At 41.0% G+C, this 103743-nt stretch overlaps 8 protein-coding genes across 11 annotated transcripts; 7 read left to right on the top strand and 1 right to left on the bottom strand.

Annotated features, from left to right (window-relative positions):
• Nucleotides 1-2138: 2138 nt before the first annotated feature.
• On the top strand, nt 2139-15365 carry LOC114546255 (pre-B-cell leukemia transcription factor 1-like). Of its 3 annotated transcripts, XM_028564960.1 has the most exons (10): nt 2139-2239; nt 2789-2844; nt 2959-3161; nt 4964-5037; nt 11393-11637; nt 12057-12247; nt 12747-12882; nt 13013-13169; nt 13868-13941; nt 14727-15365. In XM_028564960.1, the coding sequence occupies exons 3-9, from the start codon at nt 2974-2976 to the stop codon at nt 13909-13911; spliced, it is 1035 nt and encodes a 344-aa protein (XP_028420761.1). In that variant the 5' UTR covers nt 2139-2239; nt 2789-2844; nt 2959-2973; the 3' UTR covers nt 13912-13941; nt 14727-15365. The 3 variants fall into 3 exon arrangements, with proteins under 3 accessions (XP_028420761.1, XP_028420762.1, XP_028420760.1); XM_028564961.1 differs by lacking the exon at nt 2789-2844; XM_028564959.1 differs by having other exon boundaries at nt 2139-2844.
• sid4 (secreted immunoglobulin domain 4) lies at nt 14314-22465 on the top strand. The gene is made up of 10 exons (XM_028588797.1): nt 14314-14334; nt 14727-14812; nt 18953-18963; nt 19700-19864; nt 19945-20079; nt 20656-20828; nt 20916-21102; nt 21210-21389; nt 21479-21745; nt 21864-22465. Exons 1-10 carry the CDS (start codon nt 14314-14316, stop codon nt 21866-21868), a joined length of 1230 nt encoding a protein of 409 aa, XP_028444598.1. The 3' UTR covers nt 21869-22465.
• A 13469-nt stretch (nt 22466-35934) lies between these two features.
• adgre5b.1 (adhesion G protein-coupled receptor E5b, duplicate 1) lies at nt 35935-52319 on the top strand. Its single transcript, XM_028595745.1, has 17 exons — nt 35935-36259; nt 38209-38283; nt 38622-38762; nt 38851-38973; nt 44506-44649; nt 44937-44980; nt 45231-45341; nt 45439-45592; nt 45740-45859; nt 45939-46138; nt 46262-46429; nt 46970-47164; nt 47922-48139; nt 48288-48446; nt 49393-49561; nt 49732-49833; nt 50386-52319. The coding sequence occupies exons 1-17, from the start codon at nt 36226-36228 to the stop codon at nt 50425-50427; spliced, it is 2199 nt and encodes a 732-aa protein (XP_028451546.1). The 5' UTR covers nt 35935-36225; the 3' UTR covers nt 50428-52319.
• A 463-nt stretch (nt 52320-52782) lies between these two features.
• Nucleotides 52783-58758, top strand: LOC114574013 (long-chain fatty acid transport protein 1). Its single transcript, XM_028606293.1, has 14 exons — nt 52783-52974; nt 53065-53242; nt 53398-53536; nt 53699-53954; nt 54432-54599; nt 55264-55333; nt 55590-55681; nt 56250-56359; nt 56475-56684; nt 56771-56894; nt 57197-57334; nt 57993-58157; nt 58260-58406; nt 58487-58758. The coding sequence occupies exons 2-14, from the start codon at nt 53073-53075 to the stop codon at nt 58642-58644; spliced, it is 1947 nt and encodes a 648-aa protein (XP_028462094.1). The 5' UTR covers nt 52783-52974; nt 53065-53072; the 3' UTR covers nt 58645-58758.
• On the bottom strand, nt 56524-63860 carry LOC114574023 (tripartite motif-containing protein 35). 2 transcript variants are annotated; one of them, XR_003695016.1, is made up of 9 exons: nt 63569-63860; nt 61369-61464; nt 61006-61242; nt 60891-60913; nt 60681-60793; nt 60375-60589; nt 57896-59918; nt 56763-56891; nt 56524-56663 (listed from the first exon to the last, which is right to left on the bottom strand). XR_003695016.1 is itself a non-coding variant. In XM_028606300.1 (7 exons), the coding sequence occupies exons 1-7, from the start codon at nt 63791-63793 to the stop codon at nt 59226-59228; spliced, it is 1602 nt and encodes a 533-aa protein (XP_028462101.1). In that variant the 5' UTR covers nt 63794-63860; the 3' UTR covers nt 57606-59225. The 2 variants fall into 2 exon arrangements, 1 of the variants encoding a protein (XP_028462101.1); XM_028606300.1 differs by lacking the exons at nt 56524-56663; nt 56763-56891 and having other exon boundaries at nt 57606-59918.
• Nucleotides 63861-74851: 10991 nt separating this feature from the next.
• Nucleotides 74852-88554, top strand: LOC114567883 (procollagen galactosyltransferase 1). Its single transcript, XM_028597090.1, has 12 exons — nt 74852-75153; nt 77448-77558; nt 77644-77761; nt 78365-78499; nt 82453-82657; nt 82842-82961; nt 83926-84002; nt 84089-84195; nt 84598-84730; nt 85867-85994; nt 86892-87098; nt 87218-88554. The coding sequence occupies exons 1-12, from the start codon at nt 74936-74938 to the stop codon at nt 87486-87488; spliced, it is 1830 nt and encodes a 609-aa protein (XP_028452891.1). The 5' UTR covers nt 74852-74935; the 3' UTR covers nt 87489-88554.
• Nucleotides 88555-91610: 3056 nt separating this feature from the next.
• Nucleotides 91611-92640, top strand: LOC114562405 (nucleoredoxin-like protein 1). The gene is made up of 3 exons (XM_028588787.1): nt 91611-91846; nt 91955-92044; nt 92265-92640. The coding sequence occupies exons 1-3, from the start codon at nt 91611-91613 to the stop codon at nt 92638-92640; spliced, it is 702 nt and encodes a 233-aa protein (XP_028444588.1).
• A 1082-nt stretch (nt 92641-93722) lies between these two features.
• On the top strand, nt 93723-100019 carry LOC114562394 (nucleoredoxin-like protein 1). Its single transcript, XM_028588776.1, has 6 exons — nt 93723-93760; nt 95755-96020; nt 96404-96493; nt 96625-96969; nt 99544-99677; nt 99994-100019. Exons 2-6 carry the CDS (start codon nt 95785-95787, stop codon nt 100017-100019), a joined length of 831 nt encoding a protein of 276 aa, XP_028444577.1. The 5' UTR covers nt 93723-93760; nt 95755-95784.
• The last annotated feature ends 3724 nt before the right edge of the window (nt 100020-103743 follow it).

Below are 103743 nucleotides of genomic sequence, written 5' to 3'. Positions count from 1 at the left end.
TTGTCTCCAACAAACGCACTATTTACTGCTGACTGATTAGTTGTTGCTGTTTTATGAAATGCTTAGCATTTTAAATCAAATGCTTAAGCCTCCTTAAATGTTCCACTGGGCATTGAGCTAAGTGCCACAGTCTGGAAAGGGAGACAGAAAGCATTAAGGACATTGTTTGCACACACACACACACACACACACACACACACACACACACACACACACACACACACACACACACACACACACACACACACACACACATTAGGAATAAGGCCCTTTGATAACTACAAACAATACACACTCATAACAGACAGACAATCCTCTTAACCAACTCTAATGTTGTTGTACATAGGCCTACATGTGTGAAATCTGAGAAAAAGACAATCGAGTAGAGCATCCAGAGGTGCTCGGGTCCCTGTTGGCATGGCAACATGCAGAGCAGACCACAGGGGGTGGTTGTAGGGGGGAGGGCTGGAGCGGGTGGACTGTTCCATCTCGGTAAAAAATAGAAATCAGTGTTTATTGGGAGCATTTAGCTTTATTAGCTGATTGGCCAATTAATGAAAATGAGCCAACTGTAATCTACTGGGACTAAAACAAAAGGGAGAAGAGGCAAATTGCTAGTGATTGCGTCTGTGCGTGTCTGAATGCCTGCACGTCTGTGTCTGCTTGTTGGGGGTGCACGCAGCTGCCCGTGTGTGAGTGGTAGTAAATATGAGAGTGATAGACTGAGTTTAAGAGAGAGCAGGTCCAGACGCTCTGGTACTTCCCACTATGCTGGGGGATTCATTCATCTTTTTCATCTAGTCAGCCTCCTATCTGGAGTGACAGCAGTTGACACACACATGCATTAGGCTCATGTGCAAACAATCACATACTGCAGTCTCAATCACACTGAATTGAGCAGGGAAAAAAACACTATATATCCTGGCCATCACCACACACAGGGCTTACCCAGAGCTTGATATGTGTAGCCTACTGAGGTAGTTGGGGGGGGGGTGCAATGAAATATATAGCGTCTTACAGAAATATAATTTAATTATAGACAATACTATACAGTACGATGACCTCACTGCACCAATATGCCTTCTCTGCTGGGAACAGGGTACCTTTAGGTAGGCTATAGGACGTCCTAACACACGCACGCGCACACGCGCGCGCACACACACGCACACACACACACACACACACACACACACACACACACACACACACACTTAGTATTGATGGCATCAACATCAACAACAACATTGTTTCCATGGTGAAATGATGGCCTCCTCGCGGTTTCAAATCAAACTGCAGAATTCCCCAGAGCCCGCCGACATACTGATGGAGAGCTGCGTCAAGGGAACCAGAAAAAGCCAGAAAGAGGCCGGAATTTAATCACAGTTGCTTTCAAAATAAAAGTACTAAAACGCTTTAATCTGACTCTTTAGCCATTTTAAAACCACTTTTTCATTTCTGTGTAGGTTAACTGATTCTGCAAGGTGGCAAACATCATTCTAGATAATGCTTGATACATTTGGAGTTTTATAAATGTTCTGCAGCTTTTTGGATTTCAGTAACCATGTTATTCAGGCACTCCACACACCTCCTGTCTTTTAGAGGCTCTGCTCTGTCAGACACATTTCACATTGTACAACATATAGGCCTAACATTTTCACAATACAGATGAGAAGGCTATTGAATTAGATAAGAAATGCAATACATGTCCAGATAAATAAGATTACCCGGCACAAGATGCAGTCTAAATGGATTGATGGATGGCATTATTACGACATAGTAATTTTGCCATTGCCAGGTGCTAACCAGTAGAAAAAAAGGCCATAGATCCAGATGGAGACTGGCACCAAATTTAAAACATAGGCCACCAGCCCCTTTAGAAGGACATTCAGAAAGTTTGTCATCTGTTCCAAAAACACAGCCTGACAGCACCATTGATTGGACATGTCTGTTTTTTTGGCATTTTGCTTATAGGCCTGTGCTGTAAAAAAAAAATATATATATCTTTAGATGGATATAAAACATGGCTTGACTATTGATTCAATAGTCATCATACGCCTTTAATCGGGTTATCTACGCTAAGGTGTATTAGTCTGAAATGTTTGAACGGAAGTAGTCTTTTCTCATCCTGTGTATTTTGATATAGGACGGCATTGCTCAGTCCGTGCCTTGGTGTTTTTCTGGGAGGAGTGGGACAACAGCCGTACACGGAAAGAAAACAGCAATAAGCAGAAACTAAAGGGTACAAACCTGGCTGTGTGGGCCGTGGACGGAACCAGATAGATCAAGTCCCTCGGGAATATCTTTCCTGGACCGTCTTTTCGGTGACCGTGTTGGCTCTCACTTTTAATTACCGAGCAGTAGCCTATAACGTTACGGGGACTCATGGATAAAAGGAGAGCAGGCGGAGACGACGACATCAAAGGGGCTCCCGGGTCATTAGATATAGCTATAGCACCGTTCAGACCAATATTTAACACGCAAGAGCAGAACAGCCTCTTAAAAACGGAACGAGCTTAGTAACGAGCCAGTTTTGGTAATTGTCTGCAGCCTTTCTGGCGTCTTTTTTAGGGGAAGAAAAGACGTAGTACGCGCGTCAGGCTACTCCATTAAAAAAAAAAAAAAACAGTATCTTACTAAAGGGTGATATTTTGTGAGGCGTACCCTCCCATGCCAAAGAAGAACCACAGTTTCCAGAGCACTAGTTTTGTAGCGTTTTCTCGTTTTCTTCAGATAAGTAGCCTAAATGCTAAGGTTGCTGCACTTCTGTCTCTTTTCCTTTGTTACTCAGACCAAGACAAGCAGGCAGCTCCGGCGGAGCCAACACTTCTCTCAGTTTTGAGCCCTGTATGTTTTTTATGGGAAACTTTTCAACCTCTTGTTTTTCAAAGTGCTGAAAGTTGGAGAAGGAAATCCCTTTTGTAGTGATCCTCCTCCTCCCATCTCTCCCTCCACAATAAGAGCCACATTGTAGAGATGGAGGACCAGGCCCGCATGATGTTGGGTCATATTGGACTAACTGGACTGTCTCATGAGGATGTGGGTGATCCTGACAACATAAGGAAACATCACAACCTCGGTCAGCCGCAGCAGCAGGACATTGGTGACATCCTCCAGCAGATCATGGTCATCACAGATGAGAGTCTGGATGAGGCCCAGGCCAGGTAATAACATGACGAGATAAGGCCTGATAGAAGGCAGAACATGTTTTAAGAGTTGGATTTGGGTCTGCACAGGGGGAAATCATCAACCCAGTATCCCCTCAAGCGTGCATGGTCTTACACACACATAACACACTGTAATACACTGTAATAACACCCCCACCCCCCCCACATGCACAGTACTGCTGGAATGTTGGTGCCCCCTCTCCAGCTGTGCATCACCACCTTTCACCCCACAGGCCTTATCAACAGCACTCAATATAAAGCTGATGGCACTCCATACTAGGGTCGTGAAATCACACAGTAACTCATAGGGCTGGGTAATTCTTCAGTATTATTCAATGTTTATCACGTTAGCATCCCACAAATTAGAATTAACAAAATGAGTTGTACATATAAAGATTTTGGATTAAAGTTTAACAGTGGAATCCAGTTCACTGGTTTTAGCATCACTTGGATTATTATATATGTGATTTTCTTACATTTGCAATATCGCTATACACACCGATAGGGGAAAGTTTTCTTATTAATATTCTAATAATTTCAATCATATCGCCCAGCTCTCGTAACTCACCATACAATACTACCGTATTACACACCGGCAATACTGTGATACACAGTAAAACCAAATAAAATCACATTATCTGTGCTACAAAAAAAATCTAGGTTAGGATTTGTGTTACCCCTGATATTATTATTATTATTAGTATACCCTTTAAAAGGAGAACAGACGGATAAGCATAGTTTATATTAGTCCAGCCACATTTTTTTGTCCTTTGTTAATACTTATTATTACTGTAATGCATTGTCTGTCTTTTTTCCTCTCCTGATCTTGTGCTAAGTGTTTCACATTTGTGTTACATACAGAGTTTTATAACAAGCTGAGATAAAACATCCCATACCGAGTTGCACCGAGGTTTTACAAGCAACAAATTCAAATAGTCATAAACTGACCAATAAAACTGCCAAAAAACAGCACATTTCCGATCACATTTATGCAGGAAAAGACTAAAATATCCATGCCCCAGGAATGTAACAAAAAGTGTCACAATACTGGTGTCAGATTATTAGGGCTGTCCTCAACTAAAGAAATTCTTAGTCGACTTTTGATTTTGTCGACTAATTGATTAGTTGATTTAATTGACAGAGCTGTGCGCTTTGAGAGTTGGTTAAGACTAGAAAAGCACAATATAAATGTAGTTAATTAACCATCTGTAAAACTGAGTTTCTCCACAATTAATCCTGCAAAAGCACCACTTCAAATCTTGTGTTTACCATAAATGTGCTCAGAAGTTTCTTGGAAATAAGTAATTAAGCATGAATAAGCATAAAAAATGACTAATCAACTAAAGAAATCTTAGTCGACTAAGACCAAAATGACCGATTAGTCGACTAATCGACTAAGAGGTGGCAGCCCTACAGATTATCAATATTGCATCGTAGAAAACAGTGTGACATTATATTGCAATGTTGACTATTTGTACCATCCTACCCTATTGCGTGTGGACACCAGACTTTTTCAAAGTTTCTGCATGATTGTGCATTCAATCTGTTCTCTTGTTTTCTTCACTAAGGTGACTAAGTCCAGGTGAGTTAGACAGCTAAAGTATGTGATCAGGCTGGTTTTCAGTAAAAGGCTCGAACAGGTCTGGTTGCGTACTCACTCATCTGAATCCAGTCTGTTCAGCACTAAAATGCCATGTGTCTACATGACCGTTGTTGATGGATGTCAGTGCATAACGTCTGCTAAAGAATGGTTTGTAATTCACAATCTCTGTCTCCCTATCTTTCATTTTCCATAAAAGGAAGCACGCTTTGAACTGCCACAGAATGAAGCCCGCCCTCTTCAGTGTCCTGTGTGAGATCAAAGAAAGGACAGGTAAGTTGTCCATTTGCTTCCTGGTCTTTCAGCCAGCGAAGAAACAGCTTTGCATGCTGATAAGGATTTTTTTTACTCTTTCAGTGCATCCATGTTTGTAGTTCAGGATAACCCTACACTTCACATACATTATTTTGAACTTCAGGCTTGTAGCATTTTCATCATAATTCATCTAATTCAGAATATGAAGATAAGGACTTTTAGATTTGTTTTTTTTTTTTTGGGGGGGGGGGGGGGGGGGGTTCCCCCCTTTATTATATAGTGACAGTGGATATACAGGAAAGGGGGAGAGAGATGGGGGATGACGCGCAGCAAAGGGCAGCAGGTCGGATTCGAACCCGCGCCGCTGCAAAGGACTCAGCCTACATGGGGCGAACGCTCTTAGGTGAGCTAGAACCCGCCCCGAAGATAAGGGGCTTTTAAGGAGAAAGGATTATGATAACGCACCTGTAGTAGTGTTTCTTTTTACATGTGCATTTTGAAGTATCGAATTAGATTAGCTAGATGGAAATAGCAAAATCTGATAAATCACCTTTGCCAAATAAGTTCTGACGTAGCGAACTTTTAACACTGACTGATCAGCTGTCACTGCTGTCGGCATCTTCCCGGATACTCCCATACCGTGTCTTTGTCTCTGGACAGCATGAAACACATGGAAGAACAATTAGAACTTGCTAAATTGAACCAAATTCCTAAAGACCTCTCTCCTTTTTTGTCTCGTAGATGGTGTTAAATGCGGTTAGATGGCCAAGGCGACTTGTTTTGTTAAGTTTTCGGTTAGCAACTTCTACTACTTCTACTCTGTTTACTGGCAGATTACAGCCATGTGTAGCCTATAGCGCCTACATCTGATTAAACTACGCTGTAGTCTGGTTTATCCCAGTAGTCTGGGTTGTTAACATTAGGAATGTGTGCCAGCCACATAAACTAAATAGTAGCAGGGTGGTTGTTATAAATATTTTATACCTAAATATTCGATCTTGACATTCAATCCCACCCCACTGATGTAGCATTTTAATTTACAGTAAAGGGCCCACATTTGTGTTACCTGGAAGGAAATCATCTTTCCTTGGCTTTTGAGTGGTGAACTCTTTCACACACAAAACAGAGAGAAGTGTGAGCTACAAAGCAGTCCTTGTTATTACCTCATTTCATTCACACAGCTTGGAAACGGGAACCCTGAGGTTGGCAGCAGGACCCCTCCTGCTATAGAGTTTCCAAGGCAACTACTTGTCTCACCTACTCACTGTCATTCAGCTTTTTCAAACTCTTAACAGCCTGAATTTACAGAATCAATCATCGAGTTGCATTTGCCAGCCTTTTTTAGCTCAGTTGTACATTTCTCACACCACAGCTTTGACTCAGAAAGAGCCAATCTTTGCCTTTGGGTGTGAATGGGTGCACACGGGCAATGTGCTCTGATCTTGGTTTCATGCATTTCAGTCAGTGCTTAGCTTTGTTATGAAGGTGGGAATGTTGACTGCTAACCCTCTCAGCCAGAAATCTCCCTCTTCTTAATTGTAAAGATGAACAAAAGGTAAGGCTGGTATTGTTCTATAGCTTTTACTGTCAACAAATCAAAATCAGCAATGTTTCAGTGTCAGTACTTTCTGATTTCTCTCTGTGGCATTCAGCCCAAAGCCCATTTGTTCCTACTGAAGACATAGGCCTACATCTTTAAAAACAGGTCACAAACACAGTTTCATTTTTTATTTTTTGTTATCTCAGTAATTTCCCAGCAGCTGGGCACTGTAGTTTTTGCCAAAAGTTACTCAAACATGTAAATAGTGCATTTGTGGGGCACTATTTTCAGCTTGGATTAATACACATTTGGTGCTCTAGTGAGTATTCACGGCAGCATGTAGGATTGACTCAAAATAAATGTATAGTAAATAAAGTCATGGTAATGAAGGAACTAAGCAAGCCAAAAATGATGTCATCACATAGTTTGCGTAACGTGCATTGTCGTATTAAACCCGCCCCATGTGAGATAGGGGTGCGCGATATATCAACTCAATATCTTTATCGCAATATTATATCGAAAGTGTCGCCATAAGTATGCAATATTTTGTTTATTTCGTGGAGCGCTGCGTCCCGTACGTTGGCTGTGTGGCTTAGCTGTGTTTGATTTAGAGCCCGCTTGAAATGCAAGACAACTAAACGGAACGAATCAGAGAAGCGAAAGGAAAGTTGTGTGACCTGTTCTCTTTATTTATTTATTTTATGCTGTACAACCAGTAAAACATGTCCTGTTCTGTAGACATGGTCCTTATTTATTTATTCATGTCGTACCAGTCCAATAGGATTGTCAGTTGAAATAAACCTTGTGTTGTATTTGTTATGAATCTATTTTGATGCGTTTTCCCATCATTTTTGTAATTTGACATTATGTTTAGAAATATCAAAATGAATATCGATATCGCAACATTCATAATCGATATCGCAATATCACATTTTGTCAATATCGTGCAACCCTAACATGAGATAAACAGTTGTGATTGGCCCGGCCAGGGCCTGGTCGGCTGGAAATCTGTCTGAACGAGAGGCAGCCCAGGCGTATCTGCCAGAGCAAATAAAACCCCCAGATTTGTCGAGTTCCCAGGCTAACTTTAAGCTATAATCTGGTATAAATGGCTAAATGTGTTTGGAATCCTTGGTCAGTAGCCTGATTTATTTTTCCATTGGTATGTTGTTGCTCCTTCACACTGATTTGGGGCTTCCAGACTGTCTCCATATCTAAATTATTGTGGAATTTTAGAACATATTGTTCCTCTCTCTCTCTCTCTCTCTCTCTCTCTCTCTCTCTCTTTCTCTGCCTCGACCAAACTCGTGCTGCCTCCTTCTTTCTGCTGTCAGTGTCTCGTTCTCTTCATCTCCGTCCCAAGTAAGAACCATTAAAAATAACTCCTCACATGACAGCAACAGTTCAAAGCACTGCTGTTTTATTGTGCTATGGGCTCCCTGCCATAGATTTCAAACTGTTTTGTATCTATGCTCCCTGCATCCTTCTCTGGATATGTCTGCCCACTTCTCTGCTTAACCAAATTTTCTGGGAATTTTTAAGAGCGTTACAACGCACAAAATAGTACAGCGGCAAAACAAGAAGTAAGAAAACATAACAAATGACAAGAGCAAGGGAGGGACAGATTGATGGATGAGTTGGAGGGAGAGGCAGTAATGGGTGTGTTTCATGGATTGGCAGACAGTTGATAATCTCCAGACCCCGGAGTCCTGTCAGCCTTTACCACAAACGGATTCTCAGTGGGGGACAGTTTGCCACCCAACTGGGCTCACAAAGCTGGATTTACTCGCTCTGGTCCACGAGGCGTCATGGACCACAGCTCATCTCTTTATCCTGTGAATTGTGTGTGAGCGTGTGTTAGTCACTGGGCAATCTGGAAGGCTGGCCCAAACTCTGGACTAATTACCAAGTAATTAACAGTAATGAGGCCCGTCCCTCTTTGAACATACTTGTCTTTGTTTTTTTATCTCATCTACTCTGCTGCTGTCTTTCCCGCTTTTTACTGTTTTCTTATACACTCAGTTGCCTTTTTATTAGGTACATCCAATTAAAACAGAGGCAGTCTAATACAACCGTCCTGCAGTCAATCCTACCTTCATGGAATCATGTAATACTGTTCCGTTTTTGTTGAAACCGTTTTAGAGGTGTTGATTCAACTAAATGGTCCTTTTGTTGACTGTAGTTTGCTGCTGTGAATCTTGTTTCATTATACTGAGGGGTGTGGCCTCTACCCTGATAAAAATGGGGCTGACTAAATAAACCCCTCTCAGTACACCTAATAAACCTAATGTAAATGTTACTGTTGGTAAATGGACTTCCCTTTTTGACCTTGTTGTTTCTTTCAACCCCCTCTTTTCCAACATTTCTTTAAAGATTATATTTGGGGCTTTTCTGCCTTTAAATTTGACAGGACAGCTAGGTGAGAGAGAGGGGGAAAACATGCAGGAAATTGTCACAGGTCGGATTCGAACCCTCAACCTCTGCGTTGAGGCATAAACCTCTCAGTATATGTGCACCGGCTCTACCCACTGAGCCAACCCGGCCACCTATTTTTTCCAACTTTAATTGTCCTTACATTTTCTCTTTGATTTTCAACTTTACACAAATATGTTATCTCAGAATGTGTTTTGGCATGACACAAGATGACTTTCCAGAGAAGTAAAAAAATGAAATTGAAATTAGGGAAAGATGAGACCGCAAAAGAGAGGGGTTGGGTTGTTGGATGTATAAAGGAAGAAAGATAGCAAAAGGGGAATGCAGTTGTGGAGAAGTGCTTCTCTGTAAACTGGTAATTATCCCTCTTTGTCCTTACTTCTGAGAAACCGGTGGCTCTTCTTTATAGTGTGTGATCCGTCGTCATGGAACACTCACGCAGGTGCTACATGAGAGTTTTTGGATTATACCGTAATCCGGTTAATCTGGCACATCAGTGTGTTAGGTGCAGTATAGTCATATTTGGATGTAATATGACATCCATATTTCACATAATAACCATATTACTGTTCTCTAATATGGTTTGGGAAATGACTAGTAAGTCTTGGCAAAATAAGAGGCCATCACAGATTGTTAGTGTTTATAGATGTGTGTGTCTGTCTGGATTTTGTTAGCCAGATGCACAGGCTGTCATTGCCCTCGTTGCGAGATTATGAATGTGATCTCTGGAACTACCTTGTAATTGCCACCTAATTTGCATAGCTGTGCAAATTAACGACCTCTCAAATGAGCCCTAATTTTTCACTAGGTCTTTAGTCGCTCCTTAAGAGCTGGCGTTAATTAACAGCTGTGTGTGTGTGTGTGTGTGTGTGTGTGTGTGTGCGTGTGTACGAGTGTGTACAAGGAAGCTTATGGTATGTGTGGTTGATTTTCCTTGGCATGGGGATGCCAAGAAAAGCTGGCATCACTACCATAGCAATAGCTACCGTTCTTCCTTTTGTAAACATCCCTCCTGGCAGTGTTTTTTGATGTGTCTCTCTGCCGAAGCCTCTTCTTTTTCTCTCGCACTCCAATTGCCCCAGTGTACAGACACCACTTAAGACCTGAGTTCCTCACTGTCTCCAACAAACGTCTTCTGTCATCCAGTATTTATATTGCCAGCTCTTCCTGGGCTATTAAACAGTGGTTTCTCTGAAGTTTTATCATTACCACCTTAAAGGTCCCATGGCATGAAAATTTATGAGGTTTTTTAACATTAATATGAGTTCCCCCAGCCTGCCTATGGTCCCCCGGTGGATAGAAATGGCGATACGTGTAAACCGAGCCCTGGGTATCCCGCTCTGCCTTTTGAGAAAATGAAAGCTCAGATGGGCCGATTTGGAATCTTCCCTATATGATGTCATAAGGAGCAAGGTTACCTCCCCTTTCTCTGCTTTGGCCGCCCAGAAATTTTGGCCCGCCCATGAGATAGAGAGAGAAATCATGGCTTGCAAACAAGCAAAGTGGCAGTTGGTCAAGGCCAAAATAATTTTCAACCTTGTGTTAGGACATGCTATTATTGGACATTTCAGACAAAAAATTGAGTAAGGAGCAAAATAAAATAATCAAAATATAGTGGAAATATATTTGTTGTGGATCTTGTATTGTGAGCTAGTGCTCTCTGCTGGCTGTGAAGGGAACCACACACACACACACACACACACACACACACACACACATATATATGCAAATGTTTTACATAAAAGAAAAGAGAAAAAAACAAACTAGCACCTTGTTTTCTGTGATTCTTTCATTTCTTTATCACAGATTGGAATCACAGCATTACTATGTTTGTCATGTATGTTTGTCAAATCGTAATGCAGCATTTATTAAAATAATATTTAAAAAAAAATGAAGATGAAAACTGCAAAGAAGCTGTAAAATATCTATTAGGAAATTTGAGTTTGACTTAATGAAACAGGCTGCTGATCGGAAAGAAGTACAATATTTGGAAGCAGCTTAAAAGTGTGACTCAATCTCGATGTCATGTAGTCGTTCTAACTTATGCGTGTGCATCCTGTTTTTCTAGTTCTACATAGCTGAGCCAGAAATTCTGAATGAACATTTCAGTGTTACATAAGCAGGATATACAAAGGTATTATTGTGCATTCCATTTTCCTCAGCTCTTTTCACTCTTTGTCTCTGTTCTTTCCCAATGCCACGGATTAAAAGATGCTCCATATTTTGAACATATAAAGCATTAAACTCTGAATTTAAACAATAGTAGTTTTCAGTATATGATGGCAGTATATTCAAAATGGTAATGCTGTCAGCAATGCGAATTAAGTACAGCGGTAGATGAGTATGTTAAATGAAAATCACACCTGATGCGTTTGTGACTGTTTCCATCCATCTGCACAGCCCTGAGCATCCGAGGAGTCCAAGAAGAAGACAGCCCGGACCCTCAATTCCTGCGACTGGACAACATGCTGTTAGCGGAGGGGGTTGCGGGTCCAGAGAGGAGCGGGGCCTCTGCAGCGGCGGCAGTGGTTGCCGCGGCTGCTGGAGGGTCACCTAGTGAGGGGAACGTGGAACACAGCGAGTACAAAGAGAAGCTCGCTCAGATACGACGGATGTACCACGCTGAGCTGGAGAAATACCAACAGGTGTGATATTGGTTTACAGTAGGAAGTGCTGGACAATTTTCCGCAAGGCTACTGTGACACTTCATGATTATAAAAAAAATGTTTATTGTAATAATTACAAAATAATTACATTGCAATTAAGTATTACTCTGTCACGAAATCATCATGTCATAGATTTGTTATTTTATGACGGCTTTCCATATGACTGAGCCACTCAGGATTAAGTACCGGAAGGTTTTTCTAAATACAATTTTTTGTTTTTGGGATGCCAGAGAAGCAAAGTTATGGATCCCGCCAGCGTTTTGGCCAGAGGTGCAGTGAGTGGGATGTAAAACCAGAAGGTTATGATAAGCTTAGGTGGATTGGAGTTTGTTTGAATTCTTTCTTTGTCCCTCTCCCTCACCTTCATACCTGACCTACTCGCCCCTCCCCCCGTACAGGCATGCAATGAATTCACCGACCACGTGATGAACCTGCTGAGGGAACAGTCCCGTACACGGCCCATCTCGCCCAAAGAGATTGAGCGAATGGTGGGAATCATCCACCGCAAGTTCAGCACTATCCAGATGCAACTAAAGCAGAGCACATGTGAAGCTGTCATGATCCTACGCTCCAGGTTCCTGGATGCCAGGTGGGTTTTGCACTGGTTTAATTTGATGCCTCCTCTTACCTTTCAGTGTTTTCCAGTTAGGGCTGGGCGATATGGAGAAAATCAGATATCACGATATTCTTGACCAAATACCTCGATATCGATATTGCGGCGATATTCCAGGGTTGACAATTGGTGCTTTAACAAAATATCTTTATACTTAGATTTTAGATAAATAATCATCAGTCATGTGGCCATAATGTCTAAGTGGGGAAAAGGCAAATAATAGAACAGCTAGAACAGTCTGGTAAGTTCAGAAGTACATCACTTTACTGTAATGCAGCCTTTAAAACCAGGAAAAGACAACACTTATGTCATATTACGATATCCAAAATCTAAGACGATATCTAGTCTCATATCACGATATCGATATAATATCGATATATTGCCCAGCCCTACTTCCAGTGTGTGTGACAGTGTACTTACAACATTGTGAGTATTTGCTCACGGTTAATTGTCGAAATCGCTCTTTTTCTGTCAGGCGGAAACGAAGAAACTTCAGCAAGCAGGCGGCCGAAATTTTGAATACTTATTTTTACTCCCATCTGGCAAACCCATACCCCAGTGAGGAGGCCAAGGAGGACCTGGCCAGGAAGTGTTCTATCACCGTTTCTCAGGTCAGAATGTCAAAGACGCACTAGGAAAAAAGGAATTCAGAACATGTAGAAATTGATAAAGCACACATGTATACTGTAGTACTTGGACATAGTTTAGTATAATGAATGTTTTTACCTGTAACTCTCCCAGGTGGCCAACTGGTTTGGAAACAAGAGGATTCGGTATAAGAGGAACGTTGCAAAGTTGCAGGAGGAAGCTAACCGGTACGCTGTGAAGACAGCTGTGGACGCTGCCAGTGTATCTTCACAGGCAAGCCAAGCCAACTCCCCAGCCACACCAAACTCAGGTACATACACACACATACCTCCCGTGGCCAACATAAATCCTGTTTCTTTTTACAATTCCTTTCATGTGTCTAAAAGAAGGAGAAGATGACTTTAAAGATAACTGACTTTAACGTATCCGTTCAATCTAAGACATAAGAATGTTGAATGAATGAAGAATGAGGATGAAATAACTTTTGGAAAGGTTAAAGAAAGTCCGAGCATCCACTGACGGCGAGCGCTAGTAGATTGCTCACCACAAGAACCAAACATCGTGTTCCCCAACACGACGCCAAGAGACCATGTGTCAATTGCCTCAGTGAAGGGGAGTTCTAATAAAGGGTTCTGGAGCCCTGAATGTGGAAGAAAACATTACACTTAATGAAGAACAGTGTCATAATTTAAAGAATAAAAGGACAACTTGGCACATAACAGAAATATTCTACAAATGGAAATATCAAAACAAGGTAGCCGTTTGAATTCATGATATGAATGTGAGCTTTAGCCATCATGAAACGGTTCCCATAAAGAGTCCGACACCTGCAGACGTAAAGTAAAGTAAATTGGATGTTACAATAACAATTCTTCCTACTCTTTGGTGCCCCTTCAGCTGATGCCACCCTAGTTGACCACCTAGCTCATAGATGCCTAAAAGCAGCCCTGTCTGCAGGGCAGCATGTTGGTTGAAGTATTAAAATGTGTGTTCCCTGTATGCCAACAGGAGGATACCCAGCTCCGTGTTACACTCCTGACGGGAGGTTATGAGGAACTGCCTTCCCTCCTCTCTGTGTCCATGTAAGTAGCTATGGTTACACACCGTTGTTATAGTTACACTCTGTCCATCTGAGTAGTCATGGTAACAACCTTTACATGTGTTAGCGTGTGGACACGTTTTGTAGACCCTATTAATGTTGTTCCCCTTACATATGCTGCACTACATCCCCAACTGAAACTGGACACTAGATTGTTTTTGACTATGCACCTTCCTTGTTTAGGTGTTGGTATGTAGCTATTTCTTTGGGGGGGGGGTTGACCAAAATTAGAATCACAATTCTTTTTAATATATGTCAAGGGCTAATACTGTGGTGGGGTTAGGGTAAGGTGATGAGAAAGTTATCTCGATGATTCCCCCCTGCTTCGTCCAACGGGGTTAGTTTTAATAGCATAATGTGTCGAATATCTAGAACTGTAAGAAAGGAGCAAGAAACAAAGTGTCCATTCATAGACTTAATTTGCAAAATACAAAGGAATTCAGACCAAACCTTCCAACAGGATGGATGTTGGTCCATGTTTTTCTGTTGGTAGTGAATGTGTTAGTGGGTAAAAGTTTGCCACTATCCTTGCCATAAAAACGTATACATTTTTTTTCAGTTATGAGACATAAAGGATTTTTCTCATTTATATGACGTTCCAGAATTCGGGATACCGTAGAATTCTGTGAATAATCAGATTATCAATGCAAATACAAATCCATTGAAAGTGGATATAACAAAATAGGCAGGGTCAATGGATCTGAGGGTATATTTGTTCCTTTACAGCTAACACCCTGTACATCCCACTCTGAATGTCTATTTCTGTAGGGTGATGACGGCTGGCAGGACAGCAGCGATTCCTCCTCCCCCGCCCCCCCTCCCACCCCGCCAGAGCAACAGGAAGCAAGCACTACGTAACCTCCAGATGATGCTCCACCTTCCAATCCTGCTCCTCCGACTAATACAACCCAGACTGTAGACCTCCAGCCAAACAGAGCATTACCAAAACTCTGCAACTTTCTTTTGTTTTGCTTTGTGATGCTGATCCTTTCTAACATCTCTCCCACACGTTCTTTTTAACCCCTCCATTTTACGAATGTGTTGACAACTATTTCTTTCTTTTTTTCTTTCTTTTTACTATTATACTCACACCATTTTTCTTTATTTTTGTTTTTTAAAAGATAAATAAATGACGGAAAGAACCTTTTTTAATGTACTGCTTCACCTACAGTGAATCATGTATCACTGTATAAAGGTTTAGGGCCTGTATGTGGCCTTGAATCTGATTCATCATTTTATTTCAAAGAATTAAAAAAAGAAGAAAAAAATTACAAAAATAAAGCATGTAGTCATTTTTAGATGTTAAAATACAATTTTATTATGTATTTTTTCTTTTAACTTTAAATAATGACCAAAAATGAATAAAAAAACATTGTCACTTATTAAATTTTTCTTTGCTTCAGACAAGAACTGGTTTGAGCTTGTTTCTATTTATATGAATGTAAATACAAAATTGCTTTAACAGGTAATTATGTTTCTTAAATGCTTTTGAAACAGCGGAACTAAAGAGGGTTTCACCCAGGAGATCAGATTCAGTGTATTGTGCTCATGTGCACACATGAAGTTATGATATGTTCCGTTCTAGATCATACTGTACCAATGCAATGTGTGTTTTTTGTTTTATCTGTGCCCTCTAGTGTTGACCAGTGCAACTGCATTGAAACAGTTTTTCCCTTCCTCAAGTTATTATTCAATGGTAAATGTCAACAAATCTTGAGACCAGATAAACTGAGACAAGATTATATCTAAATGTATTGATCATGTATCTGCAGGAGGAGCTGCTGAGGTGGAGTATCTGACAATGTAGTGAGTGCCACACAATGTAATAGCTATAAAATAATAATACATTTGATATAGCACCTTTTACAGACAGAGTCACAGAGTGCTTCACACAACATTTGTTAAAATACAGTAGGATCCAAAACAGAAAATAAGAAAGCAAAAACAAATATAATACCAATAAAGGTAAAAGATTAAAAGTAGAACCCCAAAATTACAAACGTGACAAAAGCGAGTTGAAACAAGTGTGTCTTCAGCTGCTTTCTAAAAGTGTCAACCGAGACTACAGAACGTAAGTCAATAGGAAGGGCGTTCCACAGAGTCGGAGCTACCACTTCAAAGAAGCGGTCATCTTTAGTTTTCAAAAGAGTGTGTGGGACCACCAGTAATCCCTGGTTAGAAGACCTGAGGGGTGGCTGGGTTGGATCAGTGGGTAGAGCAGGCGCACATATACTTAGAGGTTTATTCAAATATAACACCAAAATTTCGGCGTTTGGACTGTACAGCTTAAGAAAGGGACCCCAAAAGCTGAACAACCTCGGAGGCTGTAGTATCCGGAGCAACAATAAGGACTTCGGTCTTATCTTCATTAAGCTGCAAAAAAATTGTTCGCCATGCATCCAGTCCTTAAAGGAAGACAAACATTTGAGCAGTGCTGACACTTTGTTAGTCTCTTCCGGATTTAAAGAAACATACAGCTGGATGTCATCAGCATAGAAATGAAAACGGATATCTCCAAATTGCCTAATTATATGGCCTAGGGCAGTGGTTCCCAACCTGGAGTCCGGGCACCTCTTAGGGGGGCGGCAAAGATCACTAAGTCTTTATCTAGTTTGAGGTTGAGGTAAAAAAAAAAAAAAATTGCACGTTAAACAAATTATGATAATACACTACAACATATAACAAAAGTCGGTATAAAAACTATATATTTTTGTTCTCGCTTAAAATTGGAGGCAGGCTACTTAGTAGGCCAAACCTCCGGGACCTCTTAACCTGTGGCCCTTGCTGTCATCAGGGGGGGGGGGGCTCAGCTTTTCATAGACATAAGTAGGGGGGGCGCCAAGGAAAAAAGGTTGGGAACCACTTGCCTAAGGGAAGCATATACAACGTTAATAAAATTGGACCTAACACAAAGCCCTGAGGCACCCCACAAGAAAGGGCAGCAGTTTCAGAGAAATAGGGACCAAGTGACAGAAAAACTTCTATCTGAAAGATAAGAGGAGAACCAGTCCAGGGCGCTCCCAGAGATACCAACCCAGTGGTTAAGTCTTTCAAGCAAGATGGCGTGATCCACAGTATCGAAAGCTGCACTAAGGTCCAGCAGCACCAAAACAGAACATTTACCCACATTAGAAGACATCATTAGATCATTGGACACTCTAAGAAAAGCCGTTTCTGTAGAGTGTTTCTTACGGAAGCCAGATTGAAATTTGTCTAGAATGTTGTGTGTGGCTAAGACAACAGAGAGCTGTTTGGCAACAACTTTTTCAAAGATTTTGGAAATAACAGGCATCTTGGAGATAGGCCTATAGTTTGCGGGAGTTGATGGATCCAGATTGGTTTTCTTCAATAGTGGCTGAACAACTGCATGTTTAAAATACGATGGGACACAGCCAGTTTGCAGAGAGCTGTTGATTATAGATCAACAGCTGACCCAAGGACATTTTTAAATAAGGAAGTTGGTATAACAACTACCGGCCTCAAGGAAGACTTCATACTGCTCCCCATGTCAGTGAGTTCTTGCAGTGAAATAGGAGCAAAACGATTCAAAATTGATGGCCAAGTAGAATGAACAGAACATGCAGTAGCAGAAGGGATGATGCTATTCCTGACATCTCTGATCTTATTTTTAAAGAAAAATAGAAGTCACTGCAGTCCTTATTTGAAAACACTGGCACTTCAGGAGGAGCAGGATTGACAATGTTGGTGTCCAAAAGGATTTTGGGGTTACGCTTGCTGGAAGAAGTAAGGTTAGAAAAGTAAGATGTCCTCGCCTCCTTAACCATATTATTATATTCAGATAATAGTTCTTTGTAATAGATTCGGTGAACATGAAGCTTGGTGGCATTCCACTGTTGTTCAGCCCTCCGACATATACACCAAAAACAGCGAGTGGAGTCATTTAACCATGGGGATGAGTTGACAGAGGGAACAAGTCGCCCCTCCATTGGTCAAAAATGTAAAAAATAAAAACACAACTTCAAATAAAAGTGGTTATGAATTGACAGGATGCAATGTACATATACAATGATTTAATAATTTAATGTTATTAAATTAGTTAAAACCACACTCCATTACATTAACAGATTTAATTACTTGTGCAATCCATTAAGACTTTTTAGACTGCAAAAAATTACAGTCAGTTTTTACCTATCCTTTGGGGCTAATAATCAATGTTTTGTATTAAAGTATTGATACAAACTATGATGATAAATTATAGGGATTTCTCTCTCTTCAGTGATTTCTGATAGTTCTTTGGCGTTTTGATCAAATTCTTTCAAAGCATTATTTCTGAATATTCTCCAGTTTAACTGGTTACTCACCATCATCCCAAATTCAGTGACAAGAAAACAGGACAAAAACATGAACAGTTGTACTTTAAGAGTCCTTTGAATTCTGTTTCATCCGCTACTTATCACTGTCGGCTCACTGGTCAATACAATACAGACACATGGAGGAGTGTCAGACTGGAAGGAAATCATTTTCTTGAAAAGCAGAATAATATTCTATAATATTAATATATAAGACCAAAGTAATTAATGTCTCCATGTACTGTAGTTTAACACACTTAAATTATTGCAAAGTCACAAAGTCCAGCCACACTGTCCCCCTGCGGATCAATACAGTATTTCTAAAAACTTCTGCAATATTAGTGACAGAGTTATTTTTTAGCATTATTCATTTAACAGCATGTCAATTGAAATGTCACCGGATATCATTCAGGCACACCAGCAAATTTTGGAATAAAAAATTAGAATGCAAAATAACAGTTATGCCAGTGTGACGTTTCATACGTGACTAGCGCTTGTGGACAATGTTTGAATAGGCTAAGGGGTAAATGGTAAGTTAGGGGTTAAAGGTTGAAAGTGATTGTATGAAAAAGAGACAGCCCCTGTGAAAGAGAGTTTGTTCACAGGGGAGACAGTGGGACTGTTCTCTGTTCATCATGGATTTCTCACCTGGGGTTCTGATCCTGTGTTCTCTGTTGTGTTCAGGTATGAACAGAGTAACAGCTTTTCTGTTAATTTGCTTGGCATCTGTTAGAGATATATATTATTTTTAAACTTTCTAAAAAGGGTCACATAAACTTGCTCACACAGCAAAATGAAAAATGTATAGACTTCAACAGCATTGTCCTATTAGAAGCGGTGTCCCGATTACTATGGATCATCGGCGGACCTCATTGTCTGTTTCTACTTGAGAAATAGAAGTTGGAAGCTGTTAAAAGCACGTTCTGTTGATTATCCAGACTAATGTAGACATTTCTGAAAAGACACATTGCTATTTTTTTAAATTTAAAATTTTTTTTAAATTCTTTTTCTTCACCTTGCTATTTTTTTTTTATGTCATTTTTCAATGCTGTGAGCGCCACAAACAAGGTAGTAATCTCAACATCGGGGCAAATCCAAACAAAACAATCTGCATGGCTACCATTTTTTTTGTAATTTGGGTAAACCAGCCCTAAATATTAGTAAAATCTTAATATTCCTCTCTGACACAATGTCTTTGAGATCATTTTATTTCATTTCTGTGCATTATTCTTTTTAGCTTTGTCATCAAAAGCACTTCAATCGGTGTATTTGCTCAGCGTGTTTGCTTTGGGGCTGCGTGTGTTTACACTGTATTTTACCCAGACCCGTCTAAAGGTTCACAGAGTTGCATTGTACTCTACATGCATGTGTTCTTGCATGTGGCATGTTTGTGGGTGTGTGTGTGTGTGTGTGTGTGTGTGGTACCACCAGTGATCTCTTTCTGTGCAGTGGCTGGTCAGGCTCCTGTCGTCTCAGTGGAGCCCCGGACTGCTACTGTGCGCCAAGGGGAGTCTGCCAGCTTTAGATGCCAGGTGGCAAGAGGTGCACAGCCAATCCAACTGGAGTGGAAGAGAGCCAATAACCAAGCATTACCAGGTCAGGATAACATGTAATCAATGTTCATATACAGTATCACCATCTGTGAAGTTTCACTGAATTCTTCTTTTTAAATCTAGACAATGCTAAGACTGGTCCTGATGGCTCTGTGCTGACGGTTGCCAACGCCCGACCTGAAAATCAGGGCCAGTACCGCTGCGTGGCAGCCAACTCTGCAGGCCGCAGCACTGCCGCGGCTGTGCTGAACGTCAAACGTGAGCTTGTGTTCACAATTTAGTTCAGACCACAACTTTACTGTTCAGGCTCACCCTCACCAATCTTATAGCTAACTTTCCAGTAGCAACAGGCAGCTGTTTTCAGAGTAATTTATTAAGCTGTATCCTAAACTAACGTTACCCGCCCAGCATCAAACGGCACACAGACAGTTAGTGACTATAGCTGGTGAACATAGTGAAAGATTTAGCTTTAATAATTGATTGAACGGAGCCAAAAGAGAGGGAAAGCATGCTCTTTGTAAATCTTTACAAGCATTACCCGAAAGAACCAAGCAGGCCTGCATTGTTGCACGATCCAATTTGTTTTTCGCACACACGCCATTTTCAGAGTGTAGCTTCCTAGCTCAACGTTTGTTGTCGTTTCCCCGAAAATAACGGAGTTTGAGAACTGCAAACGCACAGAGGGCGGGAGGTGAGGAGCAAAGCCTGACATCTTTTGGCGGGCTTTATCCTGGAAATGTACCTGAACTGTTGATCCGTTTAATTCGATTCTGTTGATACATCTGTTGACTATTGCAGGGTTTAATGTGTCACTCTGTGTGTCCTCTCTGTCAGATGCTCCTAAAGTACACCTGACACCAGCCGGGCCCCTGCGGGTCAGGATGGGTTCCCCTGTGTCAGTGGAGTGTCGTGCCACAGGCAGGCCACGCCCCACGTTGACCTGGAAACGCCAAGGCTCCACCCTGCAGTTGGTTACCAAGGAGACGAATGATGTCAACACAATACAGGTGAAATATGAAGTACAAGGCCTCCTTTCATTTATTTCCACAATTTAAGATAACATACAGAACATAATTGCCTTCTCCTTTCCTCAGTGGCCTGTAGTGCATCCAGAGGACTCAGGAGTTTATATTTGCCAGGCTGAAAACAATGAGGGGGTGACAGAAATCAAAGTTGAGGTTATTGTTGAGGGGCAGCCGGGAGCACCGGTGGCTTCAGTGGGAGCTGCAGAAATGACAGTGGTGGACGGACGTACAGTCACAATGGAGTGCCAGGCCAGTGGTAAGATGTTTAGTATGCTAGTGTGTGTGTGTGTGTGTCAATATCTCTCAGTGCTGATCTCACTTCTCGTTTTTCACTTTATCCTCTCTTTCTCTTCCACCTTCCAGGTTCCCCTATTCCTGTCATCAGCTGGTCCAAGCTGCGAGCACCATTGCCATGGAAACACACAGTGGTCGGTGGAGTTTTGACACTGACCAGTGTGGGGCGCCAAGATTCAGGACAATACATCTGTAACGCTACCAACGTTCATGGCTACAGTGAAGCATACACGCAAATGGAGGTGGAGAGTGAGTCGACAACGTAGATGATAAACACATACTGTACATCCAGATTGTCACTGCTCATAACAACGGTAATTGTCTTCTCCTTCATGCAGGTCCCCCGTACGCCACCTGCCTGCCCGACCAGATTAGGCTCCAGCCCGGAGATGCCCTGCGCCTCCAGTGCCTTGCCCACGGCACTCATCCCATTCACTTTGAATGGAGCCGGGGGGGCAGGGTGAGCCTGCCTCCAGGAGCAGAGACCACAAGGGATGGAAAGCTGCTGATAGCCCGCGTTAAACTGAGCGACAGCGGAACATACAAATGTGTGGCCTCCAACCAAATCGGCAACAGTGAGGCACTGGCCAAAGTCATCATAAAAGGTGAGCTGGTGTTTGGGTCGAGGCAATTCAAAGTCCATCAAAAATAACTGATCTGACTTTCTACTCTATCTTTTACTCTTTAATGGTGTTTCTTTCCCTTTGCTTATTTTTTTTACAGCTTAATCCATTGTGGCCACACTGTGTCTGATTGACAAACCATCTATGCAGCGCTTACAACTTCTTCAAGCCAGATGGCTAATACCATAGATATAGAACAGTTCTATATATATATATATATATATATATATATATATATATATATATATATATATATATATAGTTCTATATCTATGGCTAATACTGAGAAAACAGAGCAAATTATTTTTAATAGATTCTTAAATACTGACGTTGAAAGTGAAAGAAATCAATGCTGTTTGAACTTTTGATTTTATTGCACATACTGTATGGGGTTAACTTTGTACTTTTATAGAAAACCGACACTGTTGCCATTGTTGCTCCTGTCTCATATTGCCCGTTGAAAAGCTTTTCCCTGGAGCTCAGTGTGGACTGACGTCCTACAGAATGTGTGTGTGGGAGTTTGTTCTGCTGGAATGCCTCTGCACCCCGTCTGCCTCCCTTCCTGTTATCTGCTCAGTCCACACTGTTGCACTTCCAAAAGTGAAAGGAGGACACAAAACAAAGAAAAAAATGATCTAATATAAAACCCCTCATTATGCCAATAAATATCAGAACAATAAAGACAAAATAAAAACAATTTCACTGAAATATTGTGTTGTCATGAAAATGTTTTACAAAATTGTTGTCTGAAGTGTATCCAAATTGGAGACTTCACAAAAATGGTTATGAACGAAAATGGGTTAAACGAGTGAGAAATAGTTCTCCCCAAAGACCTGTAAACAGACTTTGATGTGGAGTTCTCCTCTAGGCTACCAGGATGTCCAACTATGTCAGTTCTGAGAAATACAAAATATACTTGAATCTTTTAATTAATGAGTGATTAGTGAATGCACAGGGGTAGCTATTTTTTTCATTTTGATATTACAGTTAAATGTGTACCATTGCAACACTGTTAAATTATTTTTAGACATTAGAGGGAAGGGAGTTTTTTTCCAAAGTTCAGCAAGCGTTCAGCCCACTTCCCCATTTCAGTAACTTTCATACAGTTTCTTAATGTTTAACATTTGTTGTCATTTTGCCATGTTTATAATGCCTTCATTTTAAAAATGATTATACGACTGGAGTCTAATCTGAGAAATTCTTCACAAAGTCGTTTCTTTAACCACATGGTGGCAATATGTAGCTTTAAAGGCAGACGCCCTTTGCCTTCAGGCCAAGAGCAATTTGAGCCTTCACACCCTCGACAACTGTAGGAACAGATGCAGTGCACAGTCAAGCTATTGTTTTCCAAATGACTACATTTCATCCCTGAGTGTAAAACATACAAATACTCTTGGCTGACCATTGCAGCTTTCTGTGTAAATATGGACTGTGAACTCCTCTTGAACAGGCAAAGTTCAGTTTGATCGGACAAACCTGTTGCAAAATGAAACCGTGTTGTCAGAGAGGATTTAAAGCAGCTTCGACTAAATGAGGTGTTAGCTCGACATTTAGGGTTTGTGGCTGCAGCGGAAGGTTGGAAAGAGAGCTTCCATTTCCAAAGCTGCTGCCAGGACAGAGAGCCTGTATCTGCTGTTTGTGATTGTTCCCCCCCTCGTAAAAACGCCCAACCTCCACGGAGGGACAGGCTTTACCCTTTCCACTATTCCTCCCCTCCATCTTTACAAGCATCTTCAAAGCTGGGGAGGAAACATCTGCCCTCTGTCACCTCACTCCACCCCCTCACTTCACAGACAGACTGAGGGAGGGAGGATGAAGGAGACAAAATAAATGCACTACAGAGGATATTAGAGGAGGGACATCTAAATAAATGTTTAATTTAGAATGATGAAGAGCAATTGAGCTGGAACAAAGGGAAAATTTATCAAAGACAGAGAGGAAACTCTAATTCATTAAATGTGATGCGCCTCTCTCTCTCTGTGCATGCCATTGTATACATGGACATCTAGTCTCTAATGGAGTCTGATATAAACAGTGAGGTTAGGAGTCCAGATGACACCCCTGAAAAAGGATGTGTGCACTCACTCGCAGTGTCGACTGTTTGTCACAAATTCAGAAGCATCGCATTAGTTTATATTACAGTAGGAGTACACAACTGTGTTATGTTTACTCTGGACCACACGTTGCTTGTGTTAGCCTTAAGAGGCGAGGAAAGAAAAAAGAAACAGGCAATCAGTCTTGTAGCTGTGTCAGCACACGATTGGAGCAAAATACTCCCAAATATGTATTTTCCTCTACTCCGCCATATATTCAAATAATAGTTAAAAGCTCTTGCTGTTTTTCGTTAAAGACCAGCAGGATGTCCCTGCAGTAGTAATATGGGAAAACCAGATAATTCAGGAAGGAACCAATGAGGTGAGAATTTCCTCACGAAGTGATAGGTGGAAGGGGGAGCGCCTGTCAAGTCTGTTGCTATGGTTTCCACCTGGTGAACTCGGATAAGCTGTGGGGGGGCAGCGGTTTAAACAACAGATTATTCAGTATGTAGGAAGGCAAGCTGATGGGGTGATAGGGAGCGGAGTTCCTGTACTGTGTTGGCTGCAGAGCCAAGTTGAGGGCATAACTTCACACGCCGCCTTAAATCTCACATTGTGTCATTGAAATGTGCCTGTTTCGAACTATAGCAACAGGAAGCTACATTAGCAAATAGCATTTGCCCATGACGCTGATCTTATCAAACAGTTTCAGATCAATCAGCTGAAATGTTGTAATGCACAGAAAGAGGAAGAGTCAGTGAAAATATTGTTCAACCGCTGACAGGAAGGGATCTGCCCACAGGCCACTGCGGGAGAAAATACTGTATATGCAGCATTATCTTCCATTACATGTATATGATCTGGATGAATAATATATGAAGGTGCTTAAAAGCCCAGCCTTGACATATGACACAGCAATCAGGCAATCAAGCTAATATTCCCCTAAAATAGTGGTTCTCAACCTGGGGGTTGAAACCCCTTAGGTGGCCCAAGATAAATATGAGGGGTCACAAGATTATTTGGGATAATGGGATGGGATAAGAAAAAGAAATCTGTTACACAAAAGTGTACTTACTTACTATCAGGTTGCTCAAATAAGTCCCTTAAGACTCTCCAGCTGATCCAGAACGCTGCAGCACGTGTTCTGACGAGAACTAAGAAAAGAGATCATATTTCTCCTGTATTAGCTTCTCTGCACTGGCTTCCAGTGAAATCTAGGATTGAATTTAAAATCCTCCTCCTGACCTACAAAGCTCTAAATGGTCAAGCACCATCATATCTAGAAGAGTTCTTAGTACCTTTATTGTCCCACTAGAGCACTGCTCTCCCAGAACTCAGTGTCAACTATGACACACTGAGCTGCTCTCATTCATCTCTGTTTACACTTGTTTCCTTTTGTATGCATCCTGTCCCAGAAATGCTAGCTCTGGGGAGTTTACTCCCCGGAGTCCTTATGTTTTTTCTTCAATGCCCTGCAATGCCCGGCCGCATCCTGCTGCGTCCTGCTGCGTCCGCCGCATCCACCCATGCTCTGCAGCGCCACGTTACATCCGCAACGCTCTGCTGTGATGTTTATACGCACAGAGTAGTCAGGATCCGGTACTGGAGACTGCACTACTCAGTATGACACAATGTGCCCTGCTATGACATGAACTTCCACGACTACCTTCAAAGTCACTGTTCCATTATCTCTAATGTGACTATTAATTGCCACTGCTCATCACACCCCCAGACACCGCCTACCAAGAGTCTGGGTCTGCCGAGGTTTCTTCCTAAAAGGGAGTTTTTGCTTGCCAATGTTGCAACAGCCACTGCTAATGCTTGCTCTTGAGGAAATAGAGTGTGGTGTAGACCTACTCTATCTGTAAAGTGTCTCGAGATAACTCTGTTATGATTTGATACTATAAATAAAATTGAATTGAATTGAATTGAATTATAGTATAATAGTGTATTAGATATTATAGTTTGCATCAGAGCTTGAGTGCAACTGTGAGCATCTGCACTTTGGAACGTGTGCTATTTCTGCTCTCGGCTCGAAAGTTGCATATTTTCACACCTTTCATCACAGAGATGCAACTTGATTCGACGCAGCACTGGAACGAGCTACTGGCCTCGGCCTGAGTGTGTTTTAATAGTTTTAACAGTGAAGCAAAAGGCAAAGAGGGGCTGTTAAAGCATTTAACAGGGGTTTGTGGAATCCCAGGACCGTGATGTGGTTCCATGATATTCACAACAAAGTGAAGAATAAGTCAGTTACTTTATAATTCAGTCATCTACAAATAATACAGTATACTGAATGGCATTTCACTATCCTGGGACAAACTCTGTGAAGACCTTTCAGAATCCTTTCATAATAAAGTTATGTAAGGTTTAGACTGAAGAGTAGTCACTGACACCACAGATTGACTTCAGCAGACCCCATACATTACAGATTTGGAAAAATAAAGATGTTTGTCTCAGTTTGATGTGTTTTGTAAATACATTTTGATTCTCTTAAAAGCATGTTTTCTTTCTGATTCTATTTGTTTAGCAGATTTAATAGTAGGTTGGATGTAGGTGGGGATAACACATAATCACAGCCCTGCTAGTGGCATTCAGTGGTGGTTGACACGGCTGCTGCTTGTGGCTGAGCATAAACCCCCCCTGTGCTGGTACATCCTGTGATCACAACCTCTTCCTCTTCACTTGAAACTCAAAGCACATTGTAGGTAAGTAGTTATTTCCTGTATCTGTGTCACAAGGGTTTCACAACTGCTATGCGTCTTTGGGAGACTAGCGGCAGGTCCTGCATGTATTGATTCCATTAGGAGAAGTGACCAAAGTCAATATTGGACCCGTTTTACAAAAACCACATATCTCCCGAACATTCTGACACTGAAATGGCATTATTCAGACAGGCAAATCTGGAGAAAATCCAATTTGTCCAAGCCCTGTTTGTGTTTCAGGAACAGACTCTCGCGAGATCTGGCAATACAGATTGGCAACCGGGGCAACCTGGCATCTGCCGGACAGCCTTCAGCCTTGCTCATCAGCAGTAAAGTTAACCGTTCAGACCGGATAACCTCTGTATGAGTAGCATGGTAATAAGCCATGGAATAAGTGGGATAACGTAGAGCGAGCCGGTCATTCTTGTGAATTACAACCCAGACAGACTGATGCGGGTCTTGAATCAGCCTGAAGGGGTCGCCCCTGTGAGTGAGCTAAACATGGAGCTAACTGATGCTGTGTTTGCACTGTTGCCATTAGCACTATAATTAGCGATCCCTGTTTCCTACACCCTCTCTCTCCATTTGTGATCCGCTAACAAGCGGTATGAGCTCCGTATCATACAAATATTGATTTAAAAACAACTCTATTGATTGAAAATGGTCTGCCAGAGTCTATGATCGTAGAAGGCTGTGATTGACCAATCAGAATCAAGTATTCAACAAGGCTGTGTTATAATTCGCAATAATGACAGGCTCGCTCTATAATATCCCTTACATAATGCACACACGCTTTCACTACCCTGCTTGTCTTCCTGCATTGCAAAAGCTGTTACTTTTCCGTCTTTTGAGGCCATGATGGATTGATGGCAAGATCTTTCAGATATCAACCGCAATTGAAAGTGTGTGTGTGTGTGGGTATGTGTGTGTTTATGTGTACCTTGTCTTCTGACAGTATACCACTAGTGGTGGCGTCACAGGGAAACCACTTGACGTTCGGGTTAAAAATAGGCGGTATAAAAGTAGAAGAACGAGGGAGGCTCGCAGTCTGATCAAAAGCCACAGACACACCGAGTTTGGTACAACACGTACAGTACATCACATGTTGTTATACTTCCATTTGTTAAACCCAACAACATATAGGGTTTGCTTTACAAAATGCATGTATTCTGTAATTGTGTTGATAAACCAACAGTATACGAAAACTAAATTAAGAACTTAATGACATCAGTTATTTTCTTTACAATTATAGTCCTTTGCTCTTATTGGGATATACAGTACATGATTTAACAAATTGTTTTATAGTGACCAACCATTGATACTAATAATGCCATAAGAAAACATATTTGCTCATAACAGGCCATTTACAGTAATTAAACTAGAAAAAGAAAAACGACTGATGCTGAGTCAATTCTGTACTTTTTCACATTGAGCAATAACCTGCACACACCGTCTGCTACCTGTAATCTACAATATTTTGGTTACACTGATTCTCCCTACTCTAATTTCATGAAGTTGTACTTCGTTTGTTAGGAGTTGATATTTACCAAATAGAGTTTAAACATATGAGACTAACGAGAAGTGATGACACTCAAAAATAAAGTGAATAGAAGAGTAAGAAGAAAAGAGGTGTGAGGTGAGAGGGAAAGGAAAAGGATGTGGTAACTAAGAGAAATATAATCTCTTTAGTCTTCTGCGTTTTAAGTGTCCTCATGGACTGCTGGAAAATAACATAATATGATGCTAGATTTGGTGAAAAACCAATGAAAAGCTCTTTTCCAAAGCCTGTGTTTGTCCTTCTTTGTGCCTCACTGAGTCTCAGGATATAAACAGCAACTGCAACTGTGTGATTATGATCGATTTAGTCTCCTCTGTTTCCTTATGGAAAGATCCTTCGTAAGTGCATGTGTGTGTGTGTGTGTGTGTGTGTGTGTGTGTGTGTGTGTGTGTGTGTGTGTGTGTCAGCAGATCTTGGCACTGACATTTAGTCATATGTCAGCATTATAAAGTTTTATTCCACATTTGCAACATTATACAGAAACTTTCCACCACACTACTGAGATGCAACATGACGCAACTTTTAAATAATGTATGACAATGACTTTAAAGTAACACTTAATTTGTGGGCAGCTGGGGTATTGGAAGAAATCTGTCTGTAGTTGACAACAGCTGATTAATATTTCATTTATTGACGCCCCCTTGGGGATCCTTTCAAACTTTCCCACGGCACAACACTTATTTTGAAAAACAATGATTTAAAATACTGTTCTCTTTGATGGTAAAGTGTACACGTTTTTTTGTATCTTTCAGACTTCCCTTCTAGTCTGTCAGATTTCGCTGAGGTAACAAACAGGCTGTTACAGAGCACAACAATTTAGATTGAACTTAATCTGCAATTATGTAAGAAATTGTGACAAGTATGACAATTTAGCTCAGAAATGTATATGCTTATGAGTTTAAAGGATATAGAGCGAAGGATATAGACTAATTCTTGATCGTCGATTATTTTGACAAGACAATCCCAACTCAAGGTCTAACTAGCTTTTTGTGAGGTTTTCAACCGTATCACACGTCTTCATCAGTGGATGGACATTCAGTCGTTCAGTTATCATGGAGATGAATCTGTTGACAACTCAGTTGATATCACTCCACCCCCAGATGAAGACCATGCAACAGAGTACAGAAAGCTAGAGAAATCTGTCTGCAGCCTGAATAACGCGCAAAGTTAACATGACAACTACAGTATGAAGGCATAATAGATCATTGTAATTGACTGTCATTACCCAAGTTTCAATCCTGTGCTAATTGATTTTCATACCATATAGAAATACGTGGAAAGCAATGGCAGCCTGAGAAATATGAAAACACAGCAACAATCTAAAACACACTTTGAAAAATTGCTCTCTATGTTGGCTATGTTTTTGATCCAGACTAAAATTTATAAATATTGGGTAACACTTTAGAATAAGGTAAGCAAAAAAGTAGGTAGTTAATGATTAATGAATGAGGAACGAATGAGGAATGAAAGAGGAACGAACGGTTAGTTAATGAGTAGTTACTGATTGGTCTATGCTTATGAGTTTCTTTGTTAAATTAGGATTAAGTGATTTTTGGTTAATTTCTATTTCTTTTTGTTTAAGTTCTTATAAAAAAACTTTAATTTCTGTTTGAACTTTATGGTTTATTTGTTAATCTTTGGATATTTTTCTTTGGCTCTAGGCAGCTAGGATTAAGTGATTAGTCAGTGATTAGAGCTATTAGTCACTTTCGGTTGCCTAGATTTGCCTTAGATTGAAGTTGTTTTTCATTTAGTTTTTGGTTTATTGATTTATTTCCCCCCCAATAATTGAGTGTTCTTTCTCCCACAGTTGCTGAGTGCTGAAGGTGGTGGTGTCGGTGTCCCCGGTGGTGGTGTCTCCCTCCCTTGTGCTGTGTTTTCCCCCTTATTGTTTTGAGTTTTTCACCACCGTGTGTGTGTGCGAGTGTGATTGGGGTGATCCTTCCCTGAGATCCCACACCCCTTGACCCTGTCCCTCCACTGGCCTCAGCACTGATATCCCCTATTTCTCTACCCTTGTGTGTATGGTATTTTAGTGGTATTTTATACTTTTTAGTAATTGTATAAATAAAATAATTGTCTTTAACAGAACCACGTCTCTGTCTTCATGCATAAGTCAAACCTGAGTGCTTTCTGTATTTTGGTGGTTTAACTATCGAGCTAGCCAAATCCTATTCTCGGGGTGAAATTCCCCAGGGGGCGTTACCGGTGTTTTCATTGGGTCTGGGCGTTGAGCGGGCCAAAAAGGCGCTCCACACCAAAAGGTCCCACTCGCCACATATGTTTGAAACAAATAAGCAAACAAGTTAGCATCCGATCAGCCATTTTGTGTACTTGCATATATATACTGTACTTTGCCAGTGTGGAAAGGTGGTCATGAAAGCGTTTCAGTTGAGCTATTTCAATCAAGTGAAAAAAGTCTGTCACACATTCATGCACACATGCACTGACTGTGAACTAACCCAGGGCTTAACCACACTGCTCCCATAGCTGTCTAATGATCACTGCTACTTTCTCTCTCTGACAGATTACATTTTTCCCATGTTGAGTCTCCTTTTGGATGACTAATGGTCGCAATGGGCGGACGTCCATTTTATGCATGTGGGATAACTGTAATGTTAACTGGCTGCCAACATGAGTGCGTGCGTACACACACACACACACACACACACACACACAAACACACAAACACACAAACACAAACACACACACACACACACACACACACACACACACACACACACACACACACGTTAGCAAGATGCATCTGCTTTTGTTAAGCCTTTTGTTTACTAGTGATGCTGAGAGGAACTTGCATTCTCTCATCCTCTTCCTGGCTACATGTGCGGGTGATTTGTCTGTCTCCATGTGTCTGCTCATTTGTCTCCGTATGTATGGTCCTCTGTCTGCATGAATATGATGAAAAATGATGACAGAGAGTAAAGATGATGCTTAAAGTGCTCATATTATGCTTATTTTCAGCTTCATAATTGTATTTAGAGGTTGTATCAGAATAGACAGAACAGAATATCAGAATTTACATGGTTTAATTTTCAAAAAACACTATATTTTTGTTGTACTGCACACTGCTGCAGCTCCTCTTTTCACCCTGTGTGTTGAGCTCTCTGTTTTAGCTACAGAGTGAGGCATCTCACTTCTATTCCATCTTTGTTGGGAGTCGCACATGTGCAGTAGCTAGGTAAGTACTGCTACCCAGCAGAAGCAGAGTATGAGGGCGTGCCTTCTAGCAGCTAGGCCAGCATTATAACGTGTGTTACAAAATAATGCATGTTCAAGTAAATACGGTGGCCGACAGGGGCAAATGCACTGCAACTTAATGAAACACACGCAAATACACACAACACAACCAAATACACAAACGCGCTGCAAATACAGAAACGATGCAAAAAGAAAAGCACACAAAAAGCAAACAATCCCCGAAAACAAATAGAACAAAAAAAACGCTGCATCCAGATTACACTTTGGAAGTTCTCCAGGCCTCTAGGGGGAGCGCTAAGTGGAACAGCTTGATTTTCGACCCGAGAGAGAAAGAGAGAGAGAGAGAGAGAGAGAGAGAGAGAGAGAGAGAGAGAGAGAGACGGGGCACGTTCAATCTCAGAACGGTGTGCACCATTGTGAAACGGTGTGCAACTGCTTTGAGATCATAGAGTGTAAATATTAAGTCTATGTGAGATATGTTTTCTCTCGTTTGGTGGGTGTGTCTCTAGTTTATTGGCGACAGGTGATACCCAATCAGCAGAGACGTGTCTGTAAACTCGTGGTAATAAAAAGGCAGAGCGCGCTCTCTCCCCGTGGGGTCGATAATCAAGCGCTTCCACTTAACGCTCCCCTTAGACGCCTGGAGAACTTCCGTTGTGTAATATGCAGCGTTTTTTTTGTTGCATTTGTTTTCGGGGATTGTGTGCTTTTCTTTTTGCATCGTTTCTGTATTTGCAGCGCGTTTCTGTATTTGGTTGTGTTGTGTGTATTTGCAGCACGTTTGCTAAATGCTGCGCATGTGTTGTCAAATTAATTAAGATGTTTTCTTAATTTGCTTGTGTTTTGCGTGTGTTTCATTAAGTTGCAGTTTGTCCCCGTCGGCCACCGTAATTAAAGGCTGGACTACAGTAGAGCTGTTTGGAGCAGTTTGTGAACAGTGTTTTCTGTTGGAGATGGTAAGTGCCTTTGGGGTGGACTTTGGGCTTTTTCACTTGTAAACCTATAACTTGCACAAAAAGATATATAACAAAACAAAGGAAAGGCAAAAAACCAAAAAGCATAATATGAGCACTTTAAGAAAAGACAGGGACAGAGACAGACCAAGATAGAGAGTGACAATGAGAGACTGATGGGAGGAAAAGAGGTCATATCAGCTAGCTTTTCTGTCCCTGTGAATGAGTTAAAAGAGTCTGAGAATACACAACCTGCTTGTGGAAACAGCTGACACTGTGTGCAACAGCTAGAGTGTGTTTTGCAACACCTGTGTAGGCTGTTTTTTTTGTTTACTGGAAACAGAAGAGAGTTGTTAGCCACTTTCTTCATATCCACCATCACTGGGTACAATATGTACTGATAACCTATTGCACCACACGCTTATGAGTATGATATAAATTTAAAATATGTGGTGGACTTTGTTGTTGTATGCTTTATGGTAACCTTGCCTTCTTATGTGCAATAAACCCCCAAAAAACAGGAAGTCCAAGAACCTTTGTGTACTGTATATAGTGCCACCTCATTGTGTTTATTTATCTTGATTTTTCTATTTTACTATTTAAATTTTTCTATTTTGTTTATTTTAACTTATAATATTTAAATTTTATATTTCTGTTTGTCTGTAATTTAAACTGTCATATTGAGAGCTGCTATACCGTGTTTCGTTGTTGAAAATCTGGATCTTTTCTTTATAAGATTTTTTTTGGTGGCATTTAGGCCTTTATTAGTGACAGCTTAGACATGAAAGGGGAAATGACATGCAGGAAAGTGCAGAACCACCAGGCCACCCAGGGACCCAATAAAGATCTAATCTGTTCTATTCCACTATAATCTCACACATCTATAAAACATATATGAACGTGTTAAGTATGTTACGTTTTGACACTACCCACCACTCACTTTCAGTTACCTAATATGATCACAGTCTTTCGTTTTCCCCCCTCCCGCCTTGGTTTCTGGCATCTCCTTCACAGCTGCTGTGATTCTGTTTTAGTGTCTTCTTGCATCAGAAGTGGAGTAAAATTCAACTGACCGTTTGCTAAACCCCTCTGCTAAAGAGAAATCGTATAATCATAGGTTAGTAACCCTACACTCTAAAAACTCCTGGGTCAAAAATAACCCATTATGGGTTATTTTTTACCCAACTCCTTGGTTAAAAAGGGACCAACTAATTTCTGGGTTATTTCAACCCAGAAAATTGGGTTACTCTTTTTGACCCAACTTCTGGGTTAAATACTTGACCCAAATGTTGGGTTAAAATAACCCAACAGTGTAGTTAATATAACCCATTTATGAAGCATTTAAAGACTCTATTTGTCCATTGTTTAGTTCTAAAGAAACACGACATTGTATAAAAGGCTCCATTACCTTGTATCTCCGTAGCAGACGGTTTTGTAAAAATAGGCTAACGATTGTGTCACATCGTACCTATACTATATTACCGTATAGTACAGGAGAAGCTTACATGAGCTGTTTAGGTTTAATTACTAATGGTAACTAGCATTTTAGTTAGCACGTTGCTCACGTCACATTTACGTTGTCTCTCTCAGTTGGAGGCTGCGCAGTAAAGCTGGCCATCACCGGAAAAGTTTTTCTAATAGTCTTCACTGGTCTCCGTCCAGAGCAACGGGATCTTTTGGTCCATTCTTATATACTGTCTATAACTATTAGCCCTATAACCCAGAAAATGTTTCCTCTCTGAAAAAATAACCCATCATTTTAACCCAACACAAATAACCCAGAAACTGGGTTGAAAAAATAACCCAGGAGTTTTTAGAGTGTATATCATGGTAGGCTTGTCATAGCCTGGTCCTACCAGACTCTCGTACATTTCAAATTGAGCGGAAGTACTTAGGAGGGCGGAGCCAGGCTAGGCTTGTCAAGCAAGCAAGAATTCATCCACGTGTAGACGCAGTGTGTATGTGGCTGTCGTACAAGCAATGCCTCACAATTAAAGAGTTTGGACGGTTGTGTCTATTTTTTGTGTTTTCAGAACCAAAAACACAAGAGCAAAAGTGTACAAAATGTACTAAACAGATTGTTAACTGCTCTAACTAGCCAACTAGCTCACTACCACTTACTAACTCCATTAGTTAGTAGTAGAGTGTGGATTGGGCAACATTTTTCTGTCTGAGCCCGGCCCGCATCCGACAGAGCAGTAACCGAACCCGACGCGAGCCCAACAGGCATTCAAATATTTATGTCCGAGCCCGACCCGAGCTCGACACAGTTAAAATCTAATTTTGTTTCTCATACTAATGACACATGTACGTTTGTTTGTGTGGAAAGCCCGCTTTTATTAAGAAACTGTAGGAAAGCATTCGGAAATGTCAACAGATGAGCGCATCAGTGCACGCAGAGCAACAAGCTCACGTTAACACAGGCGCGTACCTACATAATAAGCTGTTTTAAATTTAAAATGTTCAATGCCGTATCGCGCTGATGTGACCGAGCCCGACCCGAATCCGAACATCATTTCTAAATATAAATCTCGGTTCAGGTATCCATCCTCTAGTTTGTAGGGTTACCTAAAAAAAAAGGGGAAGTTTACTCTACTTCGCTGGTTACACACTAGAAATGAGAAAAATAGTTTGTTTTTGTCCCATTGTGAAATTACCAGCAATCACGATTTTTGGTGGTAAATGCCTTTGCATAGCTTGGGAAGGTATTGTACTCCTCCTCTGCCATACTTGCGTTGCCAAACTGCATGCTCACACTTATGTATGTCATCAATGTTTACAAACTGTAAAAAGATCTATTGGTGCTTGTCAGATGTAGCAACAGTAACCGAGTGGGATGGGGCGTAGGGGTTCAAGTTGAAACTGCTGCTATGCGTTTTTGTTTCCATGTAGTTAGACTCACCCAGCACTCGCCAAACCAAAGTAACCAAACACTTTAACCAAAGTGCCCTCACATATTTTGTACTATTATTCATTGAATAGTTTGTACTAGTTGGTTCATTATGAGGCCCGTAGTGATAAAAATGGCTATACTTTAATGTGTGTGGATTGTTTTAGCTATGTCATTAGATGATAGAGTTATACTGTATAGTACCCCTCTGTGAACTACATCATTGTGGAGGATTTCACTCTAATAGAGATCATCCTGCATCCGTCTTCATTTTTTTTTTTTTTTTTTTGCTATCTGGGGGATTGAGAACACACAGAAGGTTTGTCACTGGAATTGGGTGAAGGGCTGAAGATTTGGAGGGGGGGAAAGGAGGAAAAGTAGGAGGAGATTTAGAGTTGGGGAGAATGGGAACAGATACGACTACTTACTGGCAAAACTCATATACAGCAGCAGCTGTTAAGATTGAGTGTTAGTCATCGGCCTCCCTTCGGTCTCTGTTCCCCCCTCCTCTCCTCTTTCTCTGTCTCTCATGAGAGTGTTGTGAATAGCTCCTGAAATAGAGCCCGCTGGAGCGTAAAGGGAAATGTGAAAGACGGCGTAGATGGAAGGAGGGGGGGTTGTGAAAGCAATGTGATACGGTGCCAGTGTGAGAAATGTGTTCACATGGAAAGATATGGAGTGAAAGAAAAGAGCAAGAAAGAGTGACGTGAAAGAGACAAGGCACACAGTTAAGTGAAAGGAAGGAAAAGAGAGAGGGAGGGAGAGAGAGAGAGAGGGAGGGAGGGGTGGGGAATCAGGGGGAGAGAGCGAGGCGTGCTCAGTCTGAGATTGAAACTCAGAGAGGAAGAAAGCTGGTGAAGGTTCACTGTTATTTTCCCAGCCATACAGTTATCCTCTACAGTAAGGATTTATATTTTGGTTTTTTTTATTCTCATACTGGATTTTATGGACTGTGGACTACAAGGAAGTCAGAAAAAAACAAATCTTTCTTGAACTTTGTGACAGAATCTAAACGCTTATTACAAGACATCAACCAGATTTACAAGATTTACAACTAATTCAAAGTCATCAGCTGTGTGGGGATATCGGTTTGCCTTTGACATGGGGTCTGGTGGGAAGGGGCTACTTCTTCTTGGTAAGTCTATCAATGAGAGCACAGTGTGTGTGTGTGTGTGTGTGTGTGTGTGTGTGTGTGTGTGTGTGTGTGTGTGTGTGTGTGTGTGTGTGTGTGTGTGTGTGTGTGTGTGTGTGTGTGTGTGTGTGTGTGTGTGTGTGTGTGTGTGTGTGTGTGTGTGTAAAGGTTGAGAAAAAGAAAAGAAACTAAAGCACGGGGAGTTTTGAAATGTAGAAATGTTATAACAGTTGATATACTTCTACTTTTTGTTTCAATCAGACCCTGTTGTCAAGTTAGAAACATATGTAAATAAATGTTTTTCTTTATTAGTATACAAGCATCTATTTTTAAATTTCTCACTTTTAAACAAGCTTAACTATGAATATGGCAACTATTATCAGAGGTCATAACTTGATAGTAGATCAATTGATCTTTCAGTGATGTTAACCCTGTCAGACAGTGAGCAGCCCTCCAGCTGTGTTTGCTGCTCTGATGTATGGATGTTTGGGTGGAGGTCAGAGTGGCTGACTCTGCAGGACTGGGTCCAAGGTTTTTTTTTTAGACTATAGAAGAGCTAGAACAGCTGCTCATGATCTTTGCCTTTATATGCTGCTAGGTTGTTGAACACAAACTGGAGCTCGTCCATAGTTTGTTTTATTGGTGATCAATAAAATCGTTAGCATAATTTTGTATGTTTAACTGAGCACCAAGGTGTTGAAGCAAAAAAGTACTGTCTTGGCAACGGTCAGCTTAGCAAAGCTAACCTTAATTTTGAAAAAGGTTATTCATTTTAAACACGTGACTTAACAGTCAGCCCCTTTGCTGAAATAAGACACACACACACACACACACACACACACACACACACACACACACACACACACCAGTGTATGCAAAAAGGCTCATCCTTTGGCTATATTTATAACTTCCACCTTCTATCAGGCACATATGTAAATGAAACAGGAAGAGAGACCGACAGAAAAAATAATGCAACATACGGCTTGTGAAGAAATGTGAGACGGAAGAGACACACAGAGAGGACAGTTTATGTTACAGACTTACTTTTCATTCACCACTGGGCTTACTGGTGAATGAATGTCAGCTGCGAGCTGAGCACAAAGTCACTCTTTGTATATTTTCAGGCTTTGTTTCTGTCCACAGTTATTAAGTCATAAAGTTAGACTCAGTCACACCATTTCATACACTCACTGTCAAACTTTGTCTGGTTTCCTAAAGTGGTTTTCCAGTGGGAGCTCTAGCAACAACACAGGGCTCATTGTGATCCAGGGAGGGAAACACAAGAGTGATTTGGGATATTTTTTTTACTTAGGCCAGACCATGTGAGGGGGGCGCTGTTTTCTGCTTTACCAGTGAATCATGAGTCAGAAAATGTGACTGACATGTGTCTGTTGTGGTGGGTAGTTTATCTGAGAGGCAGAGGGTGGAATCATGGGATGTGTTTAGCAGGAGGAAGAAAACAATCACACTTAAACGGTTCATGCACATATGTTATTCAAAAGGTGGCATACAGCAAACACACACAAGCTCACCTAAACACTGTATAGTTCAAACTTGCATAGCCAGACCTATGGAAGTAAATCTGTTTCATCGGATTTTGAAATTAAAAAGCAATTGAATTTCTAGTACTGAATATTTATGCATTGAAATTATGTATCTGAATTTTTTACCTTTAAATTTTGCTCAGATTTACATACATTTACATGCTTTTGACATTTTCATACAGACCTATCTCCACAGTGCTGGAGTATGGTTTGGCTAAATTGCTTATCGTTATGCGAAAGGAGGAAAAAATCTCTAGCTGGTTTGTTGTTCTTTATCACAATGTGATACTTGGGCAGTGCTAAGCTCAGGTGTGGTTACTTTGCTTTATTGTGTCTTCTTTGTTACTGTAATATTTTACCTTAACTGTCAATTAAAACTAAATGGCCTCTCTCTCTCTTTCCACACAGGCTTATTGGGTATGCTGGGGAAATGTGCTGCGTGTGACAACGGCCTTAGCTCAAATGACGTTGGTGACTGTGTTGGTAATATTCTGCTGTGTTTTCTGCTGTTTGCTTTTAATGCGGCATCTACTCAAGACAAGAGCTCTCAGAAAGAAGTGTTGCTCCCATTATGCAATACCTCTTACTGAAGTTGACCAGGAAAAGCCTTTTTTGTGGTGACATTCCACTTCGTTTTTTCATTTAAGGCATTTAAGCACGGCTCACATCCAGTTGAGTTGATTGCAATGAAAACAACAGAAGAAGATGTTTAAATTCTTAGATCACCACGCACTATGTGTTTTATTATGTATTGACTAAGACTAAGATTTATTATGATAATTTTAGTCTCTTTTTCTTTATGTATTTGCATCCAAATCCAGATATAAATGAGTGCGAAGACCCAAGACATTGTGGGAATGACACAATGTGCTTCAACACGAATGGCAGCTTCTACTGTCAGTGCAATCCAGGCTTCAGAGAAATTGATGGGAAGGTTAACTTTACAGATGGACAGTGCAAAGGTAAGTATGTGTGTATGAGTGTGTGTGATCAGTGTCTCTCTCTTGTCCAGCCAGTCTTCTTACCCATCTTCACTTGTTCTACTGGCAGATATCAACGAGTGCACCGACAAAGTTGGTATCTGCGGTCATGCTGTAAATTGTTCTAACCTGATTGGGAGCTACTGGTGCACATGCCACGTTGGGTACACCAACAACAGTGGAAACTGCACAGGTGAGAAGTGTCTACTTATTTGTCTCTACCCTTTTGCAATTGATTGGTACTGTACTTAGATCACAAAACAATATGCTCAACAGAATTATAAAAGTGAAAGTTGACATGCCCTAATAGGTGCGACAATAAAAAACAGTAAAGTGTTGGAGATATCAATCAAGTATGGTCTGTACCCACTACACAGTCCTGGAAACTCTGGTGTGTGTCAGTGCTAAGATCGTCTCCACCAAATTGGGAATTGGTGGTGGCTGCCTCCGCAATTTTTTTTTACTTTTTACAACACAGGCACAGCCACTGATCTTATTGATTGGCCAGATGTGTGGAAATGTGAACGTAAGCAACCAGGTCTTTCACCCTTATGTGACAAGTACACAAAATACAACAATTGACAGCATTGTAAACAACGCAGACTAATAAGAAATTTTTCGCATGAATTATTGTGGATAAATTAAAGTTAACCAAAGCATTTCAGCTTCTTCCTATTTGATTATAAGCTGATAGAGATTCATCCAATCCCAACCCGCTAGTCCTATGACCTTTTTAAGTGTATCCAGAATGGAGACCCAATAGTGTGTTAAGTTTGTACAGCTCCAAAACATATGCATCAGGTTACCTGTGTCTGTCTAGCATCTAGGACAGGTTTCTGAGATAGCACTGTTCATTCTATGAAGTCTTTCCAGTGTGTAATAAATACAATGGATAAGATTAAGCTGTAAGAGCTTGTGCGGCTGTTGTAGGAGATGTTTTGGGCTTCTGCACATATTGCCTCACAGTCACTATCCCTGAAGGTGTGATTATTAAGCATTTGTGGTGGGATTGTATAATTGAAAACAATTTGGAGGTTTGGTTTATAAAAGGATTACTTGTGCCAGTCTTCAGAGCGTAATATGAGCGTATAAAGGGAATACCAGCCAACGATACCTCAGCTACATGGAACTGCTCAATCTGCTTCCAAGCAGGGGGGTTATCCAATTCCGTCTCCCAAATCCAAATGGCTCTTAGCTTGGCCGCCCAGTAGAATAGTTCAAAGTTTGGGAGCTTTAGACCACCGTGCTCGGGAGTGTTGTACTGTATAGAGTTTTCATTTTAATTCTGGGCACTTTTCCCCTCCATAAAAAATTTGATATCTTGCTTTCTAATTTTTTTATAAAGAACTTACTAGGAATCGGTATAGGAAGAGTTTGGAACAGATAGAGAAACCTAGGTAGCAGATTCATCTTTATGCAGTTAACACGCCCCATCAAAGATATAGGTAGATGCCTCCATCTGTCCAGATCCCTCTCCGCCTTTAAAAGTACAGGGTTGTAATTTAGTGAGAAGGTTCTATCTAGTTGAGCGGGGATTGTCAGACCTAAGTATGTTATACACTGGGCATCCCATTTGAAGGGAATATTTACTTGTGGAAATTGCTCCGCTGGAGGATTAAGAGGCAAAGCTTTTTTGCAGATTGACTTTATATCCTGATATACTGCTGTATGTGGAGAGCAGGTCAATAAGAACTGACAGGGAGGAGTTCAAATGTGTAATATGTTAAAGAGATTATTTGTACCCACCTTTAAAGTCTTGGCTTGAATCATTTTTAACTCAAATGGTCATGGTCTCATGATTAATGCCATACATGGATCACTTTTAAATTGATTCATGGGAGGAGTGGCGCATGGACAGTTGAGAAAAAAGGGAAGAGGCGTTTAGTCTCAACTACACAAGTAGATTGAGTCACTGCCTCGAGCATTTCATAAATAAATAAAAATAAACTGGCCTTACATACGCCATGCCTGCGTCACACAAACACCGGCTACCGCCGCAAACAAAACAGCGGTCTGTGGTTAATTACCGGTCTTAAAGCAGTCTGTCAGTGTGGGCGAAAGGATTAAAGTAATTTAGAGGAAAGAAAACAAGCACCTGCACTACCATATGGGTTGACTTACACTGTAACTATGGCGCAAAAGTGAACGTACCCTAATTCCACTTAAAAAGTCACAGCAGAGAGCTGAGGTCAGGTGAGCATGTCCGGTGATATTTGGTCAGGTAGTGCTCTGCCGACACCGGAGAGGTGAAGGTACATCTGCCCTCTGGGAGGTCCAGGACCAGGTTGGTTGGATGAAGCAGCCTGAAGGATATGGTTTTCTCGTGCAGCTTTTTCTTCAGAGGCGTGAAGGCTTTTCTTTTTCGGTAGAGAGTTGTGGACATATCCCTGAAGATCATGATAGTAGAGTTGCCATACTGCAGTGATCTTTTCTTCCGCGCCGCGTCTAGGATTTTCCTCACGTCGGTGAAGCGGAGTAAGTGGACCAACAGAGCCCGGGGAAGGCTTCCCTCAACAGGTTGCCGCTGAAGTGACCGGTGAGCCCACTCAATCTTGATCAACTCCCCGGTCTATAGGCCCAGTATTTTTCGGGAGCCACTCTTGTAGGAAGGCTATGGTTTCCCTTCAACTCCCTCTGGAAAACCAACCAACCTCAGATTTTGTCTTCTTGCTCAATTCTCCAGATCATCGAGTTTGTCTTTCAGACCGCTGATTTCTACTTCCGTCTTCTTTTTGTGATCTATTCTTCATGCAAGAAGTCGAGGCTTTCGGTGTGACCCGACTGCCTATCTTCAATCTCTTTGACCCGCTGCCCCTACTGAGATGGCCACTTTAACTTTTGATCCAATAATGTCTATGGTCGAAACCTTTGTCCATTTCGTTGTGAAACCACGTTGTGTGCTAGTGCTAGTGCTAGTGCCTGTGTTAGCATTGTTTGTGTGTTGCGGTGGTCTTTCTGCTCCTATCTTCCTTCATGGTTGCTTAATTCTTTTTTTGAGGCATTTTCAGTTTAGCAACGCATAACTTAATCAGCTTGTAGTCTTATTCTTGGCTTATTTAGCACAGGATAAAGGTAAAATCAGATTTTCTTTACGGGAGCTGGTTTCACTACGTCTATCCTCTACGCCGCCATCTTGCCCCTCCCCTAGGGTGACAAGATTTCCCAGGAACTAAAAACGGGACACTGCGCGTGGCCGTAGTGCTCGTACACGCACACACTTTTTAACATGAACATGTGCCAGCCCAGGTCAGACATAGACACAGACAGATTAGACACAATTTTGCCAACAGCACACGTAGGCCTACTGCTCACAACATAATGGGGTATCTCAGTTAATATTCTTGAACTTTTTTGGTATGTAGCCTACATATCTAAGAAATAATATTAAAAGACATTGAGTAAGTTTCGTGTGGGACCAACTTTATTTTTCAGAATTAAAGCATTCTTTTGGAAAATGCACCCACTGAACTTGTGAGAAACTTTGTGAAAAGGTATTTTTCATTGCATGGCACTAAAAGAATTATTTGGAACTGCTGCCACAGGCTTAAACTAAATGGTAACACTTTACGGTAAGGGTACATGAATTATAAATTCATGCATGAATTATCTCATGATTTGTGTATTACTTCATTCCTTTATATCTTATGAATCATCAGGAATTGACATGAGTTCAATAACCTGTTTTGCCTTACATCACTTTGATTATTTGGAATAGTATAGGGGTGTAACAAATCACAAAACTCATGAGTCACAAATCGGATACATTTTCGGATCACAAAAAAAGGGGTGAATTTAAATTATTTATTAAAAATGCAATAACAATAACTTTTAACAATAACTTCTTTCACCATTAAATTGCTGTTAAACGACAAAAACAGATGAGAAAAGGGTATTTTACAATAACTATCAATGCACCATGAGTTTTACCAGTTTTAAGTAAACACAACCTTTATTCACGTCTGTGTTGTTTTTTTCCAACAACAGCAGTGAGCAGTGAGCCAGTGACCAAGTCCTAGTTTGTGTCTTTTAGCTCATAGCTTTAGAGGCAGACTGTTGTACGTCCCGCTGTTGGAATCCTCTACAATACACTCACACTTTTACACCATTTAACTGTATAAGTTTAACCGGGACAATTTCATAGTGGTTGGTGTAAACCGGGACATTTTAGCGTCCCAACAGGCTTTTGTCGGGACTTGGGACAAGCAACTCAAAATCGTGACTGTCCCAGTCAAACTGGGACGTCTGGTCACCCTACCCTCCCCTTGCCACTACTTAACAAGCAGCACGTAAAGTAAAGTAAAGTAAAGCGCCATTCTGAACCTGTATTATAAAAGATATAACATAGTGTAACAGCAACACAAGTAGTGAAGAGCCATAAAGTAATAAAACAAACTGACTTAGTAATCTCTGTTATACAGCAATATAGATTTGCTAACAGTAGTCACAACAAACTACTAAGGTTGGAATAGCAAAACCCCTGAGAGTTTTGGTGCGTTTTACTGAAATATTCAACTTTTCATTGTAAGAGGAGGAGAATGTTATTTCTTTTTTCTTCAAATGAACAGCCAAGAGTTAGTAGTGATAATGCTGGAGCTTCTCACTAAATAACGGGCAATATGGGCATGTTTCTAATATTCAAATAAAACTCTAAATTATTAAACAAGAATCAGTGAATCCTAGCTTCCCACCGACTAAAGAATATTTCAGGAATTAAAAACCGCTTGTACTTGTTAATCTCAGGATACATTTCAATGGAAAAACACAATGCACACAGAAGGAAGCAAATGTCAGCCCTTGAAATACACCTGGTCCCCATTTCTAACATTTCTAAATTCAACAAAAATATAACTACAAGCCATGTACATTACCAGACATATACCTCCCTCCTCCATTCTGTAACACCCCATCCTCCCTTTTTCTTTTCTATTATTTCTATTATTTATTTATTTTATTTTCTCTTTTTTTTTGCCCCTGCAGTTACCCCTTTACTCATAAACATAGGCACACACTATCCACACTCATGCATAACATGTTTTGCCAAGTCCTTTCAACACCCTAACCGTGACCACGCAATGTTACAGATCATTCTACCCAATCACTAATAAGTGAGTAATAATACGTCCCTGTGTTTGTCAACTGTCCTGTCCAGTCCCGTCTTGTCAGTTCTAATATTGTCCCGTCTCACTTCCCTCTGTTGTCTGTCACCTTGTCGCGTTTTATGTGTTATGTGTTACACTCCGTACGTGGTGCTTTAATCCGCTCTGCCCTTTTATGGATCCAGGGTCTCACTAAAACAGGGTGAATGGTTACGGTAGGAAAACAGTAGATGTACTGAATGTAAATCTAAAAATATATTGCTTTATTAAAAATAAAGTTGTCCTCCGAAGGGGGGGGGGCAAAAAAAAAAAAAAAAAAAAAAACCTGCTTGTCCTGGGATGACCTCGAAAAGGTCATACATGCCTTTGTTTCATCGTAATTGAACTGTTCTCCTTACTCCCTGTACTTACATCTCCTGCCTCCTGCTAAATTGCACCTCTTAACAACATCTCACCACACTAGTTGCCGGGAAAGTTCAGAACTGTCTCTAAGATCCTTTTGCCAACAATGAAAGACTCACGAGACCGATGCCGAGGGTTCCATTGCAGAGATGCTTGTTCCATTTGCAATCATTGCCCTTGAGTTATGTCAGTAATTACTTAAGTCTCCTTTCCCTCTCCTTACACAGACATAAATGAATGCAGCGAAGCTAAAAATAAAAACGAAGATCTCTGTGGAGGGAAAGGGACTTGTAAAAACAGTGATGGGAGTTACTGGTGCAAGTGTTCAGAAGGATACACCAATTATGGCAACGAAAGGACCCCATGCTCAGGTGAGTGTATGGGGTGCATATACAAACCCTCTCCATTCATACCTTGCTTGAACAAACTATACCACACAGAAATCATTGTAGTACCTTTGCGTACTTTCTGTTTTGACTCATCAGATTCCAGATAACTTGTGGTATAGTATGTCTCACAGGGGGAGGGGATTCTGTTCCGTGCTGCTGCTTTGCTGTGTAGATTTGATCACACTCCTCTGCTTATAAAACACACTGTAGTGAAGTCTCAATCTTAGCCTGCGAGATGATAATCTGAGGTTTTGCTCTGTTCCATCTAGCGCTCGACTGTGACAGCTTCAGTGGAAATGGCGGGCCTGCACCGGTAAACTACACATTTAGATGCAAAATGATTAGCATGCTGAAACAATGAATTACGTTTGGAAGGGTTTATTTTCCCACTTGTCCCTGCAGCTCAGAGTGCAGTTATAATCCAGCACTGTTGGTCTTGCTAAAAACATTTTAACCAATTTCCTCTACTTACTTAGTCCACCCTGCAGCCCTGTAGGGTTTAGTATACATGAACTTTAGTATAGGGCAAACTAAATAGTTTTATTATTCTCTCCGTGTCTCAGTTGCTCGGAGGTCTGGCAGACATTTTGTCCATGATGAGAAACAGCTGTTTGGCTCTGTCTAACCCAAGTGCCGCTGGTGAAGGGAACCCAGATGGAGATGCGCTACTGGAGGTCAGAACAGCAGATACAAAACTCAGACACATTCTTACACACACAAAGACACAAAGTATTCATCCATTCCCCCTCTGTTGTCCTGCAACGTGGACAGAAAATTTTCACAGCGACCGATGCCATCCTGTCCCCCGGTCAGCTGCACAGCAGTGAAGATGTGAGCGGATTGCTCAGTACGGTGGAGAACGCCATTATGCTCATTGGCCCACAGCTCAAAGACAACCGCACAGAAATAGAGACCTCTGAGACAGGTAACAGTGTCCATAAGCTCAGCCGTGATTTGCATACTGTATTTAAAAAATGACACGCTCACATTTTCTATGGATGAGGATGTATGATTAATAAATGATGGTGGGAAAGCTAATGTGAACTATGCCATTCGAAATCTGCTTAAATAGATGCAGTTATTGCAGTGCAAAGGGGAAAGACTCCACCCACTGGACCAATCCATCTGACCACCGAGAATGCTACACTTGACACTGACTGGACTACAGCAGCTGGGACGGGATCTTACCCTGGTAAACTTCTCTTCTCTTCTGACAAATAAGTCACCATTTTGTCAATGAATACTATCATATTTCTTAATGTCTTTTACAGGTTTTGCTCTGGCTGCGTTGTTGAGCTACAAGAACCTTGAGAAATCTGTTAATCGGTCCTTTGACGAGCTCACAGGACATGAAAAAGATGGTGTGAATGCCTCCTTTCAGATCTCCTCTAGAGTTGTGTCTGTTGTGGTCTCCAACCCATCCACTCAGAACCTGAGCCGCTCCGTCAACATCACCCTCAGACATTTACAGGTAGTCCCACCTGTCCTAGTGTAGAGTCATTATAGTTCTATAACTATTTGAGGTACTGGAATACGAAGATATAAATGAAACACAATGCCTACTTTTGACACAGTGGTTTTGTTATGTGCATAGGATGTAGAAGAGTTGGCTAACTTGAATTACATCTGCGCATACTGGACTGAGAGAGGGTCCTGGTCCACAGATGGTTGTTATCAACAGCACTCCAATGCCACACACACTGTGTGTACATGTGAACATCTGAGCAGCTTTGCTGTACTTATGGCACTCTACCCCATGGAGGTAGGAAGCTGACACACACACACACACACACACACACACACACACACACACACACACACACACACACACACACACACAAAAACATACACACATTATTGTTACTTTTTCATTAAAGAATAAAACGATTTAATACAATATAGCTTTTAAGTCTTTACATCCCAAAAATGTCCAATATTACTGTAAAATATATAGATGAACCAATAATTTGGTAAATAACTGAAACAATTATTTAAACTCATTATCATGAAATGTTCATCATTATTTTCACAATAAGTGAAGATGATTTATTCATTTATATTTAATTATAGACATTTTATTTCATAATGGAATTTTGATGACATATTCTCAAGCAACAGCCATAGTAGCGTTATCGCTGTTGTTTAAACACACACACACACACACACACACACACACACACACACACACACACACACACACACACACACACACACACACACACACACACACACACACACACACACACATTTTGTAAATGACCTTATAACTTCAATTAAACAGCTAACATGTCTTCTCTGCCAGCACACATTTGGGCTCCAGCTAGTGACCAAGATCGGGCTGATCATCTCCCTGCTGTGCCTCATATTGTGCATCCTGACGTTCAAATTCTGCCGCTCCATACAAGGAACCCGCACCACCATCCACCTGCACCTCTGTATCTGCCTCTTCGTAGCTGACCTCGTCTTTCTGGCTGGCATTTCACAAACCAAACCCGTGGTAGGTTTGTGCAAACAAAATAGTGACCTTAGTTACACAGAGTGCAATCATCTGAGTATGTCTTTAAAGTAATAAGAAAGTAATTGAATTACTGTAAAATGTTTACAATGGTTTGAACTACTCCACTCATCACCCTGTTTAAATGCCACAAAGCAGAGCTCAGTTAATAAGTGAAGAGGCACTCTTCTGTAAACCTCAAGCCTGTCTTCCTGCCACTTGAATACCTCTGTGGTTATTTTGAGGCAAAAAGGGGGGAAAACTGTGCTTCGAGACATTTTCACAGTACTCTTGAGAAGGCTGACAGTGGAGAGGAAAATCACAAAATGACCAAATAAGACATTTTTTTTGTACTTACTGTACTAGTAGAGAGCACCACAATTGTAATATCAGTTTATACTATATTTATATAGATTAAACCATCCAACAGTGTATACAAGAGTTCAATTATAAAATTGTTGGTCAAACATTAATGTATTATTTGTTATTATTGATATATGTTTTGAAAGGGCCTAAATGAGTACTTTTACTTTTGGTAAACTTAATATGACTTTACTGATAAGTTACTGATAGAACTTACTGTAAGAATCTAACTTCTCCCCCCACTGGTCTTGATTTAATTCATCTGTCTGTAATCTAATCATCAAAAATAGCTTTGACATTTCTTATTCAAAGTATTGTCTGCATCAGATTACTGCCGTGCGACAATTCATTCCTCTGCTCCCATCTTCCTCCATGTTGTCATGTTACATTATTACAGGCCGGCTGCAGGTTCGTTGCAGCGATGCTTCATTTCTTCTTCTTGGGAGTGTTTACCTGGATGCTGTTAGAAGGGGTGCAGCTGTACCGCATGGTGGTCCTGGTGTTCAACGCCACCATTCGGCCCCTCTACTTGTTCATCATTGGTTATGGGACACCCCTTGTTATCGTCATCATATCCGCCATCATTAGACCAAACGAATATGGCACTGACCAGCAGTAAGTGTTGTAGTATGTGTGTGTGTGTGTGTTTGCATACTCGATGTGTGATAGCAATGACATCAGTGCATTACACAGACCTGCTGTTATCTATCTCGGCGACGTCAGGAAAACCCTGTCATGCACGTGTTTCCTTCCTCCCAACTAGCTGCTGGCTATCCCTGAAAGATGGCCTCATCTGGAGTTTCTTCGGCCCCGTGTGCTTCATCATCATCCTCAACGTCTTCTTTTTCATCGTCACCGTCTGGAAGCTCGCCCAGAAGTTCACCAGCCTCAACCCAGACCTCTCCAATCTGCACAAAATTAAGTCAGTCAGTGTGTTTGTTTGCCTGTGAGGCCTTTTGTGTGTTTGCTTTTGCTGTGGTAATGTGTATGAAGTAATGTGACCCTCACCTATTCAACTGCTTAAATCAATATGTATGTAGGCCAAATGGAGCAGCTTTGGGAACTGAAAAATGCATGGATGGAAAGAATGTGAGAACTTTGTGAGGGAAAAATGTAGCTAATGTTTTTTTTAACCAAATCTGATCTCTCTAATGGCATGCTACTGAGGGGCCCCACTCCACATCCATGCATTTTTTTTTACTCCACTCAGTGTGTCTGTAGACAACACTGTATTAATGTGCAGCTGCAGAACACATCATGGTTCATCCATCAGTGATGTTCAATGACCAATGTTAGTCCAGGGAATTGGGAATGGGAACTTCTGGGAGCAGTTTTTGAGTTAAAAAAAAAACAACTCAGAAAGCATTTGTTTATAATCATAATGTTTCTGAGGTTTCTGGCAGTGGAAAATGTTGAATCCTATCCAAATTTCCGTTCAACTATCTCAGATTCTGAGGGACTGAAATTTAAACCTGGTGTTGTTTTGATTAAACTTGTATATGTATATGTCATTAATCTCCTCTGTATCTTGTGAATGATATTGCTAGTTATTAATAGGAATAAGAGGGATACATCACCAAATACTACAAAGAGATCATGCAGGGAACATTGAAACATTGAAAGAAACATTTCTGTAACCTTTTATATTCATCAGTTGCTTTTGGCTTCTCTTTTTTCACCGCCTTTCAATAGACAGTAAACTGCTTCTTTTTTATGAGCACCATCCACGTTTTCTCTTCCTTTACACCCTTCAGGGGGGTTTCCAGACACTACAATGGTTGCTGAGTCATCCATGTGTTTGGGCTCATGTTAATCTTTCCTTTCGTTCTCTATCTGTTCCCTCCCTCCTTCCCCTTCTTACTCTGCAGAGCTTTCACAGTGACAGCTATTGCGCAGATGTGGGTACTGGGTCTGATGTGGGTGTTTGGGGCCTTCCTGTTTGAAGAGGGCACTACAGCAGTAGCATACATCTTCACCATCCTCAACAGCCTGCAGGGAGCGCTGGTCTTCATCATGCACTGCCTACTGTCCAAACAGGTAGGGTACAGTAGCTCTGTGTGTGTGTGTGTGTGTGTGTGTGTGTGTGAGAGGTAAGATATTAACACAATAGATCAAACTATATAAGAACACAAGAGAAATTGTAACTACAAAGATGTAGGGGTTTTGAGAAGTGGATTGTTTTCCTGATGTTCTGCTGCCCTCTGCAGGTGAGAGAGGAGTATGCCCATTTTATCTCCTGTATCTGCACACCACAGAAGAAGAGATACTCGGACTTCAGCAGTACCAATCCATCCAGCAGTCAGTCACAAGTAAGCATCAAGGGGCCTCACTCACTGTCACTCTCTAAAAGTCACAAACACATCAACTACATTGTTGAGGTATTAATACTACCTAATAGCCACAACATTTTAGGTGGAAATGTTCTACTTTTTACGTTTAATGTTTATTTCTCTGCATTTATTTGGCACTTGAATTCAAATTTCACATACAAAACATATGATCATCATTAGATTAAGCATTAAAATGATCTCTAGCTCGACCAACTATGACACGTTAAGACTATTTACATGATAATGCATAACATATATGTTATATGATATATAGAAGAATATAGCAACACGTTTTGCATTATGCATATACTTTTGATACTTTAAGTACCCATTTATAAGTATTAGCAAGAAAATGTTGGTTATACTTGTGAAATGTTTACTTTTGAATGCCATCATTTTACTGGAGTATTACATTGTGTTTTTGCTACTTTTACTTTATTAAAATCTTACCTCTGCCATTGCTGCAAACTCATTACATACAGTATGTTGTCTAACATTGTTTCTGATCTTGTGCTGCTTGTGTTTATTTAGGGTTCTCGCAGTGGGCAGCATACCGGAGAATCCAAAATATGAGGAACTTTATTTTTTATTGTACCCCAGAGACAGACTACCACACCTTTAACCTATCTCGGCTAAGTTGGCCCTGACCCTGCCGGTTTGGATGACTTCAAACAAAAATCTTAATCTTTATTTACAATTATGTTAATTTAAACTTTACTTTAGTTTGTTTGTACCACTGCACCAATTGTTAAATGTTAACTAATTAAACAATTAATTAAATCAGATAAGTCTAAGGGGGTCGTCTGATTAGCCCCAGTAGTTACATCTCAGAACTTTCAGACCGTAATGAAGTTGACGGGACCAAATATGTTTTACAACTCAAAAACCTAAATCCACTAATATATGAGTAGCATCATCTTCCAATCGATTGCTAAAGTAATCCTTCACATGTGTCATTATTGTCAGAGTAAGCAAGAAGTAGCCGACTTCTGTGTTTTTTTCAGGAACTCTTTAAGTGAAAGTGACGATATTTCAGTATCTTATCGATTTATCCAAAACATATCAAAATCATAATATGAGCTGTATTGTCTTTGGAGGGATTAAAAGTGATACATACAGTACATACTGTACACTGACATAGACTATTTATTTTCAAGTGCAGACTATTAAGTCTACATTATGTAGGCTACAAGAAAATATGAGTGATGCTCTTTGTGTTTAAAGCATGAGCAATAAGTTTGCGCTGTATTTTATATAAATGTTGTACTGTGTGAAAAAGGGTGGGTATGATTTTTGTTCATGGGATGTTCACATAAATTATTCCATGTTTCCATGTTGTGTATTTACCGGTATGTCGTAATGGCAAAGAAACAACTAAAGGATGATGCAAATGAGCCATGAAGTGCCTCTGATGTTTCCTGCATGTTCCTGCTTATCCCAAGTGGGCTCCTGCAAGGATTTCATGTTTTTATTTTTTATTTTAAACAAAATAAGTGATTTCTTTTTTAATCACTTGTGGCTATTTTTTTATATTTTTTATTTGCAATTGAGCTTAGTCCTTTTGTCACTGGTGTATGTAAAAATATATTTTTTTTCTTTTTAATTAGGAAACACAAAAAAAAAAACAAATCCAACCCATAATATTTGCTTGGGAAATTCACAAAAACAGACCCACCCTTCTGATAAGCTTCCTGCAAAAACTGTGTTTATGGAATACAATTCCATTATGTTGTCATGTTTTCTTATAATAGCTGGTAGCATATGTCTACACAAATTGTTAGTGACTGTAAGGTATCACATCCCTGAAATGAGAACTTTAACCATTTTGATGAGGTCTAATGGGACTTGTACAGACCTGAGTATGTTATTGCACTTTTCTGTTGTAAAAATGATAAGCAGCATATCTTCTCTCACATGGTGCATGTGATAATCAAGAAGACTTGAGAACCAGCCTCACTTACAGAACCTGAATAGGTTACTTGTTGTAATAAAGCTATATTTTATATTTTATAGAAATTGATCAGAGACATTAATCTGCAGAAAAAAAGAGATTGAGACAGTACTTTTGGAATCCAATTCTATCTTTTTTATGCAATTGGTTTTGTCCTGTACTGTTTGTTTATATTTAAGATGCTTCTCACTCTCTCCTCTATGAGACTGATTGTAAGACCACTCATGTGTTGGTTTTAACAACTAAACTGTTTTATGTCTTACGTGTCGCTGTTTTTTTCGATACCTTTTATTCATGCATTGCAAAATGTATTTTATGTGAAAAAGCTACGTGCATTTATGCATCATATTGTGAATGTAAGGATCTTATTGTTTAAATATACTATAGTTGTTTATCATTTGAAGGTAGGCCTATATGAACATATTTTTCTATTGTGTTTTGTTGTTGTTTGGTACTGTTTTCTTCAAAGATTATGCACCACAAATTTTTATTAAAGCTTCTACTTCAGCTGAAACATCTGTAAAGTGTGTGTTTTTTTGACAGACTAACACATTGACACATTTGTTACATACTAAACGTGGCCTACATAGTTATCTTATAAAATAAGATGAACTGCCAACAATTTGCAAACTGCTCTAAGATGCTGCTCGTTTAATAATAGCCTAATAATAATAACATAGCGCCATTTTGCCGTGCTTTAACTTTTGATACACAACGTCTTGTTTTGAATGCAGTTCTTTTACTTGTTTTCATCCATTGTAATCTAATCTCGCTATTTATTCCCCACAGCCATTTACAATATGTGGCATTCTGAATGTTACTCAGGAAACGTACAGCTCATAGTTTCCCATTAAATCAGACATTTATGATTTAATAAATCAAACTACGTGACAAGTTGTTTTCCCTGGGGGGAATGAATCACACCGCAGGGAGCAGCAGACGCAGCAGTTTATGTTGTAAGCTGCGCTGCGTTCAGCTTCAGTACGTGCTGCCGCTCATCACGTATTGTCCTTCTGACTTCTGACAGCTCTCGAGTAGGCTACAAGCGGCTGTGGCTCGACTGAAAAAAAAGTTAACTTTACCGATAGCCTACATCTTTGGACTTGAGGAAGAGCTTTGCTGCTGTTTTCTTTATTTCTTGCTGAATCGAGATTGACATTCTCTGACAGGTAAAGCCTCCTCTCACGGAAACATACTTCTTTTGGATTGTAATTGTTCTGTTTTTGTTTTGCATGAAGTCACTGTTTGTATCTCCACAGAGAGCACCATGCACGCGGTGGGTGGTGTCACAACGTTCCTCAGTGTGTTTGGGGCTGTCACCCTGCTCTCCCTCCCCTGGCTCTGCAGCCTGTTGGCTGGGCTGGGGCTCTGCATGGTCTGGAGGGGATCCTGGAAGTTCATACATGTAGCTCTACGCACCATCAAAAGAGACCTAATGTAAGGAGTTTGTGTGAATGTGCTTGTATATATGTGCGAGTTTCTCCCATTGTCATATTTGACACTTCTATATCTTCCATGCTGCCTACTCTCCATTCCTATTTCTAACTTTCTTTCATCCCTCCCTCCTTTTTCTACTCCTCTCTATCTAAAAGGTGTCTGGTCGTCATCCTGCGTATAAGGTTTTCCATGTACCGCAATTTGCGAAATAGAAGCACCATCCCTGCCCTGTTTGGCCAGATGGTGAAACTGCACCCAGACAAAGCTGCTTTGATCTATGAGGCCACAGGAGAGGTGAGGACTCAACGACGATTACAAATAAATGCAGCTTCAACAGCATCAGCACCTATACAATGAAATGGATATCAAACAGAATCACAGACCCCCAGATCAAATCAGTCATATTATTGTCAAATCGTAGCTACTGCATTTCCATAATTATTCATTTTATTTCAGATTTGGAGTTTCAAGGAGCTGCAAAAGAGGAGCCATGCTGTGGCTCACTGGGCACTGACACAGGGATGGGCTGAGGGAGATGTGGTGGCCTTGTACATGGAAAGCCAGCCTTTAATGGTGGCTCTGTGGTTGGGTCTGGCTATGGTCGGCGTAGAGGCTGCACTCATCAACCACAACCTTCGACAACACTCGCTACTGCACTGTGTCAGCGTGTCTGGTGCTCGGGCAATGGTTTTCGGGACAGAGATGAGAGAAGGTAGGAACGCGTCGTAGGAAGCTGGATATAATGACTGATAGATCTACTCTGTACTAGGGCTGGGCAATATACCGATATTATATCGATATCGTGATATGAGACTAGATATCATCTTCAATTTTGGATATGGTAATATCGTGATATGACATAAGTGGTGTCTTTTACTGGTTTTAAAGGCTGCATTATAGTTAAGTGATGTAATTTTCTCAACTTACCAGACTGTTCTATTATTTGACTTTTCCCCACTTAGACATTATGTCCATATTACTGATGATTATTTATCTAAAATATAAGTGTGAAGATATTTTGTTAAAGCACCAATTGTCAACCCTAGAATATCACCGCAATATCGATATAAAGGTATTTGGTCAAGAATATCGTGATATCTGATTTTCTCCGTATCGCCCAGCCCTACTCTGTACGCACACAGCAGTTTGCGTTCACATTTGTAACACATGACTTCTGATTGTCTCCTAGCGGTGTCAGAGGTGAGTGGCTCTCTGCAGCCCCACATGGTTTTGTTCAGCAGTGGTGAGTGGGACGATGAAGAGAAGCTCTGCAGCCTCCAGATTCAGAGCCTGGATGCCCTGCTGGACAGTTCGCCCAAACACCCACCACGCTACACACTCAGGAAGAACTTCAATGGTGAGGTGCCACTGAGTGCTTGTCCATGGGGGTTTGGGGTATTACTGTGTTGCCATATCATGTTATGACATTACATATCACAAAAGTTTTGATTGCAACACCTTTTCTTTAGCAAGTCTTTGCCTGCCAGAGAGAACTGCCAGATTTCACTCTCTCTTGTATTGGATAGAGCATGCACATACGCACACACACACACACACACACACACACACACACACACACAACAAAAAGTCACTTCAGAGATACTGAACCTCATACAACATTTAAGTGCATTTTGAAATATAGTTAAGTTTTTCGTTGGTATATTACATTTAAATTTCTCTCTAAACTTCACTTTTGAGTTATAAGGTGATATGTCTGTGCAGATTGCACTTTTCTCTCATTGATTTGCTTATCTGTATTGTTTTTACCTTTGTTGTCACATGACATTCCTAAGTTAATAGTTTTCATGTCTTTGCTTGTTCGAAATACTGAGGATTTGGAAGGAGACTGACAGAAACATGTTAAGGAATGATGGGGGAGCCCAGTGCATACCACACATGTGAAACTCACAACACACAACTCACTTTTCACGTCTTCTGTCTCTGTATTTCTCTCTCTCTCTCTCTCTTTCTCTCTCTCTCTCTCTCTCTCTGTCTCTCTCTCTCTCTCTCTCTCTCTGCAGACAGACTTTTCTACATCTACACTTCGGGTACAACAGGAATGCCGAAGGCAGCTGTGGTGGTGCACAGTCGGTGAGTTTATCTGTGATCTCATCTGATGGTGCACTGTTAAGTTTATGTAGGAATCAAAAAATTCTATTTTGTCATTGTCTACTTAGTAACTTTTACGCTCTGAGATCAGGGAAATTTAGCAACCTATGAAGGATAATTAAAAGCCTTTAAAATGTTGACATCAGAATCAACAAACTGCAGTGCATCAGTTAAAATCAGGACCATAAGTATCTGGTGATGATGGATGTCAATCAGTTTATTCCATATTTCTTGTCAGGTATTATCGCATCGCCGCCTTTGGTTTCCACTCCTTTGGCTTGTGTCATGATGACATCCTCTACAACTGTCTTCCCCTGTATCATTCTGCAGGTAGGCCTCACTCGATTCGCTCTCTCCCAGCCATAATCGTTTTGTTCCTGTCTTCGACAAGAAGACATGTTGTTGTTGCATAATCAGTGACATATTTAGCTCACTCCCTACATTATATCATTGTGGCTTTTCAAAACCCCTCATGTATTATCCTCTCCAAATATAACACCATACCAATTATACCATGGTGCTACTATAATGATCATAATCATACCTAATAACTTTACAGTTCAGAAGTTGTAATAATATTGCTGCCATTACTGAAAACATCACCACATCATCACCCACACATTAGTATCTGTGTGCCAGGATTCTAACTACTTCTTTCTGACTGAACCATACCAGTACCAGTAGCTGGTTTTGAAGTTTATGTACTGTGTCCTTATATCCCTGGTGTATAATATCACTGATTTGAAACAACCATTATTGTGATGTATTTTGCTTCCATAGATCAATGATACACGTATGGCTAGTATACTGTTAAGCTTTAGGAGAGAAAAACAGTTGACTATTGTCATTATGTCTTTCCTCGTGTGCGTATATGCTCTGAAAATATGAATGTTTACAGGTACCATCATGGGTGTCGGCCAGTGTCTGCTCTTTGGTTTGACTGTTGTAGTCAGAAGGAAGTTCTCAGCCAGTCGCTTCTGGGATGACTGTGTCAAACACAAGTGCACTGTGAGTACACACTGCCACCAAATCCTGTTAACAATGAGGAGTGTTCAGCTGCAGGCCACTTGCGCAAGTGATTCTCTTGAATCAAAACTGACTAATCTCTCTTTTTTTTGTCCAGGTAATTCAATACATAGGTGAGATTTGTCGTTACCTGTTGGCCCAGCCGGTCCGTTCATCCGAGGCACATCACCGGGTGCGTGTTGCCATTGGAAACGGCCTCCGCTCTTCTGTGTGGGAAGACTTTGTCCAGAGATTCAGAATCCGACGAGTTGGGGAATTTTACGGCGCCACAGAGTGCAACTGCAGCCTGCTGAACATAGACGGGAAGGTGTGTGTTGTTTTAAATAACTTCAAGGTAGGGTGACACATTTTCATCACTGCATCCTGTGTCATGCACATGTCTTACATGTCCAGGTGGGGGCGTGTGGCTTCAACAGTCGAATCTTGCCCAACTTTTACCCCATCAGACTGATCAGGGTACAGAAGAACGGAGATCTGTTCAGGGATTCACAGGGACTCTGTGTACCCTGTCTGCCTGGTGAGAACAGACACATGCACACACACAGACACACATGCACACACACACACACACACACACACACACACACACACACACACACACAAAGGGTCAAAAGGGGGTCAAACACGGTATTAGTATGGTGTTCCTAATAATCCTTTAGGTGAGTGTAGTTTGATCTATTGTGTTAATATCTTACCCTCACACACACACACACACACACACACACACACACACACACACACACACACACAGAATAAAAATGTTACAAATGTATCAAAATGTTCTTTTTTCCCTCCCCCCATTATTCTCTGTCTCTGCAGGTGAGCCAGGTATGCTAGTGGGACGCATCAACCACACTGATCCATTGAGGAGATTTGATGGCTACGCTGATAAGGATTCCACCAATCAGAAAATAGCTCACAATGTCTTTAAGATGGGAGACTCTGCTTATGTCTCAGGTGTGTTTCATTGTGTTTCTTTAGAATACAGTCAGAATAATGATGATTGACTGTCTGGGTTCATACATGTTTTCTCCCACAGTCTGAAGACATGCAGTACAAGACAGCTGGATTGGAAACTTTGAATTAAAATGTGAATGTTAGTGATTCACTGTCTGTGATGACAGGCTGGGAATTTGCCCATCGTGCTTCTCACCTTTCCCCCAATACATGCTGGAATATGTTTCAGCTCCCTTTGAGTAAAAAAACCCAACAACAACTAGAGAGGCTACACTTTATTTAACCCTTGAAATGAACAGAGGACAGCAGTAGAAACAAACACCCACAGACACACTGAGAGCATTGCATAGCTTTACTGAAGTAAAACATAATGTATGCTTTGTCCACAGGATACACTATGTTTTACTTCAGTAAAGCAAACTACAATGAGTCATCATTAGAAAATGTATATTTAATTTCTCTGTCTATGATTGCCTCATTTACAAACAACACTGTGAATCACCATCATATCAGATCAAAGTCAAAACTGTACTGGTGAGTCATCATCACTACAGACTTTACCTTCGTCTTTGTCCTCTACTCTATGATCCCCTCCAGGGATGACGATGATGACGATTGTTATCATTTCTGTTTCTGTCTGTCTATCGCTGTCTCTCAGGTGACATGCTGGTGATGGATGAATACGGCTACATGTATTTCAGGGACCGTAGCGGCGACACGTTTCGTTGGCGAGGGGAGAACGTTTCCACCACAGAGGTGGAGGGAGTCCTCAGCCGCCTGCTGGGACACACTGTTGTTGCCGTCTATGGAGCTTCTGTTCCAGGTAGACATGAGACGAGACAGGCAGGACGGGCAAACAAAGACTAAAGATTAAGGGCTTAATGTGTCTTCTGTTTATTAACCTCACCTGTCTGTTCGCGTGCAGGTGTGGAGGGGAAGGCCGGTATGGCAGCAGTAGCTCACACAGGAGGCCAGTTTGACCTCGATGCGTTCTTGTTCGCTGTACAGAAAGCCCTGCCTTCCTACGCACGCCCCGTCTTCCTGCGACTCATGCCATCTGTTGACACGACAGGTGAGACAGTGACACACACACACACACACACACACTCAAAGTGGAAAGTTCACACATGAACTTTCCACTTTTGTCCTCAGGTACTTTCAAAATCCAGAAGACACGGCTGCAGAGGGAAGGATACAAGCCACAAGACGCAAGTGAGAAGATTTATTTTCTGAACAGTCGTGCTGGGCGTTACGAGGCTGTTACTGATGAACTATATAATGCCATCATGGAGGGGAGAGTGTGTCTATGAGGCAGGATTAGACAGGACTGTATATTTCAAGGGGGAAGAGAGAGATGTGTTTCCAAAGACAAATACATCTCAAAATACTGATGTGGAAATATGATTGTGATGCCGTTTTTTGTTTTTTTTTGCAATGAAATAAACTTTATATTATTTAACACATTTAATGCATCTTTTTCTTGCATTGCATTTGAACACTTGACACTGAAGAGTTTTACATTCATCTTCTAAAAAAAAAAAGAAACAAAACAGAACAAATGGAGCTAAAACTCAGCTTTCAATTTCAAGTAAAACTCACGTTATTAGCCTTTGTTGTTGGGATGTAATACAATATCAGAGGATTTAAATACTGATGAGCCCACAGCAAATATATTTTTTCATCACACTGCTTAGAAACAAAATCCAATCTTATCAATTCTTGAATTATAAGTATTTAATACAAGACTCTAGAGTCTAGTGGCTGTACTTGGGCACAGCGGTTGTTTTCGGTGCTGTAAGCTAAAGTCACCATGTTCCCTATCTTATTTCAGTGTTAGTATGCTAAGTATTTGCGAATAGGACTAACGTTATGATTTGTTTGTCATTCACGTTCAATGTTGTTGAGCTCTGTTCAGTGAAACATGATAGGTCACATTGAGCCTTGGCTTGCTGCTCCGTTTTTTGGCAGCAGTTTTGTTGTCGTTCGTCTTTTCCTTTCCAGCGGGTTTTGTTTTAATGAGCTGGTCCTTCGTGGTGCATCTCTGAGGTATTGTTTTCTTCTCCTCTCTTATAGAACAAATCGGCATTTTTTTGTCTTCCGTCAGACGTCCGCACTCTAATATCTTGCTGCTGGTTTTGGTTGATGAAGCATTAATGTCTCCCTCAGTGCAAGATTCACTTTTCATTACCTGATCCTCCTCAGTGATAGCAGTGTCTTCCACGGGGACGTAATCTGACCCCACGCAGATGTTCACTCTCTTTGCCAACACAGCAAAGCCCCCGCACAACGCTGTGCTCTCAAAGAATGGGTACATCTTTTCAGTAAAGCGATGTCTAAACGTGAAAAGATGTGTTTCAGAATCAGCGTCCGTGAAATCCAGGGTCCCTTCATCCCAGTCCAGCCTCACACGGACCCTGCTGAGCTGGTGTGAGTTTAGTGTCTGAGCGGGAGCGGTCAGGGCTCGGTACTCGCCTTCTCGCAGGCTGATGCACCAGAGTCCTGCCTCTGGACAGACCTCAAACGCTGCCTTTCTGGACACTGACTGAGCAGCCACACCGATGGTCCAATTGTTGGTGGCACCAACCTGTTGAAATCAATAGAGATAAAGATTAGACAAACAGGGCGGATGGAAGGGAGAATTCATATGCTAGCATCTCAGAAACAAATTTATCTCAGGGTGTGTGTATACTAGATACTACTAGAACTGATACTTTATTCTTGAGACTGACACTAGCAATATTTGAGAGTAAACCAAATCATGACATGGGCTATTTGTGTTTACATAAACACATCATTTTGACAAACATTTATGGCATAACGCACATTTTTGGCAAGGATCCTCCAGATGTGATTTTTACTGTGCCAGATAAGAATGGATATTGAACATTACTTTTACTATCACTGACAGTGTGTAATGACTAAACTTGCTTCCAGAAAGTGAAAAAGCAGCCTATGAATCATGTATACTGAAACTATTTTCTAAGCCAGTATTAATAAATAATTATATACTCAGGCTCTAGTACACACAGTATGTAAGTACCGCAATATCCCAACAGTGCAGTCCTGATTCAAAGCCCTCTCTCGCAAGGATGCGGGAATAAGGGTGGAAACGTTCAGGGTTAGCTGGGATAGGGACAGCAAGATCCAGACTCTGTTCCAGCCCATGTGAGGGTCCAGGGTTAATATGGAAGCTGTTTAACCCAGGAGACACTTTCAGAGACTGGCCAGCTGTCCTGGGGTCCAGGGTCACTGGAGCTGGAAGATGTAACGGGTATCAGAGGGTACAGAAGGAGGGAGCAGGGAGGAAGGGGACAGGAAGTGCATGGATGTATAGAAAGTAACTGACTGTACGGGGCGATGTGTTTCATCTTCTCCCACTCGGCATACTGAAGGTTACCCAGGTGTTTGGCTACATCTATTAGAGGTCTGCAAACCTTCTGTGGCTCCCTGTGACGTGTGCTGCAGTAAATAGACATGAACATGCAGACAGTTATACAGTTGCATTCGCATGTATGTCTGCTTTTGTATGAAAAAAACACCCAGAAAGGTCACATACCTACTCATCGTGTCTTGGTAGTGCTTTAAAAAAAAGAGTTTGCATGGTAACTGTTTCAAATACAAGCACCTGTTCCCATTCATTGTCTAATTGTGTAACATTTGATTGATGTTACCTCTAAAAATCCAACCCCATCTCCACCTGCATCTAGCTCCTCTTCAACCAGTTGGATCTTTTCTTCCAGAGATTGTATCACCTGATTCATTCTGTCTATCTCTTCTTCTGCCCCTCTCTTCTTCTCCTCCCGTTCCTCCCTGAGCACGAGTAGCCTGGCTGCTTCCTCCTCTCTCAAAAACTGGTGAAGACTCTCAAAATCCTTCTTTATGTGATCTTCTGTGAGTTTGGCCTCAGCCTGGGAAGAACAGAAAAGCAAGGAACGTGCAAGGAAAGAAGAGAGGTCATAAAGCAGTGAACCAATCATAAAGTTTGTAATGCATCTGAACTTTTATAATTTTTTTATTTTTAGTAACAGCTCTACCTGGTTATGTCTGGATACATGTTGGCAGGTCTGTGTGACTACCTCAAAGCATATTATCTTCTTCTTCAGTCCATTTAGTGATGTCCTGAGCTCCTCCTAGGGGCCAAAGGGAGAATTACTTTAAACAATGCTCCATTAGTATCTGATGCAACCATTAAAGGATAGCCAAAAACAAGTAGTACTAAGTACATTTACTCAAGTACTCTACTTATGGTAAGTAACATTACTTGTAGTGTACTTAAGTGAAGTACACTTATTTGACAAATACTGACATATATAATACAAATACAGTTTTCCATCATATGTTTATCGGTATGACTATGAAATGGTTTTAAATTCAGTTGTCTGTGGTATTAAACAGGTTTTAAAAACTTGGTGAACACTGCAGAAACTCTGATTATGTGATGTCACCAAACTCTGTACCACTAAAGAAGAAAACAGGGTATAATAATAACACAATAATAGGGTCTGTACTCAGAAAGTGTGCCTTTAAACAAGCCATGAGGAATTCAGTATGGTTGTGATGTCACAACTATACTATGTATAGGTAGAAACTGCCGCTACAGTGCTGTTACAGTCATTCCCCGGCCGCAACGATGGTGCAGAGACTCCAAGACCGCAGATGCGGAAGACCTAGAAATGCTAACTAATCAGAGCAGAGTGTTTCAACAGAGGGGGAATACAGGTATATTCAAAAAGACACTATGAGAAAAATTATGTTTTTTGAAAATTAAAGCATGTAAACATGTTCTAGTAGAAACCCAAAATACAATAAAGCTGAACCTGAAAATGATTATAATAAAGGACCTTTCATAAATTAGTAATATTTAAAAATTACTTTAAACTGACTTCACAGGAATTTAGCATAATCCACCAGCTCTCAGGTTAGTTTTAGCATTTTAGTGTATGTGTGTGTGTGTGTGTGTGTGTGTGTGTGTGTGTGTGTGCGTTGTCTGAGATGGCAGCAGGTTGCAGGTGGTGTGCAGGTCAACACCAAACTGTTGTTTTTGTAAATCTAAACAACCACATCCATTGTAATTGCCATCGTTAATGTAATAGGTGCAGATATAATACATTGGCAACTTCTGTGTGTGTGTGTGTGTATGTGTGTGTGTATAGGTCATATTGCATGCCCAATGAGACTTAAACATGCATTTTGTGACATGATGACAGCAACAGTAATTACCAGCGTAGTTTTCAGTTTGGTGCCTCTTTTAATATCACTCTAAATTCTGCCTGTGTAAACTCATCTTGGATTAACAGGCAGCATCTGTTTGGGCAGGAAAATAAATATTTACAGGCGATGAAAAAAATGCCTGACTGCCTCCTTGTTGAAATATCCACTTGCTGTGGCCACAGTAGCATGCTAATGACAAAGTACAAAAAAAGTCACAAAGGGGCACCCTTTAGCCTCAGCAAAAAAAGAAAAAAAGGGTTCAAATCTGGAAAGAGCCTGGGCATGTGAGAGCTCTGCTGTTATTTCACATCTTTGTATGTACTACTGCTTTGTTTGGCTTTATTGCAGCAGGGCGCCCTGTTGTTGACAATCATCTGCCCTGCTTGAGGAAAACAGTGTGTTCCTGCCAGCTGCTCTGTATCGAATCCTTCAGCATTATGTTTTATTGCTTTCATTGGAAGAAAAAGAAGCCTTTTTCAGGACTTTCACTTTAGTGGCTCCCTCAAAGTTGTCGAAAGATAAATCTCAAGGTTCACAAGATGATTCATTTGATAGGAAATATTAAAAAACACATTCCTCTACACAAAAATATGCAAATTTGTCCTGTCTTTTCTCTAATAGTGCATCTTTTCTTGTAAAATACTGTAGTCATTAAGGCCTCTAAACATATTAAATCAAAACAATTTGAGGAGGGAAAATCCTTTTGGTTGAAATGTTCACGACAAAAGGACAAATAGACAAACAAAAGTTGAAAGCAAAAAAGGTTGCTTTTTACTTAAGTAAAAATAGCAAGAAAACAATGTCAAATATTACAAATACAAGTAAAGTACAAGGAAAAGCAGCGATTTGAAGATGGAAAATAAACAATTATCCATTTATATTGATCTAACGTTCCCTAAACTACACATTATGTTATGTTTATTTATTCTCGCCCAGCTTTAAAGTCGTACTTTTCTCAAGGGCTCAAATAATTACATCAGTTGTAAATTGATGTTTTAAAATGTCGTAGTTGCAAAGTCCTACCTTGCAGTCAGTTGCAGCCTCAGTCAGGAGGTAAACCCTGTGTCCTGCATGGCTCACAGCTGCACATTGTTCGCATAAAGGCTCCAGGTCATCCAAACAGAACATAGACAGGCTCTCTTCATGTTCCTCACACCGCTCTGGAGAGTCAGCTGACCGGGGTGTCGAGGTGAGGCCTTCTGCCTCGGCTCGGTGAAGGAAGACGGGGAGGTAGGGCTGGCAGCTCATGGAGGGGCCGCTGGTGGTCTCCAGATTTGACACCAGTGTTGTTCAAGTCCGACTAAATCAGTGGGTTTGTATGAAACAGATGAAAAGTGGGAACATGGGAGGGCATAAAAAGGGGGGAGGAGTAGTGTGTTTGTGTGCTTAGGTATCGGTGTTTGCCATACAGTCATGATTGATGCTCCATGAGAGGCGAGAGTGAGAGGAGCATGAGAGGCACTGAAGTTACAGTAGATCTCCTTACACACTCCTTCTCAAACTTGAAATTTAGCCAAGTGCCTACACCAGATGTAGCCATACATCACTCTTGTAGTTTCAGTTGGACTTTCATGGCCCTGTGATTTATGGTACATTCTCACATCCCAAAGGCCAACTTCATTCCTGTGCCTTTGCTTGTTACTTTAACTACTTCACATATCCCCCTCCCCATAGAGGTACAGTATAGTACTTCTTTCTTTGAATAGCATATTTTTCAAGCAAAAATAAGGTGATTGGGCTCTGATGTCATTTTGTAATTTACTTTTGTGAAGTGGCAATTTCTTCTTTGAAAAAATTCACATGCATCAAGTTTTGAATTATTGGAGACAAACAGTAGCACTTCATGTACTGCATGCCAGGCCTGAGTGAATGTATCCAGTTTCACTGGCCTTTAATAATTTGAGCTGCTCAGATCCAGAGAACATGTAGACCAGATCAGCCCTGACAGGTAATCATATTTCATGTAGTCAGATGCTCTGAAGTGAAATGAATGCTACTCTGTTTATTCTCAAGGTGGTACATGGTCTATATGTGGCTTTGTGAATACACTACTGTAAATGTGTTACTATTAACACATTTAGTGTCTCAACCTTTGCTGTCTCACACAACAATGTGTAACAGATTAGTAGAAATCTGTAGAAAATTAGTAGAAATTAGTAGAAAGTGATATTACTGTGATGCCATGTCATAAATAATGTCTAGGCAGACAGACATGACCATAATAAGTATACAGTATGTCCATGCACCATTATCATGTTCTCGTTGCACATTATGAGCTGTGATATTGTTGAAAAATTAGCTAGCACTCGGTAAAAGTATGCTAGGCCCAAACAAAATTACATGGTGCACTGTGTTTTTAGAACCAGACCTTAACAGGTGGTTTTCTTCCAAGAGGTTAGGAACAGAAAAATCACCCTTAGCATGTGTTGTGTTTGTGAAGAAGCTCTCACAAGCAATTACATTTTCTTTTTTAATTTAGTTTAGTTTAGTTTTAGAGTGCTAATTTGACAGAATTATATAAATTATTACCCCCCCTTTTTTCAGGAGTTTTATACAAACATTGTATTGTATTTTATTTCACTTAAAGGGGTACTTTTCCAATTTTAAACCAGCTCTGTGCAATGGCAGTGTGGGAAGTGTGTGCAAAAAAAACGGTATTTGGCACTAACACAAATACCGTTCATCTGCACACACTGCCCACACTAAGATGACACAAAGCTTTAAAATCAGCAAAGAATCCCATTAAACAGAGAAACATTCATGCAGATTGAAGTGTACTGTTAACGTACATCTCTACTGCTTGGTATAGATGCTCATAATTTAAAAACTGTGTGGTTACTTGAAAAAAAAAAAATAAGAAATGCAAAAAAATAAGAAAATTCCATTGTATTTTTCTGGGTTTCACCATTTAAGGGTTAATCAAAGAGATGAGGTATAAACTCATATCTATAATGATACTGATATGTGTGAACATGGCTTCACAACTTTCTTTCACAGTCTCATTAAGGTTTAATTGTCATTATGTATAGACGTAGTCTCTGTTTATACGGGTGCTACTATGAATGCATGGTTGTGTGCATGTGCACATACAAACCACCATTATCAGACACAATTTCTGTGCATGTGCACATACAAACCACCATTATCAGACACAATTTCTGTGCATGTGCACATACAAACCACCATTATCAGACACAATTTCTGCTACAGATTTGGCCCCACACCTGAGCAGCAGGCTCTTACACACTGGCTGTATTCTCACATTGCCAGACCTTCCTCCATAGTGCTGCGGAGGAGGGTCTGGCTAGTCCACTCAGAATTCCAGGATGGGAGAAAAATGTGCTCTGGTTTATTGGCATTTCTTTAAACCAATCACAATGGTCTTGATTGCCGGACAGAGCAATGGTGCCTCTGAAAAATAGCCTCCGGAAGGAACTTATTTTGGTGGAACATGTACGTTCAAAGGTTGTTTTAGTCGTGCAACAGAAAACTCAGATTCGGCAGATAGTCTAGCGAGCTGTCTGGATTTACCCTGCAGAGATCTGAGAAAAGGTTAACCATAGTCCTCCTAAATCGACCAGAGTTTAAAATGCCAACACAAAGAAAGCGGAAGGTACCGGACATCCCACCGGAATGAGGGACATCCGGTGGAATTTTTCGGCGGCACCTGAACAATCCCGGAAATTAAACGTCGTCGATATAGACTACACTGGCTGTGACGAGATAAAACACATCACGCTATACGGTTGCTGTGTCTGCACGTGCATTTGCATGTATTTTCTGTAATGGTTTTGAAGAGCTTTCTGCTTCATGTTTCTCTCTGTCTGCTGTCTCCTGTCTCTCTCGGCTGTCCTCCTCTGCTCCGATAATCCTGACACTAAGTGTTATCTCTCTCCCTCCTCTGACAAGAAGAGTTTTAGAGACAGTGAAGATAATGACACTGGCTATGATTGGGGAAGTTAAAAGCTTCACTGTAGTGCTTTCAAAAGTAGTTCTTTCGTTGTAGCACATGCTTTTCCCTCTCAACTACACAGCCCTGTTTGTCGATTGCAACAGCTGATTGAGATTTTGTGGCTTGAGTCCATAGTGTTGAGAGGATGAAGTACTAGAAATCCCCTGTCTCCTCTTTCACCATTCCTCAATTTTTTCTTAAGCCAGTGTTAATACACATGTGACTATATTCATAATTTCTTTTCAATTTAGGAAGTTCAGAAGTACAGTTCCTTGTCCTGTTTCCATTGTTTAACATGCTGCACATCAACAAGAATATGAGGTCATTGGTGGCGTTAGTTGTTGTTACGCCAGGTTTGTCTCAAGTATTGACTGTCAACATTAATCGGTTTTGTTGAGTCCACCACAATGAAATGATGTGTAAGTAAAGGAAGAGGTGGAGAAAGAGTGATCAAAAGGGTGAGGACAAACAATTGCAACAGGATAACAGGACAGAGACAAGAGGAAAGAGAATGGGAGGGAAGCTCTCATGTCACCTAAACTCCAAAGAACAGCGGTACATCTCAGGTAAGCTTAGAAATGAGGATAAACATTTTTTTTTGACAATCAGTTATGTTAAGCAGGGGGTTCTGTTTATTGGACCAATCTATATCCAAATTTCATCTAGCCTCCCAATTACTGACGGATGTTGAGATGTTACCAAAATGTTGTTGGTTTTGGAATAGTCGGTCAGTGTTTTGGAACTTTAAAATTATGTATTATTTCTTACACAATAATATGTAGTAATCTTATCTCTCTCTTTGTGACTTGTACACTTTTAACCTCACTCTTTCTGTCCTTTGTCTGTCCTTTCTGTCCATTCATGCTCAATAGCAGAGAATGGCGCTATTTACCAAACTCCTATGTGCATGCGGACACACACGCTCATTCAATCAGCAAATGAATACAATACCTGTTGCTTAGGCGCCCGCATCAACTGTGTATGAACTGTCACTGAGGTAACATACAGAAAGGTGACAAATGGGAAACTTCACATATTCCCATAATCCGTGTATCATTCGTGATTTGTTTTTCCAAATAAAACCCCCAAAAGCCAAAAATGACTTGTTTTCTCAATACTTGTTTCCAAAATCCAAATAAAAAAAACGGATAACGACTCCTTTTTACAATATCCAATTTTGAGCTCATATGAAAAATGGAAAAAACGGATAACGGGCGTTTCATCCAGTTTCGATATTTTCAACTGACGCAAATTGCGTGACCCGGAAGTGATCTCTATTATGTGACCCCGTATTCCTTTGTGGTGTAGAGTGCTGTCAAACACCAAATTCTTTAAAGGGGGTTCAATTTGGTGGCATCATTTCTCCACTCATTTATTCAGGACCTTCCTTTAATGTTTTACCCAAACTTAAAATTGCATTTTGGTAATAAATAGCTAAGATCAAAATCTTTCCTTCTGTAAATGAACAGAGCACATTGCTGACATCATGGAGACGTTGGCTCCTCTCTGTCGAGGTCATCTCAGCTCAAATCTACTGACCCACATAAGAAACAAACACATGGAGCCCAGTGAACCGCGCCCTCTGATTCAGCATCCTGTGAGAAAATCAAAATTATTTAATATTTTAATCACATTTTTAACAAACTGATTCTGTGCTCCAAAAAAGTTGTTGCACATGGTGAGTTTGTGTTGGAGGGTACTTTTCCTCAATACATGGATGGGATCTGGACACATTGCCACCTACTGGTCACCAACACTTTTAGAGTCGAGAGTCGTGATTCTAAACATGTACAGACAGAAATTCAGGAGCCATCTGCTCCCTGACCTACATCTGCTTCTTCTACTGCAGCCTTATCTGCACACTTATCTGTGTGTGTGTGTGTGTGTGTGTGTGTGTGTGTGTGTGTGTGTGTGTGTGTGTGTGTGCGCTCCAGGTACTTGAAGGTGGTTGGGGGTGTAAGACAGAGTTGGTGCTTTCTGGCTGTCATATCTGCACCTCCATACAGGACCATTGTGAGTTAGTGGATGACATGTGCCAACACATCAAAGGTATGCTTTTAGACTACAGCTGCCATTTACTGTCTATAGGCAGTCTGTATGCATTGTTGTTATTGTTCCATTTTATTCAAACAAACTGAAAATGTGTCTTCATGTCTGAGCTTATGTGTGCATGCATGCTGCAGGTAAATCAGGTGGTAAACTGGTGTGTTGGGATTGCCCCACCACATTTCCTGTCTTCATGCAGCACCCTTACAGTGCCCCAGTGTGTCTGGCCACTGGATCACACCAGGAACAGACACGGTGGGCGAACATACTGTGTGCTGCAACACAACATCAGAGCTCTGGTATAGTTCTTCTTCTACTGTTCCCAATCATAAGCCAGACAAAATTCAACACGCTTCGATGACTGCTTGTCAAGTAATTCTTTTCCCATCCTTTCCCTTGATGGTCTGTTAGCACTCTGGTGTGAAGATTCACCAGAATCTAGGACCTTCCTAGATGCTGTGTTTTCCTTGAAGAAGCTCAGAGGAAACTGTCAAACAGAGGTATATCCAGTGGGCGACTCTTTAAGCCCCTTGCCCGAAAAGGCCCAGTCTGTTCTAATTGGTCAGCGTTTCCGGGTCTTCAGTCTCTGCACCTTCATTGCAGCCGGGGAATGACTCTAACGGCACTGTAGCGGCACTTCCTACTAATATACTGTAGTTGTGACATCACAATCGTACCAAAGTCCTGACTGCTCATTCTAAGGCACAGTTTCTGAATACGGGCTGTGTGCATTTCTCTGTGGATAGAGCATTTTGATACTTTCACAGTATTTATGTAGCACCTCGTCCTGCTTTATAATAAAAAAAGACATGTAAATCTCACTTTTTAACAATATGAGACCTTTAATGTTTAACCAAAAGGTATGTTCACCCTTTTGTGTTGTATGATGTCCTGTATAAGTGTACTGTTGTTTTCTTTCTTCACTTCTATCTTCTACCTAATATCTAATTCAATTCAATTCAATTTTATTTCTCAATCATAAGAGTTATCTCAAGACACTTTACAGATAGAGTAGGTCTAGACCACACTCACACACCACAATTTACAAAGACCCAACAATTTCAGTAATTCCATCTGAGCCTTGTTGTAATATCTCTCTTTTATCTTTCTACTTTTTCTGTCTCTCTTTTCCCTCCAGGTGTTGGTAAGCATGGTTATGGAAGAAGTGATGTCCTACCTCAAGCAGCAAGTATTTCCCAGGATTATTGCACATCACAGCAGGAGGAGGACTGCCTGGCTCAGAGTGAGTGAAAAAGGACAAATATTATGTATACAATACATCTAGGCTTAAGCATACATATACATGTACATATGAATAGGTAGAAACCAATGGACGAATGCATATCATGTGTTTTTCTCTTAAGCTTGAGTATATGTATATTTATGCATGCCCGTCAGCTGCTGTCTGAGGTGTACAGGACAGCAAAGCATCAGGTAAAAGCTGCCATGGCAGCCTTGAAGGAGGAATTGTCTCTTTATCGTTTGAATGTGGAGAAACAGATCTCTGCAGGACTGTAACAGGCCAGTCTGCTGCAGGACCACATCGCTCACACAATCACAGGTGTGTGTGTGTGTGTGTGTGTGTGTGTGTGTGTGTGTGTGTGTGTGTGTGTGTGTGAAGACAGAGGATGTCAAATGAGACTGTGTTCTCCATCTTCATCCTTTTTACTGCTTCTTACCTAAGAGGACATGTGTGAGCCGATGTCACACTCCCTCCAACACACAATCATCCCAAGGCTGGACTGTACTCTGCCGGAAGTGGCCACACCCGTCTATGATGGATTTGCTTCTACCTGGCAATACTTCCTGGAGACATGTGATGACATCATAGACCTGGGATCAAAAAGCACATCAGTGAAGGATATCACAAAAGAGGTTCATTGGGCAAAAATGTCCTTTTTTCTACACCTTCTGAGACAATAATGTTGATGTTGCTGATGAAATGTTCTAAACCAGCTGTTCCCAACTTGGACATCAGGACCAATGCATGGGCCTATATTAAATATATTATTATATTATAATCTGAGGGGTCCCAAATTAATTAAAATAATAATAAGAAGAATAAGAATAAGAATAATAAATTAAAAACTCCCAGCCCTTTAGGCCCTTCTAAATCCTTAAAAATAAATATAATAAAATAATATTAAAAAGAAAAATCACTCCTTGGTTGAACTGCCGACATCTCATGTTCACACAAAGGCACTACGGCCGTTACATGTGATTAGCTGTCACAAATAGACTTCCTTCATTTTGTGTGAATCTCTGTTCTGGACCTAAAGGTGTTAGCTGAAGATTTTCAAGCAACAGCAAAAGCAGGATCTTTGATCAAAATCTCTCACAGGCAACAGGAGAGGTGTTTTTGATTTTATACCTTCTTTAGCCCACTTCTATATTTGACTGGCAGCTATGCAGTTGTGTAATTATGTGAGGGAATGTGAAGTGTTTTACAAGGCCTGAGGCATGACATGTAATGTTTCATTTGCAATATGAATAATTATTATAAGTAATGTACGAAAATACACGTGGATATCGCATCAACCATCTTTAATTAAACCAGTGTGGCTTATACTGTATCATCTATTCCGCTATTTTGCGCTAGACTCCAATATAAACTGGCAGCTCATTCACAATACATCGTGCTGAAAAATTCAAAGGAGATTTAATGCTTTTGTGATGGCACTGTACATAAGATGCTTTTTTGTTGTAGGTGCTGACGCCTTTGAGCAGCCACGGACCAGACGATGCCAGGATGTGGCAGTGCCTGGACAAGCTGGAGTTGAGCTCAGAGGGGCAAACTTGGCTCCAGGAGACATGGGGAGTCCACAGTGGAACTTGGAGGCCTTTGTTACTCAAAGCTCAGAATGCTCTCTACGAAGTAATTCAACAGACATGTTTGTGTATCCAGTAAGTTAAAGCTACATTGTGTAAGAATTTCTCCCATCTAGCGATGAAATTGTATATGACAACCAACTGAATATTACTTTCTAGCTCTTCCTCCTACGGTGGCCCTAAATGAGCTCTCTCTATCGTTTACACGCTAGCCACTCCAATATTAACTTTGGTCTTGTTGCTTTGCCTGTCGCGTTGTCGTTTTAATTCTCTTTTTTGCTTCCCTGGCGAGTAATCTCCCCCTGGCATTCGTCACGGTTCCAAAATGTGTAAAAGGGCGAAATGCGGAGGGATGTGCCTCTTTGGCTAATGTATTTTAAAGATGGAGGCGCTACATGGTTGCCGTCATTCGAGCAAGTCACTGATTAGTTTGTTAGTAATTACACATGAATGAGTACATATTTGTAAAAGAACAAAGGGGTTTTTGCTAAGAATCATCTAAAGAAATTACACAATGTAGGTTTAAGTTACAGAATAGTAAAAACTTACAATGCCTTCTCTAATATCCCTCCCAGCTCACAGCGGTGCTGTGTAGGATCAAAGAGAAAGTGGTCAAGGTGTGTAGCAGGGGCAGACTTGGGAAAAACCCACTTCTGTTATTCATGTCACTTAAAGTGCCCATATTATGAAAAAATCACTTTTTCTGGGATTTGGGGTGTTCTTTTGTGTCTCTAGTGCTTCCACACATACAAACTTTGAAAAAAATCCATCCATGCTGTTTTGAGTGAGATACGGGTTCTGAATGTGTCCTGCCTTCAGTCTCCTAGTGAGCTGTTAAAAATCGGCTCGGACTGTGACGTCACAGTCCAAAATGAGCTGGCTAACCACAACCGTTAGCTCGTAGCGTTAGCGTTAGCATGCTAATGCTAACCCTAGCATGCTACGTCGTTCTCAATAGCAAAGCACTGCTACAACACACACAAGTTCACCATAATCCACAAAAGAACTACTTACATGTGTGCCCTCATTTAGAAGTCTCCCAGCTAATCCTGCCTTGTAACTGACCAAAGTTGGAGAAACAGGCTTTCTTTTACTGTCTCTAGAGTTAGCTAGCTGACATGCTCTACATCTGAGCTACTGAGCATGTGCGAGTGCAATCAAAGATAGTACAGAAGAAGAAGAAAAGAAGTCTCACTCTGTAGCTAAAACAGAAACCAGGTGAAAAGAGGATCTGCAGCAGTGAGAGAGAGCTGTGCAGTACAACAAAAATATGGTGTTTTTAGAAAATTAAACCATGTAAACCTATTCTGGTACAACCTTAAAATACAGTTATGAACCTGAAAATGAGCATAATATGGGCGCTTTAAATCACACATTTGTCCATCTGTCCCTGTCTCTGTCTCACACACGATGAAAACAAACACAGCATCTGGATACAGAACTGTTGGCCCTTCGATCTCAAATAATTCTGGAGGTGGTCCTACAGATAACACTGCCAGCATTTACACATGGTGTGGGTGAGCAGGTGCGTGTCTTTATATCTTCATCGGTGTGTGTTTGTCTTCTTTATGTGGTCTTTATTTAACTCCCCTTAATTTTAGGATCTGTCTTGTTACTATGCCATGGTGCACTCCGAGCAGGCCCTCTTTCATTCACCCTGACACCATCTTCCACTCCATCCTAAGAGACAACCTGACCTCTTACATCCAGTCAGGTACAGTGTGTGAGGAGGGATTTCATTTAGTTACTGGCTGGATCAAAACAGTTGAGAGGTTAGATTATGCAGTGAATGTTCACTCCCATTTGAAAAACCATAACTCTTCAGTCTTGTTACTTTGAACCTTTTTAATTTGGGCTGTTTGTTTGTATTCTATTTGCATTTTCCACAACAAAGATATAACTTAAATAGAAAGGGAAGAATTGGACAGCTATAGTATATATTGAAACTGGTTCAGACTAATCGACAGGCATTGAAAGGTTCAGTTGGTAACTTTTATAAAAAATAACTTTTTGTCATATTTGCTCAAACTGTAACTATGTCTTGACAGTACTACATGAGTCAGATAATCTGTGAAAAAAATCACGTTTCTCTGCCAGCTCGGAAAACAACCAATCAGAGTCGAGGAGACATCTCCTCAACTCTGATCAAACTGTAAAACTAGCCAGCACTGATCAAATGTTAATCAAGATTCTGTTACTGCATTGCATAGTTACTGATTAGCTGTAAAATAAAGTTTGCTCCGGCAGGCTTGGCTTGGTTTTGGCTTGACTGTTTTCAACATTGCGACAGTACTGTATAGTACACTGAAATCTGTTTCTGAAAACATTTGAGGATGAGAAATAGGCAACACAGTAACAGAATCTTGATTCATATTTGATCATGTTTGATCGTAGTTCACAAGCAATCACTGACAAGAGACTCCTCAGCTCTAGTTTGTTGTTCTTGCAAATGCCATTAGGATGGAGGAGGCAGGTCGAGGGACATGACTATTTCCACAGATTATCTGTCTCATGTGCTTCTGTCAGCGTGGTGAGAGTTTCATCAAATAGGACAAAAACGTATTCTTATCAAAGTAAGCAACTGCAGCTTTAAACCATTAATTATCATTTATAACCTGATGACCTCTCTGTACTTCTGCTACTGTATGTGTTTTATAGTTAAAGGTGAAACGATTAATCAAGTCAATGGACAGAAAATTAATCAGCAACTATTTTGATAATCTAATACTTTTGCTTTACCTCATAAAGAAATTGACATATTTGGATTTGAGACGGTTGGTCAGACAACACAAGCATTTTGAAGAATTTACTTTGAGTACTGAAAAATTGTGATTGGTATTTCCGAAGTCAAGTTTGAAAAGCTTTGATATAGCTATGCATTTCATGTAAATGAGTAAACTGTCCATCTAACCTATGACGTTGCAAAGCTGCATATCTGTTTTTTTTTTTACTTTTTAAGGCCTCTAAAACCCTGCATATATTAAACAATCTGAGAATAATACATTATAATTATTTGGTTGAACTGCTTACACTTATTGTCACAAGGTAGACAGTTTTGCTTCCACAAGCCAAATAGATTGGGAACCACTGTTGTAAATAAAGTAGACATCAGTTTCTGAGTTCCTCCAGCCTGAGGTAGGCTATATGGCCTGCAGCAGATTGAACATATGGACACGCCCATGTTGCTTTCTCTCAGCGTCCTACAGCTGGATCTGTTCTTAAAGGGGAGGACGGAGGAAGGAAGCCTAACCGAAGTCGTATTGGGCTTGTAGGAAACAAGAAGTTATAAAACGTACAACTCATCCTTATCTGGGTACTGGCAGGACCCCCCCCCCCTCATATGATTTAGTTTAACAATTTACACAAGACACATCAATGTGGGCCTGCGACTGTCTTTTGAGAACACCGAGTTCCTCTTAAACCATTCCAGACCTGCCCTTTAATTTATCCAGCTCCTCCGCCATGGTTTCACTGTCGGCATAACACAACAGCGTGACCCTCAGCTTCCACATCATCTGTCCCTTCTGTCCGCCGCGTTATCAGTTAGTTTTTTCTCCCCTGCCATGCCCCGGGTCACCTCACTGCTGTCTGCCCTGCTGTTCGTTCTCCTGCCGGGCTCGAGCTGGGGATATTTCCCCGAGGAGCGCTGGAGCCCCGAGTCTCCACTCCTCGCTCCCCGGGTCGTCGTCGCGCTGGTCTGCCGCAACTCGGCGCACTCCCTGCCGCTGTTCCTCGGAGCCATTGAGCGCCTCAACTACCCGAAGGACCGCATTGCGCTGTGGTGAGTGTGGTGTCATCGCCCTTGAAAATAAGCTTATGACATGTCAAAACTTTTTTGTTGACATGATCAAATTGGAAATTAATTACGACAACGTGTGATTCAACGTCAGTGTGAGCTCATTAAGGGAGCACCAGACCAGAGACACATCAAGCCGATGTAACGACATATTATAGAGGAAAACTCAGCGTGCTTGTGCGTTATGGTCAGGTGGGGCTGCTGTGTTATAATATAGAAAACCCCACGAGCGCTTTATCTCCACACTTCCACAATCAAATCGGCGGTGAAATGAGCGAAAGTTAGAGCTGCGTGGCTGTAGGCTACACGGTATTGTAGAGACTTTGCTGGCCCCGGCAGCGGAGCTCGGGTTGCGCCAGCAAACTCGTACCCGTGAAAAGTTCCATTCAGTCACAGATCGTCTCGTTTTTCCCTTCCCCTCCCCTCCACCCTCACATTTTATTTCCCCTCCCTCTTCCCCTTCCACATCTTCGTCTTGCAGACTCGATTCGAACAAAACCAGTATTGACCTCTGCAGGATTTCCCTTCCTTCAGCCTGTTCCATCACCCAGCCCCCAAACCTTCCAGATTATTCTTGTCTCCAGCACTGCTCACTTCCTATTGTCACATTGATCCCGTGCCAGCACATCTGTTTCTGAAGATTAAGTTAATCTGTTTTTATCAGCATTCAGACCTGACAGGTTAGATTATTTCTCTGAATTAGCCTCAGGCAGAGTTTTGTTTAATGGGACTGTGTGAGTTAGGATTAGAGTTAACCATAATTCACTCCTATGAATTGATTGTTTGATTCGCTAGCCCTCATCTGAGAGTGAAGGTTGAATTTAACTTTTTCAGTGGGAGCTACAATGAGGGATTCAAGTGCCCATGTGTCTATTTAAACAACCAGCCTAGAAGTTGAGAGCTTTTTTCCTTGTATCCCAGCCAGCCAATTCAGCCTGTGTGCCTGAGTCTAACTATCCCCATGTGGCAGCCGGAGCTCAGTTTTCTGCATCGTTGCTTTGATCTACACAACATTTCGCTTCCCTTAGTGGAAGAACAGATATAAAAAGGTTTTAAAATGCAGCGTGAAATACATCAACTGAGCTGCTAGCTGGCCACCTGTCGATACCTGCAGACAGTTATCAGACTGACAGGTTAAGATGGAGTATTTGGCAAGCTGCGACATAGACACACGCATGCAGACTGCCTAATGATGATATGTGTGTTCTGCAGAGACATGCAGGATGGATATTGTCAGTTTATAAATCTTCAATTTTTATCCCTCTGCCCTTCTTATCCTTTAGGCATGGTTTTATTGCCGGCATGTCAGCAATCCCAAATATATCCTCTCCATAAGCCTTTTACATTATTCGCTACCCCTGCTCATTCAAAACTTTACAGCAGTCAGAGAGGGAAAGGTAGAGCGAGAGGAGGAAGATGGATTGGTAAAACAGTCACATGTAGGTGCTGGGATGGCACTGCTGTGTTAAAACGCCACAGACAGATGGGAAACTAACACCTGCAGCATGCCGACTGTCACTCACTACATGACGGGGATGGGAGTAAATCAATTTCTCTCATATTTACACATTTTTTTACCTCTTTCCCTCGTTCTCTCTGTGTCTCTGCCCCTCCCTGACACGCTGAGATTTGTTATGATAACACAGACAGCAGACGAATGCCGCTGCTCCCCTTTTCAGCCCCTATTGTCTGTTATCTTCTTTGTCCACTCCTGACATTCGTGATGTGCAACTCTGCTCTAATGACAGCAAGACACTCAGAGGACAAAGTACAGATGGATAATAAATCAATACTATATCAATGCAATATCTTCTGGGATTTGGTTATATTGAGATATATCTTTTTGTCGTTTTCCATGTTCCCCAAAGCTGCAGTAATCATATTTTCATATAAATGGTTTAGAAAATGGTTACATTATATGTAAATGCATTTATTGCAGCTTTAAGTCTGATCGGTATCTGATCGGTGCATCCCTGATATAAGCCCCTTAAGGCAAATTTATGATTAGTGATATTGGGCCATATAAATAAAATATAATGGACTTCACTATATAATTGTTGGAAGATGAAATTCGACACACTGACACAAGATTTTATCCATATCCATAGATCTAGGCCTAACACTGGATCATTGAAAATAATATCTTACACAGTTAGTGGTACTGCTGATCAAGGTGCTTCAAGGTGGTCTCTCTCTCTCTCTCTCTCTCTCTCTCTCTCTCTCTCTCTCTCTCTCTCTCTCTCTCTCTCTCTCTCTCTCTCCCTCCCTCCCCTCCACAGGGTGGCGACAGATCACAACATAGATAACACCACAGCCATCCTGAGAGACTGGCTTGTCAAGGTGCAGAATGACTATCACTATGTGGAGTGGAGACCTGAAGATGAACCTAGGTACTGTGTGTGTGTGTGTGGGGGGGGGATTATGTGTGTGTGTGAGACGTACATTACTTAATGGGTCTGTCTGTGCATGTCTCAGTTCCTTTGAAGATGAGGAGGGGCCTAAGCACTGGAATAATCTCCGTTATGAACACGTAATGAAGCTCCGCCAGGCAGCTTTGGAGACCGCCCGTGAGATCTGGGCCGACTACCTGCTGGTATGTTAACATCCACTTAACAGCTTCATAAGCCCCCTCTTATTATGTACTCTCAGTGATGTCTCTGACTCTGTGTCTACATCATCATCATTGTCTACACCTGATAATACCTGTAGTGGATGAGAAAGCAAAGCTCTTTTACATAGAAAAGAAAAGGAACAGCATTGAATCTATGAATAGTTTAACCAATGATTAGATAATTGTTTTTACAAGTAGAAAACTGATATGTTGAGCATCAGCGGTACCGTATAAACAGGAAATGTTAAGGTGAATCATTGTTAAAAAAGTAAATAAAAATATTGATTGTAGGGAAAAGAATCAATTTTAAAAATTGTTGATTCACCCCTATTGAGCAGCAGTTGTTCAAAACACACCAGAGTACAGACCATCCTCCTGTAAATACAAGGGCAGTCTCTTGGTAAGGCTTGTTTAAATTCTGGCCTGTGAGTTAAAATGTGTTAGGATGCTCACAGTACTACTCTAACCATGTTGCTGTGGCTCAATCAATCATTGAGTGACAGAGGGTGACCTTTTGTCTGTGCTTGCATGTGCATGTTTGTGTGTGATTATTATCAATACAGTGCCCTTCTCTTCCTTCTGTAGGTGGCTGACTGTGACAACCTGCTCACAAATACGGACATGTTGTGGAAACTGATGAGTGAAAACAAGACTATTGTAGCGCCAATGCTGGAGTCCAGAGCAGCATACTCTAACTTCTGGTGCGGAATGACTTCACAGGTACTGCAGATGTTTTGTTTTTATATGGTTAACAACTTGTAAAACCTGTATAATATATACTTGCACTATGTCTATTTCATATATATATATTAGTATAAAAAAGTACCCCACATTTAATTTAAGTTACTGTGAATCTATCTATCTGTCTGTCTGTCTTATTCTAAATCAGATTCAACATTACAACTTTAAAGTTACCACCCCCAACCAGATACTTTCTAAGACCTTTATAAAACCATTCTGCATGGCGTTGGAATTATGAACGATACCTGTAGTTACGTATTGTAACTCCAGATTCTATGAGTATAGGCGTAGCCCTCTAAGGGCTGTCGCTGTTGGGTTAATCCCTTCGTGCATGTGCAGTCGTAGGGCTGGGCGATAAATCGATTTTATCAATTAACTCGAATGTGTAGTTAACGTTGATTTGTTAAAATGAAAATCTGTTTTCTCCTTAACATCCGCCGATGCTCCCCTCTGGGCTCCCATAGTTCCGAACGGGCTCAGCCCTCCCCCCGCACGTTTGCCATAGAGTTACACAAACAACATGGCAGCGACAGGGACTAACATTAGTTCTTTTCTTAACTTACTTACTTAACCGTAATCTCCACCAAAATGACCGGCAGCTCGCGGTGATCTGTCCCCGGCTGAGAATCACCTAGTCTCGGAAAACTGAACCACCAGCTACAGCTGACCTGACGGAGCACCAATGCGGAGCACCAGAGCCGGTGTTGAGGAACTCTGTTGCGGCTCAACACATCTACTAAATGCCGCTGATACGACCGAGCTGTGACGGACGTCTGTAGCGGCTTAAACAACTAGCAATTGCCGCTCTGTAGCATGCAGCTCTTCTTCGATGTTTTTTTACTGCTAGTTACTACGAAGGAGCTTGCCACAGGTACTGTATACTACATTCATGAGACCATGGAATGTTAATGTACGTTAGCAACATGTGAAAATAGGGGCAAGGTTGCGCGAAGTTAAAGATTTGAGCTTTTAGCGAGGAATGAAAAGTGAATTACTTGTATGTGTGAAAACAGCTTTATCTCACGCATCCGTTTTGTTGTTGTTGAATATATATATCGCCCAGCGATACGCAGTCGTGAAGATTTTCATTTCCCGCCCTAGCGCTCAGCGTGGGCTTCAACTACGTCCGCAAATACTGTATATTACAGAAGTGGAATCGTTGCTCTGCTCCCAACATCAGTATTTTCTTCAGCCAATCCTAGTGGGGCAGGTGGCCCGAACTTTAGAGGGCTACGCCTATACGCATAGAATCTGGAGTTACAATACGTAACTATCATTCTGTTTCGTATAGGCTTCGCCCTCTAAGGGCTGTCGCTATTGGGTTAGGGCGAAGCTGATGTAGTCAATGCCACCTGCGACACAGGGCCCACAAGCAGAACATGGACTAACTTCTCTCCTTATTTGCACTGACAGGTCAATGTATCAAATAAAAACCCTGTCATGATTATGAATTGGCCTAATACTGATTGTAAGACCCAAGTCCTGATTGTGGAAGTGCATTATTAGTGATAATTGTTGATTAATAATTATGGGATACCCACATTCCTCTCCGCCACCAGTGCAAGAGGGACGGGGACAGCAGGCAAAACACATGCAGCGGCGCGTCATTTGTTGTTGAGATGAGGATAGGACCGAGTGGGTCATGGAGGACTCTGATATATCACGCCGATAGAACCGGATGAATGGGCATGGGGATGGCCAGGAGGCCGCTGCGCAGATGTCGCCTACTGTCATGCCCCTGACAAGGTCCGCAGACGCTGACAGCACACTTGTAGAATGCGCTCGGATGCCCTGAGGCTATCACCCAGTGCTGTAAGCCTGGGTGATAGCTTCGCACCAATGAGACAGATGCTGTTTTGAAAGAGCCACGCCTTGGGAGTGTTCCCTGTAGTGCACGAACAGCTGCTGTGTTTGTCGGATGTCTGCCGTGCATAAAACGTACTGTGATAACGCGCGCACCGGACACAGTCGGTGAAAAGCCTCCTCTGGTTCGTTGCGATGAGGCAGAGGAAAAAAACCCTCGAGGGAAAACACCCTTGACCGAAATGAGCTCGTTAAAACTTTCGCCTTGAATGAAGGGTTTGGCTGCAAAGTGGCTGCGCTCCCGTCCCCTCTAATGGAGTGGCAGGACGGTGAAACCGACAGCATGCATAAATCACTCAAGATGCCCCTGGCCGTTCTGGAGACGGGGAGAGCCGTAGAGGGAGGGCGTCGTCACCCGCCTCGAGGTCCAGTCCTCCCAACGGGGAGGAGGGAAAACCGAGGAGAGAACCCTCTTCTGGGGGAATCGAGTCCTCAGACTTGTGCCCAACGAAGGAGTCCTCTTCTGGCGGTCATCTCGCCTGTCTGCCCAGCTGCCATCCAGAAAAGCGTGCCCCCCGCCGTTTTAGCTCTTTAGATGGCAGGCGGGCGCAGAACGGGCAAGAGGCCTGAGGGGTGAGCGCCATCCTGACGTGAACGGGACCGAGCAGGGGTGGAGATCCGACGGCAGGATATAGCCAGCCCGGCAGCCGGTACAGAGGGCGAACACCACTGGAGGTAGAAGTCTTCATTCTGCTAGCGCTGAAAAAAAACTTGCGGACATAGTTGAAGCCCGCGATGAGCGCTATGGCGGGAAAGAAAATCTTCACGACTGCGCATGCGCAAAGGGATTAACCCAATAGCGAAAGCCTTTAGAGGGCGAAGCCTATACGAAATATAACTGCTTGTTACTGTAGTGCAGCATTTTCTTTTGTATTTACATTGTTACAACACATCAGTTTCCACCAGCATCCTCTTTTGCTCTAACACACAGACTGACCCAACATAAATTATTCATCAAATGTAGCCTCTTGATAATGTCTCCATAAAACACCTCTTGGGATAATGCAATCCAGACAAAGTCTGCTATGAACTCTATGGGTTACTGATCCTCCTCCTGTTCTCCTGCCACCTTCATAACACATAAATATGATCTAGAGGGGATTTTACACTTGATTATTTTCTCTTATGCATGAGGAAATTCAATTTGTGCAAATAAGTCACTTTGGAAACACTTTAAATAAGTCAAGGTGGAGCTGAATTCTCTGGTAAATGCACTCTGGTAAATATAATTGTGTGACTGTTTTGTTACTGCTCTGATAATAATATTTAGCTAAAGGTTTGTGATATCAGTAGATTATATGGCTGGTGCACAGACAGCCCACACGGCTCATTATGTTTAATTAGTTCCACCTTCTTAGTCTTCTTAGTTTGACTTCTAATCCTGTTTGTGCTGCTGATAAGACTTACCTAAAACTACAGGCCCCAGTGTCCTTTAACTGATGTATGCCTTATATCTTATCAAGAGCTATTTTAATAAAAAATATTTGTCTAGTAAAAAATTATTTTTTTAATGAGCAGAGAATCAAACTTGCACATCTGATGTATTTGGCATAACGTACTGTATGTGTTAGTCTCGGATACTGTTCTGTCTGTGATCTGCTGAGACAGGATGTCTTTAAGTACTCAGCTTTGCTTCTTTTCAAATCAGAGCAGACATATGGATGTTGTCTGTCCTCCAGCACAAAATAAAACCAATCCAACCAAGAATCTACCTCTCAGATTCCTGCAAAGAACAATTCTTTTGGGAAAGTTAATGGGCCTGTAGCCAAAAGGCAACACCCAATGTCTGCTAGTATCTTTTCTTATAAGTCAGCATTACTTAGTCTCAGTCATGTACTTTTCACAATTAAAACCAAAATGTTTTTTGTAATTTATTAGTAACTTATGAAGTTTTAGATATGTCTTCTTCCTGTAACTGACACACAGATGTAGACTTCCGGCAGACAATTTTCTCAATCAAATCTCGGTCAAATATCTCAGATCAAGCTTCACTTGAGAAATTTGGGAAACAAGTTGGACACAAGAAAATTGAGAGTAACCTGACACCTGACACTGTGTACTCACTACAGGGTTACTACAAGCGTACACCAGCCTACATGCCTATCCGTAAGCAGGAACGTCTTGGCTGTTTTGCCGTACCGATGGTCCACTCCACCTACCTAGTGGACCTACAGAAAGACGCCTCCCGTCAGCTGGCTTTTTATCCACCACACCCTGAGTACAGCTGGGCCCTGGATGATGTCATCGTCTTTGCCTACTCAGCTCGCATGGCAGGTGAGACAAATGCAACGGAGGTAGACTTGTTATCTGGAGGGCTGCTTAATGTCTTTCGTGACATGTTTTGTATTCAAGAATCAAGATTCAAAATCCTTTATTATTCCCACAATGGGGAAATTCACACTGTTGCATCAGCAACAAAGCGTAAGCGTGTTTTTTTTTCTCACTTTTATCTTCTCAGGTGTGCAGATGTACGTGTGCAACAAAGAGACTTATGGGTTTTTCCCAGTTCCGATGCGCTCCCACGGCACCCTACAGGATGAGGCGGAGAGCTTCGTGCATACTCAGCTTGAGGTCATGGGTGAGTCAACAGGTCAAAGAGCACTCGCAAAGATCAGAATGATCTCTTTGTGTTCCACAGTTTTAGCAAAAGGCTGTGAGTTTGCTTGTGATTAGGCACTTACCCAGACACCAGGCGGTGATTACACCTGATTAGGTCTCTTTGTACAATGGAAGTTTGTTAGTTTGGAATATACTGATCTGTTGTTACTCCACTCTTATCTTAACTTGCAATGTCATGGTGTGCTGTTCTGCATGTTTTGCATGTATTTGATTTTCCCAACTTGTGTTAAGCTGAACTAAATATTCTTTTGCTGTACCCATAATGGAAATGCAAGACAGGTTTTTCGGAAGTAGCCTAAAGTTATATTTAGTTATAAAGTGCTGAGGTTCTACCATAGCAACACAATATCCTGTATGCCTATGCCTAAAAACTATTGGACAATGTCCACTTTTGCTACACGACAAAATGAATCTTGCTAAAATGTTTCTGCAGTGAGTTTTTTTCTGTTTATGAAGTTGGCAATTAAGCATGGAAAGCTGTTCAGATGAGACATACAGTACAACAGGAGAAGAAACAGAGTGTGCCTTATAATTCAGGGACTCCCAAAATGTTCATACCAAAGACTCGAAAAATAGATTCCATGTTATTAGAGTTAAGTTAGGTTCCTACTGAAATTGTCTTTTGTTTAATATCACCTTGTCACAACATTATACTACTGTGTACTATAGTCTTTGTGCAGCATTACTGTATGCATCGTAGGTGAGGAAACACCAGTAGGATGGGCTGGGAAACCTACATAATGAATACTAATAATATTAGTATTATAATAGTCATCTTTACATACTCATCTTGCTAAATTTCTAGCATGTAAATGGAAATCTCCTGAAGACCCCTGTGTATCCCTGAACCACATTTTGGGAACCACTGTTCCACCACATTACACATTCTCTTTGTAACCTTCCCGTCGTTTTTTCTTTGAAAGTGAAAGATCCTCCACTGGAGCCCTCCAGCTTCCTGTCTCTTCCTCCCAAGCAGCCTAACAAGATGGGCTTTGATGAGGTACAAACACTCAATCGCATACACAATTAGGCACACACACAATAACCTACGCATGTGTGTGAGGTTTTGCATTTGTGTGCACCCAGGTGTTTATGATAAATCTGGTGCGGAGATCTGACCGTCGCGAGCGAATGCTAAGAACTCTGTATGAGCAGCAGCTCAGCTGTAAGGTTGTTGCCGCTGTGGATGGCAAGTACGTTTCTCATCTTCTTCCTCCCCCACTGCCTGTGTCTTCTTGATTTGTGCCTCTGCAACACGCAGTGTAGATTGATGTAGGGAGGCTGAGCTGAGACAAACAACCAAGTGAAAAGTAGTGGGTGCATGCTGTCAGTTACACTTTCTCTGAACCACATAGTCTTTAGCTCATCGGTGAGTAAAATATAAAAATATTACTCTAATCTCTGTGTAGGCTATCCATTCAGTAGGTAGCGTCATGTTTTACATAGTTGATTGGGCTTTCTGTCATCTTAATATAAAATGGTAAGAATTAATAGAAAAACCTTGCAACACATGCATGCCTTATGTTATAATTCTATTTTTACACACACAATTTATTTTTTATAATCTCTTTGTTTATCCTTTCTCTTTCCCTCAGAGCTCTGAACAAGACTGATATAGAGTCTATGAGGATTAAGATGCTGCCGGGTTACAAAGACCCTTATCATGGTCGGCCTCTCACCAAAGGTGAACTGGGTTGTTTCCTCTCTCATTACAACATCTGGAAGGAGGTGAGACGCTTGGACAGGCCTCAGGCCTCTGGGTCTACCTGTGCATGGTAGATAACGTTTACTACCGAAAAACACAGTAACTCACTTTGTGTGAGGAGAGGCAGCTTGGTGAGAGTCATGAGCTTGATTGATTTTTTTTTTACAAAGAATACATATATATATACTAGGGCTGTCAATTGATTAAAATGTTTAATGGCGATTCATCGCATGAGCGTCCTTGTTAACTAGCGATTGAGCGCAAACTAATTGCACATTTTCGAATCTGTTCTAAATTTACTTTAAAAAGGATATTTTTTTCAAGTTTTTGGTGCTCACTTGGTATATAGCACATTCACATAACTTTTGTGGAGAGAACCATCTGGAAGGGCTTTGAAAAACTTGCCATTCAAAAAGACCTTTTTATTTATCCATTTCTGCTCAAGGATCTTTGTTTCTGCTAGCCATCCACACACACACACACACACACACACACACACACACACACACACACACACGCTCAATGGTGTTTTTTGCCTCCAACGGCGCCTTCCAGGCAGCTAACCCTAACCTTAACCCTAAACATAACCATTGCCGCGCTGCCTGGAAGGAGACGTTGGGGGCAAAAAACACCAAAAGCCCACACACACCCCCCCTACTGACTGTCTGCGCAGTGCTGCTTTGAAATAGGACAGAGGGGGAGAGAGAAGCGCTGTTAAGTGTTTAAACTAGTATCTGTGGACTGCATGAGAATGAATTAAACCAGAAATATATTCATTTGCATAGATTAGATCGTTTATAGATTTATACAGTACGTCACTAAGAGGGTCTGAAAAGTCACTAAATCTAGTGAGAAAGTCGCCAAGTTGGCAACACAATGTTACTGCTGCAGCTTCCTGAGTTCTTAAACGTGCGTGCGTTAATCGCACGTTTAAAGAAAGGTGTGGCATTAAAAGGAATTAGCGTTAACTCGTTATTATCGCATTCATTTTGACAGCCCTAATATATACTTTTAATTTAAAAGTATATGTTATATTTTTGAACCAGTTGAGGATTTAAGAAACTTCTCCATCACACTAATGCTTTTGCCATCTCACCATCATCTCAGCAGCACTGTAATGCACTACAATTTATGTGTATGTGTTTCTGCGTGAGCGCAGATAGTAGATCGTGGTCTGCAGACCTCCCTGGTCATCGAGGATGACCTCCGCTTTGAGGTGTTCTTCAAGCGGCGTCTCCAGACGCTGCTGCAGGAGGTGACGACACACAAGCTGAACTGGGATCTCATGTGAGTGACGTACAACACGATGTAGTAAACAGAGAGGATTATCGTGCTCCCCTTCAGTGAAATCCGTCCATCTGTCACACGTGATATCTCAGACACCACTGATCACATGCTGTAAACACTTGTGGGAATTATGCCTCTTAGCATTACACTACTGAGCCACTCCGGCATTTTCACATTCAGACTGATCACTGTCATAGAATATCAGACGTAGAGAAGTCATTTCAGAAATTAAAAGTACTTATCATTTTCTGCATAGACGTTTACAAAGGCTGCATTCAAGGTACCACATTTTTTTTTAGTTTTTTTTTTAGTTTTAGTATGCACTGCAGCTGCCCTGACAGAGTATATACTGTTGCATGCAGTATGCATACAATTGGGACTTACTACTTCTTCATAACAATGCGCCTTGAATTTTGCTCATATACAGTACGCTGCATCAAGGATTGTGGTTGGCCAGAAAAGCATGCTGGCTTGCATGACTGGATGCAGTAGAACATCCTGGTATTTTTGGCATACTGCATTTGATATACTATTTATTGTGACATACTAAATATTTTTCTGGCATACTAAATAGTATGGTAGTATGGGTATTGGACTCAAGGAGTGTTTTGATAAGAAACATCCATTCGCTCCGCTTAGAATTCTGTTACATCCACCACTAATAGCAAGTTTAGGCTAAAGATGATATTATATATGTTATAATACGTTCAACAGTTTAAATCAATTCAGGATTTTAGGTACATTTTGGATAAATTCAGCATCAGTGGCAAAGTGCAGTGCTTTGATCATTCACTGACTGCATCAATTCTGTTTAAATGACTTGATTTTAGTCAATTTAGCTCCAAGTTTAGTGCTCTTGATATTTCTTGTCTTTTTTATCTTAAATACTAAATACAGTTACATCGGGCGGAAGCGGATGCAGGTGGACCACCAAGAGAAGTCTGTACCAAACATCCACAATCTGGTGGAGGCAGACTACTCCTACTGGACACTCGGCTACATGTTGTCATTACAAGGAGCGCAGAAGCTCCTCAGGGCCGAACCTCTGACCAAGTTGCTACCTGTCGATGAGTTCCTCCCTGTCATGTACAACAAACATCCAGTGTGAGTATAACCCGTCCGCCCCTTCATCTTCTTTCTGTTCCTTTTATGTGTTTCTTATTTTTTTATTTTGTCGGCGCTATGGTCAATCTAATCACATCCCCGCTCCTCTCACTCATCAGTTCAGAGTACATGGACCACTTTGAGAGTCGGGACCTGCACGCGTTTTCTGCCGAGCCGCTTCTGGTGTATCCGACCCATTACACGGGAGACCAGGGCTACATCAGTGACACGGAAACATCGGTTGTGTGGGACAACGAGACTGTCAAAACCGACTGGGACCGAGCCAAGTCGAGGAAAACTCAGGAGCAAGGGGAGCTGAGCTTTGAGGCCCAGAACTCTGACGTACTGCAGTCTGAACTGGAGAACTGGAGCGCACGGGACGAGCTGTGATGAAGAAGAGAGGACGTGAGGAGGAGACATTGAGAGAACTCTTGCAAATAGAGATAAGAATGAGGGAGATAGAACACAGCTGTGATAGTGGAGGAAATGGATAAGATGGAGAGAATATAACAGAATGTGGATGAAGAGAGAGAAAAGGCAGAGTAGATGGATACAGGGACGGTGAGGGACAAATGTACATTTCTCTCTCCACTCTTTGATCTTTTTCTTAAAAGATGAGGCGTAGATGTAGAGTTAAACTTTTGAAGAGTCAGCTAGCAGCTTTTGTTTTATTTATTGCATCCAACACCAGCCTGGATCCATGTTTTAAATATTTTGCCCAGATTTATCCCATATATACCACATTATATATAAATTCCTCCAGAGAAAAATAAAAATAAATACATAATGGAAGAAAATGCAGTATTTAGCACAATTCTAACATGCCTCTAAATGACATTTAGTCACATTTTAACTGTCTGGCACGACTTCACATCCCCTAATTACACATGAAGGTATGCTCGGGGTTGAAATAGGAGCCTCTAAAATATAAAAGGATTATGTTACTTATTTTTTTTATACTTAGCTCTCAAAGCAGAAAACAAATGTTGCCTTTTCTTTGTCTGTGTCTCAGTGGTTCCCAAACTGTTTGGCTTTTGAACCCTTAAAAACAAGCAATGTCTACTTGCAACCCCTAATCACCAGTTGTATATGTCTACTGGTAGAACTGGGAACCACTGTCTTCTTCTTCTTGCGACTCTTAACACCTTGCTGTTTAGTTTAGCCTGTGTGTTATTTAAGTAGGTTTTATAAGGTTGTGACTTAATAACCTTAGATGTCGGGAATGTATCAGTGTTTTCTTTTATCTGCCGTCAAACCTTTTTATACTTTGACAGCGGCCATGTATTGGTTTAATGTTTTATTGTTTTCCCCTCAGTTCATATTGCAGTTTTAATCCAAACTTGCAGCTTTTGTTGCATTTGGTTTGTTGAAGATCATAAAATCAAATGAGTACAGATCCATTTAATATAATATTTTTTGTTGTTGTAACTATTCACGTTTTGTCTCCTCTGTAGTTACAAAGTGTCTTTTTTTTTTTTTTTTTTTAAACCAAAGAATGAATAAAAAAACTTTTATAATGATTGGTTGGGTTGATCTGAATTTAGTTTAGACTATAAGGGTATATACCCAAGCATCAAGTCCCTCAAAGATCAGTTAAAAGCACTGATGTTGCACACATCATAGGTTTATTTCTTTAAAAACCTCAAAATAGACTGCACTGCTTTTTTTGGCACACCACTGTTTTATTTCAGTACAAACATGAAAGTCCCAATTAAGACGTTTCTTTTAATTAGTGCCTGCGGGTGTTTGCCTGCCCTGCCAGTACATAGTGGTCAGTTTGGGCTGCAGCAGGCCTCCATTACTCCTCCTCCCCACTGTGTTTACACAGACCATCCACAGCTACTGCTGTGAAGCGTAACCCTGCTGTATTGTGTTATACAGTTTCATGCTATTTGCATCTATTGCAAAGATTTTGTCATAGAATGATACAAAATTAGAAAGAATATTGCACGAGTAAGAGAAATTTTAAATACTTTATACTTAAAATTACTATTTAAAACGTGGTGTGTATGTTTATTGAATGGACTGTATAGTCATTTTGGAAATATACATATTTGTGGCTCTGTGATGCTGTGCTTTAAGCTTAATGCCAATTCACACGTTCGCAGAACATGCCGATGTTTATTATTTACCATCAAGTATCATAAAATTGTCACCCCTAAGTGTTGGACAAATTTCAACCTAGGAATAGTGCTAGATGAAAGATCACCAACGTTATTACATTTCATCCAGAGGAGAACATGAATGTCAACAAATTCAATCACCATCCATCCAGTAGTTGCAGTCTTTAGCGTGGGTTGTGTGTTTGCTCACGTGTCCACAGCATGTTTAGGTTTACTGCAGTGGCACACGTCTGTGCGACTCAGACTAATCCTATTAGAGCTCTTTCTCCCCCCACCTCTATATTTACCTCACCCCTCTCTGAGATTAACCCAGGTATTTTTCTGCAAGTGCCTCTGCAGATCAATACTCACTTTTCTACAGTAGGACCTGCTGGGGTTTACTAGAACCAGGCTCGACTCAAGCTATCGACTTTCTCAGTTCATTTCTTTGAAGCTCCGCATCCTGGCTGTCAAATCAGATAACAGGATGCAAAAGAATCATTATAATGCCCTGAGGGGGAAAACAGTGACATCAGTAATTACTAAGACTACTACAGCACCGTTTGGTTGGAGCAGGTTAGGAGGCTTCACTTGATGCATACATGTCTGTCTTTTTTCTTTGTTTCCTCTCTGTCTTTCTTTGCCCCTATTTAACCTACATTCCAGTCCTCACTTTGCAATCCAATTTGTCCAATCCAATCCTTCCTTTCCACCCTCCCTTCTTCGCTTTAAGTAATAAGATTGCTACTGTTGAGCTGGAGTTTTAGGGCCCACACTACACAAACACACAGGCACACAGGAGCAACCTCTGCCCCTGAATTACAGCACTGACACACCTCCAGCTATCTGTAATCTCCCTTAGTTGTCCGCAGAGTGCAGGGTAAAAAAATTGCAGAAAGAGGGGTGAAGAGGCAGTGAAAGGTGCCACTGACATAGAAAACGTCTCAGGATTTAAAGGAAGAAGGAAAACAAATCAAAGGAACAACACAATGGCTTGAAAGAGAGGAAGAACTGGATATATTTCTTTCCTTATAGGAGTCGAGGAATTTCAAGGTGAGGTAAATTTCTTGTGGCATATGCAGCTGCCACAGCACGTACAAAGATTGATGGCCTATTCAATTTGCAACTAACAAAACAAGGCACTGTCGCTAGTATATATCAGGTACAATCAATCAGCTCCAAAAAGTGAACTGGATTATTGTGAAATAACTTTTCCAAATGTAGGATTTAGGCTCTAACCTTTCAGAGTCTCCCAGTAAATCCTCCTTCGTTTTTTTCCAGGTAAGATGCAATGCTGCTCAATTTCAAACATATTTCTCCTACATCAGCCTTGGAAGTTTCAGTCCAGAGTTGTAGTCTCAAATAGATCTGGCGCAGCTCAGAGCCACAGAGCCAAATCTAATTTGTGAGGTTATCGCTGTCAATTCACAGCCTGCAGCGACTTCTGCGTCAGTGAAATACAGGCTGGCCGAGACAGATAAAGCACACTTCTGAGAAGTTAGGCCTGAACTTTATTTCTACATATGAAATGTATTTCTTATGTGTTTTTTTGTTCTGAGCCATAAAGTCTGGTGTTTAGAAAACACCATCCCATAAATGGCTGATTCATCCTAGCCAGCTGATCCTGGCTGGGGGATGTTGTATTTAGATGACTTTAATCTAAAAAACAACAAACTATTGTAGCTTATAGACTAGATGTCAGTGTCAGATGGTCAGTGAGCTCATTGAGGTAAATTGTCCTATTGCTGCAGAAAACAATACAAAAAATGTCACCAGAGTCATCCACTCAGTACCGGGTAGAGGAGTCCTGGGTACATAAACACATTAAGACAATTAAAACACATTGAACGGTAATAACAGTCTGCACAGTCTGTTAATCAAATGTACTAGTGTCCAGATTTCAGTGAGTGGGTTAGAGTTATTTTATGGTAAAACTCTTAATAAGTTTTCTCTTAATAAGCGTTTTTTCTCAAACTTTGATTCTTGTCTTATTCAGTCATGAATATGAATATCAAATATTGAATTAAACCAGGTTTTCAAGGGTTATTAGACCATAATGCAATGCAGCCACAATGTGTTTTTGCACAATTTAAAAAAGAAAGAAAATCAATTCTCTTTCTGCTATAGGACTGTTGCTACTTCTCTTCCCAAACATCTGTGGGATGTTGAAAGTCATTCTGGGAAATCACTAATTACTGTGAAGTTAAACTCCTGTGGTTGCACTGAAAATCTCAGATGACATTTTAATGATATTCAACAGTGTAAGAGTAGCTTTATCCCTGGGTGCCGTCGGCAAGGATGCAGGCAATGAACTGCACTAAGCATGATAAAGATCACAAACGTACATTGTAGCACAAATATACATATTCCACCCTTCTCCACAGAGGGCCTTTTTATCCTTTCTTTCATCATGGTGGACCTGTTCCTAGACCGAGTTCTGGTGGAGAACAACTGGGACCAGGATGAACTCAACACGGAGAGAGAGATCATTGGGATTATCGAAAACCGCATCCTGATGCTGTTCTTTGCATCGGCGGAGTGCGTCAAGTGCCAGGACTTCCTGCCTGTTCTGAATGACTTTTTTAAGAGACTGAAAGATCCAGCGTACATTGAATACCCCAAACTGCTCGCACTCATCTTTATCAGGTCTCTACCTTTCCTTCTCTTTATCTCTTTGATGCGCTGATGTGAATGCATGAACACATTCACTGTTTTATCATACATAACATTATTCCATGTTCTTCTCCTCTCTAGCTTGGACCAATCGGAGGCACAGCAGGAGAGAGTCCTCAAAGAGCTGCACAAAAAGGTTTTGTTTTTGGCCTTTGAGGATCCATACAGGACGTAGGTGGAGAGAAGAAGAGATGCTGTGTAGTTTGAATGTTTTTGTAAATATATTTGTATGTCTAACCTGTTAGAGTGTATGTTTCCAAAGTAAAATTATGACATTTCATTACTGAATAGTGTGCATTGCCTTATCCGTGTGTGTGTGTGTGTGTGTGTGTGTGTGTGTGTGTGTGTGTGTGTGTGTGTGTGTGTGTGTGTGTGTGTTTATGTTTGTCAGAGAACTGCAAGCCAAGTTTAAGGTGAAGGATGTACCAACAGTTGTGGTCATTCGTCCTGATGGCTCCATCCTCTCTCCAAATGCTGTGCAGGACATCTGTCGTTTTGGTTGTGACTGTTTCCGTAACTGGCAGGAATCAGCAGAGCTCATTGAGAGGAGCTTCATGCTCAATGAGGAGTTTGAAAACCTAAATATGCGTAGTGCCACTGACCCCGTGAGGAGACTCAAGTACAAGACAGAGGACGACAAGAGGAAAAAGAGATGGTGGAATTCATTGGGAAAGGGCAAAGACGAAAGTCAAGAGGAGGAGGAGAAAGATGGAACGCGCAATAGAAAGAGAAAAGAGGGAGATAAAGTAACTGGGAGGAGAAGATGAAGAGAAAGAATCAAAGAAAAAACAGTGTTTTGTGTTGGTTGTCTTCAAGTCAAGCCTTTTAAATACTTAATCCTTTGTCACTGATACTGCAGACTCTTCAGAGGCTCTGTAAGAAACACGTGGCAATGGGATGTGCAGTAAAATTAAATTAAAAAACAAAAAAAGCCCACTGAAAAGAGCTCCTCCTGGTATGTAGAAGCTACTGTGCCTCTCTGCACAGATCACACACAACTTTGAAAGGAATGAAATAAGATTGAGTTGCTCTAATATGTTATAAATACGCTACTACTACTACTGTTACTACTGATAACTATTATATATTTAACTATTATCCAGTCCAGTCTTATTACTTTGTCAATTAATGACTAAAGTTAACTAAATAAGATAATTAATATTTCAGTCATCAGAGCAAATGTCACTGTTTTAAAACAGAAACATATACATGTACAGTATCCTACATGTCTAAAATAATTTCTGCATATAAGCATGAGCACCAGAATCCCAGTTTAATTTCTGCCAAGTAATTCAGGTCACATCCACTCCATTTCAAGCAGCATCAGGCAAAACATAATCAGTAAATACTGTAATCAACAAACTGTACATTACCTACCCAGCAACAAATGGCAGACAATATTAAAAGTTAGAGAAGAAAGTCAAACATATTGCAGCTAGAGACCCACATATTTTTTCTCATGAGTTGTTGGAGACCAAACCAGAGCTAAAAGGAGTGTGAATATTTACTTACGTTTATCAGGTGGCCAGAAACACAATTTCAAATGAATGTTAATATTGCTGCTGGTTGTGTAAAAACAAAGTTCACTAATAGGTGACATGGTGTTAATATGTTATGGCTGTGTGTGTTTCAGCTTTTTGTGGAGTTTTTATGCCCCCAAGTGGTTAAAAAAAACAGTTTTAAAGGTGCAATATGTAATACTGAAAGATAGTGTTTAAAATAGTTACTGCAGTCTAAATTCAAAATACTGGAGAGAGTCGTCTCCCCCACCCCCTTCTCCCCAGACTCAAAGTGGAGGTTGCCAGGCTGAGACTGCAGCATCCACAACAATGTTGCTAGATGCTTGTCTCACATAGGCAGACATTACTTCACAGCGGAGAAGCTGAGGTATGTATGCATGTCATAAAAGCCTGTGCTCACGCGGATCTCTGTACCCAACTGACAGACACACTTCCTTGGCTTAGAATTACGGTAGGAACCACTAAAAATACCACAACCTTGCCGTCCTTTTCCACCCGACTGAAATACACACTTTATTGGCTTAGAATTCTGGCAACAATCGCTAAACACACAACTCATGGTCCTCTCCTCCCGATTTACAGCCCCCCTCTCTTGGCTTTAACTAACTCACCGTTGTCGGCTTGAACAGACTACAAGTTGTAAACAGCCGTGGCCCGCTTGCCTGGTCCTCCAGTAACGTTATCTAACATTAGCAGTTATGGCATGTTAGCATGGCGGCGTTAGCCAGGACCAGTCGGGATCACTTTACTGGCTGTGTCCCAATTGTAACCAACTTGAGTACTACTTAATTCAATCTGAGTACACGAATGCTGCAATGACATAAAATGCCCGTCCCTTGTAGCCTTGATAAATTAGCCTGAAGCTAATGCTTCCCTATTCAGGAGGAAATAAGCCAACTCTGCATTCTTTTGGGCTCTAAGCTGTCTCCATCTTTCAAATACATCTCCAATATTAACCGGGGTTTGTTACATCTCTGGTCACGCTGTTAGAAACATGCAGTTTTTTTTTTAGGTCAGGTAGAATCTATCTCTGTTGATCCCATTCATTTGTTTGCTGCTTCCACGGCTGTACTACAGCTGTAGCGCTCTGGGTTTACGTTTCTACAGGTATATCTGGCAACCCGGCTGGCTGTCAAACTGGGCCGTTGATACCAACACACAGGCCAAAACACAAACAGAAATTCCGTCATGGAACGGAAACATATATTGGCATTAGCATTGTTGTCAGAAAAGATGGTATTTCAACTTAGCATGTTTCCTTAATATCTGATGACGCATTGGGGTCATTTTTGGATTTATTACAGTAAATATATTACATTTTGCACCTTTAAAATAAATTTAGGCTGCCGCCTGCTGGTGTTTTCAAATTGAAATCAATATTTTGTCAAGCACTGTGTGTATGTGCTTGACAAAAAGCACTGTGTGTATATGTTGTTTATGTTATTCATTTCATTATTTTTGCCATGTTAATTATGGCATGTCTCTTGAGAAAATGTTGTATGTTAAATATAAGTTGTATTGATCTCCAAAAACAATACATTCTCTTTCCTGCTAATACAAACTGTAGGCTGTATGTGTGTGTGTGTGTGTGTGTGTGTGTGTGTGTGTGTGTGTGTGTGTGTGTGTGTGTGTGTGGGTGTGTGTGTGTGTGGGTGGGTGTGTGTGTGTGTGCGTGCTGTGGCTTCACACTATACACACACACACACACACACTACACACACACACACACACACACACACTGCACACTTTATGTCTCTTGTCCCTCTGTCACCTTGTCTTTCAATCCCTCCCTCCCAGAAAGAGGAGGGGAGGTGCAGCGCAGAGACACAAAGGAAGAGGGAGTGAGTAGCTACTGCCTTCAAGGTGAAGGAGAGACAGTCAATGAGTGAACGTTATATAAACTGACAGGCTGTGAACTGATTCAAGTACGACACAGGAGGAGTTGAAAAGAAGAAGAAAAAACTATATTTTGAAAGCTGTTTCCTTTTTGGATCAAGGGGAGATAATATCTGTGAGAGGTACAGTAAGCAACTGTAAGGATTATCCGATTTAACAGCAAGCAAGATGGGCTCATATGATTAATGGGAGGTTTGCTATTCTGACTGAGTGGAAACATACTGTCTAATTCATAGGGCAGAGTCATCAAAATGCCACCTAAATCCCAAAACTTTCTCAAACATTCTTGTGTGTTCTGTGCTTTCTTCATGTTTGGCACGTGCATTTGAAAACCCCTTTACAAGTATCTGTTTTTTATTTATTTCCTATATAATATGTTTTGCGCAACTGATGATTTCCCTGTTAAACAAATATATAAGTACAGTATATAAATAGTTTTTTCATCACTCGCTGTACCTCCCCAAGCCCCAGTCCACCTTCCTGTGACATTTCATCATGGTGGACCTGTTTGTTGACCGGGTGCTGGTGAAGAACAACACGGACCAGGATGAGCTGGACACAGAACGGGAGATCGTCATGCGCCTGCAGAACCGCATCCTGATGCTCTATTTTGCGTCTGCTGCATGTGAAAGCTGCCAGCAGTTTGCTCCGACGCTCACCGACTTCTTTGAACGGTTGACAGATGAATTTTATGTGGACCGCGGTGCTCAGCTTGTTCTCCTGTACATTAGGTACAACACACACACACACACACACAAACACACACACACACACACACACACACACACACACATAAACCTAAACTTAATCTAGTCAGCTACTCATGCATACACCTCCAACCTACATACAATACTGCATACCGTACATGTGTATGACCTTGTACATATAATAATCCCATATTATCTCTTGGAAATAATAAGGAAATATGATTTTCATAGTCCTCCTCTTTTCCTCAGTAATTGCCTAGTCATTTATTCCTATTTTTGTGAGAATCAAATGTCCTCTTAAGGTAGGACGAGATTTTGATAGGTTTTCTGGACTATATCTATATATAGTATATATAGTTATATGTCTCCCAACAACATGATCTTCCTTTTCTTCCATCCGTTGTCAGTTTGGACCAGTCAGAGGAACAGCAAGAAAGCTTCCTCAAAAAGCTGCCCAAGAAGTGCCTGTACCTGGCCTACGAGGACCCCTACAGGAGGTGTGTGGGTTTAACCAGTTAGTTGTGTGCACAGCCTGATGGTGGATGATTGTAATGTAAATATACCTTGCTGTATAAATCCATTTGCTGTATGCCAATGTGTGTGCCAGTGTGTGTATGTGTGTCCACAGAGAGCTGAAGGCCATGTTTAACGTGGAGGAGCTGCCCACAGTGGTGGTGCTGCGCCCCGACTGCTCCATCCTCATCCCTAACGCGGTGAAGGAGATACTCTGCCACGGCCCAGACTGCTACCGCAACTGGCAGGAAGCAGCAGAGCTCATCGACCGGAATTTTATGATCAGCGAGGACTTTGAGGGGAAGTCCATGCGCAGCTTGAGTGACCCTGTGAGAAGACTGAAGTACAAGGTGGAAGATAAGAAGAAGAAAAAGAAGAAGAAAAAGGAAAGTGGGTGGGGTGGAGGTGGAGAGGAAGATGCAGAAGTGGACGGAGGAGCGGATGGCAAGGATGGAGGAAGGTCATCATGGTGATAGGACAATACTGTGGGTTTCCCCAAAAGTTACCATGATTGGTAATAAAAAGCTTTGTCACAAGGTACAATGCTGATGCTGCTAATGTAACACAGTGTTACCAAACAAAACCCTATTTACAGCTCAATGTCAGACAATACTGGCATTTCAAATCTGGCATTACTGTCACTAGATTTGCTTTTCTATAGCGCCACTCAACTCCTGTGGTCTTACCGCAAACATATTGCCTGTATAAGTGGGTGTGGATATGGCAACAACCAATAAAAAAGTAATGTAAAAGACTGTCTAAATTAACACTGAATACTGCTAACCAATGCTGACCTCAGCTTAGAATTGGCTGACTTTAATATCTTTGAACGCTGCCAAGTAGTCAAGCCAAGGTTATGTCTGAGCCAAGTCTTACTATTATGGCTTGTTTTATTACACCCAGGAGATTCTTCCACACATTTTCTCATTTTCAACGACACAGCTTTGTAACGCAAATTTTTTTTTTACATGGTAATTTGTACCATCCAATCAAAACATCTGAAATCAATGAATTATTCAGTGGCATTAAAATAATTTTGTTAGTGACTGTTGTGCTTTGAGTGTTTATGAAGTCTGGCTCCACTTTACAGGCTACACATGAAGCAATCAGAGCTATTCAAAGGCAGTCAAGTGAAATTATGGAGAAACTGGCTTTTCTATATAGTCGGTGATTTCCTTTGACATGACTCAGTGTCTTTCATAAGGACTGTGTTTAGCCTTTGCACATTTCCTCGCACATGTAGACTGCATAAATTATGCTTTTATAGGATCAATCAGGATCTAGATAGATAAGAGGAAGATGGGAGGTTATCTTGTATCCTCATTATCTGAGTGACCTAATAATAATAATAATAATAATACATTTTATTTATGGGCACCTTTCATAGCACTCAAGGACACCTTACAGTTAAAACAAGCGAAAATACAGTTAAAAAGGCAAACATAACTGAATTAAAACAATAACATTTAAAAGATTGAGATAGAAAATTGAAAGGAAGCAATCTATCCATGATTTTGACGGAGAGTGGAGTCATGTGGGGTAGGCCTTTCAGAATAGGTGGGTTTTGAGGGAGGTTTTAAAGGTGGGTAGAGACTCTATGGTACAGATGGACAGCGGGCGGGAGTTCCAAAGGCAACACCTAAACATTTATATACTGCCATTACTCCTGAAAAGCAAATACAAAAAGCAGTAGAGTGCATTTTTGCATGGTAGGAGTAGTGGCAGTAGTGGCAGATTACAGTAACATGCTTCTGCAGAGACAGTTGATGAAACCAGAATGCCATCAGGTGTCATCAAGGTGTGACATGCTTTATAAATGGCGATGACATGATGATTTATTTCAAAGCCGGCAGATTGACAAATAGGCAACATTTTCACAGCAAAGGACTTCCTTAAAATGGAAATATTGCAAATTCCTGTGCTTGATTTATGTGCACATCCTGCTACACAGCAAACAATAGCTTTACCATACCTTTTCTGCGTGTTCTCCTCATAGGAGAAATGTAAATGCTAAACCTAAATCTGAGCTGGTCAGTCCTGTAAAAAGACACAACGGTGTAAATAAACATGAACCACTGTTTATTCTACATTCCTCTCCTTTTGCCTACACAGCAGCTTATTGTTGCTCACTTAGACAAACCTTGGTAATATAGTCGAAGCTCCCTCTCTCCCTGCCTCTCTCTGTCTCTGCACACGTACACACGCGCACACATGCACACACACACACACACACACACATACACGCGCGCGCGTTGCGCGCTCTCGAGTGCAGAACGCGCAACAAGCGGACCAGCGGATGGAGAGAGAGAGAGACAGAGAGAGAGCGCCAGAAGAAGAAGAAGAGAGGACGGATGCAAGGCGAGGCCAGAAGCTGAAAACCTGATATTTGCTGGTTTTCCAGCTGTTGTCTTTTTGTTTTCTTATCACCGCGTCATTTTATAACACGACCACTTGCCTCTTTTTTTTAAAGTCTGATATCTCCCGTATCCGTCCTGATGTGCTGCTGCGCCTCATCACGATTCTTCAAGGATATGCAAAGCGGCTGTCATCACGTCGACGTTATTTTCCATTAAATGCAAGGATGTAATATCGGAAGCATATGATCAACAATGACAAACGACGACTGGGCTTGATGAGCTGTAGAAATCGACGGAGGGAGACAGGGCAGCTCGGGTCTGTGCGTTAGTTTGCGCCTAATTATTGTATTTTTTTTTGCGTGTGATCGTGTATTTTCTTCCACTCATCCAATCGGAGCTATAAGGCCTATATCCCGCACCGTCTCTGGGCATGAAACCCGTGGGAATTATGATACCAACGTGACGCACAGTCACACAGCCCAGCGGGGTAGACATCGAGCCTCGACAGGACGGAGGGAGGGTGTGAGGTCCAGCAGAGCAGAGCTCTACACAGTACACTGATCACAGGAGGAGGACGCCCAGTTGTTGTTGGACACATCGCGCAAATGACTGCCGTATAGGTATCGCCCACCACCATTTCCCCATTGTATATTTTATTTGTTTCATGCATTGGGCAGAGCTGAGCGGGAGAAAGGGAGGAGAGTACAGTGGGTGCGCGAGGGCGCGGAGAGACGGGATGCGGGAGACGCAGTGAGCGAGGAGGAGGAGGAGGAGGAGGAGGAGGAGGAGGAGGGAAACCGGAGGATTGACGGTAAGATATGGATATAGGCTATGAGGATGCACCCCCCCTCTCTCTCTCTCTCTCTCTCTCTCTCTCTCTCTCTCTCTCTCTTCACATGCACACGCGCACATTGATGATCAATGCCTGAGAAGACAACAGAGGGGCCCTGCTCCTTTGCTGCTGCTGCTGTCAGGGGCCATTTGATCACTGAGGGACAGGGATCTGATGTGCTGCTGTGCAGGGCCTCATACTGCTGGCTGCCATTAAAGCTGGGTCAGTAGTATGGCAGTGTGAGGCATGGGTGCTGTGAAATATTCATGGGTGATTTCCATACTCTGTTCCTCAGAGGAGTGCAGGGAGAAAGTGGCATAATGACTCAGGGTGTCCCACGCTGGCCCACCAGAGGGGTCTGTGATGAGTGGGCTGAATTATGTTCATTACACTCACACGCATCACACTCCTTGATTGCAGTGTCTGGTGTGCTGCAGTGAAAGGTAGCACAAACATGCACACACACGAAAGAATAGAACAGAATAAATCTTTATTGTCCACCGGGGTGTAAATGCGAGGTTTGGTTTGAATGTTTGCTGGTTTAGTTTGCTGATTCACCACAGATGGGAACACGAGGAGAAAAGAGACGGAGAGCGCAGACCGAGAGAGAGTCCATTATCAATATTTCAGAGAGAGGGTGAGTGGACTGGGTCAGTGGAGGAGGCCAGGAAGGCAGGCAGTCAGGCAGGCAAGCAGCAGGGAGTGCAGGAGCGACCGAGAGGAAGACAAAACAGAGAGAGATGAGAAAAGGAGACAAATAAAAGAGAAGAAAGGCTGAGGAAAGGATGGAGGAACAGAGGAACGAGAAGAGAAAGAAATGGCTGAGTGGCTGACAGGAATCTTTTGTGAGGCTGAATTTCTGATACATTTGTAACCTTGAGTGTGCGCCAAGGTATCATTTGTGTATTGTGAAAAGGATGATAGAAATGAACTGATTTATATTTAGAAATGTTAGGGAACAGACATTTTAATAAGGTGTATTACCTAGCTGTGTGTGTGTGTGTGTGTGTGTGTGTGTGTTGTCTCTAAGGAGAAAAAAAACTAATTCATTTGCTTAAACCACTGAGAAATGCATGCATATACACTTAATTTGGATGGATTTGACTTGTAAAACACACCATATTTGTGTCTTTTCTGTTCGGACCAACTCAGGTTCCTATTATGTCTCTTTGTATCCGTCAGACACACTGAGTCAGTCTCCCTGCCTCTGCTGTGTGCGTGTATGCAGGCATGTTCAGAGCTGGAGGTGGAGTGTAATATTAATATCCTAATATGAGATTAGACATCAACTGGGATTTCACTTAGGCCTATTACAATATTGTTGATTGATTATTTTCATTATCGGTTAATCCAAAAAAATTGAATTGTCTAAATTAACTGACAATGAATGTTTTTCGTGTCTATGAAACAAACAAAAACAAAATAGTGAAAAAATGTTTCCCAGAGCTCAAGGTGACGTCAAGTTGCTTGTATTGGCAAAATAAAAAACTACATCAAATGGGACAAATCAAATGAGAAAGAAAAGCAGCAAATTCTCACATATGGGGTGCAGAAGCCAGGCTGCTAAGATTCTTAAAAACGAGTAATCACTCATCAAAATAGCTGCAAATTGATTTTCCGTCAATTGACTAATTGACTGTAATTCTGCAGAAAGGCTTATAGTTATGTTTTCCTGTGAGTGATGGCAGCCTTACCGTTCAGTGATACAATTGTCTGAGCTTATCACCATGTTATAGTGGAGGAAAATGAACAGTGATGACCATCATATCCATATTATCCATTTTCTTTCTCAGAATATTGTGTGTAAATGTCTCTAAAAGCATGCATCGAATCATACTGTATTTAAAAAACAAACAAAAATATTACTAAATGTAGATAATTATTTGTTCACATATATTTTCCAGTATATGTGGGTGATACGGTAATTTTCTATCACGGCTTGTAATTATTTTTTTATTATTATTTTATTACTTGACGATACATATTGTGGTATAGTATATATATATATATATATATATATATATATATATATATATATATATTTCTGAAAACTCATTTGAGAAACTATTTGGATAAAATCCAAGCAATCAGTGTGCAAAACACACTCTTCTGTCAATGTACTAATTTCTGAAATTCTGCTGTAAGGCTTATAGTTGTGTTTTCCTTACTGTTCAGTTCAGTTCATAATATAATAACAGGTTATGCTGACACACAAAGCATATTTTGTGAAAACAGGCAGGACGGGACGTAACAACAATGCACAACTGCTCTAAATACATCTTTGCTTTTCAGAATGTTTAACTCAGTAAAAACATGATACTTTCAATAAGATGAGGCAATCATTTAAAATGCTGTAAGACAAGAAAGGCTCACGTACACTCCCCTTTTTGTGCTACATTCTCAAACTCTCCATGACAACACACATTTAGGCAGACTACATCTGTAAATCTGTATAATGTGTTTGATATTAGCAATCCATTATGAATATTTAACCAACCCCAATACATCTGGTTCCTGGTCACTTCACATATTGGAATTAACATTTTCCAGTAACTACAAAACACGTTTTTGACATTTACTGCAACATTTCCCTGTTTTATCAAGAAAACTATGGGCTAATCACAGCAAAGCAGTATGCTATTTTAAAAAGATTAATCTCATTTATTTCCAAATTTGTCTTACAGTATCGTTATACATACATGCCCATATGTACATTAAAATATGTATCTGTAGCTGTAATTGTTGCTCCTGTATAGAGGTGGGCCATATGGGTAAAATCCTATATCACAGAGTATGTCATTTTATGATATTGCTATATAATGTGGTATAGTGTCTTTTCTTTAAAGTCTTTTAAGAATTATTATTTTGTTTATAGATAAGTAAAGCAGACAGGAATATATGTTTTCAATTAATTCAATATTTAATCAATATTTAAAACAAAATCTCTCACCAACCCTATTCTACTAGCCATGACTAGATCCTGTCTTAGCATAACTCCAATTTAAAAGATGGGAAACAGAATCGTCAGTCCTCATTTTGTGCAAAAATGCATTGTAGTTCAGCTGAAGTCCCAAGAGGTTTCAACACAAAGAGATAATTTTGTATCAGAAAGACAAACCTGTGTGAGGTCACTTCATTGGTCTAATGCAGACTGTAAGAAAAGGTTTCTGGTGGGTTTGCTGTATTTAATGAGCATCTGCATTGGCCCACCGGCTAAAGCACAAGGACAGCATGTAAGGCACTGTTTAATCAGCACTATCAGAACTGTAGCAAACTATCAAAATAGCTGCAAATTGATTTTCCGTCAATCGACTAATTGCTGTAATTCTGCAGAAAGGCTTATAGTTATGTTTTCCTGGGAGTGATGGCAGCATTAGCGTTCAGTGATACAATTATCTGAGCTTATCATCATGTTATAGTGGAGGAAAATGAACAGTGATGACCATCATATTCATAGTGTTTTTCTTTTTCAGAATATTGTGTGTAAATGTCTCTAAAAGCATGCATAGAATCATACTGTATTTAAAAAACAAACAAAAATATTACTAAATGTAGATTTATGTAGATGTAGATAGATAAATGTAATTATTTGTTCACATATATTGTCCAGTAGATTTGGGTGATACGGTAATTTTCTATCACAGTTAAAATGATTTTTTATTATTATTTTATGTTATTACTTGATGATACATATTGTGGTATAGTATATATATATTTCTGAAAACTCATTTGAGAAACTGTTTTGATAAAATAACCAAGCAATCAGTGTGAAAAACATACTCTTTTCTGTCAATGTACTAATTTCTACAATTCTGCTGTAAGGCTTATAGTTGTGTTTTCCTTACTGTTCAGTTCAGTTCATAAAAACAGTGGATGACTTTGAAAATGACTTTCAAAACATGATCATGATCCATCTGCAACCAATTTACTCCCATTTCCTTAAAAACGTAAAAAACCCTTACGCTCTCAGCAGTGTCTAACGTGCAGTGCGGGTCGTAATGCACTGAACTTGGCTCTGAGCGTTGCCTATGTTTCCTGCCTGCAA

Source organism: Perca flavescens, chromosome 2 (assembly GCF_004354835.1).
Source record: "Perca flavescens isolate YP-PL-M2 chromosome 2, PFLA_1.0, whole genome shotgun sequence".
NCBI classification, from domain to species: Eukaryota; Metazoa; Chordata; class Actinopteri; order Perciformes; family Percidae; genus Perca; species Perca flavescens.
The sequence above is the reverse complement of the archived record's forward strand: the minus strand, read 5'-3'. Positions and strand labels throughout refer to the sequence as shown.

Coding starts and splice junctions, on each gene's coding strand:
- LOC114567883 (XM_028597090.1), top strand. CDS start 74,936: ATGCCCCGGGTCACCTCACTGCTGTCTGCCCTGCTGTTCGTTCTCCTG. Junction 75,154..77,447: donor AAGGACCGCATTGCGCTGTG/GTGAGTGTGGTG, acceptor TCCCCTCCACAG/GGTGGCGACAGATCACAACA. Junction 87,099..87,217: donor ATGTACAACAAACATCCAGT/GTGAGTATAACC, acceptor CTCACTCATCAG/TTCAGAGTACATGGACCACT.
- sid4 (XM_028588797.1), top strand. CDS start 14,314: ATGTGTCGAATATCTAGAACT. Junction 14,335..14,726: donor TGTGTCGAATATCTAGAACT/GTAAGAAAGGAG, acceptor CTATTTCTGTAG/GGTGATGACGGCTGGCAGGA. Junction 20,080..20,655: donor GGCTGTGCTGAACGTCAAAC/GTGAGCTTGTGT, acceptor CCTCTCTGTCAG/ATGCTCCTAAAGTACACCTG.
- LOC114574023 (XM_028606300.1), bottom strand. CDS start 63,793: ATGAGCTGCCAGCCCTACCTCCCCGTCTTCCTTCACCGAGCCGAGGCA. Junction 61,465..63,568: donor AGGCTGCAACTGACTGCAAG/GTAGGACTTTGC, acceptor TTTGGCCCCTAG/GAGGAGCTCAGGACATCACT. Junction 59,919..60,374: donor TGCACTGTTGGGATATTGCG/GTACTTACATAC, acceptor TGATTTCAACAG/GTTGGTGCCACCAACAATTG.
- LOC114546255 (XM_028564959.1), top strand. CDS start 2,668: ATGCCAAAGAAGAACCACAGTTTCCAGAGCACTAGTTTTGTAGCGTTT. Junction 11,638..12,056: donor AGCTGGAGAAATACCAACAG/GTGTGATATTGG, acceptor CCCCCCGTACAG/GCATGCAATGAATTCACCGA. Junction 12,883..13,012: donor GTTCTATCACCGTTTCTCAG/GTCAGAATGTCA, acceptor TAACTCTCCCAG/GTGGCCAACTGGTTTGGAAA.
- LOC114562394 (XM_028588776.1), top strand. CDS start 95,785: ATGGTGGACCTGTTTGTTGACCGGGTGCTGGTGAAGAACAACACGGAC. Junction 96,021..96,403: donor CTTGTTCTCCTGTACATTAG/GTACAACACACA, acceptor ATCCGTTGTCAG/TTTGGACCAGTCAGAGGAAC. Junction 99,678..99,993: donor GGGAAACCGGAGGATTGACG/GTAAGATATGGA, acceptor TCTGTTCCTCAG/AGGAGTGCAGGGAGAAAGTG.
- LOC114562405 (XM_028588787.1), top strand. CDS start 91,611: ATGGTGGACCTGTTCCTAGACCGAGTTCTGGTGGAGAACAACTGGGAC. Junction 91,847..91,954: donor CTCGCACTCATCTTTATCAG/GTCTCTACCTTT, acceptor TCTCCTCTCTAG/CTTGGACCAATCGGAGGCAC. Junction 92,045..92,264: donor TTTGAGGATCCATACAGGAC/GTAGGTGGAGAG, acceptor TATGTTTGTCAG/AGAACTGCAAGCCAAGTTTA.
- LOC114574013 (XM_028606293.1), top strand. CDS start 53,073: ATGCACGCGGTGGGTGGTGTCACAACGTTCCTCAGTGTGTTTGGGGCT. Junction 53,537..53,698: donor TCTATGAGGCCACAGGAGAG/GTGAGGACTCAA, acceptor ATTTTATTTCAG/ATTTGGAGTTTCAAGGAGCT. Junction 57,335..57,992: donor AGACTCTGCTTATGTCTCAG/GTGTGTTTCATT, acceptor GCTGTCTCTCAG/GTGACATGCTGGTGATGGAT.
- adgre5b.1 (XM_028595745.1), top strand. CDS start 36,226: ATGGGGTCTGGTGGGAAGGGGCTACTTCTTCTTG. Junction 44,981..45,230: donor GAAATGGCGGGCCTGCACCG/GTAAACTACACA, acceptor TCCGTGTCTCAG/TTGCTCGGAGGTCTGGCAGA. Junction 46,139..46,261: donor TCACCCTCAGACATTTACAG/GTAGTCCCACCT, acceptor TTATGTGCATAG/GATGTAGAAGAGTTGGCTAA.